The sequence below is a fragment of the Crassostrea angulata genome, chromosome 6 (genome assembly GCF_025612915.1).
Source record: "Crassostrea angulata isolate pt1a10 chromosome 6, ASM2561291v2, whole genome shotgun sequence".
In the NCBI taxonomy this organism is placed as follows: domain Eukaryota; kingdom Metazoa; phylum Mollusca; class Bivalvia; order Ostreida; family Ostreidae; genus Magallana; species Magallana angulata.
The window spans coordinates 53,822,562-53,966,740 of NC_069116.1; the positions used below are offsets into that span (position 1 = coordinate 53,822,562).

At 35.3% G+C, this 144,179-nt stretch overlaps 6 protein-coding genes, 1 long non-coding RNA gene and 11 other non-coding genes across 22 annotated transcripts; 5 read left to right on the forward strand and 13 right to left on the reverse strand.

Moving 5' to 3' along the window:
• The first annotated feature begins 1,633 nt into the window (after nucleotides 1-1,633).
• On the forward strand, nucleotides 1,634-41,107 carry LOC128189495 (histone-lysine N-methyltransferase MECOM-like). 3 transcript variants are annotated; one of them, XM_052861128.1, is made up of 8 exons: nucleotides 1,634-1,812; nucleotides 20,730-20,998; nucleotides 30,872-31,006; nucleotides 33,753-33,864; nucleotides 36,344-36,506; nucleotides 38,450-38,570; nucleotides 38,691-40,664; nucleotides 40,772-41,107. In XM_052861128.1, exons 1-7 carry the CDS (start codon nucleotides 1,776-1,778, stop codon nucleotides 40,629-40,631), a joined length of 2,778 nt encoding a protein of 925 aa, XP_052717088.1. In that variant the 5' UTR covers nucleotides 1,634-1,775; the 3' UTR covers nucleotides 40,632-40,664; nucleotides 40,772-41,107. The 3 variants fall into 3 exon arrangements, with proteins under 3 accessions (XP_052717088.1, XP_052717086.1, XP_052717089.1); XM_052861126.1 differs by lacking the exon at nucleotides 1,634-1,812 and having other exon boundaries at nucleotides 20,597-20,998; XM_052861129.1 differs by lacking the exons at nucleotides 1,634-1,812; nucleotides 20,730-20,998 and adding an exon at nucleotides 30,538-30,681.
• LOC128189498 (uncharacterized) lies at nucleotides 34,831-38,443 on the reverse strand. The gene is made up of 2 exons (XR_008244242.1): nucleotides 37,705-38,443; nucleotides 34,831-35,999 (listed from the first exon to the last, which is right to left on the reverse strand). It is a non-coding gene; the product is annotated as an uncharacterized LOC128189498 (long non-coding RNA).
• Nucleotides 41,108-52,184: 11,077 nt separating the features above from the next.
• LOC128189494 (GRB10-interacting GYF protein 2-like) lies at nucleotides 52,185-66,179 on the forward strand. 2 transcript variants are annotated; one of them, XM_052861124.1, is made up of 29 exons: nucleotides 52,185-52,269; nucleotides 52,586-52,628; nucleotides 53,201-53,420; nucleotides 53,583-53,697; nucleotides 53,882-53,987; nucleotides 54,127-54,293; nucleotides 54,856-54,999; nucleotides 55,087-55,175; nucleotides 55,295-55,810; nucleotides 56,173-56,308; nucleotides 56,934-57,035; nucleotides 57,143-57,207; nucleotides 57,295-57,422; nucleotides 57,560-57,730; nucleotides 58,093-58,256; nucleotides 58,612-58,691; nucleotides 58,783-58,962; nucleotides 59,236-59,372; nucleotides 59,840-60,035; nucleotides 60,399-60,512; nucleotides 60,832-60,917; nucleotides 61,037-61,054; nucleotides 62,534-62,639; nucleotides 62,843-63,039; nucleotides 63,270-63,390; nucleotides 63,523-63,622; nucleotides 64,232-64,278; nucleotides 64,688-64,801; nucleotides 64,995-66,179. In XM_052861124.1, the coding sequence occupies exons 2-29, from the start codon at nucleotides 52,597-52,599 to the stop codon at nucleotides 65,196-65,198; spliced, it is 3,855 nt and encodes a 1,284-aa protein (XP_052717084.1). In that variant the 5' UTR covers nucleotides 52,185-52,269; nucleotides 52,586-52,596; the 3' UTR covers nucleotides 65,199-66,179. The 2 variants fall into 2 exon arrangements, with proteins under 2 accessions (XP_052717084.1, XP_052717085.1); XM_052861125.1 differs by lacking the exon at nucleotides 61,037-61,054.
• A 1,762-nt stretch (nucleotides 66,180-67,941) lies between these two features.
• LOC128189496 (uncharacterized) lies at nucleotides 67,942-76,076 on the forward strand. 2 transcript variants are annotated; one of them, XM_052861130.1, is made up of 18 exons: nucleotides 67,942-68,264; nucleotides 69,538-69,895; nucleotides 70,319-70,484; nucleotides 70,791-71,014; nucleotides 71,118-71,270; nucleotides 71,375-71,473; nucleotides 71,566-71,592; nucleotides 71,691-71,777; nucleotides 71,921-72,010; nucleotides 72,096-72,176; nucleotides 73,287-73,421; nucleotides 73,520-73,663; nucleotides 73,777-74,004; nucleotides 74,251-74,364; nucleotides 74,518-74,544; nucleotides 74,652-74,714; nucleotides 75,102-75,201; nucleotides 75,446-76,076. In XM_052861130.1, the coding sequence occupies exons 1-18, from the start codon at nucleotides 68,061-68,063 to the stop codon at nucleotides 75,450-75,452; spliced, it is 2,307 nt and encodes a 768-aa protein (XP_052717090.1). In that variant the 5' UTR covers nucleotides 67,942-68,060; the 3' UTR covers nucleotides 75,453-76,076. The 2 variants fall into 2 exon arrangements, with proteins under 2 accessions (XP_052717090.1, XP_052717091.1); XM_052861131.1 differs by having other exon boundaries at nucleotides 73,777-73,995.
• Nucleotides 76,077-78,143: 2,067 nt separating this feature from the next.
• On the forward strand, nucleotides 78,144-87,205 carry LOC128189497 (alkaline phosphatase, tissue-nonspecific isozyme-like). The gene is made up of 11 exons (XM_052861132.1): nucleotides 78,144-78,296; nucleotides 80,753-80,795; nucleotides 81,404-81,624; nucleotides 81,873-82,047; nucleotides 83,362-83,531; nucleotides 85,279-85,383; nucleotides 85,567-85,669; nucleotides 85,875-86,015; nucleotides 86,169-86,360; nucleotides 86,444-86,545; nucleotides 86,898-87,205. Exons 1-11 carry the CDS (start codon nucleotides 78,282-78,284, stop codon nucleotides 87,173-87,175), a joined length of 1,545 nt encoding a protein of 514 aa, XP_052717092.1. The 5' UTR covers nucleotides 78,144-78,281; the 3' UTR covers nucleotides 87,176-87,205.
• Nucleotides 87,206-87,268: 63 nt separating this feature from the next.
• Nucleotides 87,269-87,340, reverse strand: Trnac-gca (transfer RNA cysteine (anticodon GCA)). Its single transcript has one exon. It is a non-coding gene; the product is annotated as a tRNA-Cys (tRNA).
• A 1,463-nt stretch (nucleotides 87,341-88,803) lies between these two features.
• Nucleotides 88,804-88,875, reverse strand: Trnac-gca (transfer RNA cysteine (anticodon GCA)). The gene has a single exon. It is a non-coding gene; the product is annotated as a tRNA-Cys (tRNA).
• A 405-nt stretch (nucleotides 88,876-89,280) lies between these two features.
• Nucleotides 89,281-89,352, reverse strand: Trnac-gca (transfer RNA cysteine (anticodon GCA)). The gene has a single exon. It is a non-coding gene; the product is annotated as a tRNA-Cys (tRNA).
• Nucleotides 89,353-89,781: 429 nt separating this feature from the next.
• Trnac-gca (transfer RNA cysteine (anticodon GCA)) lies at nucleotides 89,782-89,859 on the reverse strand. Its single transcript has one exon. It is a non-coding gene; the product is annotated as a tRNA-Cys (tRNA).
• Nucleotides 89,860-91,160: 1,301 nt separating this feature from the next.
• Trnac-gca (transfer RNA cysteine (anticodon GCA)) lies at nucleotides 91,161-91,232 on the reverse strand. The gene has a single exon. It is a non-coding gene; the product is annotated as a tRNA-Cys (tRNA).
• Nucleotides 91,233-93,220: 1,988 nt separating this feature from the next.
• Nucleotides 93,221-93,292, reverse strand: Trnac-gca (transfer RNA cysteine (anticodon GCA)). Its single transcript has one exon. It is a non-coding gene; the product is annotated as a tRNA-Cys (tRNA).
• A 584-nt stretch (nucleotides 93,293-93,876) lies between these two features.
• On the reverse strand, nucleotides 93,877-93,948 carry Trnac-gca (transfer RNA cysteine (anticodon GCA)). Its single transcript has one exon. It is a non-coding gene; the product is annotated as a tRNA-Cys (tRNA).
• Nucleotides 93,949-95,061: 1,113 nt separating this feature from the next.
• On the reverse strand, nucleotides 95,062-95,133 carry Trnac-gca (transfer RNA cysteine (anticodon GCA)). The gene has a single exon. It is a non-coding gene; the product is annotated as a tRNA-Cys (tRNA).
• Nucleotides 95,134-98,697: 3,564 nt separating this feature from the next.
• On the reverse strand, nucleotides 98,698-98,769 carry Trnac-gca (transfer RNA cysteine (anticodon GCA)). Its single transcript has one exon. It is a non-coding gene; the product is annotated as a tRNA-Cys (tRNA).
• A 575-nt stretch (nucleotides 98,770-99,344) lies between these two features.
• Nucleotides 99,345-99,416, reverse strand: Trnac-gca (transfer RNA cysteine (anticodon GCA)). The gene has a single exon. It is a non-coding gene; the product is annotated as a tRNA-Cys (tRNA).
• Nucleotides 99,417-100,640: 1,224 nt separating this feature from the next.
• Trnac-gca (transfer RNA cysteine (anticodon GCA)) lies at nucleotides 100,641-100,712 on the reverse strand. The gene has a single exon. It is a non-coding gene; the product is annotated as a tRNA-Cys (tRNA).
• Nucleotides 100,713-102,978: 2,266 nt separating this feature from the next.
• On the reverse strand, nucleotides 102,979-121,087 carry LOC128187606 (uncharacterized). Its single transcript, XM_052858017.1, has 23 exons — nucleotides 121,047-121,087; nucleotides 120,446-120,629; nucleotides 119,965-120,265; nucleotides 119,696-119,869; nucleotides 118,656-118,843; nucleotides 118,184-118,346; nucleotides 117,711-117,825; nucleotides 117,389-117,542; nucleotides 116,884-117,028; nucleotides 116,491-116,662; nucleotides 114,707-114,897; nucleotides 112,366-112,394; nucleotides 108,097-108,279; nucleotides 106,274-106,508; nucleotides 105,783-105,959; nucleotides 105,472-105,659; nucleotides 105,203-105,374; nucleotides 104,996-105,110; nucleotides 104,570-104,723; nucleotides 104,117-104,261; nucleotides 103,646-103,817; nucleotides 103,186-103,355; nucleotides 102,979-103,102 (listed from the first exon to the last, which is right to left on the reverse strand). The coding sequence occupies exons 1-23, from the start codon at nucleotides 121,070-121,072 to the stop codon at nucleotides 103,017-103,019; spliced, it is 3,639 nt and encodes a 1,212-aa protein (XP_052713977.1). The 5' UTR covers nucleotides 121,073-121,087; the 3' UTR covers nucleotides 102,979-103,016.
• Nucleotides 121,088-137,897: 16,810 nt separating this feature from the next.
• LOC128190615 (transcription factor HES-1-B-like) lies at nucleotides 137,898-139,357 on the forward strand. The gene is made up of 3 exons (XM_052862733.1): nucleotides 137,898-138,109; nucleotides 138,237-138,332; nucleotides 138,493-139,357. Exons 1-3 carry the CDS (start codon nucleotides 138,011-138,013, stop codon nucleotides 139,156-139,158), a joined length of 861 nt encoding a protein of 286 aa, XP_052718693.1. The 5' UTR covers nucleotides 137,898-138,010; the 3' UTR covers nucleotides 139,159-139,357.
• The last annotated feature ends 4,822 nt before the right edge of the window (nucleotides 139,358-144,179 follow it).

The window sequence follows — 144,179 nt, forward strand, 5'->3', positions numbered from 1 at the left end:
CGGGGAACTGTCTGTCAATACTGACCCACATCAAAGGGAGAGCTCCAGATCTCTGGACAGCGATGACCGCCAGTTAAAACACACTATTTGTTTAACTCATTAATGCTATAGAACAACTTTTTAAGACGAGATCTTTTGAAGTTTTTTTATCAATAATTTTTGATGATTTTATTTCCAAAAGTACATGTCTTTTGCATGCGTCACTTTCTTTCGGTATTTAGTAATGACATTCCGATAGACAGACGACTGATGCTGTTTCGATTGGATATTGTTGCAAAATAAAATCTATTTGTTGATTGATTTGAATAATTAAAAAACCATCTGGGTCAAAATAAATAATTCTGCATGTATATAACGATTGGGTAGTTTTAACTATGTTTTCTATATTCAAGTCCTTATCGATTTGAATTCTGCATGTAAAAATCTAATCTTTTAGTTGCCATAAGTTTATTGAAACGTGAATTCAATGAAGTCTAATTTATTTTTCAAAAAAAAATCTTCCCTTGCATTTCTTTTGATAGTTTTTTTTTTATCATTCAATAAACTTATCATATATTACATGAAACGGAAACATTTAACCGAGTCTTGAATGTGCAACGTGCTTTTCTCTTTTAACATAAAAGAATTCCTCAATACTGAAAGCGTACATGGGACAGATATTAAGTCACTAAAGTGAAATTATTTACTTTGACAAAGAGTTTAAATTGGACACGTGTCATTTTCATATCTCCTTCTCACGCCTTTTTATTTTTCTTTCTAAAACTACTAATCCCACCTAACATTTCCACTTACGTATAGATAGCTGAGTGATATCTTAATGGCTAAGATGATTTATACACGGATATATTAAATGGAAGTGTCTGAAATATAAACCAAAGAATACATACAGAGAAAACAACAAAGTTCTATCTAGGTGTCAGGCCCTTGTTATGTCTTTAGAACACCTTTGTTATATTGAATTTCTTTCGTTTCATTAACACATATATTTAATTTTTAAATTGAATTTTTTTTTAAAATGGCAATTTATGTATCACCTATTTAGTCTACATTTTTTTGTATAAAGGCGTGGGCATTATAAACGGAAATTTGCAGACAAGAGAGTCGTAAGGAGCGATGACTTGGGAGTTTTTCTGCACGTGTAGGGGTAACCCTGTCCGGTAGGGCGGCGATTGTTCTCACCCCCCACATTAACGATATCAGTCCCGTAAGCGATAGTTTGGCGCTTTTTTTAATGTTGTCTCGGATGTATCAATTCTTGTTCATTTTTCTCATGTAGACTTGAATAATAAGACATTTATCTGAATGGCGGATGTGTAGAAATAGTCATTGTCTTCTCTTTCTTTTCGACGATTTTGATTTCACCCACCCCGTTACTTCTACAAAAAGCGATTGTTAAAACGCCGAATGGAGAGCGAAGGAAGCCAACATGATATCGCGAGATATTAAATCAGATTAGACTCAACAACCATTTTCACTGTAGATAATAATCTTTCTGGATATGAAAATAATTTACCATTTAATCCGGCCAATCCACTCTGTGTGTTAGATATATATTATCGAACACCGATAGTCGCTCTATATCTGTCATTGTAATACCCCTAGCTTGTTTGTATCTAATAGGATAATTGATATTTAAAGAAAGTAATAGTTCTTATTGAAAGAGAAACACGCATGCGTTCAGGTGCGAACGTGCAGCGATTTGAGCTTTTGAAGTGTCTGTTTTTATTTCTTTTTTGCCATATTTGGATGCACGTGCGTGCAGCAGATTCTGGAAGATGAGGTCCAAGTCGAAAGCTCGAAAATTCACCCAAGGTAGGTGTTTTTACCTTTATTTCCCTCGTAGCAAAAGGTGCCGGGAATATTTAACATACATTAATCGTTAGAACGCGAGAGTGATTGGCATGTTAGCTTCATTATGCATTTTATATCATTGTAAAATCCATAACGAACAACCACAGATGGGACCTCGAAGAAACTTACAAGCGCCTTGGAATCGATCCCGAAATAAATTGTAGATTACAGCATCTTGTGCGCCATTCCTGAGTGACAGAGAATTAAATTTATTTAAATGAAACTGATGCGTGTGATTGCTCGAGTCGCTGATCAAAAAAGCCCGGGGGTGGATATCGAAGTGAAATCATTGGAAACATGACAAGCTGATCCTACTCTGAGGGTCGTCCCACCTAACACATGTCCCCCCGCGTGATTGATTACACGTGTAAAAAGGTATTTATTCCGAAATGAGAAAAACCCAGCTCGATATATTAAGGTACACACCATTAATATCTGAGTCGTTTGTTAATGTTACAAAATGCTTCAATGGCTATAATATCTTATGGATCGAATCACAGACATTTCTTCGTGTTTTTAAACTATCCATTTAAGTAAATAAATAACTGGTATTAGTCAAGAGAGAGAACCATGAGAGAGCAGTAATTATCGAAAGTGAACGTCACAGATGCAGATTCGCCAAGGGCCACTAGCTGACAGATTAAGAGAGCAGCTATTGACAGAGAGTAGCAGTTTCTGACTTAATTCTCAGAAACCGACTTCAGCACTTTAACAAATAGAACACGACAAATATTGTCACCTTCCAAGTGTTGTTTGACCACTCTTTGAAGTCCTTGAGCAAATCTCAGATATCTTCACATCCACTTACAAACAAATCCAAAATGATATGACAACTCGTCAATAAAATGGCCGCCATCTATGACACTGCCGCTCTGTTGTTTTCTCTCGCCCCCTTTCTTCGGTTTCTCCAGTGTTATTGTTGTCTGGCTGTATTTTGATATCTTGTCTGTATCTATTATTATATATCTAAAAAGAAAATGTACATGTGCGTGAAGTATTTGTCAATTGCATCAAGTTGGTAGACCGTCTGATTTTGATTCATAAAATCGTGGCTATGTAGTTTTTAATGATTCTTATCTATCTGTATTTTATAAAAATGTAGGGACAATGAACGTGTTTGCTGGGCAGGCTCTGTTTTACAGTAGTGTAATTTGTTCATAGTCACGGATGTAAACTAAGTGGTTTCAGAAGTGTTTTGTCGCGAAAGTAGCATTTATCTGACCAGTGGAATGCCGAACCCGAAGTTCAATGTCGCTCACTTGCAACATCGTGAAGATCTTCAGTTGACATAATCAGGCAATCTTCTTTTAACAGGAAAAACTTCACTTAATTTAAAAGAAGAAAGGTCCTCTCTCTTCATTTTAATAAGACGTTCGTGTTGAGTTTTTAAAGATGTTCTCCTAATGATAAGACGCAGTAGTTGAAAGTTTCAAGTGCTGTCGACTTATGAATCTTGTAGAGTTGTTATTGAAGTGTTATATGTTTCTGTGATGTAAAATGACGCTGCCCCCTGTCGGGAAATCGGTCCCTGAAATCGACTGTCTTCATCGTTAACTTAATTCGCTACCGATGTGATGATATAAAACATGTAAAAATAATTTCTGCAAATGTTTTTTAACACTTGACCTTTTTTCTCCTCCTCTAAATCGTATGCACGATTCTAATGAGGGAGGACCTCTTTGTAGTTTTACTTTAATTAGTCCGATCTTGGATCATACTTGTAATTTAATTATCTAGGAAAGAAACAAGTGTCCTATGCTGTGCGGAATTCCGCGTTTAATGGATGCGATGAATTAAACAGAATCATATGGAGTTGAAAGTAACAGGAAACCGACTCTCACAAATTAATTATTTCATTTTTCTTGAAAGAATCAAAACACTTCCTGTTGACAAATGGTAAAGATACTCTTGATCATATCTAAAAATACACATTTTCTTATATAAAATTAAACAATCCCATGTTTCTCATATCGTTTGTGCAGCTTTCAGCCATTGGAAAATTGTGAAATTTGGTTCCTACTTTTTATATAAAAAAGGATTATCAACATGTTCTATATATTTTATTTTTATAGAAATCTGCAATTAAAAAAATCATGAAATATATATCATTCTATGAAATATTCTCTGAGGTCTTTGAGTTTCAGAATTCTTAAAAGCACGTTGACATTTTGATGACTTCACATATACACGGATTATCGCGGACACTGATTAACCAGACAATGGGCTATAAGACGCTGTGTATTACTATATCTTCGGGTCCGGATAGCAGTGAAATCTCCGGATTGTTCTCGCATTAATCTATCTTTTATTTAATTTTCAAATTCCTTTGTTGTAGCATATGTAACATTTGAATTTTTCTTGTCAGATAATCGGGGATTATTTCCTTTTTTGTATAAAAGATAGGCCTGTATTGAGGACCAGACTGCTTTAGAGTACAATTTCGCTTGATGGCATTTTAAGAGATTCGGATTAGGGGATTATTGTCTAAAGGGAGAGAGTAAATCTGATCTCATAGATTTGTGAAATAAAGAGAAAGACTGGTGATAGGATTAATAATCCGCTGCTGATAATCCAGTTTGACCCCGCTGATATTAAATAGATATACAATGTCAGAACGGCAGAGGGAGATTTAGAGGTTCCAAAAAAAAGTGTCGAATTGCAAAAGGCACACCAGAAACTTCAAACAATTAAGTTACATCTCAAACAAAAGAGTAAATTGAATTACACAATTACTTTTTTTGAATTTTTGTTTATTTAATAAAAATGCAAATATTGGCAGAATGCTGTGCATATACATGTACTAGTAATTGTTTTTAATTATCATATAAAACTATAAGATGCATGCATTTGGTGGCCCTTATGCAACTGAAACAGAATATAATTCCTCTGTTAATTGTATAAATGCAAGAAATATATCCGTATAATGAGCTATTTCCCAGGAGCTTGGTTGTAAGTGGCTAAGTCCCGCCCATAACCCACTCGTATTACCAGCAGATAATGATGCGCAGAGAAGATCCCCGCCTATTGTCATGTGACCGGGAAGATAAACCTTTATTGGCTGACAACAATCAGACAGGCGGCGGAAATTTCTTCCTTGGAGGGATGAGCATTTTATCGGCTTTTATCGAGTTATTAGGTGACAGAGATCAATGGGAAGCGTGATAAAGGGCTCATCAATGATCATTACATGCGGTTCTCGCGTGTTTTACCGTATAGCTCCCGAGATATCACGAGGGAGCATCCCTACCAGCTTCAGACCCATAAACGCAAAGCCCGAGCTCCGTCAATGAAGAATAAATTTTGAAAAGATTTCCAACGATTTTTTCTCTTTCTTTTTTCTTTGGCCTTTAATTGAACAATTTAAAAAAATCAACTCGATAAAACATTTAACAGAATATTCATTCAGGATATGGCTTTGAAAAAAAAGTCGGATATTTTAAAAAATATATTGAATAGATAATTTAGTAATATTTATTTTGTTGTGTGTAGAAATAATGAATAAGAATAAAAACACCAAAATAATCAATAAATTGTTGAACATTTCATGTATGATGTTACTGCTACTAGTAGCTGAGTTATGACTGAGAACTCATTGCTGAGAACTCACTGCAAGAAACAACCGACGGATCTCGTGAGATTTCCCCCCTCACAATTATCTCAAAGAGAATTTATGTGTAACGCTCGGTTCAGGTGATAGCGAAAATTATCTGAACGCCGTTCTACCAATTTTCAAAATGACTTATAACGAGATGTGCACAGTTTTCCCGGAGCGTCGAAGATGAGACCGAGACGCCCCCTAGCGGCGGAGGGTGAAGGTGGTTGCGCAGTCGCCCTGTTGCTGTAATGTGTACCAGCTGTGAAGAGAGATTCTGATGTGAGAACAGACAAAATCGGAGTTTCACAACATTACAGCATTCTTCTTGTATTCTGATAATCTAATCATTCCACGGCGGGAATTGTGCTTCCCCTTTCCTTGGTTTTGTCTGGTATTGTCAAATTGATACAGATCGAATCTCAGTCTCTGAATCCAATTTGTTTACACGTTAAAACATCACGACTGCATTTAAGAACCTGCCCAGATTTTACAGTTCACAACTGCATCAATAGAAAAATAAAATACTTTGAGATATGCTGGAGTGAATGGGGTTTCAGTTTAATATTATTCTAAAATATGTTGATATGATAAATTTATATAATTTTCATGTTTTTACCTTTTTAGATATAAACGGATCGGTATAATGATATCCATTAGTGATACGAGACGAAATGTGATGATAAATGACGAATTCATCTCGTCTGATACCCTCCCATTCAAAAGATAAAATCCTTTGCTCGAATGTTCATGTTCTGAAGTATCTTTTCATGTCTTTACGTAATAACAAATCCTTGTCGTCCCGCCAAATGAAATTAATATTCGATACTTGAATTTATTAATAGATGCTCGGAAAAAGAGGGATGACAGTGAGGATAGCCCTTAAATTGGCCGTCATTAATTTTCGCGAGCACTTCAGGAGGAGTTGGATTTGCCTTCTTACTCTCTTCCTGTACTGTATCACTGGCTTCCAGATCACTATTTAATTTCTCTGTAATCTCATCAATTTGATCCGGATTCAAAGCTTTTGGTCAAAAATGACACCGCTTTATAAACTATTTATAAGAACCATTGACGATATGTAAGGCTTGTTCGGTGAAATAGATGATTAACTGCGCGGAGTTATCACCGATCTGAAGACATCGCCTAACAAATTATAAAAAGGCTCCCGGTGAGTGTCTAATTAATCACAAATACAGTTTTATCTGTTGGGTAAAATTCAAATCCTTACCGACGCTCTACCAAGGCCCTTTTTTTTCTTTTATCTCCCGATTTCTGCCATTTCCCGCCTTTTTTTACATTCATAAAAGCTGCATCAAAAAGCTCCAAGACAATTAGATTTTTTATTGTGCTGTTGAGGTGGAGCGATTTCTATTGCATTTACATTCATTATTTCTCTAAATAAACATGAAATCCTTTATACAGACAGGAAGGAAAATATTTTGGGCGTGCAATTTTTAAGACACTAATTTTATGTTTAAACAAAATCTGACCCATTTGGGATGTGGCTTATACACATTCTGTTTAGAACTCGATGAAAAAATCTCTTAGATGCACCATCTTAAATTAAGATATATTATTTCATATTCAAAGTTCAATGTTATTTTTTTCGTTGGATATATTTTTAATTTCTATACAGTTTAAATTCAATTTACCATCATAAAATTGACGGGAAAAAACAACCATCTTGATGTTATGCAGAATTGGGCGTGATGTGTGTTATATGAGATGCTCAGGTTTGCTCAGCCTTAAACACAAACATTTCATACCTTTATTGATTTATTAAAATTTTCTTTTTATAGTAAAACTGACGGTGTTTGGTTTGAGTAATACGCACTAAAATTAAAAAAAATATTTTATCGTATTCTCGGTCATAAATGTGAATGTTAGATTTTTATGATGCATTTAATAAACCATTTTCAAGAGTTTTTACACTCGGAGAACTGTGCGCGCGATAAATTAAAAAAGTAGAAAAAATATATACATGTACATGTAATAATAAAATAAATACATGAAAATTAAAAACATGTAAAAAAAAAAAAATAAATGCGTAAATAAATAAATAAAAAAATTAAAAAAAGAAACAATAAAAATTTTATAAATAAAACAAAAAAGTAGTTAAAAAGAAATAAAAACATTCACTGAATGAAAAATCAATTGGAGGGGGTGTGACTTGGTGGATATTTAATTTTGTCAAACCATACATAAATATCCGGCAGCAGAGAGCTTGTTTCTCTTTTCTTTATTTATCAAATATATAAAATAATAGGCCTCAGTTTCTTTCCGAGGTAATGCATTCAGAGTTCCCTATTTTACCGAAGTGTCTTCATCTTACACACTGTAATCTAACCACCAGGGAAAGAGGTTGACACAGTGGACCAATACACGCTTATACACGTACGTCCCAGCTGAAACAACCCTATCACCATTCAAATAACTCTTTATTTACATTTATCTAGCTGGTCCAGATTGGTGGTAAGTCTATCTTGGACTCTCGGTAACACAAGCCCATCTTCTATAGGGAAATTTGTAAGTAAATAACAGCCGGTGTGGCGGGGATCTTCATGAACATTTGTCCTGACGATTCCGGGCAACCCCAGGGGTTTGCCTTGATTGTCTTATCGAGGACTCGCGGGTCCCTCTCAATAGCATTATCTCCCCACGATTTCCCTTTTAAGCCCAGTTATACCGCTATAGACAGGCGACGGACACCTCGAGGTGATAAGAAAACCTGAAACCACAAACGGTGACATTGCTAAGCAAAATCCCGGTATAACCACATGACAAATTTATCTGTTACTGTATTCTAATTTTAACTTTAACCTCAAATTTCAATTTGTCTTCTTCACCCAGTAAAAGAGACCCAGAAGCCCATGTTTGACCAAGATAAGCCGTAACTATACGTAAGTCTGGAAACTGATAGAGAGTACCATTCAGTGCAGTCTCTGGATCCATTGCCAAATATGGCGACAGATATGGCGTCAAAAATAGCCAAAAGATCATACATGACAATCTGCAGTCTCTCAGTGTCACATATTAATGACTCTGAAGAGGCCTGTGGTTTTGTCTCTTCAGAAATCTGAAGAATATCATAGTACGTGTGTTTAACACGTTATCAATGTCTTTGGAGGTCCTTCAAAATGAACTTTCTGACTGTGCAATTGTATCAGATTCATCCCAATTTTAATTGCTCGATAGGGACTTCAAATCAAACGTGAGATATAAACCATGTATATCCACTCTTGTTTCAAATTATCATTTACCGTGTCAGGGGGTACAATTTGGGCAAAAATTCGTTGCAAGAGTGTCTTGTGAAAGACTGCCGTTTGTTAAACAATTGTCTACCTAAGTCATTTATGTCCCGATACTATCTTACAACATTATAGCTATAAAAAGTTTCAAGCACTTTCCCAGATGTATAAAGCAAATAGAGCAGACGGCCAACCTTTCTACAGAGGCCACTGGACTGGAGCTATAGAATGGTAAAATAAATATAACAATTCATCAAACGTGCAATAAAAAGATATTAAATTAGAAACAATTTTAGCATTTTCAAAGAAACTCACAACATCTGTTAGATATTTTGATGCGCATACTTAAGAGTGTGAATCATCTGTCAAAAAATTTAAAATGAAGATATTTTTTTTTGAAAATTCGAAATTTGTCCCGTGTTCAAAATGATTTAAACTGCGTCACGCACCATTAAGCGCGCGATGCTCCAGAAGATGGTTTCTGATCCCGAATGGCTGTCATCTGACAAATGGCAACAAAAAAAGAACATTTTAAGAGACCTTTTAACTCGATACATGGCAAGATTATTTAAGTGGTTACTCTGTACAGGTATTCATATACCCTTGCCAGGTGAGCCTCGTCCAACCGGCGTGTATCATCCCCCAGGAATGGTAACCTTGAAAACGAAACCAATCAAAACTACTTTCCCGATCTTACAAATTACATATGTGCTCTATTTGATAGCCGAGCGGTAATTGTCGAAGATAGAAAAGGTTAGTCTACACTAAGGATGACTCGGCAATGATAGCTCTATCCCCTCGTCACAATAGATACCTGATGATGGACACTCACGTAATAGCTGGTCTCATCAAAAGGAAACCGAACGCGCCCCTTTACGTGCGATGGCCAGCTTCAGAGTATAATATTTGCGATTTGATCATCTTAAAAAAAGTTTTTCATGGTAAATGTGTCCATTAAATACATGTAAATATGAAGTTAAATACCTGAAATATCTTTTAAAAGTGATGAATTTTGTTGTATATGCATGGATAAAATTATTTTTAGTGGAAAGTATTAGAATCTGGCAATAAAAGCAGGAAATAAACAATGTCTTGCACATGAGCCTGTTTGAACTGAAATCGACGAGGTACCTTCGTAATTAAATATTACTTGATTCAGACCTATCATTAAAACTACAGATAGGGGTATACTGAGGCCCGATTTGTGCCCGATTACGGAGTAGCCCGTCACACAAATTACACAAACCCGGACAGGACCTGCCTGGGAACTGGTGTAAAACATGTCATCTAGCAGTCAAATTGAGGTGTAAGGGGATAATGACAGCGATTTTAAGATTAAAGCCCGACCTTTTAAGACGAGTCATTAGTGTCTTTGATGTCTATCAAAGAAGCAACAGTGTAAAAAGTGAGAAATACAGACATTCAAACAAGAATCAAAGTCCTCCTCTGTCCCCAGCCCGAGTTCCGCTACACATGCAGATGTCGCTTTTCGGGTGATCAGTCGCTCCACCACTACCCCGAGTCCGATCTGATAAACTTTACGACTGTATTTAAGGATTTTCTCAGGATTTCAGATAATAAGTCAATTTTGTTTAATTCAAGTAGAACGGGAAGATGAATCAAATGATTGAAACTGAATTTAAACTGGAATATCAAAGCTTTATGATGTCATTGAGATTTTTTTATCGTGGCCTTTTAATAGTTTTAAAAGAATGTGGTATGTCCGAAGTGCATGAGAAAATTTCTCATCTGTCAAAATATTGAACTCTTGGGTAATTAGCCACGCCAGAGAGAAGTTGTATTCTAACCTCTCCAATTTCCCCGTGTAAGATGGAGGTTGTTTGATCAGTCGAGGGCCTCTCAGTAGAATACAAACTCAAGAAGATGGTCTATATATCAATAGAAAGTATTGGAATATTGAACTTTTTCAAAGAACAATATTGTTTTGTAAAACCACAGGAGTCGGCGATTTTATCAATTTGTTGTAAATAAATGAGAAACAAGCAAAATCCTACCAGTGAGCTTCGTGAGCGTAGCGAGCGAAGCGACAGGATGGCAACGAGTTTTCTAGAATTTCTTTATTTCGCTATCTAACTGATATTGAACACCAGACATCAACTCCGTGGTGTTATTTTATCAATCCCTCGCATTTATTTCCCTAAAATTATCCTTTAAAATTATTTTAAATCCATTTCTGCATATCTCGATCTTAAACAGCGGCCATTGCCAATTTCGTGTGACGTCACACTCAGAGTCGAAAATATTTCATTCATAAAATTGAAAGATGCGTTATTTAGACAAAAATAATTAAGTGCATTGATGCTTTCGTTTTAAAATAATCAAATTAACAGTAAGATAATTCAAAATTTTACCTTATACTATGTTAAATCCAACATTCTTGTTTGAAAAGTAAGGGAAGTAATCCAGTGCTTGCCTTTGCGGGGAATTCAAAACAGATATGTAAATCGTTTAGATCGGATGATTTTAAGACACTTAAAATGTCACACAACTTTGGAAAGTTTCTCTGGTAAGTGGATTTCCTTTCTTTTTATCGCACAATAACATATCATGTTAAAACGCATGAGAAAAGAACCAATGTTGACAAGTCCAGTGAGTGTGACGTCACAAGAAATTGGCAATGGCCGCTGTTTAAGATCGAGATGTGCAAAAATGGATTTAAAATGATTTTGAAGGATAATTTTAGGGAAATAAATGCAAGGAATTGATAAAATAATACCACGGAGTTGATGTCTGGTGTTCAATATCAGTTGGATAGCGAAATGAAGAAATTCTAGAAAACTCGTTGCCATCCTGTCGCTTCGCTCGCTACGCTCACGAAGCTCACTGGTAGGATTTTTGCCTGTTTCTCATTTATTTTCCAGAAATTGATAAAATCGCCGACTCCTGTGGTAAAACTAGCCTCTGCAAGTGGATTATCTTTGACGTCACGATTGTCTAATTACCGCACGACTCCCACAAGAAGGGCTTTTTTCTGTACTCGTAATTAGTAGTTATTCTTTTTAAAAACAATTTAATCCTCAAAAGAGTTCAAAAATATTGTTAATTTTGACAAGTTTAATATAATCGTTGATTTGAAAAAAAGGACTCTTGTGGTTAGATGTTGGTACCCGAGGAATTACTTGGGCGTTCTTATTCACTGAATCCTTGTTTCAATTCAGCTTGTTGGGTCCCATAGAACCAGAAATTGCGATTGAGAAAGCAAAGCGTAAAGGGGATAAGAATCTGTCAACTGGGACAACTAATATTATTATGAATCGCACGGTTAGTGTTTACAACAGTTCATTTCATTGTTTGGGATCGATTTGACGGCAATTCACCTGAAATCACCCCAGAAATAGATGTGTTTTAACATTCCACGGCGACATGTTCAGCATGCAATCTGTTGCTATTCTCTCCGTGTCCGTCCGAGAGTCGACAGCCTTCCTCGGACGAATGGGTCCTTTATCGTCCGGACAGATGCCAGATCCGACCAAGATAACGGGACGCTGCTTTCTCCCCCCTCAAATCTGCAATAAAACTGATTGGTCATTAAAACAGATCTAAGCGATCCCATAAGCTCCTATAATTGCTTATCTGTTATGAGGGTGAAAGATATATATGGGTTGATTTCATGACCAGGGGCTTGAAGGAGAGGAGGGGTATTGGTCTGGGGAGTCGGGTTTCAGTTCTCTCGATGACCAAAGCCCAGGATGACAAATACCCGGTGTCATATGATTGACCTAATAGCTAGAAACATGGAGTAACTAAATACTCTCAATGCGACACCACCCTAAATTCTTGACTAGTGAACATTCTATAACCGCTACTTTGTGCAGATTTGAATGCCAGCTGGAGCAAAACCAGAAAGTCTGTTTAAAAGTTTTTTTAATCGACAAGACTTAATCAGATAAAATATCCAGATTTTCACCTCCTGATATGCATTGTTAAAATAACAATCAGGACTTTATATTTAAATAAATTTTATCGATTTAAAATCACGAAAGATCAATCTCGGGAGGTATCTTTGATGATCGATCGCATATATGTAATCCCTTAAGAAAACTTTCCCCTGTCCACTTTCTTAACAATAGCAAGAAGTTTTGATTTGACACATCCAGATGGGTTTTAACAAGACAGTTCCAACACCCACAAAGACTTCGCATTCACTTAGAAAAGACAATATTTGCCGATGATATTACGCGTCCTATTGTAGAATTGTTTGCATGTCGAACCCGACAAAATGTCCATTAGCATGGTCAAGGGGTTCTTGTGGATTCAGAGAGAAGATTGAATAGATACTAATATCTTCTGGTGTATTGAAGCGCTACAAGAGGCTTTTAGGGAGAGTGTCACCTTCTTGTTGCTACTTGGGATATGAGGAATAATAATGACACTTCGGTCTCTTTCATGTCTAACATTCAAAGCTTTTTGTTATCCTGCCAAAACGTCACAGTAAAATTTATAAAAACAGTACATTTTCATTATTTGTACTTCATCTGGAGATTTTACATTGTTACACCTATATCTAATTGCAATGGTACTTGGTCTACATCAAACATTCAGGCGCTGGCGTGTTCGGACAATGCACCGAGGTCCCCGTTTGACCCCTCCCTCAGTGCAAAAATGAAGCGGTGTGGGGCCTTTGTAAAAAACATGCAAACCTGTATGATATTACTACATCCTTTCACCTTTACTCAGGTGAGATTTACCTGCAGCCTACTATTTCCTTTCATCTTTTCGCTGACTGGTGATGATGCTAGGCGATAAGCGAGGGCCAGAGCGTGTACTTACTCTCACCAAATACCGCTCTGTTATAAATAGATTATTATGGTATTGCATTCATAATGCAACATGAACTTGAGATCTTTCACAGGTGTGTAATAATCATATTTCTGCATATAATAAGTTCAGATGAAGATAAAGAGATTATGGAGGTATGAGACAATTGCACGTCACGTGATCACGACAACTCGCTGGGTGGGGTGGACTTGGGACGTATTAGGCTACTTACAGGCGACGCAGGTCAGAGTCCCACCGAGACAATCCGTGTTCAGGAACTCTCACGGAGAATGAGATCCTACGAGAGTTATTCGTGACGCAACTGTTCTCGTTTTACATTAAAATCACAGGTGACGGTCTCAAAACAAGATTTCTCTTTTTGCTTTGTGTTAAAAGTCAAAACTTGATCACGTAAAGGTGAGAGAGACCGCAGGGTCTTTGGGAAGATGCCGCTTACAATGTTCAATAAGATAGTTGTTTGTGTGGGACACACGAGATGGCTCGGGTACCGGTTCACCCCGCCAGATTCTATTTCAGCTTTTCAATGGATCGTAAGCCATAGTGAGACAGCACATTCCCTTCAAATTCAACATTTCAACAAAATGATTCATTGATAACTGATACTTTGGAAAAAGTCTCATGAAAAGAGCGGATGACATGGTTAAGTTTGCTTATCTATTTCTACTTTATATTTCCTGTGTAATTTGGAAATAAAACCTTTTGATGAATTCAAATATATGCTATATTTGATAGTGCAGTGTCCTGTCACATCTGTTTTGCACACATAAGATGATAATTTTATTCCAAACTGATATGTTAAATCATCATATTTACAATTGAAACCGTCATTTTCTCCGCTATTCATTTTATACTTAAGTGCTTAAATAAATGTCTCTGCAATCTGGACAAACATCCTTTTCAAAATAATTTTTAGAGCTCTGCATATCTTAATACAGTCTTACATGTGCTGTATGAGGCGCCTTGAGATATACACAAGTTGTTTTGATACTACTTAATCTTTGCCCATATATGTCTACAACGGAATCAAATTGAATTTGATCAAGAACTCTCAACCTTAGCTCTTCGCCAATTATGTTTGATCTTTCTTAATTAAGAGAATAGCGCGTTCCCGCCCCGACACCGACTTCCGGTACATACTCATCACAGCACCGGCGGATCATTGGATATCGATATCGCATCCTACAAAAGATATTTCTTTTTCAATAAAAAACAGAATTTTTGTCCTAGTCTTATACATTGACAGCAGCGGCCTCCGCGCAGATAGATGACTTAAGGATTATTAAGAAATCCAAATTAAACCATCAACAGATGGTTCTTCATAAAGTGTCTCAATAATACCAAATCAATTGGAGAAAATGAAGAGACAAGAATGATTCCGGATGGGTTTGATTGCTTCGTCCCTGGTTACGGCGAAGTACGAGGTGCTCCGATGACACGCTGTGGTCACCAAACGCGCCCCGAGATTGATGCTGGTGTCATCCGTTCTTAGGCCGGCCCTGGTAATGACAATAAGATGGCGGCCTGGTGTTGCTGATGAGAAAAGCACATATAGGCGGCAACACTGCTTTCTCTGCTAATCTAAATCCATTGTGTACCGACAACATCTTATCTCTTACTCATCTGTGGCATTCTTTTGTCATAACCGGTTCGATATTGTCTGTTGCTTCAATTATAAATGTCCTTACCTTTGCTTTTTTGCCACTCATCTTATCTTCATATGAACAGCTATTGGATTCAATATTTCTCAAGATCTGAATCAATTTCATTAGTTTGTTTACTATTAATTCTTTGGTTTGTCAATCACCGTATTTTCTTTTCAATAAGTTATACCGGAACATTGTTTCGTTTGGTGTCGGTTGCGGGCGGAGTTTTAGGAATGCCAGGGCCCGGACACGCGCAACCAGACGGGTACCCGCCGATTATAAGGTTTATCTAACTCTTCCCTGCAGAATCTGAAACTCATTGTCAACAGAAACAGTCTGCCTTTATTGACACACTTAAGGATAAAAAGATATATTAAATTGTTAATTGGTGTCCACTGAGTAAGAAGCTATGGTATCTTATCTCTGAAGTCAGCCGAATTAGCGCGTTTGTCAAACCCCGCGCGCGACTTTGTTTGCATGGCGGACTTGGTTATTAAATGTGTCGAGATTTGCCGGAAGTGCCTACTGATTTGTACTTGAAATTAATCTTAGATTTTCAGAGATTGTTGATGCAACTCTGTGTCCATCTGCTCTGTGCTCTCCAAAGTCCCTCGCAAATCATTCTTAATTTTCCGTCTTTTTAAAAGAGCAATGCTCAGAACTTCAGTTTATTAAATTCAGCAGGGTTTTGTGGAACTTGATGAAAGTGAATTTTATGTTTTTGTGACAATGCAGATAATGAGCACGTTCGAGTAGACACATATTTGTGACGACATGAAATGATTGGGCAAATACGAGACAGTGTTTCTTCATATTAAATTCAAATTGACATGAAAGTGATATGGTAAAGTGACATTTTTCTCCAAATCGCTTCTAATGACAAATAATTTGTGGTCCTTAATGTTTAAAGTCTCAGCACAAAGATACAGTACTTTAATTCTATTTAATAATCAGATCAAAAGAGCAGGGAGAGTGAGTGGAGAATTGTGCAATCACACCCCGGTCCACCATTACTATTAACCCCGCTCATAAAACACTTTGTTATACATGTCTAATCGAAAAATAGTTCTGTCAAAAGAATTTTTAAATGAATTTTGTATTTCCCTGTGAAAGTGAACTGATTATCTCCATTGTTGAAAGCTGCAATTAAATCTTTGCATTTGAGACATGTGCACACATCCCCTGCATTAATTAGCTTGTTTCGTCTTCTCGTCACTGGTTTGTTGTCCTCGGAGAAGAGTTACAGCAATGCTCATCAATTACGTCATTGGGTCTCTTAATGACGCAGTTGACACCAGAGGGGACCATGCTACAAAGCTTTACTAGTGTTTCACAGACACCTGATGTTCTACATTTTTCTCGTAATACAAAAAATAAACCGCCCTCTATCTAAGTATCTTATAAATATTATTAGAAAGAGGGTACATTTTTAATTACGAGAAAAATATATATAACGTCATTTGCATTTTGGGGGTTTTCCAATATAATGTTCATTTTAGGCCCAATTCAATTATATAAGTATTTAAGTATGTAAATATATATTTAAGAAGAATAAAAATGAAAATCATTTTCGGTTCTTGAATTGAAAAATTAGTCTTGCGATTTAATCGTTCAATCGCCCTTTTCTTATAAAAATAGTACATCTCTCCGTAATTGCTAAAAGACTGCAAAGAGGACCAGGCGGGGTAAGAGAAAGGGAAAAAATCCATCTCTACATCCGGGGATTGGGTGTTTGAGGTCCTGACGATTCACGCTACAGCGGGTTGCCACCCAAGATCATCCCCGACTCATCAGAATGCCATCTCGAATTTCAATACCCTCGACTTAAAGCAGATAATGAACAAGATGCTTTTTTAATTTCAGAAGTATTTTTACAATAATTCGGGTTGTAAATTCTCGATTCGATATAACGTGCACTGATCCCTTTATCCCGCCGCCCCGACACAAATTGAACTTGTATTTTCCACTACACAATTTACCCAAAGGACAGTTCACAAACAGAAGGATCCATCAAATTGATCAATCAAACTTTTTTTAAAGCTCTCTTTTTTCGTTTTCCACACCCCCAGAAAGCATATGAGTCATTCCAATATTTAGATTTAATTTAAGATTGTAAGAAAGATAAAAAGGAGAGTTCTCTTCATTTAATATTTCAACCCATTTCTTTTGAAGCCGTGAAATACAATAAATCACATGACATAGGGATTCCATCGAAGTTGCTTTACTTATTACAAAGTGTTAGTTTAGATTCAAATTGATATGCCTCATTAATTTGTTAATATTGAATAGTATCTCGGTAGGTATGAGATATGAGTTATAGATTTCATGACGACACCTGGCTTGATTGAAGATGTAACTTTAACACCTATGATCGTTCAAAGTGAACACTCTACATATAGATTAACACTTCGTTATTGCTGTCTTTTCTAATATAATTTGTTTTAACAATTCAAATATACAAATAATCCCTTCATATACAAATTTTGATTTTCAAAAATCCAATTTTTCTTAAAGGACATTAATTACATTTGGGGCAATCGTAGTGTTATTCTTGTCTTTCATACAGGCTTTATTAATTTGAATTTTTCAGGAGAAGGGATGAGGGGGCGGATCCCTTCTACGTCCGCGCATAAGGCATATACTGATTCTACATTTTCTAGGGTTAATGGTGCACTGCAGTATATGATCTTAATGATGCAATTGAATTCGATCACTTGAGATCGTAGATTGCTATCGCTACAAAATGGCTACATCTTGTGTCTTCAGTACCGCGGTCTCTTTACGAAAATAAACTTCCAGGGGAAAATGTCTACAGTCTATTTGAATGACAGAAATTGTCAATGCGCATGACGATTGTCTCTCACAAATTTCATTATTTTCCGAATTAAATCGCCTGGTCGCTCCGGATCCGACAATGAATTCTCGACCGGAAACCGCGACGTCATTTTCATTTCGATGTCACTTTCGAAATTAGTTTTCTCAATTTTATCAAGGTTGTCAATGCGCTTGACTTCGTTTTTCAAAAAGTTTGAGAAATCGCGTAGAAAATGGACATATTTTCTAAGAGACACTAAAAGTTTTCATTAGTGTGCGTTGATAGAGCGGTAACAGCAGACATATTTACTAATGAATCGGACAGACGGATTTACAAGTTAGTTACGGTGCTTGGAATTGGATTGAATTAAAAGATAAAGGACAAAAATAATGATTTGTTAAAGCATAAACAGAATTTTCAAGTTTTTATGCCTTGGCATAAAACAGTTACCATTCAAATATGCATTGAAAAAATTGCTTACATTTTGAGATAACGTGTGGATAATATTTCATTTCATTTATTTATTCTGTCTCACAAATTACCAAAACAATTTGAAGACATGATGGTTATCAATTTCTATAATAAGAAAATAACATTGACAATTCCACCCCGAAGATAGTGGAAAAAGTTATTCCATAACTGCTCAACAAGAAGTAATTTTATTGAACTATAAAGAAACTTAATCGTTGTAATCTAGAACTAGCATTAAATATTGCAAGTTTTATGGAAACCATTAGAGACGTTTAGCTGATATCAAATTAGTACCCCTCTTCCTATTTTATGAATCCAAAAACTGTTTAATTCTGACAATGAAATATTCGAGCCTATTATCTAGTTCGTGTACAGCCTCTTAATGATAAAATAAAACAAGAAAAAATCATCGAAATTCTGTATTTAATTAAAAGATCAATTCTACGACTGATGGTTGGATTCTGATAACAGCTCTATATACTGAACGTCGCAATCGAACGCGACAGCGCCGGGACATTTAAGGTCTCCGATTACGGTTTTCTCCGCGGCGCACATCCTGACGCAGGGCCCATTTTCTAATCCTTCCGTAGTCTCAACATCCTCTCCACTCATCAAACCAGATGATAATCCCAGCCCCGGCTTTTCAATTCCGTCCGTGGCTTTTATTTTCACCCAAATCATCATTGTTATCACTGTTGCCGGGATAAGAGAAGTTTCGGTGATTTTTCCTTAAATTAGCTTATAATTACACCCCAATTACATCGATCCGCGGCTATTAAATTGTCTCTTAAGTTGTTCGTTTTGTGAAAAGTAAACGATTAATATTAATAAAACCGTTTGCTTGGTTTTTAATTTCATCTGATAAGGCGCGACTAGCATCCTCCGTAAGGTTGCTACAAACTGCTTTTCTATTGTCTAACCTAAGGCCATTGTCATAACATGATTGCGCCGATTCCCGCTAAGTCACGCTAATCTAACGGGCTTTCTATGGCGGCACCTTCATTTTCAATAATTACAGCTTCTGATTTTTTTGTTTTTTATTGACACTGCCTCTTTTCATCAAACATAAATTATTACCGCGTTTTCATGGACAATTTTCAAAGCTACTTGTGGAATAAATCTTACAAACGGAAAACTTCTTGGAATAATCGATAATAAAATAATGACAGAGCTTTGGTTATTTATTAATATAGTCGGTTATTAGAGTGACATGTTTGTTATTGTAAAAAAAAGTGAACAATTAAAAGACATTTTTGTTTTGAATTTATATGCACTTAATTTGCTAATTTTATTTTAAAATTTTATCTTTTCTAAATTTTTAAGCGCCTTCTCGTTTATATTCATTTTAATATTATTAATGTTGTTCATGATCCTTTAAATAAATGTTTTTTTGTCTTGTGTTATTAAATATTTCGTGAATATTTATAAAATAATATTTGAAAGAATTTGTAAAAACTTATTTTGCTTTTACCTCATGTAAACTAAAATATATATTTTTATGAAGTCTTCTTAAAAAACGATACTACTTCCTTTATTTTGTTTTGCATAAATACCACCAAAAAACCCTTTCATTTACAACAGAGAACTCTTTTAAGATTCAAGTAAATTAGGCAATGCATAACGGCTCAAAAATAAACAACAAATAACTCTTTTTGTAATATTTATGATTTATGCCATTAAATGATATTTAGAATACTAGATAAAATTTGCAAAACTCTCTCATCTAATGGAGTTACTCATATCGGTGTCATGAGGTAAAGGTACTCTTATTAAAATTGGAATGTCTCTTGGTTTTTTTAATATTCAATTTCATATAAGAATTTTCTTTCCGTCGCTGGTTGGGTTTTAAATGACAGCTTCGTTTGTTTGTTTATTTTTTTTGTAAGTATGTACCCAACTGGCGCTGTCAATAAAAGCGATGACATTCTGAAAAGTCAGTTGTGCAAGACTCGGCCCTTTCTCTAGACAATTAGGTTGATGTCTGTAGGATTCCTCAATTCGAACTAAAGCACGCATTATAGAGCTGTAAAAAGGGAAAATTAACAGGTGTTTTCTAACACCTGTACAAATTAGTCTGAATAAGACGTCTCCCATTTTTCTGTCAGTAAATTGCTATTTCTGTTTGTGAAAGTTAGGTTTTTGATCTCGTGGGAAATTGTTTTATTCTGCTGATTTATGCTACTGGAATATGAACCCGTCTCTTTCCAAGCGCCGTGTTATTAAAAAAACATCTCCAATGAATAAAAGCTTATACACATCTAGTATCACTTTCAAAAGTTTTGAAAAAACTATTTTGTTTTCAACAGATGGTAGTGATGAAGAGTACGAGACAGCTGAGGATGTGCACGATGAAATAAATCCAGCAGCATCCACTTCCGGGGAAGTAAAGTCTGAACATCCTCCGGTCTACATCCCGGAAGATATTCCAATTCCGGACCGGTTTGAGTTGCGAGAGTCTCGTGCGTTTCCAGGACTGGGAGTCTGGACTAAGCAACTCGTACAGAAAGGAGAAAAGTTCGGACCGTTCTCAGGAGTATTGTCATTTACGTCCAACAACTCAGCAACCTCATGGAAGGTAGGCTTGTACAATTACAAATTCCAACATACCTGTCCACAGGTGTGAAAACTACAAAAAACACGGAAATCTTCTATGCATTTACAACAGTCATAAATCATTTATCAAAGATAACGAAGAAATAAATTCAGGATTCGATAAATGATTTCACTAAAGACTTTTAATGAAAGTGTATACGAGTTTTAATACCTGGGCTTTTAATAATTCAAGAATGGAAAAGTGATTAAATCGCCTATCTGTCGACAATGAGTACACATACATTCTTATCCTTTTCTATATCTCCAAGACATGGCTTCGAATTGTACCCAATTATATCGCTTAAGCTGAGAATGATAGCAGGATTGTCATTGTTTGAAATGGATACGGACAAAGTTATGACTATTTATAACACAAAATGCATTAACAGATAAAGGGCCGTCAAACTGTAGACACAAATACGAGCATGTTATATAACCGTGTATATACATTTCTACATCTGAGGGGCGGTTATATCAGCCATTGCATCAAGGTTATGTAGATAAAGTGCGGTGCATCATAAATTTCATCAAATTAAACAGTGTTTGTGTGCCTTGTTTGATTTGATAACCCTCAAATTAAGATAAGGCGTGTTCCCTTTGTTTGCTCGGTGATTCTTTAGAGTAGGCCAGATATTTGAGAAGTTTTTATCTTGTTTGTCACTGGCAATCTAAACAATCTCGGATTGTCACAAATTTGTGCATCACGGAATCACTTTGGGTTTTAGTTTCTCACATCGCGGGACTGTGTACTGTTGGGCCGCGGGACACGCGTTTTAAAACAAAAGATCCCCCACAATATAGGGGATATATCGTATCATAATTCCCGTATTATGGGTAATTCAAGAGGACAAAAATACTGTTTCCCCGTCTAACGAACATAATGACATATAGGTCAAAGTTATGAAATGATGTGCACACTTTGGTTATTAAAAATGGAGTTCTGAACATGTTGGTGCACACGGATTTCTGTGACTTATTTTTTTCACACTGTTAATCATTAGTCTCAATTTTCCCATTTCATTAGCGTGTCGGCCACTTGAAGAAATAGAACCACTCTATATAGTACTTTATAACTATCACTTCACTGCACTGTACAGAAAAAGAGTTTCTTATTCTGTAGCTCTAAATCTACCAAGGACTAGCGACATGTACTTAAAGCGGCCATGCATCTTAAGCTCACCAGGCGTACGTAGAAACAAGATATCAATCTTTATTCCATGTGTATTGTTTCCTGTCAATTCTCCGATTCTTGTGCTCCATTATTGCTAAGTTCTATGCTGTCATTGAAGATCTTCGTAAAAATTCTATTTGAAAAAAAATTGACATGAACTTTTCATTAAAAGATGAATCTGAGATATTGATAATGCAATCACGATGGCATCTGACCACAGCGCCCCCTGGGTCGCTTCTTTTTCACTCTCACAGAAGCGGAATGGATATTAGCCGATCTTTATTGAATAAATAGCTTTGTTATCAAATTTAATTAAGACCTATTACAGTATTGATTTCGCGGCGACAACTGCTTATTGTCTCGGTGTATGGAGAGTTTGAGTCTCAGTCTTTCCAATGATATGATACGTACACGAGATGATGGATTGGAATCATTCCCTTTATCAAAGATATCGATGGGTTTCAAGATGACAGCTAACCTGATATTCTGATATTTTATACTGCCAATGACTTGTGTTGCAAAAACAACTCGATTAAAGTTTTTTCGTGTATGAATGCTTCTTCTTATGCAATCGTAAATGACTGTCTGTTCTCCAGCCAAACACCTCCATGAATCATCCCCGGTATTTCAAATCGATGTCACCTAGAATTTTTCTGCAAACCTTAAGGTCAAAGAAACTGTCTCGAAACATTCTCTTCCCACATTCTGAGAACAGAGCAATTTATCTCGCTGGAAGAGATACATAATGAAGCGAATATCGGAGACAAATTCTTTTTGACTTTTTCATTAAGTGATATTAAATAGATTTGTCCGGTTCTTTGGGGTTCCTTGGAGACATTAGGACTAACTGGACTCGGGAAACGATGGGATTTCGTGAATTGCAAGGGGACAACTAAAAACCCGAACTGTCGTGTGATTAATAGAAATACTCTTGTTACCGACTCCTTCAATTTATCTTGTCCTTCCTCTGAATTAAGGTGTAATGAAGTGAATAAAAGCTCTCGCACAGGGCGCACGCGGTCATAACAGGACGTCGATTTGACCAATTGTTCTTTTATACATGTATATGACTAGAAGATATAATATTAAATGCTGTATCCCCCATATTTCGAAACTCTGTTTTTTTAGTATTGTTTGGAATCACGTTGACAAGAAAATTAAAATAAGTGTCAAATAGATGTTTTTTTGCAACAGCTTATCCAAATAATGGTACAGTCATGTCAAACACTTCATTGACAAAGTTACATTTGTTCCAGAATAGATAAACGATGCAGTATACGCGCATATATTTTTAACCCCAAAAAACCCTCTATTTAATATCAATTTATTACAAAATGGGGTTGTTGCAGTTTCCAGAAAATGCTGGGAAATATTGGCAAAGAATGTTCATATTGGGATAGAACAATGTCAGACATCACAACTGAGGAGGATTAGGGTGTCTCTGGTCAGTTAGGGGGCGGGGACAGATAAATCCCACCGCCTGAGCGGTCAAATGACTGTTCATCCGGGTAATGCAACAACCAGTGATGAGTTCAAGCAGAAGTAATGACGTCACAGATGTGCACAAAATATTAGATAAATCTTGTAGTAGATTAGAGAATTTTATAGTAACAGGTGCTTTTTTATATCTGGACTTTTTGACACAGTTTACTGAGAGACAACAAATTTCTCACAGAAAATTTATTTCCCAAATAAAAATTTGATTCTGTTTCATTTGTGTACTTATTGTGGTTATCTTAACTTAAACAACAGCAATGTGATTTCTGAGTTCTTCCGGTTTCCTTTATCAATGTATATTGTATCTACAATTGTCTGCAGACATCGGAATAAAATTCACACGATGTGGGGTGTTTGGACAGTGCCACACATTGGTGGCACCTCCGCAAGTTCCGAGTCTGCGCGCCATAATTACCCCGCTTTGTAACTCGCACATTATTTGATGGAGATAAGAAAGCGAGGCATGTAATAGAAAAATCAACAGGCATCGTAAGAAGAGAGGCATGGAAAATGAATTTCACATTTTTGTCGGCTGATCTTCGTCACGTGTTGACACTAGCGGGAAGATGTGTGGGAAAATAGCTAGGGATGCAGATATCTGTCTGTTTGTCATTCGATAAACCGTCATCCTCGCAAAAACATATGTATCTGTAGGGTCATGTGTTGTTTCTCCTCTTCAAGAGTCCCACGCGATGAGAGAGAAAGAAAAGAAAGAGAGAGGGAGAGAAAGAGAAAGCCTGTCTTTATCCTTTCTAATTGTATATCAATATGTTTTATTATGCAACATGCGCCCGTTCAGGACATGGTAATCTTGAAGCGCTAGCAGAGTTAATGTCCCGCTCATAGGTGGTTATCTAGGGCGAGTTAAGCATGAAATTATGTAAATTAATTACAAATTGGAAACATGGCGTTGTCTATATTAGGGACACTAGTTATCTGGGCGAAACGCAAAGTTTGTCTCTTTCATCTTATCTCAGCTTGGTGCAGCTTCATAGTATACATGAAGGCCTATTATATTATTAGGTCGCAATTTCAAATAAAAATGGTGAAATAATATTCAAGATGGCGTCGTTCTTAAGGTGACAAAATATCTGTCTCCAGAAGACAAAACCAGTAGCGGCTAGGACGGTGGTTCCCGGTTTGGATTCCGTAGTGCTTCCGGAAACTCTCAAGAAAGTATAGCACGATTACTAAGTGCGGCATCTCTGTCTTACAAAGATTTCATTAATGGGAGCGAATCTTTCTTAACCTTTTTAAGAGATCTTAAGAGCAGGATGCAATCTAGGAGCATGATAATTTCACAGGATATCTGAATCATCTCGGTCATTTCTTAAATAACTTGTACAGTCCAATGCTGTATTGTTTGAATTATTTTTCATAAGCATACTAGACGCATAATTGTGCATGTTTTCATAAACTACCTATTTCAGTTAAGACGTTTAAGTAAACAAGAAATTATGTTAAATGTTTACCTATCTATTTATTATAAAAGCTAATATCATTTTATCCATTTGGGATAATTCAGTAACGGAATATGATTTCACAGCCTTAGCGCTATAAAAAGTAAGACTAGATCTCATCACAATGGTATCTTACATACACTTGTTCTGTTGCGGTGTCTGGAAGTTTCATTCCCAGGCTTTTTGAGAGATCTCAGCTCTGAAATCTGGGTGATAATGATGGGAAAGTAAAAATGACACTGGTTCTAACAAACCACAGATCTTCCGCTCCCCCAAACATGTGGCTCCTGTCACCCCTGGTCGCTGCTCTATATAGCCCCACTTTTTATACTGTACCCATAGCATAGACAACACCCAGACTCCGAGGTAGGTCCAGAATTTGGTGCTAAATCTCTGCGATTGTATTTGCTTTTAATCCTTTATTTTGATATAGGGTTAAATAGTGCGTATTGTCTTGACGCAATAGGTAAACAACTTAAGTCTTTGTTTTTAAAGGACAATGTTATGCATTTAATTGTTGATGTTTTGTTGTTGTGCATTGGTACTGACGTAACGAATGCAGTGTTGTGCAGCGTCTTGCGTCCCACTTTGCTGTCATGTTGTCAAGTGCTCATGTAGGTTGACTGTATGACCAGTTGGAGGGGGGGGGGGGATACAAACACCCCCCCCCCCCCAACCTGACAAATGTGCGTGTTCAACTGCACCAAACGAAACTGCTAAATGATCCTTTTTAAAAATATTTAATGAAAGTCTTGTTCCTTTTCAACTAAAACCTTATTTAATGACTAATAAACGAAATATGTTAATATAAAATTACGATCCTCATTTAAAGGGCGCTAGAAACGAGCGCTTACGACAAGGGAATTTAAGTTTGTCAACAAGTTAATTGTCGTTTCTGCGGGAAGAAGGGGACGTTAATTTGATGTATCATGCCATATCCCCAGCGCTACAGCATCCCCACGACTCATGACCCTGCGCCAGGGTGATTGCTTATCGAGGGAGCAGCGCGGGGAGGGTTCATTGTAGTGCGTGACATTATCGAGTTAGATTTTGTCGCGACGGAGGACAATTTATAAGATACACCGTGTATTCATCACAGTTCTCATTACAGATGCATGTTGCAATCCAATGAATACTTATCTTTTAATTTGTCTCACAGTGATCAGAGAATGGAAAAAAAGTTTAATGCGTGAGCCCCGTCCTGCGTCGCAAATACCAACGATATCAGTTTGATATGGCGCGCGTTACATGTACTGGTAAAGTTGAGCATTGAAGAAACAAGTCCACGGCCACTACTGGACATGAGTCAGTAATCTGTGCTTTCTATAAGGTTCATCCCAGTAATCTGCTTTCTGGAGATTTTTAAAGAACTTAAAATCACAATCCGAAGTCACGACGTGCAAATCGGATCGACGTTGAACATTTGTATCGATATCTGTATATAAGCACAAAATTGGTGACAGATTGGAGTCATTAAAGCTGAAAACATTTGTTTAAATGTTCTTATATTGAGTATTTTAAAAGCACAAGGCAAAGTGTGCAACTGTAAATGTCAACTCAATTTTTTGTAGATAAAATCATTTAACAAGGAAAATTAATTTTAAGATTTTCGTTTCGGCTAAGCTTTATCAGAGATCTCAACAAAAAAGCAGTATTCATCAAAACAAAACGAAAAGGAACAATAACAGTTTCTCGTGTCGCTTTCTTGTAGAGTACAGTGACTGTAGAGTCCCTTTTTATAGAATTGATTGCCAGGTGTCAGAAATATTTGGAGAAAAATAAAATACCGTGCCGAACATAACATTTATTAAAGTTGATTTTCTAAAGAAAAAAATATTTAAAAATGAAAACTTTAATGATACCATTAAATACACAAATGTCATGTTCTGATAATAATGAGATCCCATGCTAGCGAGAGGAGAGTGATTGGAGAGTGACAATGAGAACAAGTCGGGTTCGTCCTCCCTTGGTTCTGTGCTGATGTGTGAACAAACCTCAGGACCCCGCGAGAGAATGTACGTCATATTGTTCGCCGAAGATACGGGGAGGAGCGAATTTGGCGCGTTCAATAAGCAGACGAGAGGCACTGGGTACATAGGTTTCTTGGAGGCATTGTCAGAGGACAATAGAGACGATGTATAATCTAGCCCTGTTAATATCGCTCTTGTCAATCGCCGTCCCATCTTATTTATTCGGAACTTAATTGAAAAATTATAATCTTTTTAATTCCTAACGTAAAAAAATATACCGTTTGACCCAAGTCCTCGTCGATACTTAATTCTGTTGTCAAATTGATCTTTAATAGTGGGTAAAGCAGTTTTTAGAATTAATGAAAAAAATGCCGGGATGTAATCTTCTCATGTTGTATCTAATAATACAATGAGTGTTGGAATTCCGATCTCTCGACGTGTCATCTCTAAGGGCCGGGGACAAATGATTATTTTCTCCGCTAAAGTAGCTCTCAAATTAGAAATTTTCATATTTATAATAAGGCAAACTAAATGAACAGATTCACAGATGCAATAACCCGAGATATTTGAACCCGATCTTCCACTTGTAAATCGTTCACCAAAGTGCAATGTCACCCCATTAAGATTCAATTTATAGATTTTTAATTTTGCGAAATGACTAATTTAATGTTACATTGAATATGAAGAATTATAAAGTTGTTTACGATGTTTTTGTGTGAGGTAGTCCTCCGCAATATGCAGAGGCAGCACCGCGAGATTTCGGCGAGATTTCATCGGTGGCAATCGACTGCCTCCATTCTGAGGTGTAAGCGATGATGCATCATTAATTTTTCTGTTTAAAAATCATATTTCAAAAAATGACAAGATTGTTTGCATTAGTGCCATCTCAGTGGGCATCGAGAGACGTCTGTGAAATATTTTCATTTACAATTAAGGATCCCCGCGCAGGCTTCCAAGAGTTTCTCCCTGAACACATGGTGGAGCTTCGACGTCGTGAGATTTTGTTTCGAAGGTTGAGAAATAAACAATCTTTATCGAAGGTCAAATGATCGTCCTCAGTCTGATCAAAATAAACAACTTCTAGTCTAACCTAGTTTTTTAAGTTTTGGCTTGCAGGATTTCTCTAACTATAAACAATAAATTCGCCCACATCCCATACATCTAAACACTATACGTGTTTAACGTATCATTTATTAGATGTGTGAGTACACAAAAAATTGTATAAGCAATTATGATAAGTTTTGGATTTTAATCTTTAAAAAACCCCACTATTTTAGACTATTGCAGATAGATCTCTGAAAAATAATGAACATATATATTTAGGAAAATTATTGCATAAATATGAAACAATGTATTTCTCTTTACCGGGGGGTTGTTTCATTTAAACAGGATGTATATGAAATAACTTTACAGATGGTAATATTGTGATAAAATCAGACATGAAATACTTTCAGAAATATGCCATTTGTTTACATGCTTCTGGCCGCATGATACAACATTTAAACCCTCAACAAGGCATGCTAAAGGAAAGTGTGTGTGATGTAGTCACCTATGACCCACCGAGAGGACCACAATGAACCGATTATCTCTTGTCCAAACAGTTGTCCCTTGCACAATAGCGCCAAAATAAGATGATAGCGCTCTGAATGAGCCTTGTCGTTTAGTTTGTTAAGTTGGAACATCTCACTCTACTGCTATTCTAAATATGCCCCGGTGTCATCTTTATACAATGCTTGTGTGAGTTATGTCATCATTTTAAAGTGTGTTATGTTTTGGGGAGCTTGGATCGGCCTGGGAAGCCCAAGATGGCAGAGATAAGGAGGAAGACAGTGTGTGTCGTAACGGAGGAAGAGTTTCCCAGGAGTTTGTCTCTAACGGAATGCAGACAATTTCATTTTAATAGGAAACATTTGTAAATGTTTAGAAATCATATATTTTATGAGAAAAGACAGTGTACGGGGACGCTGCGGGGTTTCGTGTCTTCTCGCTGGTTTCTGCCATCAAACATGGAAAGCAATGGTTGATGATAAAAGTCGAACCAACACGGTCACGCCGCCATTAATATAAACATCTGTAATTCATATAATTTAACGATTATTTTTTCTTTATTAAAAAAGAATATAAGAGGTGCGGAAATTAAAGATTTAAAGTTTTTCTGGAGAATCTGGCTAATAAGGACGGGGACCAGATGTCATGAAGGCATGTTTTCAGCAAGGACTGAACACAACCAAATGTTAAAATTGCAAATGACTCGTTAATAGGGAAATATTTGCATCATCATACGCTAGCAGCCTATGATATTTTCTAATTAGTATATGTAGCTAGAATTATCTCTCAAATCTAGTTTTAATTCGCCATGATGATCTAACCACCATTTCTTCTCTGGTTCCGAAATGTCACTGGATGGATGTTCACTCGGAGTGACTGCATTAAGGACGCTTGTTATTATTAGCGATGACTAACAATTTGCAAATGATGACAAACTAGGTCCGCACAATTAACAATATTTCGCAGAGTCCTTTTCATATATTCCTCGTCAACATTTTCGCATCAGGAGCATTCAAAATACCATTGCCCAGCTAAGGTTAATCATGTCGATCCAAATTGTTTCGAAAATTAAATAAATGTTCAATCTGTTTCGATTCGATGCCTTCACTGAGAAATAATTCAATAAAAATGTAAACCTGGTCGAACAAAGAACGGTGTCACTCAGGTGAAAGTTATTTATGTATTGAGCAGGCCCCTCTTTCGTCTGTATGCATCGCATCGAACGCACCAGCAGACAGGTGCGCTGTTTCTAGCAGTGTCAATGCTGCCTAATCTTTCCTAATTTTATGTTGCTTTTTAACAAATACATTGGTCTGCAAAAACGGGTGCAACACAGAGAAACGACTTGACTTAATCTGTAGCATAGTGGTCTTTGAAACTGTAGCAAATTGTTGACGGTTCAAGCCTGAATTGCTCTGAAGAAGTCGTGGCCCGGGTGTAAGAAATGATAACGAGGGATTGATAACCTCCCCTAACTCCCGCGGTTGGAGACAGCTGCGCAGTATTGTCCATAGAACATAATAAGGGATTCACTTGCTCTAGAATTGTCGAAACAACTCCAGGCGAATTTTCATAATGAAAAAATTCATTAAGAATAGGCCGCAGATTTGTGACAAATTATTCATAATTTACTTTGTTTCATCAAATCATAAAAAAAATATTTAAAGAAAAATAATTGCGAAATTCTCTTTTTACTTTTCAAAAAATCATTGACACAAAATATGTTCATCGCTGAGAATTGTTTTCACATAAATATGTCGAATTTCCTCCTGAGGCGTTATTGGCAGAGAGAAAGTTTCCCTACTTGTTGTCTTTCATGCAATGCAATAATTTGATCATGTTGAGCGCGTCCCATTGGCTGCACGGCGTGTAGATAGCAGTGCAAGCCAGCGCACACATTAGATCTCGATAGGAGGGGTTACTACTCATACACATAGCAAATGGCTGGTGTCCTATAGTATCAACTAATTCATCTTGACTTCAGGTGGCCGGCGTTGTCAAAGGCCTCACTAAGACAATTGTGAATAACTTTATTTTTTTTTTTTAATTCTCTCATTGTTTTAATATTTATTTTAAGTTATGTATCGAGAATAATCTTTTAATTCATTCTCATATATTCATGGTGCAGTTTCGATTTTCATGCATGATATAGTGTTACATTTTTTTTAAAATTTCACTCATGACTGTTCGTTTTATTTTTTTCATTTCAGATTTTGAATGAAAACGGAGAAATAAAAGGGTGGATTGATGCTAGTGAAACAGGAAGCGGAAATTGGATGAAATATATACGAAACTGTTCACGCTCGGAAAACCAAAATCTGATGGCCATACAAATTGAAGAAGAAGTAAGTTCAAACTTCATAAATGACTATAATTATGTTTATTCATAACACATGTTTTACCATGTATTCAAAATCACAGACATTGTGAAAATGTGTCAAAGATAGCTTTAGAAAATATTTTGAAAGAGTTTTAAAAACGTATTCAGCATTATCATAAAAGAAAAGTAATATTCACCGCGTTCTCTGCATACCTTTTTGAAATTCACGACATTTTGATGTCTCGCTAAAACATCTGTAAATTGAATAATTAAAGACAACTTCAGTTATTCTTAAATTTCCCGCGGTTCCTCGCTCCTCTTGGGATAACACTCCACACCATGTGTTTCACATAATTTAACAAACATTAAGAAAAAAAGAAGCAATGTTGAGAATATTAACAACACAGTAAATTAGTGAGAGGGGGCTTCCTAGACGGTCTGTGTCTTTTTCTTGAAATTAAACAACATCCCGCGGAGCTGCGAAGATGGCACCAAAAGATAAGGCGGATTTATTACATCCGTCTTTGGTTTCTTTTTTATGTTTTTCATGCTTCGAGTGGTGCTTAATGTGAATTCTTGAAGGACCCAAGAAGAAGAAATTCTTTCTCCCTTTGTTTTCTGTTATTTTCTGATTCCTTTGATTATGACATATTCATATCTTCTACCGAAGATTGACTTTAATTTGCTTCAAATGACAAAGATGGAGACAGACAATTATAGTTTAATTCTTTTATTTTTCCTTGTGTATTTTTGTATGCTTTATCTTTTGCCAGCCGTTCAATCCTTTCTTTTTAGGTTTACTAAGGCTCACAGCCATCCCCTATCTTTCTTTAAAGTCTATTGAGTATGCATAAGTAATTTACAATAGATGAAGTTTTTATCTATAAAATAATTGATTATCACCAATTTTTACTCGGGCGAATAGATAAAGCTCGGAATAGATTCAGTCTCATCTTAGTCACGAGGGATTTAATATCATCTCTTGTAATATTTATCTCCTAATTATATGGGTGACTGTCACTTATATTACTGGCCAAAAAAATGATAATGAGGAAAATTTATTTTTGCTAATTTGTTAATCATGAGATAATATAACTCCAAACAAATTTATCAAATCAAATGTCGTGCTTTGTCCATTTTGATGATATGGTCATAGGTACGAATAATATTAATTACACAGTATTTCTTGTTTCATGTATATTATTTGAAATCAAATGTTACATTTATTCAGTATTCATTTCATCTAGATTATATTTAATATTCATTTCATCTAAACATTATTTTATAATTATTTCATCTATATATTACTTACGGTAATATTCTTTTCATTTAGATATATTAATTCAAATTCATTTTATCTACACACTGTCTCACAATAAAACGGCTAAGACTGTTGTGAAAAGCAAGTGTCCCTCTTTAATAACAAATCCTTTCTATTCATTTAATCATATTTGACATCCCATGAAAAAACATCACAACGGCATGTCATACACGCTCATCAGTTAATGCAGGGGGATTTGATCCATAATCCGCGATTAAAATCGTTTTTCCAATTTAAGCTTCAAGATTGATAACTAATTAGGCATTAATTATGTGTTTGGAGCGCGGTGGGGGAGAGGGGGTTTTCTTGTTTAGCAGAGCCCTTCTTTTAACGGTTTGTCAGGTCAATTTTTGTTTTATTGGCTTGGGAGGCACGGTACAGTAATCACTTTAAGGCGTGTCATTTTTACACCTTATGTGTTAGAGGTGATGATATTTGGATGTTCTGTCATTCTCCTATTGGCATTGAGATGTTCAACTGTCCTTAGTATAAAAGTAAAACGGACACTGTAGAAAATTTAAAACTGTTTTAATATTCTTACACATCGCTGCTGTTGTTAAAATTGAAGGTAAGATTTTCTTTTAAAAATTAATTTGTATATAAAATAATTCAGTGAAATTAAGAATTAGTTTTTAGCTATGTTTTTAGATATAAACAAAAATACGCATCTAATTAAATGGTATTGTAGTATTAATATTCATTAAAAATCAGCCACCCGTATAAGGTTTTGATTTATATTATCCCATAAAATTAAATTGGTTAAACATTATCATTATCATCACCAAGTTATCAAAATAAATGGAAAACATAAGTGCGATAAATAAAATTGTCATTTTTTTTATCTGAAGGAAAGTGTGTCTTTGTTGTATTTCTGTGTCCAATTTCTGTCACTATCTCACACACACAGAAACCTAGCGCTTTTGTCATAATTGGTGGTACCACTTGTATCGCTGCAACTTAAATCTTTGAAATAAGTGTTTTGTTTGAGTGTCGTAATTACCGCCGAGCTATGAAACTACTGCTCCATTCCACTCAGTATCTGTCTCGCTTGCTAAGTTACTTTAGCCCTACCGCGACTTTGGGCTTATTTATTTTATAAAATTGAAACTCGAAAGAGTGAAAAGAAACTTGTGTTTAAATATAAAGATAAAGACTATTTGTATAGAACCGTTCTCTATAACAAATCAACTAGCCGCAGAAGCTTGTTTGTAGGCGCTATAATCTCTTGAAAAGAAAAGTCCATCGATCACGAAAACGGGGCTCTCTGATTGGCTAACGCCGCCTGTCAATTACGGCACCTGAGATGGGCACGCACAACCTAAGTATTGTGTAAAATGACAGGTGAATCAGAGATCACCGTCCAAGTCATGTAAAAATCCAAACAAACAAAAATACGAGCACTTTCCCCCCAGTCTGCCTCCGGTGACTTACACCCCTTTCCTTATTTCAGATTTACTACAAATCAATGAGAGATATACTACCAGGCGACGAAATGCTCATCTACCCCGCCGATCCGGTCTGTCGAATGGACGCCCCGGACTTCTCCAAACTAGATGACCAAGGTCAGTTTAAATGTCTACATTTTATTTTTTTTTAATTTGATTTAATGTCAAACAATAATTATTTACTTTTTTCTGTTAATTCGTGATAAATTACTTATTATGTTTTCTTAAAAAATTATTTATTTTTTCATCAACGAACATGGACATTTTTTATTTGAAATATTTACTTAATAGATGAATAAAAGTTTTTTGTATTGTGAGATGAATACTTTGAATTTTTTAATTGTGAACATTCTTTAAACAAATATTGGTATATCCGTGTGTTGAATCTGTCGTCTTTTGATGTGTAATCGCAGCTGAGACTAGCGCCTCGTGTCGATTTCGCTTCTTTGAAGATTCACCCACTAGGACCAAAATAAACAATTTAAACTTTTACTTACCGTACGCATGAAATATCATTCAAAAAATTGTCTTTAATTAAATTTCCAATGAAGCCATTCTTTGATTTTTCTTTATAGTTCCCACCTTTGAAAGAATCTTAATGATCTTGTCTCCTCGATAAAAAATTCATATTCCCACATTATTCAAAAACCGATTACTAAATGATAAAAAGGCGAGTTGATTCTCGACCAACAATTAAAAGTTGAATGCTTTTTTTATTTAGTCGGAGCTGTGTAGTTGTAGGGTGTTGTATTGAGGAGCAGGCCGGATTCTCAAGGCTAGCTGAATACTTCTATACAACTGGCTTACACTTTCACTAAACCGATTACTGGGGCTATCTATTCTCCCTCTCAGTCGCTTCGCCATTATCAATTTGTGTGGCACTCGTTGAGAAGAAAAGACTTTTCTTGACATGCACATATATATCATTTTAATCTTTTGATAATATTTTGTAAGAATTTTTTGGGGGGTACATTTCTTTTAAGACAATTTTCGTCATCAAATTTAGCCATATTATACCGATTTGTACTTAAACTGCTGTATCTATAAAATATCCCAGCACTTCCTGTATTACAATAGATATAATTTTTTTTTAAATTGAGTGATTTACTTAATCTTGTCGTCAATTAAATGAAAAATCGATCTTTTGCTAAAGCTTTTAGCAAGTTATTTTGTTATTAGATATTGCCTGACACCGAAAATACCATTGCAGAAGAAATCTTTTAATTTTAGCATTTTATGGTGAATCTTCTAATGGCATTTTATTTTTATGTCTATTTCTTTAAAATTTTCTAATGCGCTTTTTATTTTTAAAACAACTTGAGTGAAATATTATAAAAAGATAGCAAGTTGCACATTTTTCAGCAAGCCCCCTTTGTGCGCACACCTCAATATCTTATGGGGTAACGCTATAATAGATGTATGCAAATTACTTGTGTTCCATTATGCAGGCTTAGAAAGTCTAATTGATTTTCACTTACTTTCAATTTCCCATGAAATTGTGACAGAATCAGCTTTGCGGTTCACCAGAAAACGAAATGAAGGTCAAAGCATAAAGAAAATTTAATTTCGGTGGTGTTCTCATCTCACCGAAATGAGTGTATCTAATTGGGATTTAAGAGGAGAGTAGAGATAAAAAGTTGCCATATTTCAGCTGACAAATTTGAGGATTAAGAAAAAAGCCAAAAACATGTAATTAAGGTGAATGCGGATGAAGAAAACCACCGTGCTTATGTCCTATCTCGTGTGTGACATAAGACAGAGACACGAACAAAAGATAAAATTTTAATATCAATTTCAAATTCTTTAATTCTTATTCAACAATTACTTTTTTGTCTTGCATTACTTCTCTCTCCTTGTTGTGACTGACGAGCCGAAGCTGTAGTGTAGTATTTTTTTGGTGACAACACGATTTTTTGCAGAGTGAACAATGCGGGTATTTGTTAAGGGTAATTACTATCTCAGTGTTTCTTTTCGGTCAAGTTGACTTTTTACAACTCAAAGACAAGATCAGCTGTCACGATCACAAAGGACGGGGCTCCTTGATTTATGAATTATGGTAATACGAAAACGGTAGCTTGAATTCATCGAAATATTGTTTACCCCTGGACAAAAAGAAAACTGGACATGCAGGATCGGGGTCAGCTGTGGTCACCCATTTCGGCCAAATATCATTTACAGTCCAATACAAAAGAATTCTTCAAAACACCGCTTCCAAGCATTGGCCGATCTGGTCATTCTAATGCGTTTTGGGCCTAAAATAGAAAATGGAGATCTTTTCAAGAGGACTCACAAAAAGATATTGCGATGACCCGGCTGAAGCGCCAGTCTGAGGTCATGAGAAGGGTCGACTTCCGAGAGGCTCCGATTGACGTTTGACCACTGGACAACGCGAAACCCTTCTTGATTATAATTTGCAAATGAGAAAGAAGAAATTAATTCAGAAATCTTAGACCCCGAAAAGATAATTTCCCACCACAGATTGTTACTCAAAATTTTTCCGTGTAGGCAAGCAGTACTAAGACCATGTTTGGTCTTTATCAACCCACAATATGTACACAGGTGAAATTAATGTTTCTGTGATTTTTGAATGTTTTAGGTGAGACAAATTACCCTTGTGATTGCGGAGAGGTGTTTCGGTCTAAAATTGCGCTAGCACGCCATCAGACGTACGCTTGTACCCATAGCAACAACGTCCAGAATACTCCACAGAAAATGTCCATGGACAGGAACTCCGAGGATGAGAGCTTGGACTATAAGAGGTTCGTATTAATTAATTGATCAGTCAGTTCACGTGCTTACTCTATCGAGTATTAATTCAAACGATAAAAAACCAGATTGTAAAAAAAACTATCTACTGTCCTTTTTGGTTTTAACAAGGCGGGGTGAGGAGTTTTGCGAGTGTGTGCGATTTGAGTCCCCCTGCACATATAAATCACATGGAGGAAGTGTTTGAAGATTGCACTCTTTGTCTGCTAAAACACAAATTGAAGTGTCCTCAAATACGCCGTTAAACACGAGATATCAATTCGTGAATATTCTCACGAACAGTTTCACGACTTAAGGCTCAATTAAAGCAACTTGAAAGACAAAACAGTTTCTTGATAATGCCATGTGACAGTTTTGTACGATCTTAAAAGTTAAAAAAAAGAAGGAAATTGGGTGTTCGAAAATTTGAAATTTATAAGAAAGTGAAATTGTCATGCAGTAGCATAAGTCTTGTTTGCCCCGGATAAACACACGCTTCGTATTACATTGGGCCACTTTTTGACGATCCTAAGAGATAACTTTTCTATTACACCGGCAAACAAATTGAAGTAAAAAGGCTGTAACTCTTTTTAAACATAAATGATTGATTTGAATTGCATGTTGATTTTTGCTTTCTAAATGTTTGACATCAAATATGAGGTATCTTATCTCATTATCAGAGTTATGAGGCGATAGCTATATGTTTGACATGATTTCTAGTGTCAATTTATAATGTGAATTGAAGAAAAATCAAGATGGATTTGATAAAAATATGTTGACAAAGAAAAAGGTTAGTTTATTGGACAGAAATTGTAGACGGGATACGCGTGGTGATTGTGCTCTTGCAATGAAATTATCAAATTAGACAAGAAGTGAGAGCAACTGTTTGCAAATAGAGTCGTTCAACATGACAGCATCTGTAATTAAAATCAAGCACTTTGTTCCAGAAAGAAAAAAAATCATATCCGAAATCTTCAGGTTACAAAGTGCCTTGTGCATCATTAAAGTCACGTGACACAAAAAAGGTTAACCATTAATCACACGTCCCGAATTTAAAAGTTAAGCATCACCACGATAAAACCTGAACACGGTCATCGTAATAGCGGATTAAATTAGAAATTAAGCACCCGGCATAATTTTCCCATTGTATTACACCAGTGAGTCGGTTTGTGATTAGTGCGAAACTTGTCCCATCTTGGTAAAAGTACTCACCGCCGTGGCCGAGGGGTGCTCACACCAGAGTAGGTCTGTAAACATCGTCCCTGTTGACCTCTCTAGGGTGAGCCCCAGGAATGCATGAGGTGGTTCCTCCACGTATTCAGTTACACCCCTTCTCTCACTTCTGAGCTGTCGATAATCACCCTTCAAGTGTTAACCCCGGAATTCCTTACGATGCGCCTCATGTATACATGTAATACATCGAAGTCGTGAATAGGTCCATTGTTAAGACATAGATTCCAGAGAGACAGTAAAATAAACAGAAACACAAACACGGGGGCGAGGATCACGTTACCACCGCCCCTCTCTCTCTCTCATACCTGTAGATCAGTTAGGAACATTGCATGATTTAGTCTCATTTAGCCACCTGTCAACACCTCGCATGGAAAGATGCAACATAATAACGGCCAGTCAACTGTGTCCATTCTAATGGGAGTTAAGCAAGCCTTTTTGCCTTCCAATTACTTGTGTCAGAATTAAAAGGGTCTGTTCGATGCGGGAGAAGTGTTTCCTATACACATTTCTGATCTTCAAACATACAATCAGACACATCCCCCGCAAAGTATCTTCTGCACTTCTTGAACCAGTGTCCTGACTTAAATATTGACGTGGTTAACCATTTTAGTCAAAGAAAAGTACATTCTTCTTATCTTAATAATATCTTGAACATCATTATCCAGTACATGCGGTGATTGTTTTTCCCGGTCCCTCCACTAAATGTTGCTATGTTTTATTGCAGCGTTGGTAATGGTGACACTGACCTGTCCTCGGAGGTCCCTGAGCTCGGAGACCACGGAGAGTTCAAATGTGACAAATGTCCAAGGTCGTTCCAATGGAAATCCAACTTAATTCGTCATCAGGTAGGCACCTATACAAATCAAAGTGACAGTTTCGATTACCAGTATATAGTAGTATATAAAAATGAATAAGATGTTAAAATTTTTGTGATGTCCTAATTTTTCTGTTTTGAATACTTGCAGATCACTCACGACTCACTCAAAAAATTCAGCTGTGAGAATTGCGACAAGATCTTCACCGATCCAAGCAACCTTCAGCGCCATATAAGATCCCAACACGTAGGAGCCAGGAGCCACGCCTGTGGAGAATGCGGAAAGACCTTTGCGACATCTAGCGGCCTGAAGCAGCATCAGCACATCCACAGCAGTGTCAAACCATTCCAATGTGAAGTCTGTCTCAAAGCCTACACCCAGTTCTCCAATCTCTGTCGCCACAAGAGAATGCACGCCGACTGTCGTCAACAGATTAAATGTAAGGACTGCGGCCAGGCCTTTTCTACAGTTACCTCTCTGAGCAAACACAAACGCTTCTGTGAAGGCGCTCTTCGAAATGGAATTCATCTAGGATTTCCATCTGACAAAATCAGCCAGTTAAGCTTGCCAAGCGCCGTCACCCCCTCCCACTTGAATCCAGCCCTGTACATGGGGATGTATCGGCCTCCCTATCCATTCTATCCTCCACTTGGAGCTTCGTTTCCAGTTTTCCCTGGTGGTCACCCATTTCCTGGTTTGACATCCCCGATTTCACCATCAAATCCCGGAAAAATGTCTCTACAACCGACCTCACCTTTGGGGAAAGCTTCCATTCCCTCTCACTTGTCACCACGTGACCGACTATTTGAGCGACACGCCGAGGAATCCGGACGTAATTCCGTCAACTCAAATTCTAACGACTCACCACTGAGTTCCGGAAGTGATTCGGACCACAGTTCTGCTTCCGATGCAGAAAGTGAAAGCAGCTCTTCAAAACGTCCAAGGACCAAGTCTCCTTCCCGGGGATCACCACATCAACCTTGGTTACCCTTTAGTCAGTCCGTAAAAACCGAGCGAATCTCACCAAAGCCCAAAGACCTACCTTCACCGAGTCACGAGAAAGAAGAGAAAAACCAAGATATTCCATTCGATCTTTCCAAAGCAACAAAATCACGATCTCCATCTCCTGCACATTCAAGGACCACTGCCTCACCCAAACCGTCATCTGGGGAACAGCCGCTTGACCTTACTCGTAAGGCCCCGAAAGAAATCACGCCCCCTGAAAATACGAGGAAAACTCACATATTTGGTTTGCCCTGCTCTGGCCCCGATGCCAAACTTCATTATGCCTATCCCCAGTTTGGAACCCCAAGCCTTATTATGGATCATCTGCGTTTAGGGAAAGAAAAATTCCAACAATCTCTTCACGAAGTCTCCAAATTCATGCCATTTTCACGATTTCCAATGAGCAGTTCTTCATATGTTGCTGCCGCCATGGGACAATTCGGGGCCATCAAACACGAAAGCGAAGAGAAGGGGATAAGCGCCATGATGGATAAACTACCAGACTCTTTCCCGTATACTTCTTCTGGGAACAAAATAAAGGAAAGATATGGATGTAAATTTTGTGGGAAAGTTTTTCCCCGCTCTGCTAATTTGACACGTCATCTTAGAACTCATACAGGGGAACAGCCTTATAAATGCAAATACTGCGAGAGATCTTTTAGCATTTCTTCTAATCTCCAGAGACACGTGAGAAACATTCACAACAAAGAGAAACCATTCCGTTGTACTCTCTGTGATCGATGCTTTGGCCAGCAAACAAATCTGGACCGACACTTGAAGAAGCATGAAACTGAGGGACCAAATGTTCGGGATTCACCGATTGCCGAACCCGATCTAGAATCCAAGGATGAATCTTACTTTGCTGAAATCAGAAATTTCATCGGAAAAGCAACAGATCGTGAACTGAGCATGCCTGTAGTTGAAACCGACAATCATCAAATCGTGGACCGTCTTCCTTTAGAAAGTAAAATGGAGGATGTTGATGATGACGTTGAAGAGGAGGAGGAAGATGACGTTATGGAGGAAGAGGAAGTAGAAAGCGACAGAATGGACGGAAGTTCCCGCGGCAGCTCTCCCATCAAATAAACCATAGTGCTACCCACTCATTTCACTGTAAATGTAAGTGAATTACATCTGTTCATGTAAACTTTTAAATATGATACTGTGTATTATCTCATAATGTTTTGTTAAATGGTTTCTTCAATATTTTCTTCTTTATTTTTCAGAATACATTCGTTTGTCAAAGGGACCAATTGACTACGGCGTTTTTTGCCTTCATCTGAATATTTTGCCATTTATATTAACTTATTGAAACTGTCACGTGTGGAACCAAAGGTTACCGAGGACCAATCACATCGCGAGTGTTTGTGTGTGAACTTTGACCTGTCTCCTTCAGGACTTTTCCTGAGATATTATATGAATACAATCTTTGTCAGAACTGCCGCTTTTATATGCAGAATATATTAGTGTGACAAGTGTGTTTGTGTGCTTTACATTGTAGCCATATTAATTTATTTTTTATTTATTTTTCATTTATCCATTATTTCACAAGAATAAACAAATACAAATCATCAAGTTTTTGATTTTTGTCATTCATGTTTGGGAAATTTTCAATATTTGCCGATGTTCTTGCTATTCAACTTTGAGATCAAGTACATGTGTAACATTATTGGCGCATTTTATAATAGTATTATATATCAACTACAAATGGAAATTTGTACAAGGTAATAAAAAAGGGCATTATAATTGCATTTTGGTGGCATCATTGCAGGATGATGATAAACAAAGAAATTAAACGACATTGTAACAGACTTGATATTAATGAAGGGATTATTTTACTTAATTTTATGACAGATCAAATATGCGTTAAAATTAAAGAATTTGTAAATATTTTTTTCCACGATGATACACATCATACAAAATAAATGCCAAGTATTTATCGAAAACAAAATTGGATACCTGTACCGATACATTCTGAAAATCGGTACAGTATCACATTACAAGTCTTTGTATTGTGGGCTCGAGCAAATTATAGATTCATTAATTTAAATGGTTAATAATTTGAATATGAATCAACAATCAATTAAACGAGGATGATTTTAAAGTTGAAAACTGATGCAGTAAAACATTTGACGAAATTAAACTACGCTTAATTCAATTGGCTGACTTTTATCAGGTGTAAATATAAACAAATGAAAGTAACAATCAAATACTGAACTTATATAATATTAGTATACAGACTACAGTATTGGGCCGCGAAACCAGATTTGGTGCATTTAATGGACAGTCGTATAATACTTTTATTATTATAGTATATATGGTCTTTAAACCAGATTGTATGCACTGACCGGATTAATTGTTGCTGCACGGGGCAATTTTGCATTAAATTTTAGAATATTAGAGTACCTATATACAGATGTTGAGTTGAAATTGTATCAGTAATTTTGTACAGATATTTCACCAGTTAGTTAGCAGGCACCATACTGGTCAGGGATGGTGTAATGGTAATTTATAATGGTAATTGAGTGTAATTAATTACAAATTTTGATGTAATTGAAAGTAATGTGTAATTGGCCAAATTTTCAATTACATGTAATGGTAATTTAATTAATTACTTTCAAAAAACGCATGTAATTCCAATTACTTTTCAATTACTTTCAATTACACACTGATGTACAATATAAATATGAAGCTGTCCACTACCCATTGTTCCCCACACTATCAATGGTACAAGATCAAGTTAGAAAGAGTAGTTATATCATATGAAATATTTTTCAGAATGAATTTTTTTCAGTGATTCAATATTTAATCATAAGTTTAAAAATCATAAAATTTAATTAGGGACATGTATTTGATGATTTGCTCGATCTCTTTTTTCTTAAAAAATACTTATTTCCCTTCTTATTAGAAAAATTAGTGTGTCAATTATCATTGAGTTAGGTTAAAACATCACTGTTTAATTCACAAACAAAATCAGTGTTATTGAAATTATATAAACTATCAAGTCATGCTTTGTAATTGATAGCATAAAATACATAGAGCTAAAATGCATGGCTTCAAATGGGTTTTAAGTTTTTGATGCTTAGTATTACTGGTACACAGTGTGACGTCTATCGTATATTGTCCGTTTGGCTTTTCCTACTACATATAAATGATGATTATATTTTATATCGTACATATGCTCAAATAATTGGTAATTTATCTATTGTGATTGTGACAAGTGTATATGCATTCTCATACATTAAATCATAAATGAATAGATTTCATACCCGGTCGGTCGGATCTATATACCCCCCCCCCCCCCCAAAAAAAAAACCCAAACAAATAAACAAACCAAAAATCAAACAAACAAACAAACAAACAAACCCACTAAATGTGTTAACGTGAAAAAAAGAAATAAATGTGCAAGTAATAAACATTTCAATGCATTTTTAAGTTTTAAAACAATTAACGTAATGTACTGACAAATTGTTTCAATAAATATATTACATGACATTAATTTTATTTCCTTCTTACTAACTGACTGACTGTCTGTACAAGATAAAGAATACAATTTGCAACCTATCATGTACAATCGGACATTGCTTATACTTATCAATACATCAATATATATTAGACATTGTGGTTATGTATCAATCAATTTTGGACATTGCATGCGACATATTGGAAATGGATAATTTAGACATGTATCAGTGATACTATATGCATGACATATTGGACACTTTATGCATGTATCAATACATATTGGACACTGTATGCATGTATCAATACATATTGGACACTGTATGCATGTATCAATCAATATTGGACCCTGTAATTATGTATCAATCCATATTGGACAATGTATGCATGTATCAATACATATTGGACACTGTATGCATGTATCAATATATATTGGACACTGTATGCATGTATCAATACATATTGGACACTGTATGCATGTATCAATACATATTGGACACTGTATGCGTGTATCAATACATATTGGACACTGTATGCATGTTTTAATACATATTGGACAATGTATAAATCAATATTGGACACTGTAATAATGTATCAATCAATATTGGACACTATGCATAAATAAATGCATATTGGACTCTGTAATAATGTATCAATCAATATTGGACACTGTAATAATGTATCAATCAATATTAGACATTGTATGCGTGTATCAATAAATATTGGACACTACGCATAAATAAATTAATATTGGACACTGTATGCATGTATCAATAAATATTTACTCTGTATGCATGTATCAACTAATATTGGACACTGTATGTGTGTATCAATAAATATTGGACACTATGCATAAATGAAAGAATATTGGACACTGCATGCATGTATCAATACATATTGGACACTGTGTGCATGTATCAATCAATATTGGACATGGTATGACATGCATGTTAGACGTAATAATAATTGTATGCATGTATCGATACATATTGGACACTGTATTCATGTATCAATAAATATTGGACATTGTATGCGTGTATCAATACAAATTCGACACTATATGTATGTATCAATAAATAATGGACACTGTATGCATGTATCAATACATATTGGACACTGTGTGCATGTATCAATTATTTATACATATTGGACACTGTGTGCGTGTATTGGACACTATGCATAAATGAACAAATAGTGGATTGTTTGAACATATCAATGAATATTGGACACAGTATGCATGTGTTAATACACATTGGACACTTTGTGCATGTATCGATCAATATTGGACATTATATGCATGTATCAATAAATATTGGAGACTATGCATAATTAAATAAATATTGGACACAGTATGCATGTTAAATGCATGTTAGACATAACAATGGTATGCCTGTATCAATACAATTTGGACACTGTTTGCATTTATCAATCAATAGAACTGGACACTGTATACAGGTATAAATACAATTTTAGACACTTTATCCATGATTGAACAAATATTGGACACTGCATGCAAGTATAAATGTATGTTAGACATGGATATTGTATGCGTGTATCAATACGTATTGGACATTGAATGTCTGTATAAATACAATATCATATTGGGTATTGCTTATGATTACATGTATCAATATATATAGATTTGACACTGTATATATCTGACGGTTTTGATACGCAGAATTAAATACCGAAAACTTTACAAATATGGGTGAGTATGTATAGATTTTACTGTGTAGACATGTAATATCATATAGTCGACAAAATACATATTTGTGTATTAAAAAAGATTACACGTCGTATAAATGTAACAGTACAATACAAACGTTGTATGCATTTATCCATTATGATTGTATTTATGTATTTTATAGCTACAAGTATATCAGGATTGTATCAGTATGAATGACGCATTATTTACATGAAATATATACATTTTGGTATTTAGTACAGGAATCAATATAGGTTCATTGTATGCACATGTATCACAATAGCATTTCTTGAATAATAGAATAACATAAACATAAACAAATGACAGTTTGTTATGATAGAGGATCGAAGATATAGGATTTTATTTTTAAAGATAAAGTTGTGTATCACTTTTATGAAATCGAAACACGCCGTCTCTTGTCTGGGAATTGGGTAATCTTAGATCGCGCAGACCATTCCAGTGACAATAGAAATCATATGTCATCTAGATGTGTGCCGGGATAAACACAGATTTCCGCAATAAATCGGAAAGTCATCACTGCTCAGCCATCACTGGCATTAAAGGACCGTGTCTCAGAAATTATATATGGTCTTTCTCAGGATAATGCAATTCCGATTGTCTTTGCTTGTGTCATTTGAGACTGGTTCCCTCGTATCGGTGATCGGCTGAGCTTCCGGTTTGAGGTAAATCTCTCTCCATCCATTTTCTTTCTTCTCTTATCTTCAGGACACGTGATTGATCGGAACCTGCTTACCAAAGATTGGATTTGACAAAAATGACAGAGAACTCGTTTTGTCCATTGCCGTATAGGTTTATGACATTTCAATTGAAAGCCAAAAGTTCTTTCCGTAGTAACGTTATACTTGTTCAAAAGAGGCGTAATGACCGCCAGTCGATAAAAAAAGGACATACAACCACTGACACCGGAAGTCGCTCAATTTTGCCCATACGCAGCCACCCGTCAAAAACTGATGTACGCCTGCTTTTGGCTGGAAGGAAAGATTGGAGTATAATGATGAGAAACTTGCTTGTTCAGTGATTTCTTTATTTCAAGAATCGGGTAATTTTCTAGTATTTTTCAGATTTCTATGCGCTTTCACAAGTAGATCTAAGGTAATGAAGCGATAGCATAATTTACGACATGACCAAATTTTCCGCATCATCCAGCGCTTTGTCGCCTCTTGGCTTCAGGATGAGAAAATCATTGGCATCGACTTCTGTTTACAAATCTTGATCACGTAATGCCCCCATTATCTGCTTCAGGGTAATAATTACCCTCCAACAATACGTTTCGGAATCGAAGTTTTCGTCCCTCAAATAGCCTACAGAATGCATCGGAAAGCGTTTAAATCTTGTTGCTATAAGTATTTGAAATAATGAAAGTTGGTATCTGCACTTTACCTGACAACAAATTTTAATACCTTATACGGTTCTTTGGTCATGCTTTTGAGTGGGAATAAGGAAAATGCGTTTTCCTTTGTATTTATTTAACTTGGAATTGGAATTAAAAGTGAAACGTAGTTTTGAGAGGAATAAAAAACTACCATAAATCGTTGATAATCAAGGAAGAGTTGTAAATGAGTAATTGGTTTACATGCACCCACGAATGTATTCTCCCATAACGCAGTTTTTTTTTTTATTAAAGAAAAGATAAGCCTACATATTAGGATTTTCCATAACGTCAAAGGACAATTCATTCTTTCTTTAACCGAGATGTCAAAATTAGAGTGACGCGTCTGCATCAAAAGATGTTATTGATGATAACAATGGATTAGAGAAAACTTCTTTATACGTGCCCATCTACGACTTAATCATACGGGTATCTATCGAGATGCATAATCTCGTGCTAATCTCGCGCGATAATCGTCCCTTATCTCGCGATATCTCCTGTCACTCTCTATTCATTATGTCGGCATAGAAACCTCATCGGGTTCGGGTAGCCCGATACGTCACAGATAACGGCTGATAAAGCTATCTGTGTGTTGATCAGTACGTTCTTGTAAACTACAAACAATGCTTCACACTTTTATATTGATGTGCTATCAAGTTCATCACTGTCTCTGGCAAGAATAAAACATGGAAACTAATCGTCCGTTCACTTAACCATCGCCTCTTCAATGATTGACAGCAGGCGACACATTCCTGAAGCCAAGCACCTTGTATGACATCATTTGCCAAAGAACATCTTTTGTATCTCTTCGCCAAAAGCGGAAGATGCAATATAAAGGGATAAACCGACCCTCATATAAAGTCATGGGTCCCGAGTCGAGTCGTGCATGGTTTTCATGGGAGGGTGGGTGCGGGGGGGGGGGGGTCCCGAGTCCACAAGTCCCACGGCCCTGAGTGGACTCAAAACCCTTTGACATTGTAAGAATGGGAGAAACGGTACTTGCAGTGTGTACGGAGTAAAGAAAGTACATGTTTAAAACTGAAATAGGAGACCAGTGTTAATCTGTTTAAAAAAGATGATTTATTACACTGCTATCTAGATAAGCAGAAAACACACAGGCGGTTTGATCACTGGATTGTAAATGACAAAAATTTGAAGAAATAATCCCTGCTCTTTTTTTGTCAATTTATGGAGTAATTTAGTTTTTAAATTTCCTCCTTGAAAATCTTTTACGAGGTGGTTTTAATAAACAATCAATTTGCAAATCTGTCTGATTTCATTAATCTAAGTTTTGATCAGCCTAGCTCAAGTGCCTTTTCACAAACGCTCTGAAGACTTTACGAATTGTCAGTGTTACAAGGCCGCATTGACTTGCACTTTTTCTGTAGAAGTGTTTTGCAGTATAAATCTGTGCTGAATTGGACGCTTCTAACTGTCAAAGTATATGAGACTGACTTCAGTTTATGATTTATAAATGTAAATATATGTGTCTTAAATGGACAAATGGTTCAAATGAATGTAGTAAATCCGCCACAGACAAAATGTACATCCAGTGCAAAGTCAAAGCTCCCTACATTCTTCTCGTACAGTACGTAATAAAAATTATAGAAAATACAGTACAGTTACTTATTTTTATACTCAAAATTAATCGTAGGTCAGAAAAAACCCCACGCCGATGTATATCCATCAAATGTTTAAGTTTTATTTTGCAGAGCTGTCTTGTAAGTTAATACAATGTAACTTGAAAAAAATATTAGCTGGTAAAAAAAAGGTACATTCATTGCATTGACAGCTATAGTCTTGGAGAATACAGGAAATGACGTCGTATGAATAATTCCTATATGTGTTTCATTTATAATGTCAGATTCGATGTTTTTATAAAAAGATTATCACATCTTCCTTTTTTCTTCGTGAAGGACACAGAGAGATGTCCTGACAACCGGAAGAAGTCTTATCGCAGAGTTGTCCTCTGCTCCCATTCAACTTCATTAGGCTGCTGAAGAATACCTCGTCCCTCGTCAAGTGGGCCGAGTAATTGGGACTTAAAACAAAAGGCAGAGATGGCGACTGCTGACAGATGACCAAGCCAGGATGGACCTCTCTTAAGCTCTCAAGTGCTATCACTTCCACGAGCTTTAATTACAACAAATGAACTTGCTTTTACTGTCAACAAACCCGCAACATCCGAGATGCTGGGACGACAATCTGCTTGTATTTGGTTATTGTCAGGACGAGGCAAATGACGTCATTTTACGGGGAAAGTCGTGAGACACAATACCTGTATGTGTTCCTTGGTATGTGAAACTGTTACATAACTATCGGAATGCGCGGTGTTTGTTATCCTTATATGACCGCTTAGAGAGACTGAATGAGCGTGCAAACAAGGCAATACAGGAAGGCATGGGATGCCAGGAATTAGCGGATGTTACGGGATTGTTTTCAACAGGAGTCGTTTTCTCGAGAAGCCATTTCCGATAATTCTTGCGTCAAATATGTCATATGTTTTCAAAATTTAAATGTTTTTACTTAAAATTTTCAAAATAATTTCTTCCTGTTTTTGAAATTTGAATAAACCGCACGTGATACGATAGAACCTGCAGCGAGGTGGTGAAGTGTAGGGCGTCCCCTGCCGGCCATCCTCCACATGCGCAAGCTGTCGCGTAGCAATTCTTGAATTACAGGCACTCAACAAGGACGGGGGTGTTAACAATTCTTCATATCCTAACGATCTATAAACAATACACAAGTGTTCCTTTTATTAGTTTTAATTGATAAGTTTCTGTGCTTATACTCACGTGGCTTGGAAGCTTTCAAGGTTACTCTGATCTCAAACAATTGTTAAGAAAATGTCGAGGTCAACGCGTACTTTATTGATGAAGAATTTCAATTCTATTTATCAAATAGTTTTTTTTCATATTTTTATTGTGGTCTAAGGGAGATCACTCACAAAGCGTTTTCGGTGTCTTTCCTCACAAGTCATTTTATTTGTGAGTGCTTGGTCAAAGGGAGGTAGCTCTATTAGTTATTATATGCATAGGATGTTTATAATCGAATTAAAGTTCAGGAGAAAATCAATTGGAAAATGACTGAAGATAAATGTATTTTATCAATTCTTGCTGTTATTTGGTTCTCATATTCTTTTTATTCTCCATATGCTTATAAACTGATTTAAACATAAAAGCATGGGATGTTTATAAACAAATCGAGGACAAATATTGACGTGACCACTGTGGGCGTCAACAGGAATAACACATAGTGGTGTTTGTATTTGCTTAGCATTAAGTAAAAGTATTGTCATTTGTCATTATACACACCCATAGAGAGAGTGAGAGAGAATTATATATTTTTTTTTGCACTAATCTATATAAAATAAATTTCTGAAGCGAACTGGCATTAAAAATTGTTAAATTGATATTAAATGTAAGTAAATACATTCATGCCCTCGCCACAGCCCCCTTTCTTATAACCAAAAAGTACATACTGTGCATTAAAGTCTTATTTTAACAGATAAGTTATAATGCTTGTACATGTTCTCTCTCTCTCTCTCTCTCTCTCTCTCTCTCTCTCTCTCTCTCTCTCTCTCTCTCTCTCTGCACTTTCAAAAAAATAGAGGGGTCGCAACCACTGTTGGCAAATTATTTATTAAATCTAATATACTAGTAGCTCACCATTTTACGGGCATAAACTCTTACTTTATGACTTTTTGATAGATTTGATCGCGCCCCGACCGAAATTATATCACCTCATAATATTCAAAGAATGATTCCTTATTACTTATATTTATATAATATTAAGCCATTGAACGATTAAATATTTGAATATAAATAAGCAAACCCCGCTGGGGCCCCAATTATACGTCATTTGAAGTTATGAGTTATATAGTACAAAATCGATACGTAGTGTTATCACAGGCAAAGACACTGGAAAATGTAAATATAAATTTATAAGAATCATTTTAACAAGAAGAAAAATAACCACACTCCCTCAAAAAAAAATGAACTGAGTTGATTTCAGGGTCCGGAGAAGATGTTGCCATTTGTATATGGTTTAAGATATTTTGGAAATTCAACTGCGTTCGATCGAGTTGCCGGTTACATGAAAGTTTTAACTCTGTTTTCAAAAACTTTGCTATCTTTCTTGTGTTTCTCTTAATAATAAAAGATACTTTCATGATACAAAGATTTGCTGCACGCAGGATTCAAGGTTTTGATCAGCAAACTCCCTCTGCGTGCACTATTTACTCACTAGGTCTTATTAAAATGGAAAAGATGGTTCAAAAACTTCAACTACTCTTCTGGAATCGGCTCTGCAGATCTAACTACTCGTTGTTTTTCAAAAAATTGTTTATTGCAAGATTGTGTACATACTCGGTAGGCACACCCTAAAAGAAACGTGGGTTCGTTAATTGTATCTATAGAACCATGAAAAACTATGAAATTGATTACTTCTTTAATGATTATCTCTGTAACAGGGAAACACCTTCAAAGTCAAGTTGGAACCAATACATCGACACTCTCATTCGTAATTCTTCTCAGGACGAATGGAGAGAATCTTTGAAAAGTCGACCAGAACTTAGCCGCTTTGCCGAAGTGCATAAATATATTGAACCTCATCTACTCTGGTCATTGAGCCTTCAGCATCCGGAATACACCTAGAAATTATTTTAATTAATCAACTTTTCTTTTACATATGAAACAGAGGAAGTGTCGTGTAAGCTCTGTAAAAGAAAAGTCAACGATATAGTACAGCATTTTATTCTAGTCTGTTCTGTTCTATATAAAAGTGGCGAGTATCTTATGCATCTTATAGTAAAAAATTCGTTGACTGTAAATACATATGTCAAGTTGACATACAACTCGGACAGCGTACTATTCTCGAATCGAAGGACGATGACGTCATTCCAGAAGTGTGTGTGTATATATATATATATATATATATATATATATATATATATATATATATATATATATATATATATATATATATATATATATATATATATATATATATATATATATATATATATATATATATATATATATATATATATGCTTGCAGTTTCGGAAGGCATCACAGTGATGATAAAGGACATGCGAGCACTCTTGTAACGTTATTTTGTTTAAAATATGTGCGATTCAAAATGAACACTCCATAATATTTGATCATTGATTGTGTTCTGTATATAAGTAATTGTATGTATGTGTTCGTGATATTTTTATGCTTGAAATTTCAGCACTATTTATTGTAACCACATTGCACCAAACACTTGTTTGATGGATATAATCTCTAACTTATAGAGGAAATAAAGAATGTCTGTCTGTCTGTCTGTAAGTGACAGTAGGTCTATTGTTGAATAAGGGAGAATGACATGGGTTATAATCATAATGAATTTATGTGGAGAGAAACTAGTGGTGTTATTTGTTACATGGGTTGTAGTTGACCTAATATGGTTTATACATGGTGAGTATATGAGACGAGAGCAGAGCTCGAGCCCCATATGGAATATACTGACCACGTATTTATATAAACCATATTAGGTCAACGAGCTCTCGTTCCATATATATTTTACTGTCTGACCACGTATAAACCATATTAGGTCGTCTACAAACCATGAAACGATTATATCTTACCGACTCCTTAGGAAGTTATACAAATGGCAAATATTATGTTAAAAACTGTTGTATATAAATGCAACTCCAGGATTTTTCCCTGGGGGAAGAAGGTCCAATGGATAATTTTTTTCTGAGGGGGATGTTCGATGCCTATTTTCAAAATGTGAATTTAATTAATAAGCGCTAACTGTTGACGGGCCGAACAACCCCACCTCCACCCCCGTCATATCCGTGCACACATATACCGCATACCGTCAATATTTTCTTCCTATAATTGGAATTCAACTCAATTCCTCATTGTAGCATATCTGATTCGTTACACTATCTTGTTTGTCAAATTCGCTGCAAGTTTTTACAAACGGTCTGTCATTCTCGGTGACGATTATATTTTAAAATTTCTCAAATTCATCTTTAAAAGTTCGCGGTTTGAAAAAATCTGCTGGCACCGGTCACTTCCGGCAAGACATGGGTCACGTGGTACATACACAAACTTATACGGCCATATTGGTTTTGTGCTTCGTGTTCAGGCTGGTGAAAAAACGATTAAACGGATAGGTAATGCAAATATTTTACCCATTTTTGTATCTTATGTCATTAAATACACCCAAAGTTACGACTCCGAGCCTTGGTAAAGGCTTCACATGCAGAGGTGCATCAAAAAAGGATGTCAAACTGTTGACATCTTTGCACCTTGGTGCAGAATTTCTCGAGAAGTGCATGTTCAGTCTTAGGCGGAGTGTTTTTGTTGAGCTAGAGGACCATATATCTTTATGGATGTTAATTTTGTGTTTTCTGGTTAAGTTTCTCTATGTTAGAGCTCGTTGACTTTAGTGAACATTGTGACGTGCAAACGTGTTCAATTCTGTTACAGATTGTGACAGAATGGCAGACACACTAAAGTTCGGTCCAGAGTGGTACGTAAACGAACAACAATTCTGTATTGTGTATAAAAAGGAAAACTTAAACCAATCACAAATTTAGGCTCAGCCAATATAACTTAAGATATCATTGTGTCATATCGCTAATCAAATAAATTGTTGTATCAGTTCTTATCTATTATTTGGTTAATGTTTGTTTTTGTATTGTGTTTATAACTGCTATGCATTTTCCCATTGCTTTATCAATGCTGTTATTCAAAATACCATAGTGACATAGATTTTTAAAATATTTTTTAAAAGTAACAATTGCATGCAGGGTTCATATTTACTTAATATGTAGAGTAATTGCATTGCAGCTCCTATATTAAAGTATATGTTAGAAAAAGTTCAGGAGAAAATCAATTAGAAAACGAGTATTTTATTAAATCTTGCTGTTAAAGGGTGTTTTATAAAGCCTGAAACTTTTTTTTATTCTCGATATGCTTTTAAGCTGATTTAAACATATAACCGTAATAGAAAAAAATTAATACCGAATAGCATTCATTTGAAACCAAAAAGAGAAACTAAATTGATGAAATTCTAATCTAAATATTTTTGAAAAATTGCAGGCTTCGTGCCTTATCAGATGGAAACAATGTTGGGACACCTCCTCCTTCCCCAGGGTTTGGGAAATACAAACTGGCAGAACATCGTTATGGTCGGGAAGAGATGTTAGCCTTGTTCAATCCTGACACAGACCCTCCAGAAGAAATCAAGAAACTTACACCAGTATATGTTGACAAAAAACAAGAACCTCTAGCATTAGTCGCACTATCTGAAGAGGAACAGGTAGTGTGTCTCAAATCAGTGTTTGTATAAATCTTAAATGTTCACCTTTAACTTTTTTGAAACTCGGATATGTTTCTCTTTTGTGAACAAGAATTTTAGGATAGGATTGTGAACATATTTATTAATTATATATGATGAAACATAAACAACTTTATTCCACAGAGGATTTTGTCCCAGTCTGTTAACAGTGTGGCAGTATTAAGAATGTTTGGGCGTGGTGGGCCCCCAGGGATCAGAGGAGCCAGGGGAGGAGGACCAGACAGGGGGAGAGGCAGAGGTAAGTTCTGTGACAAATCAAGGAAACAATCCTTCTGTAAAATTTTTGATATAGTGTCCTAAACAGGTCATTTGTGTTTGGTCTGTTGAAAATGATTGACCATGACAAAAGCGTGTATCAAAAATGAAATTAAATTTTATGTATTGATGATGACAATAAAGCTTAACTCCTTGTTTGTTTGCAGGTAGAGGTCGTGGGGAATACATACAGAGGGGGATATCTTATGAGGAGACAGGTGGGGGGTTTGGTCGTCCTCCAACCCACAACAGAAATGACGGATGGGAAGAAGTGTGAGTTTTAATCTAGTGATAACAGCAGGGGCTTAGCTGTATAGCATCTATCAAAGCAATCCTTTTCTATATCAAAAGGAAAGAAGATATGCATCATAAGGTGATTTTACTTTTTTGTTTTCATTTTCTGGTTTTATAGTGGTGCAAAGAGAAATTACAACACAAATCGTTATGATGATGGTTCAGGTGGCCCCCCTAAACGTGAGTTTAATAGATCCCTCAGCAGTGAGAACTGGAGAGACCGGGGCGGAAACGAGGAGGAGGAGGAGGACGGGGACTGGAGGCGAGCAGGGGGATCTAAGTGGAGTAAGTAGTGGTTCTTATTTCTATGTTACTGAAGTCTACTTGTAGGGATTTATATTTAGTGGTGGATATTAATTCTATGTTACTGAAGTCTATGTGTAGGGATTTATATTTAGTAGTGGATCTTAGTTCTATGTTACTGAGGTCTACTTGTAGGGATTTATATTTAGTGGCGGATCTTAGCTCTATGTTATTGAGGTCTATGTGTATGGATTTGTCTGATATTTGTATACTGTAATTTTCAACAGTATAAAATCTTAACATATCTCTTATGAATCTTTGGATCTTTTATAGAATCAGATTATTAATATGATTTAAGATAGAAAAGACAGTTTTTTGTAAGATAGATGACTCTATATGCATGAGTTAAAAGATATTATCTGTTGAAATATTTTTGAAAAAATGTTTGTTTCAATAAGAAATACTTAGAAATATTTTAATTTTTAATGCACAACTTGAAAAGATTGTTGAAAAAAATGTTGATCCTAAAGTAGGCTAGAAATACTCTTGAAAAAAGTTTCCAAAAAAGTTAACTGAATAAGAAAGCAATTTGTTTTTCTCTCAGATGCAAGAGGGAGTTGGAGGGATCCAGCAACAAGAGGAGGTTTTGACCCAGATAGACGACAGAATGGAATTCACAGGGGTGGGTTTGACAGGGGTGGGCGTCAGTATCAGAGGTCACGCAACAGTGAATCTTGGGATGATGAGGGTATGATTACTTGTTCAATTCTAAAAATAATATGATAACTTGTTTTTGAACACCAAAAAAAATTAAATGAAAATTATTTTGTTTCAGAAATTTTGCCAGAGTGGAGCATGCCTGATTCAGATGATGTTGAAGAGCTCGGCACGTTTGATTCAAGTGGAGCTTTTGTTTCAACAAAGGTATGAATTTTGATGGATGAATATCATATATTGTTATAGTTACGTGTTCAATAAATAACAACTTTTAGGTATACTTGATAAATCATTTGTATTGATGTCTGGATACTTTTTATTAACAGCCCGAAGATCTAAATAACAAGGACAATCACACAAAGGAGGAGAGTCCAGGGAAACCCCCGTCACCTGTTGCTCAGACTTCAGTCAAGGAGGAATCCAAGCAAGACTCCAAAAATAAAGCAATTCCAAAGCAACCTAACGCTAATGAGGACAAAGCTCCGCCCTCTAAAAAACAGGACAAAGTGGCTGAAAACAAAACTGTGATCAATAACAATAAAGCTGAGCCCTCGCAGGGCAAATCAAAGAAAGAGGAAGCCCCAAAAACAAAAAAGGACAAAAGTTCTCAGCAGAATAGTGCTCAAAGTTCCAGTGGTGAGGTCAAGAAAGAAAGTGCTACTCAAGATAGAGGTTCTACACAAGGTGCCAAAAAAGAGACAAAGACTGAGAAAGAGAAACCTAGGGACCACTCGGCACCACCGGTGAAGAAAGGGACCACTGTGTCTGAAGTGGAGAAGGAGGCCTTAGATCGCCTTCAGGAAAGTGCAGAGAATATGGTGCTAGCTGCCATGACAGCAGAGGTACATATATTAAAATAATGGTTAATTCAGAAAAGGGCCATACAATATTTTGCTGACTGATGATGTGCTTGTGTATATTCTAGTAAAGAGTTTTATGAAAAGTAAACAATGGTACATGCTTTACATTTAATTTGTGATAGAACACAGGTATTTTGAAGATGTTTAGAACATTTACATATATTTCATATATATTTCCTCAACTGTTGATCTTTTTATCACTACTGTGGTTGAAAAAAAAAAAGCGGACTACAGTTGAATAATAAATTAGCTTATGATGAATTCATACCAATCAGTATTCTTGAGCAAACACTGTTAGCTTATAGTTCCTGATGAGTAAAACAAGACTGTTGTTTATTTTTAAGGAGGAAGAAAGAGAGATGAGGAGTGGTCCCCCACCCCCCGCTGCACTACCCCAGCCCTCTCCCAGTGTAGCAGTACCTCTCGATCACGAAAATGCACAAAAATGGTTTTATAGAGACCCCCAAGGGGATACACAAGGTATTCAAATCCAAAGTTATTTTTGGGAGTTGATTTTAATCAACTCTCCTATGCACTTACTTGGGCAAAGCGAAAGTGAAACAGTGTTTGGATCTAAGCACAAATCAAATATACCGCTGACAACACTTAGTTCTATAAATAATCGATAAATTCGATGCTATGTATTCTGAAGCATTGTTTTTCAAGAAAACTTATTTATTAATACCATGAAAATAGTAAGATTTTAAATTGTACAAACAGTTTAGATATTTTTAAAAATCGTTTGTATTCGTAGGCTAGATTTCAATGTAGTCTCGTTCAACCAGATGCTTGGCTGACTCAGTTAATATCCGACAAAACAGAGTGGCTCTTGCTTGTCGGAGATAAACAGAGACAGCCGCGCGTTTGGTTGAGCAAGACAAGAGTTCAATCTTCCCTGGATACATAAAATTTCTCAGAAATATTTCGATTACTGATACTACTTGCCATGCAAAATCACATATCGTTGATTTTGAATAAATGATAATCGATAAAATCAACTCCCGTCAGTACATCGGTACTTTGATTTTAAAGGTTTGTGAGCTGAAGATCCAGATAACATTTAAAATGATATACAGTACATTTGATTTGTAATTTTCGTTTCCAGGTCCATTTGCATCCAATGAAATGGCTGAATGGTTTAGTGCTGGATATTTTACCATGGATCTCTATGTTAGGCGGGGATGTGACGACAAATTTTCCCCATTAGGTAATAAAATCACACAGATAAGAAGCAAATGTTCTACATCTTAAGGATAACGTTGTTCATACAATCAATTGATATATACATAAAGTTACCTTTGAGTTTTGTTTTAGGAGAGCTGATAAAGCGCTGGGGGCGTGTTCCTTTTCTACCAGGACCCTCTGCACCCCCGCTATTGGTTGGTTTATTTCTTCAGGTCATTATGATATGATAAAAAAGAGAAACTTCTGTAATAATTTTTTTCGTTCCAATTTTTTTTTATCAGAATGTCCCACCGACCAGCCAGCCAAACTTGGAGCAGATGCAACAATTACAGCAACAACAAGAACAACTGAAGGCTCTGCATGCACAGTATCTCCTCCAGCAACAAGCCATGCAGCAGCAGTTGCTTAGGTAGGCCTTCGTCAGAACTCAGATCAAAGTTTATTGTTTGTATGTTTGGATTTGCCTCATTCCTAATGGTTTTCTTTGTATATTGAATGAATGGCCACTTGCCTAACTCTGTCTGGTTTTTTGTTTTTGTTTTAAAGACAAATTCAGATGCAACAGATTCAACAGATCATGCAACATATGCAGGAAAATGAACAGTATAAAAATCTGAGCCCTGCCCAGCAGAAACAGATCGCCATGCAGTTACTGCTGAAGCAACCTCCTCAGCCAGTGATGATGCCCATGCAGCAACCCTCCAAACTCTCACCAAGGTCTGTAAGGTTACCCATAAATGTCAGAAACGGTGGATAGTATCAATCATACCCATTTAACTTTTGCCAAAGTTTGGTGAAAAAAGTCTTCCACAAAACTGAATTTTTATTTAATTTTCCCTCAAAACTCTTGCCAAGATAAGGTGTTAATGTCTGTCATAAATGAATTTTATTTATTATACCTTCTATGCTCTCATCAAAGTGTGAAAAAATGTTTTGTTGAAATAATGAATTCTATCTATTGTATATTCTAAACTCACAATGGAAACTTGCTGACTAATTCAACAATATACCATAACTAAGAAGGAAATCTGTGCCACCTGAGGATGACCTTAGTCATTAGGGTTGTAATATTGTTTCAGGTCCCCACCATCAGAGGCAGCCCCCATGAACGACCATCCCCCCACATCATCTAGTCACCCCTCATTCCATCGCTCCATGTCTCAACCCAGTGATTTACAGGCGGAGGACGGGTCAATCTGGGGGGTCGCCCAGTCAGTACCCATGGCTCAGCCAGTACCCCCAGGTAACATGTATAAACTTGTTATCATAATAGGTTGTAATGAGGAAGGATGTCCTTTGCCTGATGGTTAAGAATTTTTTTTTTACCCTATGTAATTCTGCGTTTTTAAGTAAACTCAAACCATCCTGGCTTAGTGAAACAGTTTTTGTTCACATTTTGTACAAGTTTGAAAACTGAGACTCATTTTACCTATATAACAATGTTAAAGCAAACATGGTACATTAAGAAGAAATAAGTAAAGGATCAATTTTCAAAGGTCAAATAACAATGGATAATAAACATGTCGAATAAAAAAGTTCAAAGATTAATCTTCAATGTCTGTTCGATAAAAAGGGAATCATTGCTATATTTGTTTCAGGTGGGAATCCCCCTAGTGTGTGGGATGTGATCCCACATTCCCGGTCAACTCCAGACATGGAGCTAGAACGAGCCAGGAAGGTACGGAGACACAATGATAATGAAACTGTGTGAATCCAAAAGGTTGTTTCGAACTTAATAATGCGATAATGATCCTTATTTCTTTTTAAAGGAGAAGGAAGAACTTGAGATGAGAAAGAAACATGAAGAGGAGATGAAACGCAAACAGGAGGAGTTCCTTAAGCAACAACAGGAGGAGCTTCGTCAGCAACAGCTAGAAATCCAGAGAGAGAAAGAAGAGATGGAGAGAAAGAGGGAGGCACTGGAGAGAGAAACAGCCATCCAACTACAGGTATGGGTACAAATGAAAATTGGTTATGATTGATTTGAACAGGATATTTTTTGTGATAGACAAGAACTGATTTTGGTGATTTATCAATTTGGGTTTTGTTTGGACTTCATAAAGCATTTAACTTGGAATCTAGCTTACATATGGACATTGATGAACATTTGTCTTTAAAAGATTTGAAAAATGAAAATTTAAATACTGAAAAAAAATAGATATATAAAGTATGTTGATGCTGAATCTTATGCAAAGCAATAACATTCCATAATTGTTACTCAGAAACTTGAAGAGGCCCGAAGAAAGGAAGAGGAAGTCAGAAGAAGAAAAGAGGAAGAGGATAGAATGAAACAGCAGAGGGAGGAGGAGACAAGGAAGCAGAGACAGGAAGAACAGAAGAAGAGGGAGGAGGAGATGAGGTCAGTTAGAACCGTTCCAGTCAGATGGATTTTGACAGAGTTATGCTTCTTGAACTTAAGAAAAAATGGAAAATTGTTTGTTTTCACATTTTTTTATTTTGAATTGATGCAAATGTAAAGTTGTTATTTCATATAAGGTTATTTTATTAAAAAATCTAGGTCAAGTTTAAACTTGGTTCCAGTCTGATGATATTTGATAGAGTAATGCCTCCTGAACTTTAATTGAAATGAGTAATTTAATTAAGGCTTTAGAACTTATTCTGCAACCAAACAAATGTTAATTTGTACTAAATTTGACATTTGAAATTTGGGTCGCCATTTGGGGCATTTTGACACATTTGGTTTTACCTTTTTTGAGCCAATTTTTAAAATCAGGAATGTAATGATTACTGAATGAGTTTGATATATGAAGTTTATGATATATTGTATTCCTGAATGTGCCAACATATCTGTTTGAAATGTTGCAGACAAAGAGAGTTAAAGAGACAAGAAGACTTACAGAGACAACAACAGGAGATGTTACGACAACAGGAGCAGAGAAAGCGAGAGATGGAGGAGATGGAGAATCAGAAACAACTGGAGTTACAGCGAAGGCAGGAACAACAAAGACAACAACAGGAGGCCCTCAAAAAGCTCCAGCAGGAACAACTGGCCAACATCCAGGTACTAACACAGTCCAATCCCATGTTCAGAAAAACTTTGTCAACATTCAGGTGTACACTGTTAAACCTCATGCTGTTTATCTAAAAGAAATAAAAATTGTGTTTTTCAATTTGAAAAAAAATTGATTATCTGAAATTTTTTTTACTTATTACTTAATAGGTCCAACAGACATTAATGTTCAAAGTTTAGCAATGGTCTTAAAAATAGAAATATCATATCGTATTTTGAACATAAATTAAATCCATAAAGATTGGTTTCTAACAAATTTAGGTTAAACCACAGTAGATGTTGAAGATACCATAGTTCAACATTATAGTCAAAGGTCTAAGATTACTGGATTTATAAATTTGCTTTTATTTACAGTTACCCTCTCACGCCCAGTGGGGGAGTCAGCCGGTGACCCAGACGTCTCAGAAAACCAGGTCACTGCTGGAGATTCAGGAGCAAGAGGAGAGGGAGAGGAGAGAGAAGGAGGAGGTGAGGCTTGTGGGCGGGGAGTAACAATATAAAGCCTGCATCAGAGAATGGTTATAAATATAGGGGGTCTGCAGAAAGGGTTTAGGATACAAATAGGAAGTCTTGAGTAAATATGAGGCGGTGGATGGGGGCACTAATAGGAAGTCTAAGTTAACAGGGGCAGCTGAGGTGGGCGAGGAGAGGGGTACAGATAGTAAGTGTAAGTTAACATAGGTCAGGGGTTGGGGGTACAAATAAGTCTCAGTAAACAAAGATGAAAGAATAATCAGAAATTGTTCTCCAGTGATCAATTTTCTTTATGATTTCCGTTCTTGTCTAGATACAGAGAAGACTTGAGAATGAACGACAACAGATGCTGGCCATTCAACAACAGCAACAACAACAGAAGTCGTGGTCCAGCCAGATGTAAGTACAACAGCCAAGTGTTGTCTCTCCGCTAGTCTTGACAACAGCCGAGTGTTGTCTCTCCGCTAGTCTTGACATGTCTTCCTGTTACATGTTCTGAATCGTTCTTTTATCTGTAGTTTGCGCGAGACCGTCAGGTAATATGACTGGAGTGTTTTCTCTGTGTCAGTTTTGTGCTCCCTTTGTGACTATGTTCCTTTTGATTGTGCTTTGTGATGTCTTCTATTGTTGAAACTTGAACAAATCATTAGAAATCATTGTGCTCTATTAATCTCTATAATGTGGGCATATTGGATTTAATAAGTTACCATCCAATACTTTGGTTCATTCAAGGATAGTTCATTGTAGAACCAAACACTAACTCTTGAATTTATTTATTACATTAATTCACTGCAGAATCATTTACCTGATATAAATTCCGTAATAAAACCCACCAGGTTTATGAGGCAGTCATGTTTTTCAGGCAGTCATGTTTTTCAGACAGTCATGTTTTCCATGTCATCCTTAAAGTTTATCCTGCATGAGGCCAACATCTTTTTGATGTTATTTTTTTTTCTGTACCAAGGCTGGACATTTGTAGTACATGTATAGTTGTTAAGGCACTGTTTAGAATCCCATATTATTACCAATTTTTGTATTATTATTCTTTCATGTTAAATACTGAAATCTGATTGGTTTATAAACAGTTGATAATCCGTTCTATTACCCTTAGCGTTAATAACACACTTGACAATGGGTAACACTATGAATTGTTACATGCGCGTAAATTATACGCGTACGGTTCGCCATAGAATTCACGTCATTTCTGTGTAAAAGCAGTAAAAAAAATCTCTAAAATTAAGACATTCAGTATAAGAAAATAAATAGTGCCTGTTTGGGAGGACAACAGTTGAAATTGACACCCCTCGAAAACCATTGTCAACCTCAGCTTCACGTCGGTTGACAATGGTTTTCAAGGGGTGTCAATTTCAACTGTTACCCTCCCAAACAGGCGCTATTTATATTTGTTTACATCTGGAATGTAATATTTGCAATGACACATTTTTAATGCTTTAAGTGTTTTCTTGAATTTCTGTATCTTGTTGAAGTTTAATATGTAAAATCAATTCAAGAGGGACAATTTTTATGAAATTTCAAAACTTAAAGGGATGTGGATACTTTATTTCATTGATTGAAAAAAAAATCCACTGGAGATATGGTTATTTTGGTAGAGTCATTGTGTCTATGGTATTCCACAATGGCTCTGAGAAATTTGTCCACTAATTTGAAGATAACCTTATATTAAATAGTCTTTAGTTCATTGTTTTATCGTCTTAATATCTAAAGCTTTTAACATTGTAATTACCTACCACATAGGCCCATGGGTAGCAGGTTACCCCTATTTAATTTTGGAAATGTTAATGTTCTTTGATACTATGCCTGTGAATAACCATGGCATGGACATGTTATTGTGGAGGTGGGATACAGAATTTATATTTGATATGGATAGTAAGGTAGGGTAGTGAACTATTGTGTTGCTATCTATAGCTTCATTAAACTTCATGTGACTGAATGGACTTTATTTTGAAAAATGTGAGAGATGATTAAAAATCTTTCGTTAATTTATGAATGTTTAGATTTCCAACACAACAACAAAATATGAAGACGTTACTTGAAATCCAGGAAGAACAACGAAAACTGGAGGAAGAGAAACAACGAAAACAACAGCAAACTCAGGCCAAGGTAAACAGAGAGTATTTACTAGTTAAAGCATGTATTATAGTATAGAGGTTGAAGAAAAAGTATATATCTTATACCAAATACAGTTAAAGCTAAATGATATTAAAAATCGAGGTACGGTGGATAAGTGAAGATTTGAATAGACTGATGTTGTTGAAATTTCCTTTGATGCAAGTTTGTAAGACCTTCGTGATTATCCATTGCAGCAAAATATAAGCTTAGCAGCTGCCAGTGCTTGGGGGGGAGGTCAGCCAACTTCATCCTCCCACTGGGCCAGTGAGGGGGCCTGGGGGAACGCCACCCGCCAAGCCTCCACGGGGAGCAGCAGTGCCAGCAATGGAGCAGGGTCCCTGGGCTTCTGGGACGATGCCATTATATCCTCAAAACGAGCACCTAAACCAAGGTATATCCTCATAATAAGCACCAAGACCAAGGTATATCAAATCATATCCTCAAAAAGGGATATCCTTAAAACAAGAAAATATGTTAACAAAGTTATATTCTCAAAAGAATCATCTAAACTGATGCATACATAGTTTATTGCTGAATATTGTTTGTTATATCTACATTTGTAGTATTTGTAGAATTATGTGCATATCATCACTATATAAATTTTCTTTTTTGTTTCTATAGTAATCAGGGAGGAGTGACTACTGAGTTTCCCACCTTAAAGGGACAGCCTCAGCAGAAAGCCCCTCCTGCATCCACTACACAGACAAACAAAGCAAAGCCCTCCAAGAGAGGCAAAGAAGAGGTAAGTCTACTCTTCCCCCTGTTCAATTTGTTTAACTTTTGATAATTTGGAAATTGGTTGATTAATGTTAATTATGAAACAAAATTAAACTTGAGGCTGATTGATGTTTTCTGTTTGGTGGTTCCACTGTAGGAAGCGGTCCAGAGACTTTTCCAGGGCAGTGCTCCCCCGGACGACACATTCTCTCAGTGGTGTGACAAGGCACTGAAGGCCCTCAACACATCAGTAGACAGTGAGTTCAAAGGGCGGAGTCATTTTAAAAAAAAAAAATCCATTGTCTGTACTTATTTATTTAAATTGTTGATATTTTCTGGCCCCTGATAATTCTATCAACATTTTATTTTTTTTTATACCTGAATAGCTCTTGAATACTTACTAAAGTGAGATTGAGAGATTTGTAAACAAAGTTAAGAAGTTACATTTAACACTGGAATTTTGTTGTGCTTGAATAGCTTTTGAATGCATTTACTTGCTAAGATAATCTAAGGAGAAATTTTACATACCTTCATCATAAACATTTTATCAATCGTTATGATTGCTGGTTAGCCTCGTCTTGTCAGTAGCTATTTCAGAATCAACAATGAATAATTTATGTTGAACTAAGACAAAAAATTCCGTATTTTCAGCATTTGGTATTAAATAGCTGATTAGCTTGGTTTTGAAATTATCATCTACTTTATCCACTGCCTTTTGACGATAAAAGATGAAAAAAGGGATGTAACTTGTGCTTTCCTTTTTATAAAAAAAAACTCCATAAACCCTGCTTGCTTAATTGAAAAAAAGAAATGAGTATTTTTTTGTGAATATTTTTTTTTAACACATGTGTTTGTTTATTTTTCAGTTCCTACTTTTGTGGCATTTTTAAAAGAAGTTGAATCCCCATACGAAGTAAGATTACAAGATGTCTGTTTTAAATATGTTGATAACAATCATTTATTTTCATAAGGTCATTGCTTCATTAAAAATAGTGGAAGATTTACCTGATATACAAATATATGTACACCTTTGAAATCAGACACATTTACAACTAAGTGTAATTTAATTTGCCTTGTAAATTTCATTGACCTCTAAATGTTGTGTAATCAATAATGAAATTGTATCATAAATTGGTATAGGGAAAGGATGATCTAGGTTACAGAACTTGTGCCCAATCATAAATTAGTACAATAAAAATATGTTGGTGAATAATATGTGCAGAGCAAAAATAAAGAAGAAATTTTCTTACAGTGCATGTACCATCACTTTTAAGAAAATTCCTAAATAATGAGTTTGGATATAGGGTATGTTCTTGTTTCAGGTACACGATTATGTGCGGGTGTATGTGGGGGAGTCTAAGGGAGCACAAGACTTTGCCAAACAATTCCTGGAGAAAAGAAGCCAGAGTCGCAACAAAGCACGGCAAACAGTCGAGGTAAATCTCTCCTACCAAAACATAACAAAACAGCACTATATGCACTGACTGGCAGGGAAAAACAGCCTCCTCTAAAAAGTTATTTTCTAGAATTCAATGAAAATGGGATTAAAAGAAGAGTTTTTGTAACGTTAAAGAAGAATCTACCAAGATGAAATTACAGGTTAATAACACGCATCCTTCTGTTCCACAGGACAGTATTTGGGGCCCTGCCCCTGCCCGCGATTTCCGTCAGTCCGGCGGGAATCAGCATAGTGAGTCAGACTCGCAGAAAGCCAAGGGAAAGAAGAAAAAGAAGATGCAGAAAATCGACAGCAGTATTCTTGGATTCACGTGTGCTGCTGATCCAGACCGCATCAACGTTGGAGAAATTGAAGCTGATGGCACAACAAAGTGAGCGGATTATATCCAGGAAACGGGATTTAATCAGCCACAGAAATTGTGTATAATTTGATGGTGACAACAATTTCTTTATTATGTGTGAGAACTTGGTGGTAGTTATTGATGGCTTTCTATGCGCTGTGTGTGTACTGTCCTCAGTGATCGTCCGGGCCCAGAGTTCTACAGTCGGCCCAGGATCAGCTGACATTGACCACCCACTACACTTCTCACCACTACAAAGTCTGTGTTTTAGCATATCGAACCTGACAACCAGTCTCTGTTATAACTCTTTGTTTTAAAGGTCCTGCTGACCATCTTAATTTGTTGAATCATGACTTTTTATTTTCCTTCTTATGCTGCTCTCTTTGAAGTCTGTTTTATGTTTCTGTACTGTTTTACCTGTGAGATCTACCTGAGCTCTGGTATAATGAGCTAAGTGATAGTGAGTACCATATCATGATCTGAAACTTAACGTACAGCCATGACAGCTGTCCACAGACTAAGTGAACCATTCAAACTTGTGCAATATAACAAAACGCCCAATCATGAGCTGATATTTTAAGAACTTATTTTAATCAAACTTACACAAAGTTAGTCAGGTTTGGTTTTTGATATGCTAGATTTCTGTATGAAATTATCGCCTTAATGGAAAACTAAGGTCACATTAAGAAAAAAAAATACAAATTTTAAGTTATTTTACAACCTTCAATACTCGTTAACATATATTTGACAAAATTAAGTTTCAATTCTATTTAAAAAAATATGTAAGAATAATTTTAAACAATCAAAAGTATTGAATAGAAGTTATTGGTGTTGACTGATTACGTAAATGATTTTTATCTGGGCTTCTCCCGTGTTGGAGAAAGTTAACGCCCACTGTTACATGTGTTAAAAATAAAACGCTCCTCCGATCTAGATCATGACGTCACAGGCCTTTGGCCCGGTGATATAATCTGGACCAGAGATTCAAAAAGTTCAATAAAAAATTAAAATAAAATGGATGTTGTTTTTGTGTGTTAATTAACCTATTAATTGGTACCCTTTGGAAATGCTGTTGTGTTTACTGGACCATTGGCCTAGTTGTGGTTATGTGACGTTTGTGGGGGTGAAGAACCCGCTGACATGATGCTATCAGCTGATTATCCCGTGCATCAGACCCCCGGACACGGGCAAAAGAAAGCTCAGGTGTGAGTGCTTTAAAAAAAAATGTAAAAATAGACAGGTGTGTCAAAATTTCCATACCAGCAGGTGCTGATAATGGTTATTGTATTTTTTGTAATGACTCATAACTGATGAGATGAGAAATGTCCGGAAGATTGCTTGAACGGAAAGAACTAGTTAAGTAGATAAAATGTTATCTCAATTCAGGTTTTTTAAAATAAGAAACAACGTATAAAGAATATTGGCAATGCTTTCATGCTTTTTTCAAAAAATGAAAACATCACAAATCACACGTATTGGGAGAAAAATTCAACATTAACCTCGTCTTATTTGGTTTGCATTGACGACATCCACAACCTTAAACCATGACCCACACTCCCCAAGGTGTGTATTGATGGAACGGCAGTCGGTATAGATGGTATATAATCAATATAGGTGGGGGATCTCGGGGCGGGGGGGGGGGGGGGTAGTGAGAGTAGACCGTTCAGGTGCTAGATCATTAGAAGGCAGGGACTTCACATCAACTTGAAACAACGGGTCTGTAGCAGCGACTCTGTGTTGAGGACTAGATAAATACCAGTAGGAGTAAAACAAAAATTTGTATAGTCGGCCAAAGTTGAGATAAAGAGTTCGTTAACATTAACTTTTTCTCGTAAGAGAAAAAAGGGTTTTTTACATGCGTTAACACATACACGGCGGAGAAAAAAATATCAAGTGCCTGAGGATGCTGTGTTGTTAGTGCGCTTGCGATAATTTTCGTTACTGTAAAAAACATTTATGACTTGGTGAAATGAATTTTAACCCATTTGCTGTCATAGATATGTATTTTTTCAATCACAAGACTGTACGAACAGTGTGGGATGAAAAAGTTGTTAGCATACAAGGGATTGTCAGAGCTGCATTAACTGTTTGCCTGGTATTTTGTAGAAGCTTGAAATCAATAGGTTTTATTTCGCGTATGTGCGCTTTTTGTTTGGGTGTAACCTATAACTATAATTTGTTTATCTGCTTAAAATATTCATATCCTTCAAACAGTCCTTTTCTATGGTTTTAAGAAAATTTTTAGGAGAAGGGTTGTTACGAAAAAGGGAAAATCATTTTTTAGAACCTTCAAAATCATTCTCAAAAATGACATAAAGGTGTTGTTTGCTGTATCTTAAAAATCAGGTTTATGATTAAATACAAATGAATGACAGAGTTTGTAATGCTTTCTTGAATAATAAACTGTAGCTGGGTTTTATTTAAAAGTCGTTGACTTTCCAGACCAAACTCTTCATTGTTACGTCATATTGTCAATAAACTGAAAAATGTCTGTCCAGATAAGATTCTAATCAGACAGTTGCCTAATGTTTCTCTTTCTTGGTTACGTATTTTTGTCTAATGACGGCCGGCGGACAACTCCACCAGAAGAAAAAAATTCCTACGCGCAAGTATTGTCATGAAGGCTTAATCGACCAATCACAAAAGCGCTTCCAGGCAAAGAGTAATCCCGCACCGAAATACTTTATAGTGTTTCATTCGCTCCAGAAAATTTGGCCAATCAGATAATGGGTCATACTTTACTTCATTATCTTGATAGTCATGCTTAAGTAATTTTCAAATGTTTTAGAATTTGCAGTAAATTCTAGGACAGTTATATATATTCAAGCTAGACTTTGTCATGTAAATATTTATCTCACGCCCGGGCTTGGAGTAAACCTAAAAGAAAACTGAGGAAATGAATGAATTCAAAGGAACTATTATTTTTAAATTAGTGATAGTTTTTCAGACTTTTGGGAATATATTAACGATATTTGTGGAATTATCTGACTATGGTGCCATTTTATTAGATCCGCCTGGGCGTGGTTCCCTCTGGAGACACAACATTTCGGGGGCACCGGTCAACTACAGGGACCACCGACAAAACTGTGGAGGGGTGCAGGTACAAGCAAATTTCAAAAACTCAAGAATTTCTTTTCTTTTAAAACTCAAGTTTTCATCTTTCTACATAAAATACAGAGATTATTAATATTTTATTTGTATTTATTTAATATACAATTGTTTTAATGGTGATTTTCTGAATATTTACATTTTAAGAGAATTTTGATAGCCAATATAAAGAAAATTATTTTTATTCTATATCATTCGGTTTGAAGTAGGAGTATTTATATTTTTTAAATATTCTTAATTAATGCTAATGAGAACGCTATTTGTCGTATTTGAATTTATTGAAATTTTATTTAAAATTTCGTTATTTCCATCGGACAATTCAATGACGGGTGATTTTTGTTGATTCATCATTGAATTTTTCCAGGTGTACGGTGTGTATAGGTATGGTAATTACGGGCTTGCCCTGGGCGCTTGGGCTCCGAGATGTGAATTTTACAGGGCTTATCAGCACCCATCTCTAACAAACTGCTCCCCGACAATCACAGATAATTGTCCAGGTCGCCACTTATTACTACATTAACACTCCGCCCACTGACCCATTTGCGACGAAATATAGTTACATATTGCCATCTTAAAAATGAAATTTCGAATGAAAATTCTTGTCCCTTAATCGTAATTGTTTTCTCTAAATAATATTTAGAGTTACAAATTTATGAAAGAGAACGAATATTGTAAATTAGTTTATTAAACCGAAGGGAGCCATGACGTAACTTTGCAACCGTAATTACGTGTATACCTTTAAAGGTAAATATAACTAATTAAGAACATTTCGTCCATTATGAGTCCAGGAATCTACCCATTTAACTTTAATGGCGGCGGGCCGTGGTCAATCACCGGTCATCAATTTTCATGTTCAGTGCTCTGTATGTTTTGACTTTAATTGGTCTAACACTCCAACATGAAACTACAGGGCATCTACACCGAGAGACCTTTTCTAAAGCAGCAACGAAATAGACCAATGGAAATCCAACATATACATGTTATACACGCAATCGCAACTTTTCAGGTCTTTCGAATGTTCGTTAGGGCCAGAAAAAAGTTGTTTTGGTTTATACGATCTAAGCGATGTTTCAGGGACGACCAATTTTCATCGTCGTAAATGTAATTTAAGTTTAAATAATGATTTTCGCTGTCATGGTGAATGCATTATAAGCGTGTTCTGTTTAACCGTTATATTAGTAATTTGACAATGACGGTAAAAAAAAACATCAAGAGTGAAAACCACAGTAACATACATGTATAAGTATTCATATTCTTCTTTTCAGTCTCAGTGGAAAAACAACAACGGAAAGTGCGGACTATGTGGAGATCCTTGGAATAAACCACGTGATCACGAATTTGGCGGGAAATACTTTACAAATCACATTTCATCAACATATCAAAAAGGATCTGTGATAAATTTAACAGTTTTCACAAACTTAAATCCTTCTGGTTGGATGGAATTCAGACTTCTTCCATATGACACTGAAATCTCGTCTATTTCACATAATTATTTACTCCATATCGGAGATTCTCGGACAAGGAGATACAGGGTTCGAAGATCCGGATACCACGTGATACCGGTCAGACTGCCGACAGATGTGGAGTGTGAACGATGTATACTTCAATGGAAATTTCATACAGGTATCCGTTGCTATGGATTCATATTGTCAAAACGTGTGATTAATCAGTGGAAAAGACGTTTACCACCCTGACCCACCCCCTCCACTACCTCCACCAACACCACCGCAAAAAAAAATATGTATATTAAAAAAAATGGTTATTGTAATGATTCAGTAAAACGATATTATTTATTAAATTGAAGCGTAGATTAAAAAAAAAATTAAAAAACGTGCCGCACCTAAGAAGGTATTTGATTTGTAGGAAAAGTTCTAATTTTTGAAGATTCTTGTAGTCAGACACAGTCTTATTTATAATCAAAAATTGCACAATTTGGTTAGAGGGTCTAATAAAAATGTCTTTACATTACCTACTCGATAATATTTCTCCATCCGGCACTGTGTTGATTTCTTTCTTGTGATAGAGTTGTCTCCTTTTTGTCAACAGGTGCTTCGTGGGGGTGTAATGACATTGATCAGACTGACTGTTGCTATGGCTGCGGAACGGATCAGGAAGAGTTTTACAACTGTGCAGATGTATCTATCGCGCATGGGACCGGAAATACTGATCAGTCTTTCGAACAACAGCACGACGAACAATTAAAATTTAAGAGGTATATTGCTTTTGAAGAAAATCTTTTTATTTGTTTTTTTTTTGGTTCTGATACATGCACTTTTTTGTGACCATTTATGACTTGCTAGGACATTGGTTTTTTGTTAAATGAAACTATGTTTATTGAAAACATGGAAACATACCTGGTATCAAACTGTTACAATAAATCACATTGCTAAATTGTAAAAAAAAAATAAAGAAAAAGAAGACACAGAACTTCAAAAGAAAGCGTAAAGCTGGTTCGAGTCCCTTTTCACCTAGACTTAAATGAATTAAATGAGCTCTGCTGATTCTTGTTTGTTTGTAGAAAACATATTTCGCCTAGTTCTGACTTGATGCGATGGTGGTGTCTGTCCCAGTGTGAGGGAGAGGAGTGTAGTGGTCCGCCATGTTCCGGACTCTCCCGCCACCGGAGATCCTCCAGTATTTGTTTGGCGGCTGGGGCATGGGCAGGACAGGCAAACATGGACACGTGGTGCCAGAACAACTGTGCCACGGGGTACTGCCCAGCCTCGCACTGCCGGTGTCAGAGTAAGTCCTTGTCTGTCTGTTCATCTGTTGATCAATTCAAGAAATTAAAAAAAAAACCCATCAAAAACCGATTCCTTAACACCAATGGTTCTGTCTCCTGCAGACGTGAATCCAGTCACCACAACAACCAGCACAACAACCACAACTCAATCTACAACCAGTACAACAGTACCGACAACAACGGAAACGACAACGACGACAACCGAACAAACAACGACGCATGCGCACTCCACTATTACTACTACATCACAAAATGGTACAAAGTCGGCATTTATTGAGTCACCAGTATACTATATGTTTGAAGCTTAACTTAAATGATGCCGTACATTCTTGTTAATTCATTTTCTTTATTTTATATAGAAAATGCCCCTGGTATTGTCCGCGTGCTCGTCAGTAGGGGCTGCCATTACTGCAAGGGCCGAAATGATAATACCTGTGAAGATCTCTACTGCCCCGGATGTAAGCTACAGTACAATTGTACATATCAAACATGTTGAAATTCTCGCCCAATGTTAATCTTGTAATTAATCAATTTTATTATCTCATTACAGATAATGTTGCTGATATTAAGGACACGGGTTAGTACATCTATTATGAGTTTTAATTTATTAATGACATTTTAATTAAATGACATTTGGCACGCATTTGTTACCTTTCCCGTCGAATTATTTTTAAGGCACACTGACCCAGAAAATCACAGAACTCTCCAACTATTTCTGTACAACGTGTGACACTAGCGACTCCATCTGCCAAAGGCTCTTTTGTGAGTGCATTTCATTGTAAAGTACAACACAATTTTTAAAGCCACTAAATTGATTGAATGCGATAAGTTGAAACAATTCTTGACTGCCTGCATGTTGTTGTCTACTAAAACCTTTACAAACATTGTTATCTTTATTTAAACAGGTTCCCAAGATAACATAATGGTTAGCTTTGGACTGCATACAAAATGTCGGCTCTGCCAGATGACGGGAGACTGCCAAAGTTATCCAGAATGTGAGTTGACGGACACACGTGGTACATCTTACACCTGTCACAATGTCACGTGTATTCTGTAATAAATTTATTGTTATTTGAACAGGTGATCAGATAAATGGTATAGAGACCACTACCACTACCCCGGTCACAACCACCCAACCAACCACTACCACTGCTGCCATTAGTAAGTCAATCACAGTACACTCTCTGCCACTATTGCTATCAGTCAAGGTACTAAAGTATAGTACAACCACTACCACTGCTGCCATCAATAAGACAAGCTACTAAAGTATAGTAGTGTACAACACTACCACTGTTGTCATCAGTTAGTACAAGCTACTATAGTTGAGTACAACCATCACCACTGTTGCTATTAATTAGTGCAAGCTACTTAAGTATAGTACAGCCACTATCACTCTTGCCATGGGTTATTACAAGCTACTATAGTATAGTACAACCACTACCACTGTTGCCATGGGTTATTACAAGCTATTATAGTATAGTACAACCACTACCACTGTTGCCATCGGTTAGTACAAGCTACTATAAATCATAGTACAACCACCACCACTGTTGCCATCGGTTTATACAAGCTACTTAAATATAGTACAACCACTACCACTTGCCATCGGTTAGTACAAGCTACTATAAATCATAGTACAACCACCACCACTGTGCCATCGGTTATTAAAAGCTACTATAGTATAGTACAACCACTACCACTGTTGCCATCGGTTTATACAAGCTACTTTCATATAGTTCAACCACTACCACTTGCCATCGGTTGGTACAAGCTACTATAGTTTAGAACACCACTCGCCATCGGTTAGTACAAGCTACTTAAGTATTGTACAACCACTACCACTGTTGCCATCAATAAGACTAGCTACTAAAGTATTGTACAACCACTACCAATACTGCCATCAGCAAGTCAAACAACTATAAAATAAAGAACAATTATGGCTTCAGAAGAGATATAACTTTTATTGGAATGAAAGATCATCATTGTCAAGGTGATAGGCAATATATGTCAAAATTTGTCCCACAAGCGGTAGAGACGTTATGCATTTAAATAATAATTTGAACATCATTGTCAAGTTAAAAGGCAATTTCTGTCTAATTTTGTTCTGTAAGGTGTGTAGAAATGTCGTGCAATTCAATCATAACTTGATTTTAATAGATATATTTTGGAAAAGCAAATTGGATACGTGTCTTCTACATTTGTTGACTTTGTTCTATATTTGGAATCAGTTCACGCATTGTTGCTTAACGTTTCCGTCAATTACATCATCAGATATTGTTCCTTCTAAGAAGACATGTATAGCCATCAATTACTACTCTCAAATAATTGGAATGAACAAATGGTGTCAAGATAATTGTGGATCCTCGACTGACGCAAGCTGTTACCCGGATGTTTGCCAATGTTCAGGTTGGTTCTTTTTGTTAGAATGTCAATAAAGTTTGACATTTGTTTTTATAGGTAAAACTGGAAACAGATTTATATTTAATTAATTCTCCATCCATTAGATCCCTCGATGCCACTGATTCAGAAATTAGACACTGGTGACGTCACGACTTGTAAGGCCATAGGTCAAGTGGCTAACATTCCCGGAATGGACAAGTGGTGTACAGACAACTGTCCTAATAATTGTCCGGAGACTTACTGTTCGTGTAAGTTCCGTCACTTAATTACATCTATTCAAATTAATGTTTATCAAATCTAGCACTGAATACCACGTTGTGCGTGCTTTATGTCAGTTACTCTATATTATATTTGTGTTCAGGCTCCGTCAAACCTGTTACGCAGTCTCCAACAACATCACAAACTACAACCAAAACAACAACAAATCCCCCAACAACTACTTCCCAGACAATAACAATTAAAGCGACAACAACACCAGCCAGAGTAACAACAGTGGAGGACATCGTCTCTGGAACAACATCTATTAATACCACACCCGGAGTAACCATACTGCCGCCAAAGACAACTACAGCCTCTAAAGGTATTGGAGGTAATACCCATAAGGATCAAAGTAAACCAAATGTACTTGGTTCAATTATTCTTTATGCTGCATAACTGTAGAAAGTCTTAAAACAACACTGTGTTTTTGGAAAGATGGGTAAATACTTGCATTGTTCTAGACGATGGTACCTAACGTTAGAGTTTGAATCCACGTTTTTGTCTCATACATGTTGTGTCTGATTTGTCGCCTCACATCCCTAGGTTGTTTTCTATCGATGATTTACTGCTGTTTCAGGTGTAGACTATTACTCCATCAATGCAATGAACGGCATTCTGTGTAACATATGCAGCAGTGACCCCGGCCTCTATCGGGAGTGCTCGGACCTTTACTGTGCCAGATACGATAACAGTAGGTGTACCCGATCTACAAGACACCAGCTAATTAAGACTTTAAATACATCATGTTCCTCAATCTTAAACAGTTCAAACAAAATCACAGAAGTGAGATTAGCCTGTTGATTACATGCTATGAGTGTGTAATATTATTCTCTTCTTTTTGCAGGTGTTGGTGACCCATCAGACAAATTAAGTATGCATATATTTTTACATGGCATGAATTATCATTCAATCCGCATGTAAATTTAGATTACTTCTTCAAGGTCACAGTAAGGTCAACTTTGTCATTTTTTTTTCTAGATCGAGCTTTGAACTACTCTCCTGAACTTTTCTGTGGAGTGAAAGGAAAAGACTCCATATTCTGTAAGTATTTAATCGATGAGGACCTCGTGTGTACGGAAAGTTTTGGTTGAATTTCTGAAACATTGTAAACAATAAAAAGAGAAAAAAAAAATTTTGTGAATTGAAATTAAAAAGAACGTAATCCACAGTTGACAATATTTGTAATTAATTTTGTATTGAAACTAATTCCCTTTTATGAATTAAAGTCGGCAAAGGCGACTTTTATTCAGTAGTCGAATTCAATTATTACATTTTTAGCGATATAAATTTCTCAAAGTAAAAAAAAAAAGAATGTATGCATCAGGGTTAGAGGGGTAAAAACAATAATGACGACGAAGTGTTTGATTAAGTACACATAACACACTTGATTTTCACTTTTCGGTGAAATATTGTCCTTCCTGTATTTAGGTGAACCGGCTCCCATGATCCGCCCCTTTATACAAAGCTCACTCTGTTCCGCCTGTGTGTACCTAACCCCTAACCAAAACTGCCACACCTATTGCAGCAGGTGAGTCAAAGGTGTCACCTACGTGTAATGTAGCATTTAGCAATTATAGATAAAGCATGCATGTACCAACAAAAATACAAGGTAGTCAATCCACGAATTTTCACGAAATCAGTTTTACTTTAATTTCTTAGTATTTATGAATGAAATTCTAAGTAACAGAAATATCTTCGATTTATGATTACCTTTTTTCTCTCATTGATCAGCCAGACAAATAACACATTTACATATTAATTGTATATTTCAGTTCCTGATACACGAGAAACATTTATATTCTAGATTCTACTACGACGAAATCCAAGAACCTGCAAGTGATATATTATTTGTGTTGTTGATCAAACAGTATTAACGTTGAAGTTAGATGTTAGAGTTTTTCCCTTTATTACCATTTCCTTGTAACTTAGCATGTAAATAGACTTGTTATTTTCCTTCTGTGTTAAAAATGGCTCGTTTTGGGGGACCTGAAAACTTACAACATACGCATGTATATTATGTTCAAACCAATGAATCAAGGTTTATGGCGTCAGTGATTTTAAAGTTTACGATCTACAATTGTCTTGTTTTGATTTACAATCTGACACTGTTAAAAGATAAATAAAAATGTCACCAAACAAATTTGTGAGCATCCTGTTGTTATAAAACGGAGTAGATTTCTCACAGGAGTTTCCTAGAGGTCGGAATGTTCGCTACACCCTTCACTATGGTTAGTTGTGTAGAACGTCCAAAACATGATGGCAGCGACAGCGAACATCCCCAGAAGAGGGACAGCAATGAGCAAGCGTGACAGGAAATCACGGCTGAATGACCGCATTTAAAGAAAACTCGCGCGCTACGTTGAGATCGGGTCTATCTAAAAAGCAGTTAAAATAACCTTTAATGAAACTGACAAGATCAAGATGACAAGAACGATTTTCCTTTTTCACACTGACACGAGTTCAAACAGCATTCCATGATGGTGTTGGTTGTATACTGACTTGCACAGCGAGAAAGTTTTAAAAAAATGCATGCTATTTATGCATATTTAACGCACAAAAAAGAAAAGAAAATGAACTCATCTTTGTAAAATTAAGGGATTTTGTTGTTGTTGTTGTAAAATAGACTTATAAGCTTTAGGAGCTGGGTGATCAACGACTTGACCATCAGAATTACCTTGAAATTTTAAAATGATATTTTTGACCCTAAAATATTAAGTAAAGAAAAAATCAAAATCTTTTAGATTTAAATTTCGTCTAAAGAAGATAAAGTCTAAAAATGACCACGTCCATCAAGTCCTTTAAACCAATCGTCTTATCTTTCACCAAAACCATTTTGTATTCTAATGTCAATCCCTTGCTTATGTTTTATTTTACTAAGTTTGATGTCTATATTTGGCTTCAATATAAACATAGTGATGACATTTTTATGACTTATTTGTCCCCGTTCTTTCTAGTAAGATAGATATTGCACCAATATCCAAGAGGAGTTTTGGCGCACAGCGATGATGACAAAAAATAACACCAGAACAAAGCTTATCAAATTACTGAAAATGAGCAAACAACAGATAAACAATATAAAAAGCCCACTAAGGTTCTTTTGGTAAATGGTCTTCGTGGGCGCCCTATGTGACATAAGGATTCAGAAGCAGATAATTCCCGAAGGTCCATCCAAAATGCAATTCCAAAAAAAAAAACAACAAAAAAACAAGGAATGTTGTATTCCATATATTGGGCGAGTCTCAACGATGGTGGACAAATTACATGAAACAACAAACAGCATGTTACACACGAGTCGGATACAGCCAGTAGTCACTTCCGCCTTCCATGTTAAAGATTTACATATAATATTTACATGTGATTATGCAAATTTCACAGTTTCTTTTGTCCAAACTTAGCGAAGATAAATAGAAAAGGTTACTCGCTGTTTCCATTGTGCTGACACATTAACTGAATGGCAAAGAGAATTATTCCAAATAAAACTTACGTCTTTTTTGTCAAACCAGCAGTTTATTAGATTCGCTTTCAACGACGACTTGGAATCAATCTCTAAGCCAATCAAATGCTTGCTCTTGTTTTTCGGCTTTAATAACAAAAGGACTTAAGATGCTGACGACATTTGGATGAATTTCGATGTACTCATGTATGCTAACAAAAGAAATTAAACAGCAAACGTATACCAAGTTTTCCGTCGAAAATCAAAGAAATATTAAAACTATGACAGATAAAACTATTAAATATTATTATTAGTTTAAAAACCGTAAATATTTGATAAAAATGTCATTAATAGGTAATAATAGCTTTAAATTCTACTAATTTTGAAAAATTTATGCAATGCAAAATATCCTTTTTTTTTATTTAAAAATATATCAAAATTATTTTTAAACAAACCAAGGAACTGTGGTCGCATCGAAACCAGAAATTTTTGTATATTGTGCAATGGTCTTACGCGGCAAAAATACTTTTCCGAGATTTTCAAAGTGTCGTGTTGGTTTTAAAAAAATGAAGAAATGTTGGTGTAAGTTTATATAAAGGTGAATTTTTCTTAGAACAAAACTGACATATTTTCATAATTTTAAAGGAAAATTGTTATAGAAAATGCGCAAAATGCGTGCATGTACATGTATGATCCAGTAGGTAAGATTTGAAATCGGTCACCCCAAGCACCATCTGTCAACCTAGAACCATACAGAGAGAAATCACACATTACTTATCATCGGAAAATGAAATGCTGCATCATAACACAGAAAACATTTAACCCTGTCATTTAATTTGAATATTAGATTCTCGGGGCGGAGCTACAGACGTTATATTATTCTCGCTGGGAATATAAAACTTGAGAGAAGATGACACCTTTGGCCTATCAATCACCTGTAATTAATGTGAATCGGGGCTCAGACTTTTCTTTTTGTCTCTCCCTCATACGTCCAAACACTGAACTCTGGGCCTTGCAGCAAACCCTCTATCTGTAGAAGCGCCGAGTGATTTCGGGCGCGTCACTTATGGGTAGGCTTGTGACACAGGCAGATATCCGGGTGAAGAGGGGTTTGTGGGTATACTTACCCAAGAGGAGGCTTCAAGTACCTGTTTATTGCGGAGGCCGCTGTTAACATGAACAATTTAAAGGTAAGTCAACTATTTCAATTTTTTCTTGTATTAAATATTACTTTATTTGACATATTTCATATTGTATCAATTTTACCTTTGAGTATAATTAGTTGATTATCGTGTTCCGTATTCCTATTGCAATAATTCCAGAAATTTATTAAGACAATTTGTAAGCGAGAACAATAAAGGAAAAGAAAGCCCCGTAGAATGTTAATTGATGACAACCTTCGCACATCATAATGCTTCGACATCAAAGAAATGCATCCCTAAACGTTCATTATAAAGATTCATAAGTCATCCGAGTTAATTATGGAAATGTCACCGAGGCCTAGGAGACGTGAAATGCAATCGCTTAATGTATTCCCTGTTATTATTTATGGCCGATTTGTTGAAATGAAAATAATTTTTGTTTTACTTATTTTTTTCATTAGAACCTTACAACTTAACGATTTACATTCTCCTTCGATTGTCAATTCAAATGACAGTTACCGAATCTTGATTTACGAAATAAACCTCCCTTGCGGTTTCTATAGGTAAAGCTTTTGTGTATACCAGTTTACGGTAATATACTAGCATCAAGAATTTAGATCAATTCAAACATAGGCGCCTGGCAATAAATATTTTTTCATACTAAAAATATATACTCTCTACCAAATGATACACCTTGTGTATTATTAGGCAGAAGGTATATGTTTTTAGTATCAGAAAAACATATAACCTCTTGTGCCTGTGAATTCAATTGCAAGCTACAATCTCTGAGGACCAAAACAGAATCACGCGATTCATTTATGATTCTAGGTTATTTGAACTTTTGGAAATGTTTGAATCAGACAAAAGAATAAGTATAACATAACATGCAATACATTATCAAAAGAGCCGTCCTGTATTTTGACATGTTCTTAACGTAAACATGAGCATTTGTTGACACCGGGTAACATATTTCGCTGTTCATGAGGCTAGGTGGTGAAAAATTACACATCATATCAACTTGATATAAGTTGCTATGTAATAATTATTTATTTAATAACTGTAAGTTACCCATACTGGACATTTTCCGGAATGTTTTAATAGTCTCAAAAGGGCATGGCCATCTCATCTGTTTTAAGCTTCTTTTATTGACGCTATTTTTCTCTAAGAATTTAAAATAAAAAAATTGTTGATATCGATATTCTTTGAAACTTTAGTTGACGATATGAAACATTTTGATTCACTTGAACTTTAATATATAAATTTACTTCGTGGTAAAGAGAAAAAAGGAATGCGCATTGCATTCTGTAAAAAAAAAAAATTAGTCGTGTATCGTTAAGAAAAAATCTTAAGAATTGATGATGGCTTGCTCATAATCAAAGAATTGAAGTACTGACGGGAGTTGATTTTATCGATTATCATTCTTATCTTTCATGGCAATTAGTTTCTAGTCTGTGTTTGAATTACGCACTTTTTTTAATGAATTTTAGACTTTTCCGACAAGAATTTCGAGAAACCTATATCTCCGTTAATCTCCGACAAGCAAGAGAGCCTTTCTGCTTGTCGGAGTTTTACGGAGACAGTCGAGCGTTTGGTTGAACGAGGCTATATTAAACTCTGGCGTAGGAATACACGAGACTATAAAAATATCTTAGTTGTTCGTATTATATAAAATCTGACTATTTTCAAAGTGTTTATAGATAAGTTTCCTTGAAAAACAATGCTTCAGCATTCATTACTTTGAATTTTTCTATTATTTTCATGAACTAAGTCTTGTCAGCGGTGATCATTTGTGCTTAGGTCCAAACACTGTTTCACTTTCGGTTTGCCAGAGTAACTGCATAGGAGAGTTGATTAAAATCAACTCCAAAAAAGTTGTTCGGCCATAACCGAATTGAGAAATTAAAACGTATTATGCTGACAATTGACTACAACCAAGATTTTGTTACTGTTTTTCATTTTAATTTGATTACTTCTTACTCAGCTGTGTTAATCAGCTCAGGTGGGTCTATGAAGTAGGTAGAGGGTCGTTAAACATGAGATCTATCACCCTGGTCAATAAACAGCCGAATAATTTGTGATCTACCAGCAAGAAGGACGAGATTGACGGTCCGATCATAAGCAATAAATTCTGTGTGAGGAAACTATATAAATACATGAAGTGGTTTACGGTTAGAATCATCATAAAACTTCAAATTCCGAGACAAAAAAAAAATTTGCATTGCAAACAAAATATGGACAGCGGTTTCAAGGGATGTCGAACATTTCAAACAAATATGATTATTTATCATAATTCTCAATCCAACAGTTTTTAGCGACATTTGCTGACAATATTTTATAGGGAGGTAAAGCAAAGGAATGAGTATTTTTTCTGATTCGGAATGCGACAATTATAAGAGAAGCAGAATCGGAGATGTTCAATGTCTTTTAATGTAATGTTTTAGTCTAATCTAACCTTTATTCCAATAGTACCCACTTAATCTGGTGTTTAATTTTCTTTTCTTCAGGTCTTATTTCTTGGATTATGTCTTATTGCAACCGCGAAACCAGGTAATCATTCTTCCAATTTGCAATCTGTTTACAAAAAATGCGCAGAAAGTGAATAAGTAAATGATATCTACATAATCATAAATAATGATAATTAGGAAACAACTGGACGGTGATGAGAACACAAATCTCGGACAACAAGTCACTTAGTATCGGCGTACTTGTCCTTATCGTTATCATTATGCAGTCAAGTTCATAATAGTGTAACAGAAAACGAGGAAATAACAGTCATCTTACGTGCACAAATAAGTCGAAGTATAAGAACATTTATGGGTGTTATATACAGAACCGCCAACTGGATACCTATGTTTAAATTTAATAAATATCTTTAAATAGTTAAATTATTGACTACATACTGTGGAATCATTAAAATTAGTGGGGGCCAATTTTCGTGGATTGCTGAAATTTTATAGGTTCGTTGGGACGCAATTTCGTGTATTTTTTAATACCTACTAAAGGAAATATGACTTTATAACCCTAATTTATTAATTCGTGGAGGATGTTAATTCGTGGATAAGAGATACCCACGAATTCCACGAAAATTAAACTACCACGAAATTAAATGATTCCACAGTATACTTTGTTGGGTCAAAATTGATTGTTATGTTTAGATGCAGAGTTTTGGAACTCCATGGCCCAGGAAAACCTGAAAAGAGTTCTACAGAAACAATGGAACACGAATATCGCTAAAAATGTCATTTTGTTCCTGGGGGATGGAATGGGGATCTCGACAGTCACCGCGGCGCGGATCTATAAGGGGCAGCAACAGAACAAAACAGGGGAGGAGGCAAAACTGGCGTTTGAAGAATTCCCAGAGATAGGGCTCGTCAAGGTAGAACGACTGTGAGAATCCATAGGAGAATCAACAGAATATAAAACACATTCATTACATGCATCTTTGAATAATTAAATCTATTCTTTGGGTTTAAGGTTAATAAAATTAAACTAGATTAAAAATCAATTAAATTTGATTTGGGTTTAATGGATTTAAGTGCATGTAGTGTATTAAAATCAAGTGATAATACAGATATGGACGTTAATAAGGGTATTTTAAAAAGGATAATTCTTATAAATTTACAGACTTACAGTGTGGACGAGCAGGTGCCCGACTCGGCAGGGACAGCCACGGCCTTCCTCTGTGGGGTGAAGGCTCAATCCGGGGTACTGGGGTTGGACGACACGGCAACTTACAAAAACTGTTCCTCCTCGATTGGAGCGGAGGTAGACTCCATCCTACGGATGTCTAAACAAAAAGGTGCGTGATGTCTTAGAAAACTGATGATCTTGAGGCTTTATGGTTATCAGTGAACTACAAGACTTGATTGTCATTTTCAAAAATGTCGTAAAGCGCACAAAAAGTTAACTGGAGTATAAATTTTTCAACTAAAACAGGTCATACTGCTTCAATGAGATCTCAAAGTCATTAAAGATACTGCCAAGAGTATTTATTGAAATTATAACGTTACTGTAACTTGAGTGCATTATCACTGTTGTGTTCGACTCGATACTGATATGTTTTTATTCAATAGCGTTGATTTCATAGAAAATAAAATGATATTCAAATAAAACAAGCGATTGTTCTTTACAATCATAATATGAGGTTATTACTTGTTCTTCAAATTGTTCCGTTATCGACTTGAAGTCGGCGTTTTGTGCTCACTATGGTCATGTACTTGTGTGAAGGAAACAAAAAAATATTCTATTTACGACTGACTGAAAAGAAACGTATCAATATATACATGCATCAATTATGAATCTTTGAAGCGTGTGTCCTTTAGATACAACTTCCTTCTTAGATTAATTCATACATGCTTCATAATAAACAATTATGCTAAAGGTCATTTGGGTTGCAACAGATGATAAACAGTGTGTTAGAATTTTTTCTGACATAAAAATTCATTTGCTGACTTAATATTTCTATGATCTTTATCAATTGTAAAGCATTACTGTGCACTTATCTTTGATTTTAACCTTTGGGTCATAGTTGCAAGATTCGTGGTTTCTGCTTAAAATGTCATGCCATGCGTCGGACGGTATTTAGTGTAAGGGTTTACATATTATGGACAAGTACCACTAAATGTTACAGTGTGAGGTCTATTCGACAATACGTAGGCTATTAACCGGAAATATGCGCACTGGAAACTCGACACCCGAGACAACATAACATGGCATAATAAATACAGGTTCATGATTTTTTCTTCAAAATTTCAACTGTCAGTCTAATAACTAGTGTGAAAAAGGAAACTTGACAATTTTGCTAATATGTTTATCAAGCTATCATCATAATTGTCATTATCATATCGCAGTGCCAGTCTTTTTTATGAGACATGAACTCTTTTTCTTTCTACAACGCACCATTTGGCTGTCAAAAACGACATTGAACTGGTTTCGCCTCGTTACCCAAATCTTAACACGTGAGAGTTTTACATCAGAACCAAAACATTAAAATTGTAATTTCCCCAAAAAAATATGGAGTTAATAAACTGTATCATATATACAAAGCCAAAGATATATACAATAAGTTGTCATGTGATCTTACGAGTCATTTTGTGCTTGATCTGATTTGTAGGTAAATCGGTTGGCGTTGTGACGACGGCCCGCCTGACCCACGCCACCCCGGGAGCTGCGTACTCTCACTCAGCGAGTCGGGGCTGGGAGGGTCTGTCCAACATGGAAGGGGTGGAACCCCAGTGTACGGACATCGCCTACCAACTCGTCATGAACAACTCCGATATAGACGTAAGGGTCGGCTGAGTAATGGTTCTTATTATCGTTTTACTAACAGCGTGCCAGTTTGCTTGTCGGGCCGTGTTAAAATTTTGTACGCTGATTTTTATATTACTCATCGATTGGTTGTTCGATTTCATTGAAGTTAATTCTAATTTGCATATCAAACACAGAACCCAGAAACGCACTGACCAATGACATTACATAATTTTTTGGGTAGTGAATAACAACAGGTGGACAGTCCAAAGCTTGTTGTTTGTTAATTATAGTAGTATGCCTAAACCATTTTACTCGGACCTCCTTGACGGGATCTTCTGCACATGGTACTAACAGTCACATACTGTTTCATCCATTTTCATATCGGTAACAAAACACCAGAAATGGCCAGATGAACAATGTATTCAAATGAAATAAACGTCCTCCACCGTTTCTACTTTTTTAACGAGCGTCGCATTTAATCGAATACTCCCCGGTAAATCTATTTATATTAGGAGCGGAAGCGCTCTTGCATGAAATAACCTGTCTTGAAGTAAACCAAATATTACGAAAACTATCAGATATTAACGAAGTTAAAAACGTTAATAAATATATTTTACAAACAATAGGCTTTGGATATTACAGAAGTTAAAAACGTAAAGAAATAAATTTAACAAACAACAGTCTTTGGACTGTCCACGTGTTGATATTCACTACCAAAACATCATGTACATGTAATGTCATTGGTCAGTGCGTTTCTGGGTTCTGTGTTTGATATGCAAATTAGCATTCACATCAATGAAATCGAACAACCAATCGGTGAGGAATATAATAATATTAGCACGGCCCGACAAGCAAACTGGCACGCTGTTAGTAAAACGATAATAGTATGACACATGATTTGGTAGTATACGATAATGAACCGTGAAAACGTTATGTAAAGCAGTGACTGAACACATTCTTTGGTATTGTACAATAACGAATTGTAAATGTGTTATTGAAGACATCAACTGAAGACGTTCGAGTAATATTTGGTTTGGTCTGCCACCGTGGTTCAATGTTTGTGTAATACTGTTCATTCTCTCTGAAACTGGCAAGACACATGTAATACCCATTTGAATTTTTAAAAAAAATTAAAAGTGAGATTGATGAATATGAAGTTAAAGATAGCTGCAAAGAAGTCTTGAACATCAAACCATACCTTTGCAGATAACCGATTATTTTAACGCTAGTATATATTTTAATGAAAACAAAAAAAATATTTCATTTTTTGAAAAGAGGTGCGATGTCTTGCATTTCTTTTCCAAATTTATATGCAACATATATTCCGTGCCCTCTGGGCTATTTATTGGAATAAACTCATTTTGTCTTAACTATACTCTTCAGTAACCATAAAACCGCAAATGTAATTGTTGTCATGAAAAGTTTCGACATACTTTTGAGCATACAGGTACTCAAAAATATATTTAAGGTATTTGCACCGGCTTTTTCTTAGTAATATATTTCCTCCTTGTTGTATTTATCCTAACATCTACGTTTTTATATGCATATATGAATTCAATATAAATCATGAAAAAACTGAATCGCCTCCAAAACTTTCCCATAGATTTCCTGGATATTGACAACTTCATGTTGGAACAAATTGTTATGTATTTACATAAAAATTTCGAATGACCTATGCGATATCTTTGATATTTGACTTGCTCTATCTTTACCGTACTTTGTTGGGGTCGTGTAATTTTACAGATTATGTCATATCTTATGCCTGACTATAATCTTGCAGGTTTTAATGGGTGGCGGTCGCAGGTTTTTCTTGTCAATGAACAAAACAGATCCAGAGCTGAACAGGACCTCATCCTATCAAAGATGGGACTTGGACCTCGTCGATGTAATAAAACTTTCACCAAATCTTAAAGAAAATGAAAATTTACTGAATCATTTATGTACCAGTTAATGACTCATTCTTGCTTTGGTGGCTATATCCATATTAATTATAAGAACGTTCAATGTCTTTCACGCTGTCCGGCGTCTCCAATTGTTTTATGACGTATTGTGTTCCTTTTGATTAAAGGAATGGCTGAGGCGGAAACAAGAAGAAAACGTTTCCCATAGTTACGTGTGGAATAACGAAGGATTTAATGCTATTAATCCACAGACCACAGACTACGTTCTAGGTAATGTAATAAAGATATTTTACTTTCTTTAAATTCATTTGACATAATCTTTAAATGTTTAATCCCCCCCCCCCCCCCCCCCCAAAAAAAAACCCACAATTTTAAAACACCCCTTTCTAGAGGATATAAAAAACAACCAACCAAAAAATATACAACCGAATAAAAAAGATCAGTGATTGAGGTTGTGTATTTTGTGTATTTTCAGGTTTATTTGAATCTTCACACATGCAATACGAGTATCAACGTGACACAGGTCCTAACGGGGAACCATCACTGGCGGAAATGACGCAGAAAGCCATAGAAATCCTCGGAAGAAACGACAAAGGCTTCTTCCTATTAGTGGAAGGTAAATTGAAGTGACTTTTGTAAATAAAAAGAAGTGAATGACATTTTCAGGAACTTTTTTTCAATTCTGTCTACACATATGGGATTCTTTTACTTGTTATACAATATTCTTGAATCGGAATATAGCCTTATGCCTTTTTTTTGTTTCGTGAAGGGGGTCGGATAGACCACGGTCACCACGCCTCTCAGGCAGCCGTCGCTTTGTCGGAAACCGTTATGTTTGACAAAGCGGTTCAGGTTGCTAAGGAAATTACGAATGATGACGACACGTTGATAGTAGTAACAGCTGATCATTCCCACGCCTTCATGATGGCTGGATACCCTAGCCGGGGAAATGACATTTTAGGTTTGTTAAAAAGATTCAATTCTCTCGTGCTGATTTTTAGGACTTTTACGTGCTTTAATACCAGATGACTTTTGATCTGATAGGGGTCGTTGACACGGAGATTGGAGAGGACGATATGCCTTACACGACCTTGACCTATGGTAACGGACCACAACAAAGAAGGAATCTTACGGGTATAGATACCAGTAAGTACATGTACTACTATGCAGATAATTTTGATAGGTTGTGACCGCAAGGACAAGCGCAGAATTACTATGTATTTTGCATCACCAATTTTCAGTTACAAAACTCACGTTATTTTTTTTAAATTAACGTGTCAATCTTAAAAGAATCAACAAAAGAAGCTCCGTTATAACAACTTCTGAGAACTTTTCTTATTAGCCATTAAACTTAATGAATAGCAAAACAACGATTGCAACATTTGTTGAACAAGCTTACAGTTTACAAACTATACTATTGTGAGGAATTTTATGTAAAAATGTCCTGAAATAGTTTATAGAAGATGGATAAATGTTGACCACATCTATTCTGTTCTAGCGGCCTTCACTTTCCGACAGTCAGGAGTTGTTCCCCTGGGTTCTGAGACACATGCTGGTGAGGATGTTCCGGTTTATGCTTCAGGTCCGATGTCCCATTTGTTTGTAGGAACTCATGAACAAAACTACATTACGCATGTGCTAGCATACGCTTCCTGTGTTGGTCCATATCCGGGACGATGTGCCGTTCCACCGGTCTCTACTACCGGATCTGCGACATCCGGTTCTGTGATATCATTTCTCTTGTTATCTATCTCATTTTTTCTTTGTTGGCTATGAAATCCAGCTTTTGATAAATTATGATTTTTAGTCACTGAATTTTATTTTTTATTGACTTTGTGATTTGCGAAATGTATTAAACAAGAAAAAATTAGGGGACACCCGGGTTCGAACCGGGGACCTCTCGATCTGCAGTCGAATGCTCTACCACTGAGCTATATACCCTTATGGTAGTTATGAACAGTGCTTCTTTAAGTATACTGTTACATATTTTACTTGTTTTCCAGTTTGAAACTAAAAGACAATTTCACTTTCTAAAGACATTGGTAAAATTAAGAATTATAATCGAGGTAAACTCAAGGCCACGGCTTCCAGAACTTAATAACATTTTAAAACTACGGTCTATACTTAGAAATGGTCGTATGAAAAAAAGCTGGGTTATTATTAGTATACAGCTAAAAGAATTACCCCACTTTCGTTTTTAAGTCCTTTTCACATTTTAACATGTACATGTTTCCAAATTCTCTTTTATCTACATTTTGGCTAGCAAACAAAAATGATTTCTGATGAATATAAAGGTAATAGGTTGAAAGCGATGCTTAGCTCCATGGCATCATCTATACTTAAAAGGCCCTTATCGTTATCAGACATTAAAATCAACCTTGGAAAAAATTATTGAACACTGAATTGTCGCCAAACTACAACATTTAATTATTTAATGAAGATTACATATTAAAACAAATAAAATAATGTTTTAGAGAATTGTCTGAAAGAAGTGCACCTGGAATGCCTTTTTAAAAAACAATTATTTATTCATCGTACCATCATGATAAAAAGTAATAAATATTTTTTATAATTTGCAAATCTCTAAGTTATATACATTGCATGGGTATCTAAATTGACCTACAAGTTTTCTCCAGCTACATGTAATTGTAGTTTTGAAGATTTCTATTTCCCTTCAATTAATGTACACCTAAATTACTATATATGAACAACACGCAATGTATTGCTCTATAATACAGTAATAACTGTTAGTGTAACAAAAGCAACACTAGTTTCATTCAACTGATTTTGAAATAAAAACATGGATGAATTATGGCAAACAGCATTTCAAATCTTTAATTACTTTTTTTTGAAGATTGTAATTTTTGTCAGATTTAACCTATGCACAGGCTGATCGAGTTAAATGAACGTAATTTAGAAAGGAAATATTTAATGTTTGCAAAAACAATGCTCTGCAACCCTTTCTATCTAACTGATTTTTCTGATTAGCGTTTAAAGACAAAGACCATGGAAAAGAATTCTCTTTCCCTTGGTTAGATGGTATTTATATCCCAGAATTAAAATTCAAATTGAACAGAAAGTCCACGCTTTAAGGTGGTATGGGACACATGTCGATATTAATGTGGATAAAGATAAATTGTAATATTAATACTTTCACCTGCTTAGAATTTTCAGATTTTACAATATTTGGCCAAAAAATATGTTTTAAAATTTTCAGGATAGGTTACAATAATAAAAGGCCCATCGGGAACTCATAACAATTTCAGTAAAGAAAATAAAATAATTTATACTTGATTTTTTTGTTCATTTCGTAAGGAAGTCCGTCACAATATGGAGGTGTCCCATACCACCTCAAATCCCACTGTATGGGTCCATGTGACCGATTTCTAAATAAAAAAATTACTAGGGGATACCCGGGTTCGAACCGGGGACCTCTCGATCTGCAGTCGAATGCTCTACCACTGAGCTATATCCCCATGTTTCAAGCGATCAAATGCTTTCTTTTAAGGTAGCCCATGAAGTAACAGCTATTTAAATAATTTCTTGTTTTCCCCTTCTATATAAATGTATAATTTTCAATGTTTCAAATGATATTCCATTTGTAATATTTGATTTATTTCTATTAAATATATAATTTAAATTTTATTTGTATAACATAACTTTGATTTGTATTGTATAATTTGTTATCTTTATCATATAGATGTTTTACCTTGGAATGTCATATGGTATGATGTTATACATATCATGTCATAGACCACAAACAACAGATTATTTTCGTTTAAAATATCAAACAGTAAGTTACTCCAGTTTGAAAAAATAAATACTCTAAATAAGTATGCAGTATGGAGAAGGTTCCAAATGTATTTGAAAAGAAAAATATAAGGGGACACCCGGGTTCGAACCGTGGACCTCTCGATCTGCAGTCGAATGCTCTACCACTGAGCTATATCCCCATGTCTAATAAATAAAAATGCTTTTGTTTTAAAGTTGGCTTTAGACGTAACAGTTGTTAAGTTCTCTGGAGGTTTTCCCATTCGATATACACCAGTAATAATATACACGTCAGCGAGTATGACAATGTACTTATATCTGATAATAACAACATGATAAGAAAAATAGTAAGTCCCAGCAAATAACGAAATCAATAATCTTTTTAATATTACAAACAAAATATCGATATATGGCTCGAAATCAATACGTTAAATTTTGATTTTAAAATATCAGTATTACAATTTTCAGATGTTAACACTTTGTACTCGTGTATATCTTGACACAAAAAAAATTTTTTTTAACCATTTTTTACTAGAGAAATACATGTAAATTATATTATGTGTAAGTGAAGTGTAGGCACCTGACTTAATTAAATTACATTAAAAAATACTAGGGGACACCCGGGTTCGAACCGGGGACCTCTTGATCTGCAGTGAAATGCTCTACCACTGAGCTACATGTATATCCCCATATGCAATATTTAAAAATTCTTTCTTTTAGTAAGCATAGGATTATAACAGCTGTTCCACTGGGTTTTTTCTATTTGATATGACCAGTTAATAATATACACGTCAGCGACAATGATTCTGTCCTGAATATTACTTTAAATAAATCGTTGATAGTAACATTATGATAAGAATGAACTTAATCCCAGCACATAATGAAATCAGTAACCTTTTTTTTAAATTACAAACGCAATAATTAAATAGAAAAACATTGATTTACAAATTTAAAATAAGTAGCTAGACTCGAAAGCACTACGTCTGAATTTTATTCGAAATTTTAATACCTGTGTAATTATACAGGTAAAGATATATCACTTATTTGTAAATCATGAGTGACACAGAAAATGTTTTAAACAGTTTTATTAGAAGTATATTAGTTTACACACCATGTAAGTAAAATATGACTTGAATTACGTCATTGTACTTCTTTTAAACGGAGATTTTTTTTAAATTATGAAGGATTGTGCTTTAGAAACTAATTGAATAAAAATATTTCATTGTAACTGAGACAAAAATACATGTATTAGGGGATATCCGGGCTTGAACTGTGGACCCTCGATCTCAATCGGATGCTCTACCAATGAGATTTATCCCCTTTTTAAAGCAACAGCTGTTAACATGTCACCTTTTCCCGTTCGATAAGAATATATAGCGACTATAATATACTATTTATAGGCAATCACACTGTCCTAAACATTACTCTGAAGACACGGCTGATTTATCTCAGAATGATTTCACTAAATTCAGCTCAAACTGAAGACAGTAACAATTCCACATTACGTTGTATATTTCATCTACAAATGAACGTTTCAATGAAAAAACCAAGATCCACCATTAAACCCGAAATCCGTAGTATGTTATTTGGTTTTCACAGGTCATTCATATTCCTAGATAAATTAAAAACACAAAAACGTGTTTTGAAACAGAAAATCTTTTGCGAGTTTGATCAGAAAGTAAAGCTATAATAATATTATCAAGCTAACTTTGATTGTATCATTCTTATTAAAGGAAACTATGATTTTTAAAAAAGAATGATATTTTTACTGATATTTTGGGAGAAATATTATCATTTTATAAAGTTATTTTTACTTGATAGAAGATGTTTTTATGTTTTATAAAGTCATATAGACTGTATACTTGTAGCAGTTTATTCTTAATTTAGCAAATAACTGGTCAATTCAACATGAAAAAAGTATCCAAAATTGATGTGCAGTGAATAAAAGGTACTCAATGTTCGAAATGTATGCGAGATAGAAAAAAAAGATAGGGGACACCCGGGTTCGAACCGGGGACCTCTCGATCTGCAGTCGAATGCTCTACCACTGAGCTATATCCCCTTATTGAGAGTTTCATATTGCTGTCTTTGTGTAAACTGTTACATATCTTACTTAAAGGACAGGTGACACAAAATCAATTTCACTATTTAAAGACATTAGTTAAATTTAGAATTTTAATCAAAGTAAATTCAAGGCCACAGCTTAATAGCATTTTAAAACTACAGTATACACATAAAAATGATCACGTATGAAAAAAAGCTGGGTTATTATTAGCATACAGCTATAAGAATTTTCCACCACTTTCGTTTTTAAGTCCAATTAACAAAGGAGTGTAAATTTTACATGTACATGTTTCCAAATTCATTTTTGTGTACATTTTGTCAAGCAAACAAAAATGATTTCTGATGAATATAAAGATGATAGATTGAAAGTCATGATTAGCTCCATTGCATCATCTCTTCTTTAAAAGGCCCTTAACGTTACCAGGCAGTAAAACCAACCTTGGAAAGTTTACCGAACACTGAAAGGTCGCAAAACTACAAGAAAAAAAAGAAAAAGAAATCAGGTATAAATGTTATATTGACACATTAATTATTTAAGAGAGGTTACCTATTTAGACAAATAAACTCAGGTGTTAGAGAGTTGTCTGAAAGAAACGCACCTTGGATGTCTATTAAAAAATAATAATTCATTCATCATAACCTCATACATGTAATGAATGCTGATAAATATTTAAAAAAATTTATATACAAATCTATAAGTTACATACAGTACATAAATATCTACAACTGACCTACAAGATTTCTCCAACAACTACATGTACGTGTAGTTTTGAAAATGTCTAATTCCCTTTATATAATGTACACCTAAATTACTATATATGAACATCACGCAATATATTGTTCTATAATACAGTAATCACTGTAATGAAAACATCATAAGTTTTTTTTTTCAACTTTTATTGAAATTAAAACATTGATAAATTAAAATAAACTGAAATGGCAAACAGCATTTCAAATCTTTAATATTTTTGATGGACGTTCCTTATAATCTAAATACTTTATACTCTTATCATAGCCCCACCTCGATTCTATTAACTCTTATTGTTTATTTCTATAGGAAGTGTGGCACAATATGGAGGTGTACCGTGCCACCTTAAGGTGGAATGCTACACTAAACCTTTATTTAGGGATCGTTAAGGTATCATTTCTGAAACATTACTAGTATTTCGTCGATCAAAGAAAGATATATGCCCTTAACTGTTTTACACGAAATTTTTGGTACTTTTTTAATGAAAAAATTGAAAAATTATTATTGTTGTTGCAAGTAACACACTGTAGAGTTTAAAATTTGGTGTCAATAAATGCATTATATTGATAGCTAATAAATCTTGTCAAAAATAATGTCAATTAGACGTTTTAATGCATGTTTTGATAAAAGTGATTTATGAAAATTAAAAAAAAATCTTTTGTTCATATCTTTCAAACTTATGGATAACATTTAAAGAAATATAAGACACTGAATCATTTTTTTTAAAAATTGAATCAAATTGACGAAATTTTAGAAATATTGCTAATTTTCAAAATTTGGCCGATCTCGATTTAAAACAAACTGATCCTGATCCAAATTGCCAAAAAAATGAAAATAACGTGCACGTTTTTTCTTCTTCATTTGTATAATTTTTAATTTATATTGTATGGAATTTTATTTTTATAAACTCAATTTGTGTTTAATGATTTTCCATTTTTTATCGTATGATTTACCATTAACACTGTAATACCGTATTATTTAAAATTTTATTTGTGTACACATAACATGGAACTTTAATACGTATTATATAATTTTTTTTACTTATACTACTTACATTAAATACCTTGTAATTTCATATCATGGTATTAGGTTATGTCATATCATGTCACAGACTGCACAAAACAGATTATTGTAATTTAATATATCTAACAGCAGGTCACTCATGTTTGAAAAAAAAATTACCCAAAATGATATGAAGTGTAGAGACGGTCCCCAATGTATTTGAAAAGAAAAAAATTAGGGGACACCCGGGTTCGAACCGGGGACCTCTCGATCTGCAGTCGAATGCTCTACCACTGAGCTATATCCCCATGTTAACTACACGAAATTGCTTTATTTATAAGTAAACAAAGGAAAATAACAGCTGTCTAATGTTCAGCTGGTTTTCCGATATGAACCATTAATAATATACACGTCAGCGACAATCACAGTGTAGAATACTTAACATTACGTTAACACAGTGATAACGACAACATGATAAGACTGAATTTAATTTCAGTACATAATGAAATCAGTATTAACCTTTTAAAATTACAAACTTAATGATTAAATAAAGAAACAATATTTTACGACTAAAACAGTAAGAGTAAATATGATATTAAAATTCCATTACCTGTGTAGTTTTTAGAGGTTAAACATTTTCACTCAAGTGTATATGTTGACACGAAAAAGAACATTTAAACAGTTTTTAAAAAAAAAATATATTACTTTACATAGAATGTGTTAGTGAATTATAACTCGAATAATATAGTGTGTAATTCATTAAAACGAAATGCGCAGTTTTTTTAAATGATGAAAAATTGTGTTTTTGAAATTAAGAAAAAAATAAATTACATGTGTTAGTTTTTTTTATTCCTTTGTAAGTGATGGGTCCGATAATTATTGGTAAAATATAAGGGGACACCCGGGTTCGAACCGGGGACCTCTCGATCTGCGGTCGAATGCTCTACCACTGAGCTATATCCCCATATTTTGAGCATTCTTTTAACGCTTCCTTTAGATGAGCTGTATATTTTGCTGGTTTTCCAGTTTGACATTTAACATAAGTATTATATTTAAAAAAATGTAAAGGTCAGTGCTTATCGAGGCCAGGAAGAATTTGTACAGTGTATGTAAATGATTGAATAGAAAAAAAAACCTAGATCAACTTATTAGCCTACTTCTAGAACATTTATATTTCATAATTATATTTCAAATTTCCACTACATTTGTAACAATTTAAAGTTGGTTGGATATCAATGTCTCTTTAACTTGGATTGCATCATCTTTAATTCTTAAAGAGCCTGAACCAACATACCGATTAAGACAACTAATACCGATAACCGACTGGTTTACAGGTAGTGTCTGAATATTTTCAAATCTTCGTCAAACAACAAAAGTCAGAAGAAAGTCTCTATTAGAACGTTCATATATAGATTTATTGATTATCTGAGGTAATTACATATTAAAGCAAATAAAGTTATATATTTGAGATCTGTCTTCAGTGCACCTGGAATATCTAAAAAAAGATTGCTCTTCAAGCATTCTGAAGAAATATTTCGAAATACAAATCTATAAGTTACATCTCTACCTATTTATACAAGTTTATTCAATTTACTATTCATATTCCACGTGGTTATATCATTAATTAAAAAAAAATACGATTATTTATATATGTGGAGACAAAGCAAAACTCTATGATGAAAATTCAAAAAATATGTTGCATTATGTCGTAAATTAAACAACATGTCCCTAACACGTACATTCTTCTGCCTTTAGTCTTGAGGATTTCTTTTCCATCAATGGACAACTATATCATGAGAAGGGACTAACATGCACTGTATTATTCTATATTCAACAGTAATTATTTCAATCGTCAAAAAAGCTTCTAAAATTTTATTCAATAGATTCAATGAATTTTAATTCTAAAAATCAAAAAATTGACAAATATTAGTAAATTGAAAAGGGATAAAGAGATTTCTCGTAAAATGCATTGAGATGTGTCATTCATATTGCCTGAATATAAGTGAGTGCAGCTTCGGATCAATGGCTCTCCGATTCAAATGCTTGGTCGGTGTGACATAATATCAATAAAACATTCAGGGGACACCCGGGTTCGAACCGGGGACCTCTCGATCTGCAGTCGAATGCTCTACCACTGAGCTATATCCCCATACTTCCAGAAGAGCTGTTTAATATCCTGATTTCCCGTTCGATATTTCTAGCATGTTATGAAATACGCGGTGACTATGAATAGATACTGACACTGCTCTAAAGATAAGTCTTAAATCACTAATTATGATTAGAATATATTTAAAACTTTGTTTCCACCGTTTATTTAGGTCGGTAACTATTATAGACAGTGTATAAACACGATTGATTGAATGGAAAATCTGGATCCACCACTATACCGGATTAAACTAAGGTGTGAAATATTCACATGTAAACAGAATGCACTGGTGCATAAAATAACAAGTTGATTAGCGAGTTTTAAAGTTATTATACTAATTAATTAAGAGGCTAAATTATATTGCATCATCCTGACTGAAAACGAAACTGCAAAGAGTACATAATGACGTGTCTTCAGAGTTACGAAAAACTTATGTTTGGTTCATTCGCTATAAAGTATTTTTAATTAAAGAAAAATAAATCTGTACATACAAAAGTGATTTAGAATTTCTGAGGGAAAAAAATGCATGGCAAACAATATTTGCCTGAGTGGAAACTAAAGGAAACTTTTGACTAAGTTACCCCCCCCCCCCCCATCCCCCTGTTCAAATTTCCAAATTTTATCAATTAAAACATACTTTTACCTTTTATTATCTTTTTAAGCATTACTTCTAAAGTTCTTCTACTTGTATACATACTAACTTTCTCTTATGTAGATTCAAAATGTGTTAGGACTTTGAGAAAACCATATCGCAGAAAGGTTAAATTATCAACAAGTTGTTTTTCATCAACCTTGGAAACATATCTTTTCCACCAAAGAATAAAATTATATTGAGTGATGAAAAGTAAAACTTTCTTCAATTGTTAAATGAAATTGACAAAACACATATAATTTAAATTTTCAATTTCTAAATCCATTACACTGTTATTAAATGAATATACTGATAAGAATACTTAGAATATTACATATTGCATCATACACTGTATCTAACAACCAATTTATTCTGATTCACATCAAGCAGCAGACCAATCTAACAACAAAGTGTCTAAAACTAATTAGCAGATTAGAGAAGGCCCTAATGTTTGAAACGTATTAAAAAAACCCAAACAAAAATAAAGATTGGTGGACACTGGGTTTGATATTTTGCTGATGTACTCTATAAAGACAATATGTTAAGTAAACTAATTCCAATTTCTAGAGCTATTTGAGGCCGATAACCGTTTAACAACATACGATGCATACATGTCAATGATAGAATTTAAAAAACACATTACGAGTGAGTGCAGTATAGATCGTCTGAGTATTGACATTTAAAGAAAGCACAGTTTAACATTTAGAAAAAGTTTGGGAGGTTTAGATCAGAAATTTATTCATTGTATGTCATAACTTAGTCTGAACCATTCTTAGTGTGTGCCCATACATTTGTAGTTATACTGTACTATAATATGCAATAAATAAATTTCTGATCATTTTCCACATGTTTAATTTATTACATATTATATGCAGGTGAAATTTGAATTTTAATCCACAACACGATAAATCATTAATTGATATGCCGTTTGTTTAAAGATGGCCGCCCGATTCTGATGGCCTAAAAAGGCACAAGTCCCAAGACTTCCTTTACAACGGTTTAAATTTACAAATACCTTACTTTAGTGATGTGTGCACGCCGTTCACAATAATGAAAAGCAAAACTGTTACAACACTTGCTAGAATTATTTGCCAGATTTTATTGAAGAAAACACGGGTTACGTGACACAGTTCTTAATCTGTTGGCTTTGCAATGGATCCGAGGAGGAAGGCAGACGTCCTTGGTTTTGATGATGTATCAACCCTATACGGACAAATACATTTTTAATATAAGTAGTTTATTCTTTATAGAAAACCTCACTTAAAATAACAATGATACATTTTTTTACCTGCTAGAGCAGATTGAAATCCTGCATTGAAATCGCATCCGACGTGATTATCCACGTATACGTCATTAACATCCGGGCCTCCAACCAGCGCCCCCTTCAGGATATGATCTGAGGACTTGGTCCTGGGTTGTTGATGTTGTCCCAACCACACGGAGAAGTGGGCGGGTCGGGGCATGAACTGCGTGAACGAAGCCAATATAAATCAGCTTATGGAGGCTGGATGGTCCACAGATTACTAGTCGGATTGACCTTAGAATTTTTGATACGATTCTTAAGGCCATAAACTATTATTATTTAAATAAAACTTCATAATTTTCAGCAAAGTAAGATATATTCCTATATTTTTAAACAAAGCTCTTCTTCTCAAGGAGATTAATTTATTCATAACTGGCCACAACCATCCAATCATCTTAAGAGCTAACAATTACACTGTAAAACCCAAAACACAGTGTTAAAGTTACAGCGTACCTCCTCTGTGGTATGGTTTCTGGGGATATTTTGTTCAGTAGCCGATTTGATAGCTCATCCTTTGTTTGTTGTCTCCTAACATGTAATTGATTTGTTTCAGCGCTCAAATCTAGTAGGCATCGCCCCCAAATCCTTCATCCACCGCCATTAAAGCGACCAGGGCCGCATTAGCTTAAAGAAAGCGTGGTTACAAAACTTCTCATAATAAAGGCTTTTATATACCCGTGCAACATTTAATTATCTAGTATATCCATGCAATAATTTCTTTTTTATTGTGGGGATGTGGGATATTCATAAAACCTACCTGCGTACCTAAGCGGTCCTACCCCTAGCCTCCAGACAACTGCAACAATGATTTCTGATGAATATAAAGATGATATACTGAAAGTCATGCTTAGCTCCATTGCGTCATCTCCTCTCTAAAAGGTCCCTAACGTTACTAGACAGTAAAACCAACCTTGGAAAATTTACCGAACACTGAAGGGTCGCCAAACTACAAAAATTAGGAAATCATGTATTAATGCTGTATGGACACATTAACTATTTAAGAGAGGTTACATATTTGGACAAATAAAGTCATGTGTTAGAGAATTGTCTGAAAGAAAAGCACCTGGGATGTCTATTAAAAAAATAATTTATTCATCATAACCTCATAAATGTAATGAATGTTGATAAATGTACAAGTTATATACAGTACATAAATATCTTAAACTGATCAAATTTTAGAAATGTTGCCAATTTTCAAAATTTGGCCGATCTCGATTAAAAACAAACTGATCCTGATCTTAATTGCCAAAAAATTGAAAATCACGTGCACGTTTTTTTCTTATTCAGGTGTATAATTTTTAATTTATATTGTATGGAATTTTATTTGTATAATCTCAATTTGTATTTAATGATTTTCCATTTTTATCGTATGATTTACCATTAACATTGTAATACCGTATTATTTAAATTTTATTTGTGTACATGTAACATAGAACTTTAAATTGTAGTATATAATTTTTTTACTTATCCTACATATATTATTACATTGAAATTTCATATCATGTCACAGACTGCACAACACAGATTATTTGATTTAATATATCAAGCAGCGGGTCATTCTTGTTTGAAAAAAAATCCCCCGAAATTATATGCAGCGCAGAGACGGTCCTTAATGTATTTGAAAAAAAAAATAAGGGGACACCCGGGTTCGAACCGGGGACCTCTCGATCTGCAGTCGAATGCTCTACCACTGAGCTATATCCCCATGTTAAATACAATAAAGTGCTTTATTTATATATGTATATAAAGCAAAGGAAAATAAAAGCTGTTTAGTGTTCTACTGGTTTTTCCATTCAATCTGAACCATTAATAATATACACGTCAGCGACAATGACAATGTAGAATACTTAACATTACTTTAATACAGTGATAACGACCACATAAGACTGAATTTTATTTCAGCACATAATGAAATCAGTAACCTTTTAAAAATTACAAACTAAATGATTAACTGTAGAAACATTATTTTACAACTAAAGCAATAAGTGTGAATATGGTTTTAAAATTTCACTACCTCTGTAATTTTTAGGGGTAAAAAATTTTCACTCAAGTGTTTATGTTGACACAAAAAAATTGTAAACAGTTTTAAAAGAAAAATATTATTTTACATAGAATGTATAACTTAAATTACATAATGTGTACATCATTAAAACGAAATGCATTTTTTTTAAATGATGAAAAATTGTGTTTTTGAAATTAAGAAAAAAATTCTACGTGTTAGCTTTTTATTATCCTTTTGTTACTATTGGGCTTGATAATTATGGGTACATGAAAAATATTAGGGGACACCCGGGTTCGAACCGGTGACCTCTCGATCTGCAGTTGAATGCTCTACCACTGAGCTATATCCCCTTATCTTGTACACTATTTTAACGCTTCCTTTAGATGAGCTGTATATGTTGCTGGTATTTCAGTTTGACATTAACAATAATAGGACATAAGATATTTATTTGAATAAATGTAAAGGTCAGTGCTTATCGAGGCCAGGAAGAATTTGTACAGTGTATGTAAATGATTGAATAGGAAAAAAACCTAGATCAACTTATTAGCCTACTTCTAGAACATTTTTATTTCATAATTATATTTCAAATGTCCACTACATTTGTAACATTTAAAACTCCCGATCACACAATTGTATGATATTTAAATATGCACATGTAACCAACAATTACTTCTGTAAATATTCTGTCACAAGAAAAGTGATTTTGGGTTGGTTGGGCGATCAATGTCTCTTTAACTTGAATTGCATCATCTTTAATTTTTAAAGGGCCTGAACCAACACACCGATTTACACAACTTATATCGATTACCAACTATTTTACATGTAGTGTTTGAACATTTTCAAATCTTCGTCAAACAAATAAAGTCAGAAGAAAGTTCCTATTAGAACGTTCATAGATTTATTGATTATCTAAGGGAATTTACATATTAAAGCAAAGAAAATCATATATTTGAGAATGGTCTTCAGTGCACCTGAAATATTTTAAAAAAATTCCTCATCAAACAATCTGAAAAAAAAGAAATACAAATCTATAAGTTACATCTTAACCTTTATTCAAGTTTATTCACTTTGACATTCATATTCCATGTGGTTATACCTTTTAATCTTAAAAAAAATACGATTATTGATATATGTGGAGACAAAGCGAAACTCTATCATAATGATGAAAATTCAAAATATAATGCATTTTGTCGTAAATTGAACAGCATGTCCCTAACACATACGTGTATCTACCTTTGGTCTTGAGGATTTCTTTTTCACCAATGGACGTCTATATCACGAGAAATGACCAAAATGCACTGTATAATTCTACATTCAACAGTAATTATTTCCATCGTCAAAAATGCTTCTTAAATTTCATTCAATAGATTCAATGATTTTTAATTCTAAAAATCAAATAATTGTCAAATATTAGTAAATTGAAAAGGGATGAAGAGTTTTTAGAAATCTGAGACTTGTAAAACGCGATGCGATGTGTCATTCCTATTGACTGAGTATAAATAAGTGCAGCTTCGGATCAATGAATCCTCGATTCAAATGCTTGGTCAGTGTGACGTACTTTTAATAAAATATTCAGGGGACACCCGGGTTCGAACCGGGGACCTCTCGATCTGCAGTCGAATGCTCTACCACTGAGCTATATCCCCATACTTCTTTTTGTAGAAATGCTTACGTTTAAAGTTAGCCTGAGACGTAACAGCTGTTTAATATCCTGCTTTCCCGTTCGATATTTCTAGCATGTTATGAAATACACGGCGACTATGAATAGATAATGACACTGCTCTAAAGATTAGTCTTAAATCACTGATTATGATTAGAATATATTTAAAACTTTGTTTCCACTGTTTTTTAAGGTCGGTAACTATATTATAGACAGTGTATGAATGGAAAATCTGGATCCACCACTATACTGGAATAAATTAAGATGTGAAATATTCACATGTAAACAGAATGCACTGGTGCATAAAATAACAGGATGTTTAGCGAGTTTTAAAGCTATTATATTAATTAGTTAAGAGGCTTGATTATATTGCATCATCCTGACTGAAAACGAAACTGCAAAGAGTATATTATGACGTGTCTTCAGAGTTACGGAAAACTAGTGTCTGGGTATTTCGCTGTTAAGCATTTTTTTTAATTAAAAAATGATAAATCTGTAAATACAATAGTGATTTAGAATTTGTGAAAAAAATGCATGGCAATCAATCTTTGCCTAACTTGAAACCAGCGCAACTTTGAACTAAGTTCTAAGTTACCCCTACCCCCCCCCCCCCCCCCTTCCCGGTTCAAATTTTCAAATTTCGCCAAATCATACTTTTACCTTTTATCATCTTTTTAAGCATTATTTCTAAAGTTCTTCTACTTTTATACATACTAAGTTTCTCTTGAATTTGTGTTTGGACTTTGAGAAAACCATATCGCAGAAAAGTTAAATTACCAACGAGTTGTTTTTCATCAACCTTGGAAACATGTCTTTTTCACCAAAGAATAATTTTGGAAACATGTCTTTTTCACCAAAAAATAAAATCATAATGTAGTGATGAGAAGTAAAAATCGCTTTCATTGTTTAATGAAATAGGCAAAAACACATACAATTCAAATTTTTAATTTCTACATCCATTGTACTATAAAGGAATGAATATACTGATAAGAATACTTAGAATATTACATATTGCATCATACACTGTATCTAACAACCAATTTATTCTGATTCACATCAAGCAGCAGACCAATCTAACAACAAAGTGTCTAAAACTAATTAGCAGATTAGAGAAGGCCCTAATGTTTGAAATGTATTAAAATCAAAGTACTGAAGTACTGACGGGTTGTTGATTTTATCGATTATCATTTATTCAAAATCAACGATATGTGATTTTGCATGGCAAGTAGTATCAGTAATCGAAATATTTCTGAGAAATTGTATGGATCCAGGCAAGATTGAACTCTTGTCTTGTTCAACCAAACGCTCGGCTGTTTTCGTTTATCTCCGACAAGCAAGAGAGACTCTGTTTTGTCGGATATTAACGGAGACAGTCAAGCCTCTGGTTGAACGAGACTACATTGAACTCTAGCGTAGGAATACATACGACTTTAAAAAATATCTAAACTGTTTGTAAAATTTAAAATCTTATTACTTTCATGGTATTAATAAATAAGTTTTCCTGAAAAACAATACTTCAGAATACATTGCATAGAATTTATCGATTATTTTTAAGAACTAAGTGTTGTCAGCAATATTGATTTGTGCTTAGGTCCAAACACTGTTTCACTTTCGTTTTGCCCGAGTGAGTGCATAGGAGAGTGGATTAAAATCAACTCCCAAAAATAAAGATTGGTGGACACTGGGTTTGATATTTTGCTGATGTACTCTATAAAGACAATATGTTAAGTAAACTAATTCCAATTTCTAGAGCTATTTGAGGCCGATAACCGTTTAACAACATACAATGCATACATGTCAATGATAGAATAAAAAAAACACATTCCTAATAAGTGCAGTATAGATCGTTTGATACTGAGTATTGACATTTAAAGAAATGCACAATTTAACATTTGGAAAAAGTTAGGCAGGTTTGGATCAGAAATTTATTCCTTGTATGTCAGAACTTAATTTGAACCATTCTTTGTGTGTGCCCATACATTTGTAGTTATACTGTACTAATATATGCGATAAATAAATTTCTGATAATTTTCCTCGTTAAATTTATTGCAATATTATATGAAGGTGATATTTGGTATCTAATCCATAACATGAAAAGTCATTAATTGATGTGTCGTTTGTGTAAAGATGGCCTCCCCACTCCGATGGCCTAGTACCAAGACTTCCTTTACAACGGTTTTACAAATATTTTACTTTAGTGATGTGTGCACGCCGTTCACAATAATGAAAAGAAAAACTGTTACAACGCTTGCTAGAATTGTTTGCCATATTTTATTGAAGAAAACACGGGCTACGTGACACAGTTCTTAATCTGTTGGCTTTGCAATGGATCCGAGGAGGAAGGCAGGCGTCCTTGATTTTGAAGATGTATTAAGCCTATAAAAAATACATTTATAATATCAGTAGTTTATACTTTATAGAAAACCTCGCTTAAAATAACAATGATAGACTGTTGATACCCGCTAGAGCAGATTGAAATCCTGCATTGAAATCGCATCCGACGTGATTATCCACGTATACGTCATTGACATCCGGGCCTCCTACCAGTGCCCCCCTTAGGATCTGGGGACTTGGTCCTGGGTTATTGATGTTGTCCCACCCACAAGAAGTGGGCGGGTCGGGGCATGAACTGCGTGAACGAAGCCAATATAAATCAACATATGGAGGCTGGGCTGCGTTTTATAAAAGAACTTACGACAAAGTCATAAATATCTTTAGTCTCATGGATTGATAAACTATTGTTATTTAAATAAAACTTCATAAATTTCAGCAAAGTAAGATATATTCTTATATTTTTAAACAAAGCTCTTTTTCTCAAGGAGATTAATTTAGTCATAACTGGCCACAACCATCCAATCATCTTAGGAGCTAACAATTACACTGCAAAACCCAAAACACAGTGTTGAGATAACAGCTTACCTCGCTCTGTGGTACGGTTTCTGGGGATATTTTGTTCCGTAGCCGATTTGATAGCTCATCCTTTGTTTGTTGTCTCCTAACATGTAATTGATTTGTTTCAGCGCCCAAATCTTGTAGGCATCACCCCCAAATCCTTCATCAACCGCCATTAAAGCAACCAGTGCCGCATTAGCTTGAATAAAAGTGTTCTTACAAAACCGATGTCAGACTCAAACTAACATATTACAAAAATTTTCATTAACAAAGATACAGTTACCTTTGATTCTCTTTATGATTAATTTAATCATGTTTTAAAAGAAAGAATGATTATCCATGCGGGCTATGAAGGTAGCGATCATTTCAGAATCTTTTTCTTGTGCAAAATCTGTTAATTGAAATGGTGAAAATGGCGGGGGTCGGGCGTTCCCCTATCGTTCGGATTAACTCCTTCTACAGTTTTCAAGATACTGGGGGATAGTCATATTTACCTACCTGCGTACCTAAGCGGTCCTACCCCTAGCCTCCAGGCCAGGCCGCAGGGGGTTTGGGTGAGCTCCCCTCCCGGCATGTAGCTCCTGATGAAGTCATCGACCTGCGCGGCGTAATGGCGGGAGCCCTGGGCCCTGTACAGCATCAACTGTCGGAGTAGTGCACAGAGAGTTTTTAGACGAAGTTTGAATGAACATAATGTTTTGCAACACTTTTTTACTTAGACTTATTCACTGTTTATTCTGAATTGGTAACAAAATTATTTTGACCGTCAAATTACCCACAAGCACATTAAATTGCACATATGAAGGATACATGTATATTGATAACAAATGGTTGTTCAAACACTAACGTCTTTCAACTTTTAACAGACAAAAAGCAGAGACACATTAACAGAACACAGGGGAGCTCAACCTAACCAAGGGATTCAAGAGGCTAAAACAACATGTTACGTACGGCGCACTGGACATTTTTGTCATCCCAGGAGAAAGCCCAACTCTTGGAATTGGGGACGTAGAACGAAATGGCGTCCTGTAGATACGAGGCGTCATTGGTCACTTTGTAGAGTTCCATGGCCGCCGTACACAGCTCGTCCTTGTACGAGTTGGAACTGTCAAAATATTCATTTGAATAAAATACAACGAAGTTTTAAAATCGTACTTTATTTCTTAATACCGGTACTTTATTTCAGCTTACCTTACACATGTAACTCGAAGACAGGTGCTTTGCAAGTGCGATTATACTTGATTACCCGTCAATACCAGGCTTAAAATTTATTTCTGGTTCAGTAACTGTTTGTTAATGAACGTCTGTCTTACTAAAAGTATTTTTTGAGGTAAGCCTCAGTGTTAATTATTATCTGTTAAACAACGCTAGAGTTACCGGTAATAGTTATTGGCATCCATTATTGCTGTTGTCCCGTACGTCCCTTGGTTCCTTTTGGCAAAGGCATATAGACTCTTGGCGGCTGTCAGCAGCTCATTGGAGTACGTAGCATCTGAAATTTTCTGCATATGTTGTTTTAACAATCAATAAATAATAAATGAGTATTCAATACATGCAGAGGAAAAGATCTGTTCTTTCACGTACTCTTGTCTTTGAACACTATAGCACCGGAAGCCAGCGCTGCCGCCGTCTCTCCAGCTACATCACTGCATTGGTCGTTGCGCGTGCACTTATAGGCGGGTCTCCACATCGGTCTGAATTTAGACATATCCTCGGGGCGACCCCAATATCGGTGGTCCTCTTTACCCTTTCCAACCTAAAACAAAACCCTGAAAGTAACAGCGAAAGTTCCTCAATTCAGCTGTGTAAGCCAGCTCCTAAATAATAGAGTGATTGATACAACCCCGCTTTACCTGTGCGTAATACTCTTGGGTTTGAGGATTCCAGCATTTCAGGAAATAGTCCAATGGCCATTTTAACATATCATACATCATGTCGAGCTGGCCGGCAGACTGGTAAGCATCTTTCCATATTTCTAGTCCCCATGACAACAGGTGCGCGGACGATGCCATCGGAAGATTGAACTTTACGTGATCTCCAGCTTTGTTCACAGTGAAAAAGAAAGTGGACTTCAATTTTAGGACAATTTTTCAAACTTTTAGTTCGATATATTCCAACTTTATAGCGTGTTTCGGTATAAATAAACGATATCAGTATGACCTACCATTATACCACCCGCCGGATAGATCCTCACCATAATCACCGTGATCATCCACGGCGGAATCACTCCGCCAAGGTATAGGGTTATCTGCCGGAAGGACGCCGGATCGCTGAGCGTCATAAAACAAGATGGAAAGAGACAAGGCCTCCGAGTAGTTAAAATCCTTTGGGGTTGGTGGTTCTGAAACAAACAAACTTCTTTTCTTTGAAACCTTAAAGCAATATACACATGGTACGATTTTAATAGTCTATCTTTAAAACACCGTTTGTATTACTACAATAAATATTATAGAGGGTTGTCTATCTAAATCGAAGACAAGTTTTTTTTAATGTAATATAAATATAAACTTTAACCAGCATGAATTTTTATAAATACTAACATTTGCGTTAAAGGTATGCAAAAGTTTTAGAAAAATGGTAGTTTACTATTTGAAACAACATGCCTGCGAAATAGCCGGGCACCCTAGTAATTATAATTTGTTGATATAACCATACCCGTTGTAGTTAATAACGTAGTGCGTCCATTCATAGCGGGGGTTGTCGCAGGAGCGGAAATGGGATTTGTTTCAGTAGTGCATTGTGGGATGTTATTGTCTGTCGCCATCCTGACAACAATTTCAACTTCTTCAGGTGGATGACTATCGCCGTCAGAAAATATGTCGTCATTTTTTACGACTATTGTGGATTTACCGGATCCAATGTTACTCGATATCAGCACAGCACTCCAGATCTGAAAGAAAATGTCTGGATTAATTTGCAGGTTGTCCCTATTATAAAATACACAATAAAAAATTATGTTTTCCGAAAAATTGCACAAAACGTTTGGTACAAGATACAGAAAATCAATAATCATTCATGAGCTTCGTTTATAAAAGCTGTTACATTATAATCTAAAGGAGGGTGATGTTGTTTAGTCAGGTGATTGGTACGATTTCAAAAGCGAGAATTTTGAAAATTTTAATGCCCACATCACCCAGAATGACAATTGAAAACTATGCAGCAAAGACGCATACAAGTATAACATACACCAACATTATAGACGACATACATGGATACCGTACAACAACATGATAGACATACTTGTATAATACAGCAATTTGATAGATGACATACATGTGTACCATACAACAACATGATAGACGACATACATGTATAGCATACAACAACATGATAGACAACATACATGTAAAACAAACAAAATGAAAGAAAACATACATGTATACCATACAACAAAATGATAGACGACATACATGTATAGCAAACAACAACATGATAGACAACACACATGTATACCATACAAGAACATAAAAAGACGACATATATGTATACCATACAACAACATGATAGACGACATACATGTATACCATACAACAACATGATAGACAACATACATGTATAACATACATCAACATTATAGACGACACACATGTATACCATACAACATGATAGCCGACATACATGTATACCATACAACATGATATACAGCATACATGTATACCATACAACAACATAAAAGACGACTACAGGTTAACCATACAATAACATGACAAACGACATACATGTATACCATACAATAACATGACAAACGACATACATGTATAGCATACACTAACATGATAGACAATATACATGTAAAACATACATCAACATTATAGACGACACACATGTATACCATACAACATGATAGCCGACATACATGTATACCATACAACAACATGATAGACACCATACATGTATACCATACAACAACATGATAGACAACATACATGTATAACATACACCAACAAGATAAACACACACATGTATACCATACAACATGATAGCCGATATACATGTATACCCTACAACAACATGATAGACGACATACATGTATAACATACACCAATATTATAGACGACATACATGTATACCATACAACAACATGATAGACGACATACATATATACCGTACAACAGCATGATGGACGACATACATGTATACCGTGCAACAACATGATAGACGACATACATGTTTACCATACAACAACATGATAGACGACATACATGTATACCGTACAACAACATGATAGACGACATACATGTATACCATACAACAACATGATAGACGACATACATGTATACCATACAACAACATAGACGACATACATGTTTACCATACAACAACATGATAGACGACATAAATGTATACCATAAACCATGATATACAGCATACATGTATAACTTACAAAATGAAAGACAACATACATGTATACCGTACAACAACATGATAGATGACATACATTAATACCATACAACATGATAGACGACATACTTGTTTACCTCGATCTGATCGATCTCCTTATTACATGTTATGGTGGCTGTCCAGCCCCTCCCTAGCAGTGAGGGGGATACTATGAAGTACCCGTCTATTCCGTTGTTCCACTGAGTCCTGATATGTAGGGGCTGTGGAGAAGCATGTATAATAGAGAATAGGACCGCAGCGAGAATCCACCAAAATACCGCCTGTAACGTAATAAATATTAAACATTAAAACAACGCCTGTAACGTAATAAATATTAATCATTAAAACACCGTTTAAACATAAACATTAATTGATGCTAATACAAAAAGGCGTGTAGAAACATAAGTGACTGCAAACATTAACAACATGTTCAAATGAAACGCACAATAGTGTTGTTAATTCAGTACATTCGTGTTTATTGATAAATTCGGGTTTATTGATAACTCCGCCCCATCAATTCGTGTTTATTGTTAACTCCGCCCCATCAATTCGTATTTATTGATAATTCCACCCCATCAATTCGTGTTTATTGATAACTCCACCCCATCAGTTCGTGTTTATTGATAACTCCACCCCATCAGTTCGTGTTTATTAATAACTCCGCCCCATCAACCAACCAGTGACTTGTTAAAAGAGGCGGGTACTTTAATCCAAGTCTCGGACTTGATTATATCCCTGTTTCTATCGCAACAACATCACCCATTTTCCCTTGAATATTATGTATCGATAGGATTTTTTTTTATTTGTCGGCGATTCAGGTTTTTAATTAGAGTTATCAGACTTTGAATTTAACGTAGCGGCTCGGATTAAACAACAAATGTTCGGAGATTAAAAACGAGGGAAATCGAATGCCGCTGGTAAATTCGCTGTAATTTTACATAGAAAATATCAACAGAGGTATGACAAACTTGTATATTATTGTATGCAATACATGTATGTAAACAATATATGTGATCATGCTGAAACCCTTTTACAAAGTGTTGGGTTTTATAGAATTAGAGAATTGATATAAGGACATCCGATTAATTTTGATCAATTTTAGTATTACATCTACTTACCACGTGCGTTGTTGACATTTTGTGTAATATGGAGCTGTGATCTCTTTATTGACCCCGGCGTTTGGTCTCTGACAGAGAGATAAGATTATGTAGATCAGGGCATCAACCAGTGACCAACAATCACCGCGTTCTATTTAGAATGTTGAATGCATGGAACTCTAAGCTGCCTGCATATGGTCCGATTTTTTCGCAATTTCAGTATCAAAAATTTTTCTATTCAAACTAATTATCTTAGAAAGTAATAGGTTTCGCCTATTTACATCAGCAGAATCAGTCTCCTTTCAAAGTTAGAAATATTTAAAGTAAATAAAAAAAATCTTAATGCGCAACACAAAAAACAAACCAAAATGCATCAGAGTAATGTTAGAAAAGGGAACTGTTTGATTTCGTCCCCGAATGATTGGGGTTATTCAACCCGCATTTTATGCATAGATTGTAAACATAAACAAACTTCAGAAATTTTAGTGAACAAAATGTACACATGTTTAACTTTCGATTTGCCAAAACATTATGACCTTTCAAATTGTTTATAGCGATGTAAAATAATACCATACTACAATCATACCTGCCTCGACGTCAGGAGCGAATTTTAATGTGAGGCAAAATAACGCAATACCCTTTTATGTCGTTTCTTTTGTAAACAAATTATGTACATTATATTTTTCATTGAAATATGGCTTAATTGACTGTGAAAAGTACTGCAATGCCTTTTATTACACACATACTTTGCATAGCAATTGTTTAAATGCGTACACAAAAATTGATATAAAATCTGACCAAGCATCTGTAAATGATTATGGATCTTATTAATGAAAACAAGCTTAACAAAAGATAAGGTAGCTGTAAATGATCACAGAAAAAGGTTTGTTGATCATTGTTTTTACCTTTACCTATTCCATTTTTTTGTTTTTCTGGTTTTTAAATTATATGAAATGATGATAATGTATCGCACGAAAGTTGAAAATGTATGTTTTACCAATATGATGTTTTAAAAATATATTGAGAAAGCTTAACGTAAAAAAATAATGTCTTAATTACGTCTTGCTGTATGAGACAAAATAAAGTTTCGCAGAGGTTTAAAACCTTATGACTAAAAATATTTAACATATATTTTTATAAAAAACAATGAACAAAAAGTTTCAGTCACCATATTGTTCTGAAAGGTCAATAGCGATATAGAAAACAATTTTTATGGGTCTTTCCGACAAAGGAAAAAAATCTGAACGCTGCCGGTAAAGTGCGAGAAGGTGCCATGGCATCAATCGTGTTTCTTTTTTTGACAAAGATAGTGCGACATTCTTGTCCATAGCAAAAACAAAACTTTTGTTTGCTCTATTATTTCCACATCCAATGGCACGAAGTAAGATAAAACTGAAACAAGCCTACAGTGAAAAATGACAAACAGAGCAAGAAACAAATGCAAACATTTTCCAGAATTCCTCTTAATTCTAAGCATGCGTGTTGCTTGTTAAAAATAACCCAAGGGCGCAAGCAAAAAGGACTTGTAAATTTTGAGACGCGTCCTCTTTACAGTGACCATCGAAAGTCAAACCCAAACACGATTGCTATTATGCTTGAGCCTTCATCATTAGCATACTGTTCTGCGTAGAGTTTAGAATTATAAACAAACTGATATCGTTTCTGATTTACACATATTAAAAGGGCTCAATTGTAAAGACTATGGAACGCCATGGCTGCCTTATAGCATTAGACTATAGGTACATTATGTCAAATTACCATTACAATATGTCAAAGTCCATTACGTGGTGTGAATATGTCTTTACGCTAGGTCAAATCGTTATTACGTGATGTCAAAAGCACGTTAGGTGAAGTAAACATGTCTTAACATGATGTCAATTTTTTACGTTGTGATGTAAAATCATCCTTACGTTATGCCAACATTGTACAACCAAAGGTCAATACATCATGACATTATTTCGACACTGTATTACATGGGGCGAATGTATCCTTACATTATGTCAACATTTTATTACATGATATCAATATATCCTTACATTATATCAACACCGCAGTACGTATCGCGATTCTATCCTTACATTATGTCAACATTCTATTACATGATATCAATGCATTTTTACATTTTATCAACACTTTATTACATGGTGTAAATATATCGTTTTATTATGTCAAACCTTTATAACTTGATGTCATAAGTTTATGACGTTATGTCTAAACTTAATAACGTGATGTGAATAAGTCTTTGCTGTAGGTCAGTTCTCTATTTCATGATGTACATGCTCCATTACTTTAAGGTGAAACATCATTTCGTTACGCGAACACGGATACATCGGCCTTTCTATATACAAGGAAACGGTAAGCTTACCCAAATGTATCCAGGGGTTATTGAAACTTTGTGGAACGGAACGGAACCAGTAAAGGGTCATCCAATGGGAAAATAGAAATTTGAAAATAATGATTTATTTTGTTTTTATTCATTTCATTTCAAAATAAGATTGATCTTTAATTTTATTGTTTGAATTCGTTGTTTAAAGAAAAATATACATAATTATATTACTTACTACTCTAATATTAACATATTACAGTATTTTCACGGCAGAACTTACTAATTAGTTTAAGCTAGCAAAAAATATTCTCTATTAGTTCGAGATTTAAAACAAACGAAACGCATTCCAAAGCATACCATCTTTAAAATTACAATGTCAGCAGTACTTGACTTATTTGTAAGATTCTGGTTCCGTTACGTTCCGCAATATATTATTACCCCTGTGGATATTGGTATTCAACGGAACAGAACGGAATGAGCGTAAATTTCCTTCTCAACCTATTTTCACGCCTATTCTATACTTACAACGAAAATATATGTAACATGATCATACATTTAACTGTTTACAAAAACCAACACTCATGCTGTCGAGTTATTTCATTTAATTAAAAATTAGTAAGTTACATGTATGGGGCAAACCCTGAAGACAGTACCGATTCTACCAAAAGTGTTTGCCTTTCTTTATAATAATTCTGAAATCGGCGAATACAGTTCCCCTCTCTTATTTGTGTGCGTTTTTATTATGACATATTTCTTATTTATACCCTCTGTCTGAACAATTACCTAAAACAAACATTTCATAAAAACATCTATATCAAGATGGAGAAGGTCATTAAAGGGGTTAAAGATCTCTTGTAATTTATTTGTAGATTTTATTTCATATAAGTTATCAAGTGCCCTCTTGGATGAAAAGGAGAAAATTTATTCAGAAGAACGTAGCGTACCCCCTCCACAAACACCATTCCCACCCCCTCTGCAGCAATAAGAAAAAAATCATTTTCATAGCATAATAATTTTGTAGCAGAACGGCCATACCTACATGTGTAGTTAGGGTCAGTATCCTTAATTTAAGATAGCAATAGCAACGTTTACTTTTAACTACTAAATACTTTATTTTAACTACTAAATACTTTGAGACTAAATTTTAGAAAATTAAATATGCACTGGGTGTCTGCACCACGACATACAGGCTTTGGAACGATAAAGAACCCTGACTGCTAAATGACTGAGTGTGTAGTAAGGAACGTAATTTGAATATTATTGAAGTAAAAAAAAGTATAAATCAGAAATAAAATTTTAGACCCCCCCCCAAAAAAAAAAAAAACCAATGAAGGGTTTATTTTTAGATTTTATATCCATTTCATATTAAATATTCAAGGGCCGATGAGCACGAGAAAACTTGGATTTTAAGTCTTATTCTTATAACTTAGGTCTATCTAAACTATAAATTCAATGTTTAAATACGTAAATGTTCATTCACTCTCGAGAAATTAAATTGTCAGCAACTAAGTCTTTTACAGCTTTCAGAAGACCTATATATAGGCCTATATATATTTTCATTCTTGTATGATTAAATCACTGCTTCTTACTAGTATCTACTGTTGGGGTTTTTCTGGGTCCATTTGGGTAAATCGGCGTACCGTTTCTATATAGTAAATTTTGTATTTAAAACATGACAAATATACAAAGACCAAGGATTTCGTGTTTGTATAACGGAATGATGTTTCGACTTAAAGTAATAGAGCGTATACATCACGGAATAGAGAATTTGCCTAATGTAAAGACTTATTTACATCACGTAATAAAGTTTAGACAAAAAGTCAAGACATTTTCGTATCAAGTAATGTACTTTTGACATAAAGTGATAAAGTGTTGACATAATGAAAGGATGAGTTAACACCATGTATTAAGGTGTTGATAAAATGTAAAAACGCATTGATATCATATAATAAACATAATGTAAGGATAGAATCGCGATACGTACTGCGGTGTTGATATAATGTAAGGATATATTGAAAGCATGTAATAAAATGTTGACATAATGTAAGGATACATTCGCCCCATGTAATACAGTGTCGAAATAATGTCATGATGTATTGACCTTTGGTTGTACAATGTTGGCATAACGTAAGGATGATTTTACATCACAACGTAAAAAATTGACATCATGTTAAGACATGTTTACTTCCTCTAACGTGCTTTTGACATCACGTAATAACGATTTGACCTAGCGTAAAGATATATTCACACCACGTAATGGACTTTGACATAATGTAATGATAATTTGACATAATGTACCTATAGTATTATGCTATAAGGCAGCCATGGCGTTCCATAAGAGACCATATTTAGACTGTATTGATCTTCTCTAGAAGAAGAGCTCTATATCAAAATATAGGAAAATACCAAAATTCAAAAGAAAAAAATTAATTAAGACTTATTCTTGATGAGATAGCAGTTTATATCTAAAGAAACCTACGGTTAATTTGTTGACTGTCCAGCTTCCTTAAATTCCTTTTTGTTTATTAATGTTCCGAAAGATGGTCCAATTCCATCTATTCTAGTTATGTCATAACCAACTTGTAGCACTGTCCGCTCGTTTTTACCTTTATCCCGCCCGTGCAATGTGACGAGGAAATTCTGAAATCAGACTCTCTGGGGCCTTACCCACAGAGCTTATTCTCGAAAAAACATATTTCAAGACTTATTTAAACTTATTTAGGAATATATTATGTAAATATTTTAATACCGATTCACTACTCATGAACTTATGATAATTGAAATATTAAGCAAAATGTGGTGGAAGAAAAAGCTTTTGACAGAGTATAGTAGTTATACTAAGGAGGCGAGAAATGTAGTAATTATAAGTAAACAATTTTGAAATAACTATTTTTATCACATTTCTATATTTAGCTTCTTTGATTTATTATCTCTAAAGTCCGCCTAATATTCATTCCTAACATTTGGCCTCAACTCATCTTCTCAAAAATTTTACGAATACGACACGTTGCATAAAGATATACAATTTATTTCTCACTAAAAATGTTTGATCACAAATTTGAGTAACATCCAACACATTAACATTTAGGGGCAGGAGAGTTGGGAAGACATCCTCTCTTTGCCATACTGGCCAGACCTACAAAAATACAACAGTCGTAAGTGTTAGATACAGTCGTAAGTGTTATATACAGTCGTAAGTGTTAGATACAGTCGTAAGTGTTAGATAAGTGAAACAAGGAATATGTGTCAAATCTACAGTCACGTGACGGCGACATGACTACTCACCAGCCAGAGCGGACTGGAAGCCGGCGTTATAATCACAGGTGACCTCATTCTTGGTGTAGTCTTTTCTGGAGTCTGCGTACTCGTCATTCTGGCCTGGACCTCCAACTAACGCTCCCTTGAGCAGCTGGGGACTGGGGCCAGGGTTGTTGAATTCATTCCATCCACATCCAGCGGGCGGGTTGGGGCAGGAACTGAAAAAAAAAAAAAATTCAAACAGTTTAAAGCTGCTTGGTCCGATTTTTTTGTAATTACAGTATCAAACAAGAAATCATATTGACGCAAGCGTCAAATGGGCCGCAAAAAATATAGTTGTTGTATAAATCATTGGTTGTTTACATAAAAACACACCACAAAGAAGAAAATAAGAGTTGGTTGTACTAATTTGTATGGTAAATTTTAATATACTTTCAGCAACTTGTTTTGAAGTTTAACATTTTACTATTATCATAAAGAATCGATTTCGTTACTGCAAGCATTTCTAACGGAAATTGTATGATCATTGCCATAGTATGAAGTAATGGAGAAGACATTGATTTTTACATTACTCTAATAAAAAGTTCAACTTATCATTTTTCTCTTGGAGATTATGTATTTCAAACCATTTTTTGTTTTGTTTTGTTTTTTTGTTGCATTGTATTGAATGAAAACTTAATGCATTATATAGTCATTTTATTTGACACGGCACATAGAAATTCAAATGTATCATTTATATAAAATTTAATGACATTCAGGTCTTACGTATTTCATGTCTTTAGTATGTCCCGTATACCGATCCTGTTTTGAAAAGAATGAAGAACTCCGAAATTTTCCGAATAGATTATAGTCTCGATAAAAACGCGCCAAATACGACAATCTACTAAGTATGGCCTACTTTTTATTTACGAGTAAAACAAAAAATATGTGATATTTTCTAAAAGGCATAAAACATATTTCTACATGCAAATTTACGTTTAATTCATAAAAATAAGCATAGTATTAATTCTATTAAGATAGAACTATCCCGCAGAAACGCAGTAACAATATTTAAATGTGTATCAAATAACGGACCGCCTTCCGGCGGCCCGTAATAATTTTCCATACAAACCATTTATCTTAAAAAGTTATGGACTTTCTCCTATTTACACCAGCAGAATCGGTCTCAAAGTTATAAATATTCAAGTAAATAAAAATAATTCCCTTTTGGGCAAACGAAAAAACAAACCAAAATGCATCATGGGATGTTTAGAAAAGAGAACCGTTTGGTTTTGTCCCCCGAATGATTGGGGTTATTAAACTCGCATGCTATGCATCGATTGTAGACAAAGGAAACTTCAGAAATATTAGCGAACAAAACATACATAGGTTTATTTGCAATTTACCTGAACATTACGACCTTTATTTATAGCGATGTCAAAGTCGAAACACAACCATACCCGTCTTGGCTTCAGGGTGAATTTTCATATGAGGCGAAATAACGCGATACCCTTTTTATGCCGTTTGTTTTGTTAGCAAATTTTGTACATAATTTTTTTCATTGTAATTTGGTTTAATTGACTGAGAAAACTACTGCAATATCTATTATTATACATATACTTAGCAAAACCACCGTTTAAAAACATGCAAAAATTTGATTAAAAAAATCGGACCAAGCAGCTTTAAATAAAGGTTCCATTATTCTTTGTAAGACTCTTTAAACCGAATATCTCATAAACTGGTACACCAATAAGGCAATTAGAACGATTGTTCGATCAGCCGATCAAGAACGAATGTAATTATATTTTAATGTGCCCATGTCAGCTTAATACCTTCCTCTGTGGTGGGGCTGTCTGGGGTAGTTACTTCCGAACCCGATCTCGTAGCTCAAATGGTTCCTGTTATCCCCCAGGATATAGTTGATCTGACTCAGAGCCCAACTCTTAAACTGGTCCCCACCAATGCCGTCCTCGGCCGCGGCCAGAGCAACGAAGGCGGCGTTAGCTGTCAACACAGGGGTTGATTAACATTATACTTTCTAGGATAACAGCATGTATAACACGGATACATGATAAGATTTACATGGGCCAAATTGAAATGTCGAAATTCAAAGAAATGCTCTAAGAAATTTCCTAATATCATAAAAAAGATTCTTGACAGGACGTAAGTCAGTAATCAATTTATCAGGCATTATTTGGAGGGTTCTCACTCTCTTTGAAATATACCTGCGTATCTGAGAGAGCCCCACTGGTCTCTCCAGGCCAGCCCGCACGGTGTCTGGTGGACTGAGCCCCCGGGCATGTAGGACCGGACAAAGGACTCCACAAGACCCTTGTATCTGTTGTCCTTTGTCTCTTCATACAGCAGGAGCTAAAACGGTCAACAAATCAGGGTTTACCTTCGTGAACTGTTATAATGTATCACTTAATTTTATGCGCCTCCTTGTCTTAATCATTTATCTGCTAATATTGATTATTTCTAACATTTATCTTTTCCTGGCAGTATATCGACCTCTGAATCAAGTTAATCAAAGCTTAAAAATCATCACTTTTGGATTGTGATTCCTTCTGTATGTCTAAACTGTAAAAGTCGCGGTTTGTTCGCGGGTATTAATGACATTAACGCCTACAACGTTTGTGTTAAAAGGCCAGCAATTAATACCACAATGATTCACGGTTCACAAATTCATATAGTTGCAAGACGGATCCAAGGCAGACACGATTCACTTACTTCACACATCACGTGGTTGTCGTCCCATGAGAGCGCCCAAGCGACATCGTTTCCTTCAAAGTTGGCCTTGGCGTCGTTAAGGTACTTGGCGTCCTTGGTCGCCTTGTACAGCTCCATGGCGGCCACGCACAGCTCATCCTTGTAGCCGGTAGATCTGTCCACAGGAGATTAATAAAGATATCTTTATGGTGTATTTCAACAAGTTCATTCGATTCTTCAATCTTAATTAGTTGTATCTAATTGTACTAACATTTAACATGTAACTAGGCATTTTGATTACTATATAGTTGAAGATTAGGATATTTGATCAGGTTTAAGTTACCCGTAGTACGAGGTAGCGTCCGAGATTGGTCCTTTGTTGTAGATTCCTTTGTGTGCATTAGCGAAATCATACAAACTCTTAGCAGAAGCTAGCAGTCTCTGCGAGTACGCGGCATCTGAGTGTATGGAATATTTTATTGACATTACATGATTTAAAATAAATTGTTATATACCAAGCACGAAGTAGAAATATAAAGCTCGTTTTATTTTAAAGAACATAAATTTATCGTAAACTATTCTAACGCCTGTAGCATAAGTAACAATTGATAGTCCAAATTGTTCAATTATTCGGCAATGACTTTCATGATTAATATTAAACCTAACCAGTTGCATTAAGCAGTGAATGTTAGGTACATCTGATAATTGTCCCAAAGTACGTAGTTTTTTAATAATTATACTCAGGTTAAAAAGTAAAAAAGGGTCATAACCCAAAATTAACGCCTGACTTGGAATTTTCAGGCTAGCAGTACACACCAGAGGCCTTGAAAGCCATGGATCCTGCCGCCAATGCAGCCACCGTGATTCCCTCTACGTCACTACATCCGCCATTGGAGGCGGTGCACTTGTAGGCGGGTCTCTGCATGTGCATGTCCTCAGGGCGGCCCCAGAAGGCATGGTCAGCGGCGCCGTTCCCGACCTGAAAAAAAGTAGGAGGAACTCAGTATATTACTTTATCTGTTTCTGTGTTTGATATGCAAAGTAGTAAATTATGTATCTATGTCACTAAAAAAACCACCATATCAATGGGTAGTATCAATGTATGATAAGCGAGTCCGACTAAATATTGTGAAATGATAGGAGAAATTCAGCTTAATCTCCTGACTTCCTCTCAGTCAGTTTGTATTTCTTTGAGATTTATTACAGAATCAGACATTTCCTAAAGGTAATTTGCATAACGTTTTGAAGGGGCTTTGAATGGGAATGAGACAGCGACATCGACACAGACCTGAGCGTAGTATTCCTGGGACTGGGGTCTCCAACACTTCATGAAGTAGTCTAATGGAGTACGCAGCATCTCGTACATGTTCTGTAGCTGATTGGAGCTGGAGTAGCCATCCTTCCATCGGTTCAGACCATAGGCGAGCACGTGAGCCGAGAAAGCCATAGGCAGGTTAAACTTGACGTGATCTCCAGCTGTAACGATGAGTAGAGCTCCATTATGGTAGGTATAACCATGTTCAATTTCATTTACAGAGTTTTCTGGGGTTAGAGGTGAAAGATTTTATTGAAGAATGACAATTTCATCCGATTAATAAATGGGTTATCTTTGGAAGATTATCCTTCCATCACACAATTTATAGAATGATGTTATGTTCATATTTTGATTCTTAGTAATATTTCGTAAAGGGCTATTCCGTCATACTTTCCAACAATCTCGACAAAACTGTATAACCACCATCATATCTTTCCAGACATTTCTGAAGTTTTATAATAACATATATTTACTTTAATTTGATACCAGATAAAGCTTCAAAACGCACCATCATAACATTCTCAATGTTCATAACGTACCACCATACCAACCTCCCTAAATGATCCTTTACGTAGGATCATCATGCCATCCTTTCAATACCACAACGTACCATTATACCACTCTCCCAATACCGGTTACACTTTTATAATGCATCATCAAAACAACCTCCCAAAACCGATATTAAAACTTTTAAACATAAATCATACCACCCTCTCAGTACTGGATACTAGTATCTTTACGTACCATACCACCGCCCTCCCAATACTGGATACTCAATACTGGATACTCAATACTGGATACTCAATACTGGATACTCAATACCCAATACTGGATACTCAATACTGGATACTCAATACTGGATACCCAATACTGGATACTCAATACTGGATACTCAATACTGGATACTCAATACTGGATACTCAATACTGGATACTCAATACCCAATACTGGATACCCAATACTGGATACTCAATACTGGATACTCAATACTGGATACTAGCAACTTTACGTACCATCATACCACCCTCCTGTGAGGTCAACGCCTCCATCTCCGTGGTCATTCATGGCGGAATCATGTCTCCATGGAATAGGATTGCTGGCTGGCATCTTTCCAGATCTCTGGGCGTCGAAGAACAGAATTGACAGACCCAAAGCATCGCCATAATTGTATTTTGTGCTCTTGGCGCCTTAAATATTTAAGAGTTTCAGAATGACAAATCAAATTTCGCATAAGGCGTTCATCTATCTTTGCTTTGTCAAAAATAATAAGAAAACAGCTTACTTCCGCAGGAAGCTCCCGGGGTAACTGTCTCCGAGGAAGTGGAGCCGCCAGATGGCGCCTGAGTCTGTGATCCACCACCGCCAGAGGGGGCCTGTGTTTGTGGGGCACTGGTTGCTGGGTTTCCGTGATCCTGTCCTTCGATAAAGACCCGACAGTTGGGAACGGTGGACCTTCCTGGGGTGCGCCCCACAATGTCCACGTTCAGGGAATCCCCGTTGTGAATGTCGCCATCGTATGGTTTATTTCTGATTACGTATTCAGATTTGTCTCCATTTGAGGATACAATGTCTGCCGTCCAAATCTACATGTATGGAAAAAATATATATGAATACCACGAATAATTTATTATTTCTTTGCAATTTCTTCCGTTAAAATTCTACACAATCCTTTGGAATTGCAGAAAATACGTGAATAAAGTTTTGCTTAAAAAAAAACAACAACGAATTAACAGCCTTAAGGACAGCGCCTTTTTGAAACCTACCTCCAGGGAGTCGACAGGGGCGTCACAGGCGAGGTGAGCCGTCCAGCCGTGCACTGTGTGGGTTGGGGCCAGGGTGATGGTGCCGGCGAATCCACCGTCCCAGTGGGACCTGATTGACATGCCCTGGGTGGCACAGTGGGCAAGGCCCACCAGACCGAGGAACGCCCAGAAACGGAGCATGGTTCTACAGAGACAAAAACTGGTTTTTTTTATATTAAATATATAAGAATAGAACTTGATTATTTAAGGATTGGAATTAAGTACAATAGCTGTTTGGTGGCTATAATAATCAATTTTCCTCTATATAACAAACGTACATGTGATTAGTGTATGTAAGAAATAAACAGCAATTTAAAAAGTTTACCAGGTTATGAACTCGGTTAGTCACGTGATCAAATCCTGTGAAGCCCGAAGGGTTTTTCAGAAGATTTGATCACGTACCAACCAAGTTCTTTGAATTTTAACAAACTTATATTCTTAAATAATAACAAAAAGAGAGGGATATGATTATTCAAAGATATATTTTGTAATTCTCAGACATTGTGACTGTCATAATCACAATTCGTGTCAGTGTATTATAAATGTATATTGCTTAACAGACAAATTTTGTCGATTTCGAAGAGCCATGGATGAGTGACCAGCAATGAAATAGACAGGCCTACGTCACAGTGCTGTTTGACACAACTACCCAAAGTCTAAGCACTTGTTAAAATGGTTCTAGTTATAACACGGGGACACTTGTTAATTCCTCCTAGTAGTAGAAGTAGCGAACACTGATAAGAGAAGATTATCAAGTTCACTTACAAAATTCTCAGTTCACTGACGTGGACACTTGGTATCCAAATGTTACATAAATATTCATAAGAATTCATAAGCTGTAACATGAGCTGTAACATGAATGATGTTACAGCTAATACACACTAAAAAGGCAAAATAAACCAGTAATCTATGTAGAAAACAGAAGGTTGAGCCTCGAGACGAACTTTATCATGATGCAGTTATTACCAACTTACTGAGATATAAAACATAGTGCATTACATGTATGTATAGGAACGATAATTGTGTGTTTTTATTTAAAATGCATATTCAAATTTTCATAATTTTCAGTAGGCCATTCTTACACACACTTATTGACTGTGGGCTAACTCATAAAGCTTCTTTCGGTTCGATGATTCATCAATAAATATGCAAAACTATAAAATTTTGGAGTACATGCTGTGAAAACATGCTACTGGTTGAGGAGGTCCCCTTCACGTGAAGGTGAAGGTGAAGGTCCTTGTGAAAGGACAAATCGGAATATGGCAATAATTTGTGAACATTTTTTTATCTTGCCAATGGTTATGCAAGACGATGGATCTACACAAATGAAAAACACGTTAAAACACTGCCCTAATACATGTACTAACTACAGCTTGTGTCGCATGCTTATTATTTGCAATACACTTCTACCGTTCAAGAGGCATTCACGCAATGCTTTTGGAGTACATGAAGGTTTCATTGTTTATACATGTAACCAAACTGCAACTTCTGTAGTGAACCAGCGAAAGGTGGCAAGGATGCATATGTATTGGAAGAAAAATACATTGGTCGGTAGTTATAAAAAAATAATAATAGTACGTAGTTGGTATTTCTATTTGCTTCTGCAGACAGAATATTTTTGCTTTGAGGTATAATTAAATTGGAAAATGGACATTTTTAAATTTTGACCTAAAGTTGACGATGTCGAATTTTGAAGATGTCAAAAATTTGCCAAGTAATCGTTTTCATTTTTATCATACATGTTTTCTGCAGTATAAGCCGTCACTGAAATAGCACATTCAAATGTTACAAATTTCAATTAATGCAACCCAAAAAAAAATGGTTGGAAAACTTTTGTACATGTACAGTTATTTAAAACAATATGAAAAATCTGTTATTAATATGTGTGGTAGCAATAGTCTACATGTACCTACCTTTAGTCTTGGTTCAGTTTCTGGAGAAATCGGCCTCGTTTCCATATTTATAGTTTGAAGATAAGACGGGGCACTGTCAGACCTAGAAGGCCCACAATTCTGAAGGTAAATAAATGGGTCTCATACTATTGAATAACCCGAGTTTTCTAGCGCAATAGCAATTTAAAATATTTATAAAAGATAAGCCTTTGGTTGATGAGCAGGTTAATATCAGACACCTTAGCTCGTATACATTATACATATATTACATGGCTTCGAGGGCGACATACCAGAATATTTGACCCGAGGTGACAGGAAAGCCCTGGAGTGTTATGTCGCCCGATGCCGAAGGCAGAGGGCGACATAACACTCCAGGGCTTTCCTGTCACCGAGGGACAAATATTCTGGTATTGTCGCCCGAGAAGACATGTGATATATGTTATATAACATTTTTAAACAAATCAAACTCGGGTTATCAACATATTATTTAATTCACAAGGCAGAGGAAATTTTTTTAAAACACTAATGCTTGAGTTTTTCTCTTTTGTCGTATTTGCCGAATTTTTTTCATCAATTAAACTATCGAGTACATCTGAATTTAGATGAACAAACCGCAGACGTTGGCCTGACATGTTTGAAATTCGCGGATCTGTTTACGTTTGCTTAGCAACTGACTCGTTGAATTTCGAACCCGACGTAATTAATATGCAGAATTCTTGCACGCGATGGTGATATTACAGTTTCGGGAGGGCAATATAACTATTTCCTGTGAAATATAACTGTTTCCGGGAGGGCAATATAACTGTTTCCGGTGTGATTCAGCAATTTTCAGGGCATAGTAATAAAATTATCTCATTTGTGACATAATGAGAAAACTTATTCAAAAATGTTATATATATAGGTTACACATGCGTAGTCAATTCTGGTTTGAACATATTTTATTGTATATATAATATACAAAGGGTTCGAACACAAGTTCCTGCAACTTACTAGGTTCTCACCCAATTACAAGTAATTTGCAATTGTCATAAAACATGGTACAAGTATATACACATATATTTAAAAAAATGGTAAAGAACAAAATAGTATACTTATATATAAATCTGCGAGAATTGATTATAAAGTTCTGCACAGCTGTGAAAATTCTAACATTAGTTTTATAATCTAGGTTGTCATTACCCCATAGTAAAGTATGCGAATCTATAGTACCTAAATTTTGTATTTGGAATAGTTCATTAAATAAGGTATTCCTTGCATTAGAAAATAGTTTGCAAAAACATAAAAAATGATATACATCTTCTTTCTTTCCACATATGCAATTTGGAGAATCAACAATATTTCTTCTGTGTAAATCATAATTTAGTAAACAATTGTGTCCTAATTTTGTATGAATGATGTTAGCTACTCTTTTACCATGAAGAAAATATTTAGGAACTTTTGAATCACTCCTATTATTAGAGATGCTTCTTTGAAACTGACGGATGGATGTTGATTTTTTAATATCCGAATTTAGTGAGTTCCTTTTGCCTACAGCATCTGGAATAAATGATTTTTTATATGTATCATACTTAACTCTAGGAGGTATATAATTGTCTTCATAACGAGTATTGTTGCGAGATTTATCTTCCCAATAGATGTTAGCAATATTACTAAGATATTGTGGTACAAGATTGTAATGAATTTTGTACATAATCGTTAGTTCAGCTATTTCCCTTCTTTTAGATAGAGAGTCCTAACCCGTTTCGAAATACAATGATTCCCTTGAGGCCAAAATTGGAAGTCCCGTGACAATTCTTGCAGCGTGTAGCTGTACTTTTTCTAACTTTTCAATTTCTGCGGAAGAACAACCATCCCATACAACAGAAGCATATTCTAATATTGGCCTTACAAAAATTATATAATTTTGATAGTTTGTCTCTGCCTATGGTAAATTTAAGTTTCTTAAGTAGTCCTAATTTTTTACAAGCGATTTTCATTATATCATTGATGTACACAGACCACTTCAAATCATCAGAGAGCGTTAGGCCTAGATGTTTATGACAAGAAACAACATCTAACTGACAATCTTGAAAAAACAGTTATGGGGTTACATTACGTTTTGATTTGCTAAAAGAATACAAATTTGGTTTTATTAGGATTAAATTTAAGTAACCAATCATTGGACCATTTTTCTAATATTCTAAGGTCATGATTTAACACATTTTCTACATTTCTTAAGTTTTTATCCGCATACTGAATTGAATTATCATCTGCGTATAATCTATAAAAGGACAACATATTTTGTGCAACATCATTGACATACATTAAAAACAAAAGGGGCCCAAGTACAGATCCTTGTGGCACTCCAGCAGTAACACTTAAGCTGGATGATAATACATCTTTATACATCACTTTTTGGAGATAAGACGGGGCACTGTCAGACCTAGAAGGTCCACAATTCTGAAGGTAAATAAATGGGTCTCAAACTATTGAATAACCCGAGTTTTCTAGTGCAAAAAAAATTCAAAATATTTATAAAAGATAAGCCTTTGGTTGATGAGCAGGTTAATATCAGACATCTTGGCTCGTATACAAATAGGTTACATATGCGTAGTTAATTCTAAAAATGGTGAGTTCTTTGTCCAAGAGTTTCGACATTAACCATTAAGGACAAAATTGCCCTATAGCCGTCGTAGAATGAAGTGATATTTTTATCAGACCCGTGCAATATTTTTTTTCCAAATACACAGTTACATGGCATAACATTAATTTTCTGCAAAAGTTAATTTCAGTGTAGATCATTATGAAACATACATTTCAGTGTGGTTCTTTTGATCTTTATGCAATCTATCCTTCTAATATTTAAAAGAATGTACATTTACATCCACAATATGTATATTCTCTACAGCTCCAAACTGACAAGACTGAAATCAACGCAATCCAGTGAAACGATGTTGGCATTTAGCGATAAAAAGCTTTCGTTTGTGTTTCATGAAGGTAGCTAGCATTGCATAAAAATACTTAAGGTTCATGGGACACCTTTATGTTGTGACGTATTGTTTATCGAAATAAACAATAAAATGAAGTGTAATTACATTGGAAGTTTCTTTTTTAAAATTGCCATCTAACAGCGTAGCGCAGTGGGTTAGAAGGTTTACAACAATTCTGTAAGTCATGAGTTCGAATCCCTCTCCAAATATTTTTAAAAGCTATTCATTTGTTTACCTACATCTACCTTTGGTTTGTTTAATCAGTTGTCCATCAAAAGTAAGTAAAAGTGCGTAAATTATAATTATTGTCGCTTAAGAGGGATGTGCGGCCATCTTGTACACTTGAGGATAAGAATGTAAATATATCTTGAACTGGCTTGTTTCAGCCCGACACTGGCCAAAAAATATTGCCAAAAGATATAAAAGCAATAAATATGAAGTTTTACATGCCATTTAATTAAACTATGCATACAAGAACAGGATAATGCCTTTTTAATCACTCAGAACAGCTGTCGAACTGCGCAGCTACAAATTTATTTTGAAGATTTAAAAATCTGAAAAAATATGAAGGAGGTTCATTGGTGTCCTCTCTACAACCATATATTGAGAAAAAGTTTGATTACTTTTATCTCTTTTGCAATGGAAGATCCCCGCAGACTTTTTATTTTTAAGGAAATCTTAGGATTTTTTAACACTATTGAATGAACATCGTTTGAACCCATCGGTAGTTATAAAAATATCTAACAATTTAAGAAAATGTGCGGCATTGATATCTTGGGGCAGACTACAAATGGAAGAACACCCTTTGCATGTACAGTTTTGCTGTGTACGAATCGGACTTAGTCCAGGGGGGGGGGGGGGGTGTCAGAAATATTGTTAAAAAATGAATCGAACCCATGTGGGAAAATTCAAAATTATATATCATTGTTATATCTGTGAAATTTAAATTGAACAAAACAAATTAAAACCCCCCATAAATGCCTACAACCGATGATTCTCAGTGTCAAATGAAACTGTACATGACCACTACTGTAACGACTCGGATCTAGGCAAAGCAAAGTTCGAGAAATGTCTAGCATAAATAAACAGTTATAGTTTTAATTCAAAAAGTAATTACCTTTATACATTTTGAGTATTGGTTAAGTTGTATAGAGATTTTCGAGGGAAAAAAATTAAAAAAACATTCGAGGCTTTTTGTCCATATTGATGTGTAGATATTAGGTTCGTTGTGGTGTTTCCAGTTGAGCAAATAAAACTCTATTGTTTCAAATATTTTTTCATTATTAATAGTTATAACGGGTATTCTTTGGAGTCGGGAACACTTATAATTTTGCGATACGTTAGATATCAACAGACTTATCTCCCTTTGACTGTCATGCTGTATTGCTGCATGTGAATCAGACTTAGTCAGGGTAAACACTTAGAAAAAAGAACCTCGTTTAATAAAAAACTGATTTTAAGAAATGCATTGAATTGTAAAACTCAGAATGATTAATCAATGTTATATCTGTTTGTTAGTAAAGTTTTATACAACTGTTGAGTTCTGACGAATAAAACAGCTGTTATCTAAACTCCTACGGCATTGAGTATCTTTTAAGTAACAAGTTTGTCTAGATCCGCTGTTACTTTAAAGTTTAAATCTAAATTTTAACGGACATACAATATATCCAATAAGATGAATAATTGCATCGAGGATATGTATCTAATTTCATAAATTACAGATTTTCTATCACTTCGGCTTCAACCTTCCCACAGTGCCAGCATGTACACACGTCCACGTGCTTCCAACCTCTTCTAACTCCAACCTCGTGATTAAACTATGGATTAGTTATTCTCTTTTGAGACAAGTGGCCAGGCATTGCCTACATCCATGTGTCAGTCCACCTCTCAAAAGAGGATATGGATTAGTATAACGGCACTACTATCACATTGAGAGTAAATTTTAAATGAGATACACAATTCACAATGATTGTTAAATCTATAAACAGTTTTTTAATTTCTGCTGCTGTATTAAAGTGTGTAAATGTATAAGTGGTCATTATAAATAATCATTTAAAGTGTGAAAAGTACATAAGTGTATTGCCACTAAATTCAGAAAATATCTTGCTTCAAAACCACCAGCTTGGACGAGGAATATGACGATACATGCCAGAGAAAATGTTTTATGCAGTCAAGTTTTAAAAGTAGTTCGGCGGAGTACATGTAAACTGTTGCCCATATTTTCAAAAGATGCTATGAAATCAACTTCTTTCACAGAATGAATGCATTCCATAATTTTCATGATTAGAGAAATCCATAATGTATTCTTTATATATAAATATAGTACATTAATAGTAGTAGTAGTTTGTCTATTCATAATGACATGTGCATATACATTTTTAGATGATGTATCAACATTAATAAGTATAAATTTATCACCCGGCCTGAGAGCCTTTACCCCACTTAAAAAACATTATAGATGAAAAAAGAGAGAGAGAAAAATATAATATATATGTGTGTAATGTGTATCTCAATTTCCCCCATATATTATTTCTCTGATTATTCATTACACACATAAATGCATAAACTACGTACTACATTATTATAAATGATAAGCTATGCATATAAATAGATATTTAAATGTTCACATGGATATAAAACAGTAATTAATAATAAACAATGTCACATGGAAAGTAAACACGATAGAACCTTCAATATATTCTAACGAAGTTGTTACATCAATTGCAAGAATGTTAAAGCTTTGCTCATGCCATTATTTTTATGTCAGAATATTTGAATAAAATTTAGTAGTACGATAACTAAGGAAAATTCAAAGAATATGTTTCTATTAACAGAAAACATTTAGTATCGAAAAATGTAACGAGAATAACATAAACAAGAAATAACTGAAGAAAAGTAAGAGCACTCAATTTTTAATTATTTTATTTTTTCAAATCATATCTAGAACTTGCGTTATATTTCTAAAAGGAAAAGAGAATAACCAAACTTACAGATCAAGGTGTTGGGTTTTTTTTTTCAATATTTACATGACATTTTCTAACATTAATATTGAGATATGTTGATATCTATTTCTGAATTAATTCTATATTATCCAACAAAAAAAAATCAGGCTTAGACGTGCTATAATATCAAATTAAAAACTTTCTAAACTATTCCAGAGCTGCAACAAATCACTTCAAACCTGATGGAGTTCTGTTCGGTTTTTTCCGCATGCTATTAGCTAGGAGTACAAATCGATGAAATTGTCAAAGTGCTCGAACCAAGTTCCGGAAGACTCTACTTCATGTCAAATTATAGAGCATTGTTCGCGGTGAAAAAAATGTCCAAAAATACATGTACTCTGGGCCCGTCACTTGATCGGGGTCCAGCTGCTGACATTGGTGTACTTGGACCTGAGTCTGTGTACATGTTCAGTGGCAGGTATTGCTGCATGCCTGATTATCCCGCAGGCAGGTCATTAAACTCTAATTGTGCGTAATCAAGGGCTACATGTACGGGGCTGTTACGGCGACATCACACGCTTTATTCGCGTGAGAACAGGACCACAATGAGTGATACTGCACGGAAATTCTACTGGTTCAATTTTTTTTAATTTTTTTTTTTTTGAAAAAAAGTTTATATGTCAAATGGTTTAGCGTACATGTATATACTGGCGTACATTTTGACATTTTCGAAAACGTGAAGTTTACATGTTTTGTTTTTTTACATGAGTTAATAGATATGATACATGTATATTTTAAAATATTTTAGATAATTAGCAATCATTTAAAGTTGTTTTAGAAGACTAATATTCAAAGTCAGAAAGATCCTCTTACTTTGCATCACAATGTATATTGTTTTATGTTTAGTATAACAAATGTTATTTTGATCTAGTATTTATTATAAAAAAATCAATATAAAGTATATCTATCAACAAAATTGACTGTATTTCTCTACTTTCGCTCTCTAAAACTTATGTAAATATTATAAAATTTTACTTATGCATTCTTCAAAGGCAAAGCTGTATTAATGTATGCTATTGTAATGCATTTTAGAATATTGCAATTTTAGTATCATAAATAATTATCTTGGTATCTTGTAATGGTACTGTACAAATGTAATACTAGTACTACTGTTCAATTGTGTTATTATACTTTCATGTTAAATACTGAAATCTGATTGGTTTAGACGCAGTTGGTAATCCGTTCTATTACCCTCAGCGTTAGCAACATACTTGGCAACGGGTAACACAACGAATTGTTACATGCACGTCATTTCTTTATAAAAGAAGTAAACTTTTCTTTAAAACTAAGACATTCAGTATAATAAAATAAATAGTGTCTGTTTGAGAGGGTAACTGTTGAAATCCGCATCGCGTCGGTTGACAATGGTTGTCTCGGGGTGTCAATTTCAACAGTTACCCTCCCAAACAGGCACTATTTATATAATAATACATGTATTATATACCGGGGTATTGTTTTTGTCCTTCCTGGTATAATCTATTCTAACAAATATAATTTATAATATAACTATTTTTTTTGTTAAATAAATTATATCAGAAACGCAATATGTTTTTATGCTTCCACCTTTAATATCATTGGTGTAATAAAATTATATTATTCTCAATATCCGTTTGTCGATAACTAATTTGGCTCAAACTTTCTTGCATAATAAATATTATCATCACTCCTATATATGATTGAATCTAGTATATCTTTTAAACATTCAATTCATCTATAGATTGTCAATGTCACTAAAATTATGGCAAAACTTTTGACAAGATCACGTTATTCAAGACCTAAAACAATTGTTCACCTTGCTTTACAAAAAATATATTATATTAATGAGGTCATATTAGCAGTTTCTGAAGTGTGTTCTCTTAAAATTCGAAACTTTGGTCAAGGCCGTTTTCACTCTGCTAAATTAAATATTTGCTCGTACGACACACAAATCTAAACCTTACACAATCGTTCCACATGCACTGCTAAAGCATTAACTATACGAAACAATGGCTTAATTATATTTTATGTACATTTTCAAATCAATCAAGAATATTGGCGGTTTTTTTTTTTACCAAAAGCTATTGAAATAGTATATGCTCTTTAATAACGTCATTTTTTTCAGAGATCATGATTTATAACATGTCTATAGTCTTCCTAAAACTTTTTTATCATGTCATGAAACACTTTCTACGTGTACATTCGTTGATTGCATTGGCGTTACATGTATTTTATTTTACAATGCAAAACGTGCATACATGGTAGTGAGTGGTTGAGTGTTAAGAACACACCACAACAGAAACCTGTCATTGGGAGAATCCCAGGTCTTTACAGTCCGTCAGGCACGTATTCAGATAATTCATCAAATACTATCAAATGAGAAATGGGGGTGCACTGTAGTTTAGTGCCTTAAAGAAAAATAGTAGGAAAACTTAAACATATAAAATGGTCACTTCAACTGATTGAAATAAAATGTTATCATGCGATGAAATTGAACACGATATTTTTCCCCAGATCGTTGACTGTCTCACTGCTTCACACAACTCATGAAGCTCGAAACCCCAAACCTGAGCGATTTAGACTCCATCGAAAGTTGTCTCAAGCGTGTGATGAAATTAAATTGAATCATCAAATGGAAACAAAGGAACGCGCGACTTTGCTTAACTTTTCCAGGACAAGTTTGGCCGTTTTCCTTGTCCTTGTTTTAGTACAACTTGAAAGTCAATTTGATTTTTTATATAATTTTAATATACATAATAATATTAATAATTGTTTTATTTTATATTTATGTTTCATTCTTTATATGTACCGCTAACAATATGTGTATCATATTGATATCTTTAACCTCTCACCTCACCTTCACTTTCTTCTAAATCTCATTTACATCTTTTCTAGTCCTATTTTTTTAACCACAAAGGAGTTTTTTTTATTTTAATTTTTTAAAGGAAATTAAAAAAGGTTCTTTTGATAGTCTTGAGGTGATGCGATAAACTTAACTTACAACAAACACAACCCACTGCTGCTGTTTCCCCGGTACTAATGCTAATTCATTGTCAAACAATGTTCACTCTCAAAAAACTCTTATTCCATTAGAAATGAAACATATAATATATCATTACAAAGACAATTGCCCTTTATGTAACAAAACTCTAAAATTTAACAGTTCCCACTAAATAATAATGACCGCACCCCCTTCTTGACTGCATTCCGCTCGCCTAAACTGGGCGAGGTCTTACAAAGCACAACGCTCCATCTTAATTTTTTTTTTATTCTTCTTGAACTGTATACTAAGTACTTATACTATTCTCTTACAGTAAGTACCCAACTACAGATCACCTAACCGTGTCCGCGCGGAGAGTCGCGTGAGGCATGGTTCGGGGGGGAATCGTCCCGCTTTCACCACCCCCGTTGATTAAGGAGATACCGGGTCCTTCCTTATCACAATCACCGTCTGCCTCGCCGTAATAAGACGGTTAATTACATGACCTGCTTCAATTAGAAAATGAAGGCCACATGCAACTCGCAGTGTCGTGCGCTCGTTACAGTTGGGTTTGTTATCGGGGCCGATAAGATACGAGGACTGCCGGCGATCGGTAAAGATCACGCACGTGTTCGCTCGATTTTGGTGGGATCTATGTCGCATCGCACAGTATTCCACCTGAACTACCAAAGAAAAATGTATATAATGCAAGACTTTAATTTCCCACAAAGATCTTAAGGTATTTCAATGACCGATGCCACCCAGGAAACAGCTTTGTTAATTGTAGAGATTTAATTGTTTAGTTATATATACTTATATATTGTAAAAAGTACTCAACTAAGATTTTTTAAAAATTATCGGAGATGGGTGGATCCTTGTACCGTATCTACATATAATGATACATATTATATCGAATACATGTATTTTACTTATAAACATGCACATATACTATAGTATACAGAACACTCCGTGGCGCCTGGACAGACGAGTAACCTTTGAAGTAAGGAACATCGCCCTGCTCGTGCAAAAGAGGATGAAGTGCATCTGTCTCGTGCATGTATTAGAGCGTTAATTACTCTCAAGTATCATTATGATCAACGCAATATTTAATTTACTTCCCTGTTTCTGTTTTATCATCAAAATTCGAGTGATTTATACAATGTTTATTATTTTTCTTGTGCGTATTAAATTAATAAAAAAAAATCTATACGTTAACCAGAAATTAAGAGAATATATAAATTTTTAAAAGTAATAATGAACAAATAAAAGTTTCTAAAACCAGTTCAATTATTAGCAGCGATAAATTTCCTTTTCGCGCCATTTTCCGCAGCGTGACTTGCACGCGATCAATGGCGGGTTCTGGGATTGTCCATAAGAAACGGATAGAAATATTGACGATAGCTTTGATAGGAGAGGTCTGAGGAATGTAATTTGTCTTGATAGGGGGCAGCGTTTGAAGGGATCCTCCTTTAATTGACTTCTTCGCTGACCAGAGCCCTCTTGCTTTCGTGTCGACACTTTCCAGGAGAGCCCTGGGCGGTGATTCATTAAACGGATAGTTATGTATCAATTATCCTCCGAGATTGGTCTGTATGCTGGTTCTTTGATTAAAAATATTTTAAAGCTTCCGGGAATATCACAATTAAGTTATTTGAAATATATCAATTCTACACACTGATAAAGCGAAATTAATACAAAGTTCATATCAATGAATTGACTTATGGCCATCATACGATTCTCTATACGCCCCTCTGCGATTCCGCTTTGAAACGGAAGTTTTCTAACTTCTTTTATTTATTCTCTCAAATTTGTATTTTTATTTTTTCCCACACTTCTATAACTACATGTACACAAATCCTAATTACTGTAATCAGACTTTTAAATGACGGTATCGATTTTATATTTAAAGCATTATATACATGTATTTGTTATTTCCGCTTCACATTAAAAATCGATTTATATAAAATTTTGTAAAGTGACTCTATACATTTTTATTAAATGAATATATGCATACCATTGCACTTAATATATAAAATTACTTGCACTCTCAAATATTAGAAAAAGAAAAACCACGATATATGAGAGAGTCACAACATTACTGGTATTGTACACGTGTTATTATGGACACATGTCTGATTTGCCTAAAACATTGACACTAGCATTGAGCATTCAATTAAAATAAAAGATGATTTTTTTGTATAAGGCATTGAAATGAAATCAGGCCCTTATCTTAACAAAAATGGATATATTTCCTTTTTTTTAATACTGTATTTTTCGCGAAATTTTGTTGGAATAACTAATTATGAATAGTTGATTATAGGAAAATAATAACATGTTCGTTAATTTTCTAAAATGTATTAATTGGTAAACGATAGATGGACTTTAAAAGAGTGAATCATTGTATAAATTTGTAGTTAAATTGGTCACTTTTTAAAAATCTACAACAAATAGAAGTTGAGAATACAACACGTGATAGAATGTATATAATCCATAATAATGTATACATCAAAAGGCCCCCTCTTGGTTCTGTACGTTTTTTCCTTTCTGATAAAATTATTTTAAACAAATAAATATATATACAACATGGCTATTTGATAGTCATGTTGTATATATTTTAATTGTTAAAATATATGATATCAGAAAGGACAAAACGTCACCCATAGTCTGTTGTTAAGTACAAATCATTCACAGACGGCCGGAACAGGAAATAACAAGCTAAATGCAATAAATTCTAGTGGAAAAGAAATGTACAAAACAAAAAAATAATAATTTTCTTAAATTAAATGAGCAGATATCGTGCTATCATTAATCACTAAATATTTTTAATTTTCACAAAGTACAATACTTTAAATATCAATACGACTGCATATAATTATTAAATTAGTAAACATCTAATCGATTCAATTTATTTTCATCAATGATATATTGGAGTGCACAATTGATATTCAGTTCAGAATGGCTACAATACGAGATCTACAATTTGTACTTTTATTGGTAAATAAATGGTATGGACTAGTTGATTACTAATTTATTAAAGATAGTTATAAATCAGAAACTTTTATGTTTTAAGTCAATCTTTTACCAATTTAATTGATACACTCCTGTAGCAAAACCTTTATTAAATCTTATTGTAAATTCATTTACAAGTTGTCATTTCTTTTGTTTCTTCAATCAATAGGAGTGAGTTCCATTCTACGTACTTGATGCAGCATCTCTCGCATTGTTTCTGTAACGAGAAAGAATTCGTCAACATTCTCCGATACTTTGAAGAGAGTAATTCGATCAATGAAGAATTTCACCCATGCTTTGTGATTTTGTGCCTCATCGCAGTCACTGGGCGCGGGGGTCCACTCTGTCCCCAGGAATGACATTTGTCAGCGACCCCCAGAATCTCCCGCCTCGCCGCGGCATCGTGCGGTGTCAGAACTTCAAAGAGAAAGGGCCATCTTGGAAAGTTTTTCATCAAGTCTCGCGCGCTATGGATCGCGGGTTTAATAGATTTATCCAAGATAATCCGCATAATGGACAAAATATTTGTGAGAGGCCAAGTGTAAATCAAACAAATTGTTCAAGTGGAAGAGTTAAGATGCGCTGTTTCTGCTGACCCGCCAATTAAGAATTAAAATCGAGGAAGTTTATGCACGTGCTCACCGTAAACAAAGCTTGTAGCGAATAAGGATAGGAGGGACATTTTATAGTTTACTTAGTGGATAAAATGGGATATGTCGAAATGAAAAATAAACAAAATGCGATGGCTAGTTTCTTGAGTCATTAAAACCAAGAGAAGACGTCTGACGTGTGCTGGAGCATGGAGTAATGCGTTTTTCGCAGATAATTGATATAAACCAACTTTCCACCAGTGACAAATCAAAGACAGTCCTCAAAAACCTAATTTTCCTTGCATTTGCATATTTCTGACACAAACCAAATGTCGGTGTGATATTAGACATTTTCGCGGAATTTGTATTCTTTATAAAATCATGCATTGAGATATGTTTTAAAATTTCTTCAAAATTAAAAATTAATTGCAAAATAACCTAAATTAAACATGCATGACATGGGTCCGTTCGTTTATTTGCACCGAGTGTCGTTGTTTGGGTGCTGTTATCGGGGGCCATCTGATGGTGGTTCACTATTACGAGACGCGCATTCATGACGAGGACACGGAGATCAGACGATCGGTGACACCGCTATAGATCACCGTGAGAAAACCGATCAAATCGAACGCGACTCCTCCCGTCTAAAAAAGCGGTCCCACACACAGTCAGTCAAACCGCGAACCGCGATAAAAATCGACTGCCCGGTAAGAATAGAGCCAGGGCTAATTAATTTACCTATTTTTGTCAATTTATTACAACTGCCACTTGAGGGTAATTTCAGGATACTTGAAATAAGTATTTGGAAGACTTGAGGTAATTTGGTAATGTCTGAAAATTGTTCGGCGTATTGGTAGGAACGTTAAAAAAAAAATTCATAACTATCGATTACAAGATTCATAAGTGTCATTATCATGTCATTCTTTCTACATTGTAAATAACTGTATGGTAAAAATAATTTCCTTTATTCTTTGTTTTTTCATAGCATTATTTAAAGAAATAAATATATATCATGTGTTCTCAATTGATACTCTTTTTTATACGAAGGTTGCGCAATGTTGTTTTTTTAGACTACTGGGAAAAAGCTCGATTTTCAAAAACATGTTTTCTGACATCGCTTACCGACATGATCAGATATAATTGCGCGCGGGAGTGCTCGTGCGACTTGATTGACACCAGAATTAGACGAGCCTGGGAACTCGGTGTGCCCTAGGGCGCGATGCTTTCGTTCTGTCGCGTCCACGAGACAGCAGAGTGAATTGTTTCCGCTGTTCACTATAGATTGTAGGCGATATTTTCCGCGAACTGTTGGGATATAAACAGGTTGTTTTGGGGGTTTTCTCGAGTGGACTTTATCTAGAGCTTCGGCAGACTATCTTGCATAATTTGAATGAACTATCATCTATTCGGAACTTGATCACGCCCTGAAATAGATTTACTTTCTATATTTCATTAATTGTCTACTTGAATCCATTATCTAATGTTAAAAACTATGTACAACCATTCAAGATATCCTTGTTAGCAATGTTTCTAAACAGAGTCGTGGGAAACGAGCACTCAGTATCCACTCTCTGTTCAGACTATGCATAAAAATGTACATCTAGTTTTCATACAGTAAAGAGAATCTTATTTGTTGGATATATTCTGATTATATTTACTTTTTGGCTTTGTCCTTTTATAGTTCTTCCACAACAAAGACGCAGAAAAATATGAATGTGACCATTTTTTTTCTTCAAAAAGAACTTTTCTATGCGCGACTGGAAATGAACTGCTCAAGCATTGATAATGTAAATGTAGACCTGCGTCGCGTGTTCAATGCCTCCTCCACTGTGGGCTGATAAAATGTTTTCTTAAAAGCGCCGAAGCCCAAAGAAAAACTTCTATTCAAAAGCGTAAAGAAAAGATTAGGCTATTCTCAGTAAAAGAGGCCCAATCTAGAGATTGAGTAAATCGACACAAATTCCCAGGATCTGCAATCTCTTGAACTGCCGCTTGCCATTTACCTATCGCTGGTCACACAACCTGCGCAACCTTCTTGGTACGAGTTTTTGTTCCTTCCCCTTCCATTGAGAGGGGCGGATTCCACGTGGACCCTAATTTCCCGTGCCTGAAAACCGTGTACTAATAACATACAGGTGTTTAGCCAGCTTTCTCATGGTATCGCGGTCCTCCCGAACAATACGAGCCATTTCACTTCTCACTCTCGGCATTTTCCCACGAGCCGCCATCGAGTCAAAGAGGCTATCTGAGGGGGCTCTAAAAATATTTTTAAAGTTTTAAATTCTTTTATTTTTTCTGTTACAGTCATTTTTTGAGTGCGTTTTGTCAAGTGCTCTTGCGACCTAGGCGTTTCATATCGTTCTTTGCTTACAGTAATCGTTATTATTGTCATCGTGGTATGATTCATAACAAAGTGTGAAGTGTCTGTAACGCCAGAGGCCTTGATATCTAGTTTAGATTTCTTATAATTTGACTTAAAATTGGCAGCTTTTACAATGGCTGACAATGTCTGTCAAACTGCACGACCGCGTCGTCAGTACATACTAGTGTATATAAAAGGATGCATCTGCTATTTGCCAACCTAATCATGATTCACCAGAATATTGTACTATATGAAGAGTTTTGATGAGCCTTCAAGCGCCTCTCGCGGTGACATTCCTATACACACAGGGCAAACTGTTGATAAGACAGACGTGCGGTCGCTCTATACCCCTATTGTCAGGAGGCAGCGTTTATCACGCTTAATATTTACACAATGATTAGGGTTTTTGAAAGGCGGAGTTTTCCCACAGTACTACGGGTTCGCAGTGTAATTATCGTGGCACGTGCCCCTATTTTGATTTCAGACGATAAACAAATTGATTGACATTCCGAAACAGCCATATTGAATGCAACGGAATTTTTTGACCAATGGAACGCGACGTACTTTTTAAGCCACGGTCGCATTGGGAAAAGGGCGCACGTCGATTGGTTGCTTGTGAAGGAATCTAACCGTGGGAAAGAGATACGAAATGGCTTCACACCGGCGACTGTACACATGTCACGAAGTATAAATGCTACAATCACACCACTGGCCAGCTACTTGTTGAATTTTGTCACCAAACCGATCGGATGTGCAATACATACCAAAGTAATACACAAAGTAATAATATGGAGGATTACGAACAAGAAAATCGAAACTTTCCAGAGGATAAAATCCTTTCCAGAAAGGTAGTGTATTTGATATTATTATAAAGTATATGTTTTTTAATATACCATCGTTCATAATTACGGACTTGAAATTGTATGCTATAATAATCAAACCTATATCCCTATTAATATTTTTTTATTTTCACAGAGTAAAAAGCCATTGATGGAGAAGAGAAGAAGAGCCCGAATTAATAACTGTCTTGTTCAACTGAAAAGCCTTGTTCTACAAGCCATGAAAAAAGATGTAAGTACCTATATTTTATACTGTAATTAAGAACAGTAATGTTAAAATACTTTAAAACTCTTTATATTCTTATATCTTTATAATCAACATTACACATTCAGGTCCATATTTAAGAGGAATTAAGGATATTATAGTTACTATATCCTTTCTTTTATTTTAGACGACACATTATTCCAAGCTGGAGAAGGCAGACATTCTAGAGATGACTGTCAAATATCTGCGCAGTCTACAGAGACGACAGATGACGTCAGCCGTCGCCGCTGACCCCACGGTCGCCGCCAAATACTCCATGGGCTTCACTGAATGTGCCTCCGAAGTGGCCAGATATCTTGGAAATTCTCAGGGAATAAACGACGAAGTTCGTGGGCGACTCTTAGGTCATCTGTCCAACTGTGTCCAGACAGGGAATTCTTCACCGCAAGTGGGAGGCGGGCAGACCTACGGACAGCCATTGCACGTTCAGATTCCACGAGTCCAGGGCGACCTGTCACGTGTTCACTCAGAAGGACTCCTGTCCCAGCCACCGGCGGGGTTCTTATCAAACTCTACATCTTCATCCGGGTTACAGGTGACCGGGTCCTTCCAGATAGTTCCCGACAACCTCTACAGTGAACATTTACCGGTGTTTTTCCGACAATCACAGGCCATGCTGGACTCTGTCTCTAACAGGAACTCGTCCCTCCCCAAACCCTCGCCTTACTCCCCACCCACCTGTGATATGTCACGTGACATTTTTCAGTCCACCAGGAAGGGACTGGTTCCCAGCCAGCCCGTGGCTTCAGCAGCCATGACCTTGAAAGAAGAGCGCTTGTGGCGACCTTGGTGATTTTTTTACATGAAATTCTAGAGGACAATGAATCTCAGGAAACGCGTGCTTTTGTTAGAATGTTTGGAGTGCTTGACAGTTTTACTGTACTGATTTAGATATTTTTACACTGACACCAAAGTGCTATTTCAAGAATCTTTACCCTGTTGAATCGGTGCTGTTGTAGAGTATATTGATATTAAAACTCTTTAAAGACGTATTGATGTGTCATATTGTTTATTGTTTTAAATGAATTTAAATCAGAAAAATTTCTTTCAATGTGCATTTGAAAATGTACAACGCTTCTCGAACTATGTTTTCCGTAACTTGGGGTTTTATTTAGCTTTTCTTCTAATTTTAAAGACCTGCGTATTAGTTCCTTAAAGAATACACATATAGAATATGTACATGTAAAAATCTTTAGACCAAAAAAAACTATAAGAATAACTATCAACATTTATATGTTTCTTACTTAACTTTTTTTCTACCATGTTAAATATTGTTATATGGGAAAATATAGAACAACTTCATCTTTGAAATTCTTTTATGTTGAAATAAAGAATTCCGAAAATTGAAAACAAAATAATGCTGGTAAAATTCCCAGAACGTCGTAAAATCCCCAACATAAAATAGAAACAGAAAGCGAAAATCGGAAGTTGGTCAATATACGCGATTTGTATACGTTGTCGTTAATAGAGTGTTAGAGATGGGTTGACCAGCATGGCGCATGATCCTGGGACTCCATGCTTTAGTATGGAAGCTCCGGCAAGTGTGTGGATCCGGAACTTTGGGGTATATCTTATAATGGCATTCTCTACAGTTAAATTATCAAAAGCATATTTTCTATCCTACTAGGCTAACCCACATCAACAAGGTCAAGTTATTGAAGTTCAAAGAAGTTTGTTGCTTCATTTTGAATAAGGTAGTGTTGGACATCTGTTGATAAAAAATGTGGTTAAAAGTACATTATAATTAAAATACTTTAACCATTTTAAAACCTGTTTCAACATTTTTGTAAAAGTAAAAATTATAAAATCCCCAGCGGGATTTGATCTATGACTTACAGATTCTTAGTTACCGATCTAACCTAAGGGCTTCTCTATATTGGGTAGCAATTTGGGGAAAGAAAAAAATTTAAAACTATTATTCATTCTATTGTTTATTTCGATAGGAAGTACGTCTCAATATGGAGGTGTCTCATACCACCTTAATTTGCGTTTTGAAATGAAGAAGAGAGAATATCGTACATACATCGACAGATTACCATTCCGGTATACATACAATAACATGGTATCAACGGTATTCAAAATGACGTCAACCACAATGCCATCACACACACAAAAATAACCTTAATATTATAACTGAAAAACAAAACTGACGGAAAATGATAACCTAACAGGAATACTCTCTCTCTCTCTCTCTCTCTCTCTCTCTCTCTCTCTCTCATTAAGAAGTGTCCTCTATATACATGTATAAGGATTTAGAGATAAAGTTATTGAAAGTAACCAACAACAATGATGTCTATGTCTAACGTCTAAATTGTATATTCTAGTCTCATCCTTGATATCTCTCTTATCTTGAAATTAAGCAATCATACCTGTGTCTCTTTCACTTGATACTGTTCACCTAGTCCAGTTTATCTGCACGTGGAGCAGCGATAAACGCGGGAAAGGTCTCGGTATTTATTTGTATTAGAGTTATCCCGCTTGTTACGCTGAGTTGTCCTCGATCTCGGTAATCACACATCATTAGCCGAGTGTATCAGTACTGCTCGAAGATAACGCATGTCATTTTGAAATGTGACACGTCTCTGATTCTGATAATCATTGTCTGTCACTTTGTTGTTTTTGTGATATTTGATGGAAGGCCATTACATTGTTTTTATTTGCAGAGTACAAAATGATCATGAACGAATAAGGTTCGTCTGCATTACAACACGTACTTAAATGAATGTATCGGTATTTCTTGAAGAGAGCTGTGTAAAGGAATTTACAACCAAAAAAAAATGCAATTTTCTTGATAATTAATGCAAAAAGATGAAAATAGTTGTGAAAATACAGATCAAAATGTTGAACCATTGTTAAAGGTGGGCATTTAGAAACCTTTATACTTTAAAAAAATTACTTGCCAATGTGTGTAAGATTTGTTCTTGGTTTGAGTATACCGAATCTGTTGGTGCCATATGCCGGGTGATATTCTATCTGCGACTGTGAACCTATAAGTCACTGTCATCAATGAATTGTTCTGTTTTTATGGCTCATTCAAAACGTCTTGTTCCTTATGGGAATGATAAATGCCGAACCCGATCCAATTCCGGCCCTATGTGTCCAGTGTGTGATTTATTCTGAGCTAAAAGTTGAAATTTGAAATGCTGACATGCAGGGAAGTTATTTCAATGTTTCCCGTTAGTTTTAAATCGTGACAGCGCAACTGCTTTTTTCTTTAAGTTAAATTAATTCATTGTGAAGCATGAGGGGCCCCGCGCATAAAACGGTAATAAAACTTGGTGAAATGGTCAGAATAAAGAAATTACAAACAGTAGGGGTCGCCGCATTTTATGTCTGATGAATTTCTTGTAAAATTTGCATTAATTTAAAAGTCAACTTTGACACGGGGAAAGTGTGTTCGCTCAAAGCTAATATATGTGTTCATTTAATCGTGAAATCGGAAATTGTTCCGTGCTTTTCGCAGGATATTCGTTATATATACGCAAGTGTTCAGATCAAAATCAGATTTTGCATCAACTTGAAAATTTTCTCAAATACTAGTACATGTATATCTGCACCTCTTCAGATTTCATCTCTTCTTAATTCATTTTTTATTCATTTATTTATTTGAATAGTTATGGATTTTTGAAATAAAACGTAGAATAACTTTTATTAAAGGTGGGGTTTTTTGCGCCAATTGTTACATGTTCTATCGTCTGTTTCTGTCGTCAGCTCACTATCATGTCAACCCTGACGAGGTCTGTTAATATGTCGGATTTTACGCTCGTATACCCTATAATGATTTCCTTATCATTTAGAGTATCGTCACTGATGTCACAAGTCTTACTCCTAACTGCCAGTTAATCGTTTACATGAAGCCTTTAACTGCTAATTAAAGCTTTGCGTATTCTTAATGAGTTTCCTTGAACCTCCATGAAATGTAACATTGGATAGCCAGTCATCCTCTCGGATTAACGGATGCCGTTCAATGTCGTACGTCGGATATATTACGGATCTTGATCCCGAATATGATGAGTTGAAGGCCGATCTTTAAACGACTAAAAGAAGTTGGAAGACATCAATTTTGCCGCTAAAAAAAAGAACATGAAGAACTGGTTTTCAGATCATGGTTCGTCATCAAAATTTTTTTATTGGGGACGTGTCATAGACAGGCAATGAACGGTAAAAAAAAAAAAAAGGTTTGACTTCAACTGACTCGTTTATCAACAGATATTTCCGCTCCTGACTGATGTATGCTTTCAATAAAAGTAAATTTTCATATTGAATCTTTTTCAAAAATCTTTACTAATTTTTCGAACCTCTTTTTTATGGATTTTAGGTACGTTAGCTATTCTTGCTAGCAAGCTATGGGAAACCATTCAAATGATGAAGGATAAAAACCATGAACTGGAATCATTTGCTTTCTGAGAGACAAGGTTTTTTTTCCCGTAAACCTGAGCTCTATTTAATATGATTTCCGCATCATTAATATTTCCTTATTTTCACTTTTTTGGTCGTAAAGTTTATCCCACCTTAGTCAAACAGTTGATTTCAATATGACCCAGGTGAAAATTTGAATATTTTGATACAATCGGACCGTTCTAACATATTAATGGGTCATGTTGACAGGGTGACAGGCTCTCAACGTTTGGCCCCCGGGGAAAGCCGCCATGACCCCGAACTATCAGTCAGGTAGACATTTGAAGTTGAAGAGATTCAGCGAGATTGACTGCTGATGAGACTACGAAACACCAAAAAGGTGTCCATTTGTGGGCCATCAAATCGCTTTGGTAGAATGGAAAGCCCTCCGATAAGTCTTAAACGACACATAAAAACAACTGACCGCCTGGTATCGCATGCATCTCGCGTTGTTCCTTGTCATTGCTATAAATCATCGTGTGTCGCTTATGGTGTTTTAATATTTTATCATTTACAAAACTTCTGTGATCATCGGTCTTTTTTACAGCCGGACTGACCGCTCGCCGGAATCCGCAGCACATGTGCACGCTGACCAATGGCGCCTGGACTCTCTACATCGTGTTTGGCGACAGGTACATCCTCTAGGAGATTTAAAATTTAAAACAGAATAAATTCAGATAATGCTAATCAATCAAAAGATATAAATTTAGGGATAACGGAAAACCAGAAGTGGGGGTCATACACTGCAATGTTCGCCAAGAAGATGACAGAACAACGCACGTACGGGTTATTACGGGAACAGCTTGACTCCCCTCCCTCAAACTCCCAGCTTAATCTCGACGTAACATGACGGGTCTTTTCCTGTGTAGAGCCGGCTTGTCTTGTCGGATGTCGTCTTTTATGATGGCCTCTGCACTTGTTACAAAGTTCGCGTGGCTGGCCGGGGTAATCCCCCGCAAGTCAAGTTGGTGTCTTCAGTAGAATAGAGAATGTGTTTCCATTAGGACAGACATTTAGGTAATCCGATGAGCATTTTATGATAATTCTGTTGTATCCCTGTGTGTGCTTTGAGATTTATTGGGCCCTTTACGCCGAGATCAGTTTGCGTTCCCACGGACAGGGTCTTTTGGTGGTCAGGTGGCGAGATTATTTCAAACTTCAATATTTGTCGTGCGATTTCATAACCTAAGACTAAGGTTCAATAATGGTTTAACGGCCGAGGCATACGGTCTTGAAAAATCCGAAATTAATTACTCGTATAAAGTTCTGGGAGACCGTGCTGATTAAGAAACATACACTTCAAATTGTTTTAAAATATGTCAATTGCGTTGAATTTACTTTTCGTATCACTTAATGTAAACAATTTATGTTGCAAAATTTTGACTTGAAGAGCGCAAACAAGCACCACTTGTGTGA

Coding starts and splice junctions, on each gene's coding strand:
- LOC128189495 (XM_052861126.1), top strand. CDS start 20,612: ATGAACCCGTCTCTTTCCAAGCGCCGTGTTATTAAAAAAACATCTCCA. Junction 31,007..33,752: donor CCATACAAATTGAAGAAGAA/GTAAGTTCAAAC, acceptor TCCTTATTTCAG/ATTTACTACAAATCAATGAG. Junction 38,571..38,690: donor CCAACTTAATTCGTCATCAG/GTAGGCACCTAT, acceptor GAATACTTGCAG/ATCACTCACGACTCACTCAA.
- LOC128189494 (XM_052861124.1), top strand. CDS start 52,597: ATGGCAGACACACTAAAGTTCGGTCCAGAGTG. Junction 60,036..60,398: donor AACAACTGGCCAACATCCAG/GTACTAACACAG, acceptor TTTTATTTACAG/TTACCCTCTCACGCCCAGTG. Junction 64,802..64,994: donor AAGCACGGCAAACAGTCGAG/GTAAATCTCTCC, acceptor TCTGTTCCACAG/GACAGTATTTGGGGCCCTGC.
- LOC128189496 (XM_052861130.1), top strand. CDS start 68,061: ATGAATGAATTCAAAGGAACTATTATTTTTAAATTAGTGATAGTTTTT. Junction 68,265..69,537: donor AAAACTGTGGAGGGGTGCAG/GTACAAGCAAAT, acceptor TCTTCTTTTCAG/TCTCAGTGGAAAAACAACAA. Junction 74,545..74,651: donor TGACCCATCAGACAAATTAA/GTATGCATATAT, acceptor TTTTTTTTCTAG/ATCGAGCTTTGAACTACTCT.
- LOC128189497 (XM_052861132.1), top strand. Junction 82,048..83,361: donor ACGGATGTCTAAACAAAAAG/GTGCGTGATGTC, acceptor TCTGATTTGTAG/GTAAATCGGTTGGCGTTGTG. Junction 86,546..86,897: donor TCTTACGGGTATAGATACCA/GTAAGTACATGT, acceptor ATTCTGTTCTAG/CGGCCTTCACTTTCCGACAG.
- LOC128187606 (XM_052858017.1), bottom strand. CDS start 121,072: ATGGCTCTTCGAAATCGACAAAATTT. Junction 118,844..119,695: donor CACAGGAGGGTGGTATGATG/GTACGTAAAGTT, acceptor TCATCGTTACAG/CTGGAGATCACGTCAAGTTT. Junction 104,262..104,569: donor ACAAAAATGTCCAGTGCGCC/GTACGTAACATG, acceptor CTACTCCGACAG/TTGATGCTGTACAGGGCCCA.
- LOC128190615 (XM_052862733.1), top strand. CDS start 138,011: ATGTGCAATACATACCAAAGTAATACACAAAGTAATAATATGGAGGAT. Junction 138,110..138,236: donor ATAAAATCCTTTCCAGAAAG/GTAGTGTATTTG, acceptor TTATTTTCACAG/AGTAAAAAGCCATTGATGGA. Junction 138,333..138,492: donor TACAAGCCATGAAAAAAGAT/GTAAGTACCTAT, acceptor CTTTTATTTTAG/ACGACACATTATTCCAAGCT.